We start from the raw sequence: 144,179 nt of genomic DNA on the forward strand, positions 1-144,179 counted from the left end.
TGAGGCCCTAAATTAAAAAAAAAACATAATATTATCAAATTTCATCCATTTCCATCAATTTTTTTAAATTCCTGCCACAATGTTGGTAATCCCACAAAATGCTTATAGTATAAAGCGTGGTACTACAATGGAGACATTAGATAAACACATGAGTAGAACTATTTAAGTGTAATCAAAAAAAATAATAAAAAAAAAATACATAATTCACCTACATAGATCAATTTTCCATAATACCATTTCGGAACAACCTGTAAGAAATCTACTAGCACGTCATATGCGACCACATAAGAATGATTGAATTTTGTTTTCTAAATATATGATTTGTTTGTTTGAAAATTTCAATTATTTACTTTAAATTTTAGAATTATTTTATTACGATGAAGGTTAGCTAGCTCTACCTGTGTTTTCATTTAATTTTGCCATACAAGATTAATGTTATGTTTTAACACGATTCAAATAACAAAATAGTAGACTACACGATTCTACGTTTCGCCTAACTTAATATCAATATATTTTCCACTAAACGTCAAATCAATTGTTGTCTTAAATTAAGGATTGGATTGTTTAACTTTGATAATAATTATTGAAACTTAAATGCTGAGTTGCGTTGTAAAACTTTATAAAAATAATACTACTAGAAATAAGAAAGACACTGGGATCACATATCATCAGTAAGTATTTTGTATTTTATTAATTTCAATGTAAGGTTAAGCGTTCGTTACAAAATTTGAAAGATGCCATTGAGTGTTAAGATGACACGCACACAAGCATCTAGAAGTTGCCCAGCTAAAAATGTAATAGTTATTAGGTAGTTGGAGCGCAGCGGAGACCAATCCTTAATCTAAGTAATATGTAATTAATAATTACATCTCCATTATTCAGATATTTCTTGTTCGCACTTTTAGTCTCTTTAGTCACTGCCTTATTTTAATATTTTCTGAATTACATAAATTTTTTACTACATTTGAGACGGTTTTAATTAAACGCTATTAACAAAAAGATATATTAAAAACCAAAGTTAATTTTTTGTTGGCTTTAGTACTGCATACTCAAATAAATTTTAGTTAACACTAAAATATATAAATATTTCTTATACCTATATACAACAAAAACGTAAGTTTTTCGCGTACAACATTGACATGTGGAAATAATGTAATAAGGATAAAACTAAGACACAAGAAAGGGAGTAGTGTTTATCACTTGCGCGTTTCTGTCAATAACTTTAATCAGTGTCAAAATGCGTCCCAATTAGGACAATTTGGAGACATGCGATGTGTGTGCTTATAAAGTATACCGGTTTTATATAACAATATGATTACAGAGTGCGAATCCACAATCACAACAATATATTTGCAATGTTAAGAAGTGTTTAAATTAATTGATTTCTTGTGACGAAAACAATCTTGCAATATTTGTCTAATAATAGAAATAAAGTTGAATCAGTAGTTACATATACACTTGCTAACGATACCGTGAAATATTCGTTTACTAAACACAATTATGTTAAAAGTATTTACAAAGAACATAGATTAATAAAATTCATTAAAATTGACTATGCGTAAGTTACAAAATAAAGTCGCTACATTGTCCATAGGCCTCTAGTCTAAAAACTCTTAAACTATTACATTTTCACGAAGATTCTTTAATATTACTATTGTCACATTACAAAGCACTTATTTTCACTTAGGTAGTTTCTTTGGAGCCCTAATAATAATAGCTTACGATTATAAAATAAAATTCTTATTTAAATAATGATATGAAAGTACAAGTATTTTCTTTAATTAACGCGAAAGCGCAAGTGTTACACAATTAAATAAAACACTTTTTAAAGGATTAAAAACGAGTGTCATTGTAACTGTGTTTTTACAATAGATTTAGAATAGAAAATGTAACTTTTACGCAAAAATCTAATGTTAAAATATTGTTACAATTACACGCGTTTTAATAATTTAAAAGTGTTTTACAATACAATTTTTTTATTTTGCGTATTTTTTACAAATTCTTTAATAACTCATCTACGACACTAATTTTACAGTTAACATGCCTTGATCAAAATAAATACATCGAGATCTTATAATAAGCTTTAGTAATTGTTTAGATAAGAATTATTTTTACTACTTAAATACTACCTACTTTTGGTTTAAGTTTACACTTACATTTGACTATTAACATCTACACTAAATAGCTATTCTCTTAAAGTCTTTGATTTTTTTTTTAAAACAAATGGCACGTGGAGTTAGAAGTTTTATGCCTAACGTGGGGGTTACCAAATGCTCCACAGCATTGGTGATGGTTAACATTCTTCGAGTGGTGATGTCCATGTGGCAGCACATTTGCTGCACCCACTTGTGTTTTCTTTAAAGTTGTACAAACTTTAAGCTGTCCCGGTGCGATTCGAGATCGAAATCTTCCAACACGACTGGGTTTTTTGTGATTTTTTTCAACAGCCTCCGTGTCAATGTTATTTGTGTCTGTTTGAGCGTCTTGGTATTCAGCATCTGTTTCTGGAAGTTAATCAGATAACAGGAATTTGAATCTTATTTTTTAAAAATGATTTTAATAATGATAGGTAATTAGGATAATAATGATTGCGAAACTGAAGTGACAGTGGGCAGGGCACATAGCTCGGCGGACAGATGGCCGTTGGGGCAGTTAGGTCCTCGAATGGCGACCACGTATCGAAAGGCGTAGTGTTGGTAGGCCCCAAGATGGACCGACGATCTGGTCAAGATCGCCGGAATAGGTTAGATGAGGGCAGTGCAGGTCCGATCTTCGTGGAGATCTTTGGGGGAGGCCTTTGTCCAGCAGTGGACGTCTTCCGTCTGAAATGACGATGATGAGGTAATTAGGTAGTTATACTAGTAGATGGTGCATCTCAATAATCAGTTAATTCATACTTTAGATCATCTTGATACTGGAATATGTACTCGTATCCTTTATGAAACTAAATTAATTGGGCGTTGATTAGATTTCCTATAAATAACAATGTTTAAGAAACCCATTGCTACTAGAGCTTAACATTATAGATAATCCAGTAAATATGCAAAAAAAGATTTGATTAGAAATAGAAATATATTTATTTTCCATAGGGATTACAATAACATAACATATTGCACGTCTTGTTAAACGTGATGAAGCTACATCAGTTCGTAAAGGGGCTTTGACATGGGGAGAAGAACTAATAAGAAACTCCCAGCCCATATTTTTAATTATATAACAACTTAACCTATTTAATTAATAATATTATACAATTTTAGATGGCCTGCGCAGAACCAGACAAGGACGATGCATCATTATCCTCTATATAATCTATTATACTATATTAAGCCTTCTTTGTCAAAGAAGCTTTAATATATTTCTTGAATTTGTGCTCAGTGAGTCCTAGTATTTCAGTCCTAGGATTTAAGTATACAATGGCCATTTCAGAAATACGTCATACTTGAAGGATGTGACTACTTTCGACTATACCGTGAATTGATGACGTTATTTCCTCTCAACTGGGACCCAGACATAATATGTCTGGTGTCAAAATGGCGATAACTGCGCACCAGACATAGTTCGATCCGCTATGGTCAGAAGGCAAAGATGTAAGAATGAAACAAAACAACCTTGGATAAACAAGAAAAGCATTAATGTCAACAGCAGACTTAGCACCATACAATTTTTTTAAAAATAGTTTCATTTATTCAGGCACGCGAGCACCCTGCATTGGACTAAATTTTCTCATGCTCTTCCTGTAAAAAAAAACTATGAAGATGTAACGTTTTTCATTACATTACACTTACATGCTGTTTTGTTATGCAATATAATTATTAATTTCTATAAAACGTTGTCTTATTTGTAACATCTAAGGGTTTAAATTTCGTATGGAAGATTATATCTAGCAGGTAACTTACCTATTTCTTCACCGCTGGGTGTAGTAACTGTTTGAGTATGTGAGGTATTGTCAGCAGTGGCTGAGATGTTATTAGCGTGGGCAACTTTTTCTTGCGACACATCAATTATTGGCGCTGAATTAGGTGGTGATCGAACAACACTTGGCTGCGAAGATACAAAAAGGGACATAGTTAAATTAGAAACATTATAAAGACTATATTAATAAAAATAATGCATGTTTACACAATTTATATTGCCCCAAACTATGGGCGACAAGGATTAGTAGGATAAACATTTTTCCCTGGTAACTTACAATGTCTGAGTAGAACTCTTTGTCGCGCGCTTTCGAGGGCGGTGCGGTGGCAGCTCTACATGGTGAGGTCGAACTGTAACTATAAATATATAATACAAATACATTTTTAAAATATTTAATAGTCACAAAATATTATATACAAACTAGCTGACCCAGCAAACGTTGTATTGCCATATAAAGTAATAAAAAAAAATTCAATAATAAAGATTTTTGGGGAATAAAAAACAGATGATGACCGATTCTCAGACCTACTAAATATATCGTAAATAAAATTTATCGTACTAATCATTATGTTCGATTGCCATCTTGCAACTTATATTGCGTATCTGTGGATGGAAGAGAACAATATTAAAATCGCGATACAAAAATAGGTGTTGATCGTAGACCGGTGAAAGTTGAAATTGTATGTATTTTTTAATGTTGAATCATAATAAAATAAAATAAAAAAAATTGTCCAAAATTTAAAAAAAAAATGTTAAGGGTGAACAACCCTTATCACTTACGGGTATGAAAAATAGATAGACGATTCTCAGACCTACTGAATATGCATATAAAATTTGGTAAAAATCAGTAAAGCCGTTTCGGAGGAGTAAGGTAACTAACATTGTGACACGAGAATTTAATATAGAAGATATATATATAAATGAATGTTTGTCCGTATGTCCTTTATATAATCTTAAACTATGCATTTGATCATGTGATGATCTTCAGCAAAGTGTGGTGCATGAGCATCTAATAGACCAAAATAGTCCCATAAATCAGGCAGAATTTAGACATACATATTAGTACTTTTAATAAAATATATCTACGTCACATTATTGTAATAACTGCATGAACGATTCACAGATGACCTAGCATATTTTGTACGAGGATAATTTAAGGCAGTAGGAATATTTTAGTAACCTCTTATGCTTCATTTGAAATTTTATCATTAAAGCCAATTACTAATAGAAATTAAGTTGCAAAAATAGACCATCTTAAACAACCGTTGCAAATGCTTTGCTCGGCTCAGACCCAAAGAGCGACCAATTTATAAAAGAAATATTTTATTTACCAAACGGAAGAATTGAGACTATCCAAGGTTCTGGCCGGATCCAAAGAATCAGCCTCAGTACATCCAGCACCAACACTGGCTGATGTCGAGTTATCCGTCGTGTCTGAAAATGGACAAAATTCAGAGACAGGCATGATTTTGATACTCCAATGGACAACCCATACATAAACCTTTACATTGATGTGGACCCGGACCCTATATTCCATATAAACATTTTCATCGAGTATGTTCGTTCTCTAATACACACACCAACACCGTCTAGGATTATTTTGCATAAAGTTCTGAAACTCAAAAAATACTGGCTGATATATATGGTATGGTAATATCCTTTTTTATGCAGGAGGAGGTCGATCAAGCGTACAGCTTATGTGATGTTAAGTGATCTTTTTCGGTCTATAAGGAAGGACTACACCCCTTTTTTTCAAGGTGCTTAAGGCCATCCAAGGAAGCTTCATAGGGAGACATACATGGCCTAAAATGCATTTTAGAGACGTCAAACATATCACTGATATGCAGAAGAAACTGTGTCGGTGATAGCACACAGCATTGGAATACTGCAGCGTTCACAGTTTCACTTTCTGCCTTCTTCATTTTATGGTTTGGATGTACGTTGAAGAAAGTTCTTGAAAATTGCACCGTAGAGGAACACAAGATACCTAGGGGTGCACCGAACCAGAGATAACAGCTAAAGTCCATATTATGTAGGTGGGACCTGCACTTAAGCGCGTGAGAATGTGGGCTGGCTTGAAGTATTACCGTGCTGTATTTATGACCCACAGTTTGCTCCCAGTATTCCAAAAGTAGGCGATGCATTAAAGGGAGTATTGTGACTCACTCAAGGCGCATACTTGAGACTTCTGAGACTTGTATTGAACAATTTGTAACTTTCTCAAGCGAGGACTCTATAGAAACCACAAGTTTCTTGGGCACTATTCGGTCCCGGTGTTTTCCCGAGGGAGACCTGGACACCTCTACACAGGCCTTGTCTAAGGCATCTATAACAGTAACATCCACATAGCAATCCATGTGGAATCCATTTATATTATTGATGTGTTTACTTTTTACGTTATTACTACATCATTCACTTTTTTTATTCTCTTTATACAAAAATAATAAGAGAAGAATCTTCGAATATTTTTAAAAGGAAAATGTAATATAAAATATTTTTACTTAAATACTTTATTTAGATGACTTTTATTTAAAGAAGCAGAAGAAGCCCACTGTGTGTCGTGCTACCGGTAGTTTTCGATGCTCAATAAGTGATTTTAAATCCTATGTTTAGGTACTAAAAATATTTGAAATTCAATTTGAACTTTCCTTCTTTACTTTTTTTGCCGATATGATTATTATGTGGATTATGTGTTGGAATCAACGATTTTGGTGCATTATTTAAGCTCCCTTACTGTCACAATCGTATACGGCTGTAGACAACGCAGAGCTACGCATTACTAATCGTTATTAGACTGCACCAGACCTAAAAGCATACAGTACTAGTTGGGCATACTCCTAAATATATTCGTGTAAAAATTTCTGCAAACATTGCAACTAAAGAGCAATTTTGCTTGGCATCTTAGCAGAACCTGGGATTATATCCACAGCCTTGAACTTTGCCAACTTGATTCAAAGCAAGAAAAACCGTAGCAGGATGATTCTTATGTCATGGGTGTCCATTGAAATAACTTGAGAAAACAAAAGCATAATTTTCACTTTTTCTTGATTCACCATTATTGCAGTTTTCGTCTTAATTGTAAGCAAAAATATTTTTTGTTTTATTCTGATGTCTAGTCTAATATAAGAGCTTTATAAATTTATATACATGCTTAAATTTATTTAAAAAAAAGTTGAGTAAATTGAGAAAATGCGAAATATCCCTAGACGAAAATTTTTATTTTTCGTCATCTTGATAAATACATATATACCTACTCGTTTTCTTTCAATTATTTGAATGCAGAATAATTTTAATTATTAATTTTAAAATTATATTTGTTAGATAACCCCAAAGTACTTAAAGACTTTACTCAATAAAAGTTATTTTATCTAATATCTTGGAGGAGAATATTTTTAAACTCTTATTTTATTTATTCTACAGCGATAGTTAATTGTACAGTTTTTAACTTAGGTGGACCCGGTTTTGTATTAATTTACGCTTACCTCGGTCTTTTTCTGTCTTATTCGGGGAATTAGCTATACTCCTTCTGGCAACATCTTGAAATGTCACAGGCGAATACATTCGCCTCTCTTCAGTTGGTGTCGTAACAGTTGGTGGTTGTTTTGAAGTTGGTGACGCTAGCAATATGTTTCCAGTAATACTTCTTATGGGCGAAGATATACAATTGGCGATAGGAAAAAACAATGAATCTTTTATTTGTGCTTCTTTATGGTTAAATTGCTGTGCTGAATGTTCTGCGATGCTGTCGCGAACGTCAGCTGCCTTTTCCCACTCCAATTCCTGTCCAGGTTGTATTTGAGACGGTATTAGTTTCGATAGACACATTCTAGATTCTCGGCCTTCTAGCCAATATGTTTTCATCGCGCCTGTGAAGTGAAATAAGATGTACAGATGTGCTTTAGTATTATTCATAAATTTTTGATCTATTCTTTATAATAGAAATTAAAATCAGTATTAATTCAACAATAAGTAGCGACGGGTTTGAAAAAGTTCAAAGAACATAACATACATTTCGCTTCATCGAGACTCAAAGGCACAAGTAAGAACTTTACTATTATGTGATTACATAATAGTAGAAGATACAAGATGTGAGAATAATATTTATACATTATATTATATTTACATTTATTCTATTTTATTTTTCTTAAGAAATTCCGAAAACCAAGATCATTTTAATAATACTAAGGATAAATATTTTTTTGCCATTAATCGATAAAAGGAAAGTATAGTACCTCCTTTGTACCTCCTCCAAACCACTCGACATTGACGAAGGCGAAAACGAAAAAGAAAAACAAAAGTAGTCTACTTTTGCTCAATGGTTTTACGAGCTAGAGAGGTGAAAAGTTATATTTAAACTATTTATCGCACTCAAATCTGAATTTCCAACATTCTTGTACGAGACTGAAGTAAGTTTTTAGAAATCATCAAAAATAATGCTAATAAAATTACTGCTGAACTTAAATGATTATCTTTTACCTTTTCCTTTGACCTGTATCTCTCCCCTTTCTGTAACTTTATAAGATGGTGACAATAACTCCTGTGTGGTTTGGGATATATGAATACGCATGGCTTCAGAAGTTGATTCCATTCTTGATGCAGTATTGACCGAGTCTCCAAAAAGACAGTACCTGGGCATTTTGAGGCCCACAATTCCGGCTACCACTGCCCCAGAATGTACTCCCACACGTATTGATAAATGGGATCCTGGAACGACAATCTTTATAATGTATTGATGTATAGATGCCATGCCATTGTCTTTTTGTTGTTAAAAGCGTTAGGAGCCTGACACTGAATTTCATCCTTTTCACAGTTGAAGTGAAAACTTCTTTAGCTGCGCTAAAAACTTTATTTTGTAGGTATTGATTATGAGCTGTCATGCTCAGCTATGTAAGTCTCGTCTGGAAAAAGTTAGCTCAGAAAAGTTATATTGTAAATTTAACATCTGAGGAGTTAAAACAATGTGTGGTGTCGTGTCAAGGTGATCGAGAAGAATTGTTATATTCACAGAACACTTTCAAAAGATGTCATGATAAAATTTGGCACGATTAGTTTTAGTTAATTCATAAGTATCAACTTCTGTAGGTGCGTCTTTTTTCAACCGACTTCAAAAAAGGTCGGAACTGGCAAACGACCGCGATTAATGGAGTAAAGCAAAAGCGAGAGGCTTTTGCTCAGCAGTGGGTGGGATAAAAAAATATACGTAACATTTAATTGGAAGAATAGTTAATATTATGTTTTTTTCTGAAATCCTCAAGATACTCTTTTTTTTATGGAATAGGAGGAAAACGTACGGGTCACCTGATGTTAAGTGATCACCGCCGCCCACATTCTCTTGCAACACCAGAGGAATCACAAGATCGTTGTCGGCCTTTAAGGAAGGTGTACGCGCTTTTTTTGAAGGTACCCATATCATATCGTCCCGTAAACACCGCACCAGGAAGCTCATTCCACAGCTTTGTAGTACGTGGAAGAAAGCTCCTAGAAAACCGCACTGTGGAGGACCGCCACACATCCAGATGGTGGGGATGATATCCTAACTTGTGGCGTGTCGTGCGAAGGTGGAATACTCACCAGTGCTAGGATCTTTAAGGTCTGTGATCGCGTCAACCATGTCCAATGCCATATCACAGACTTTTTCGGCATGGTTGTCTTCTTTCTCCGGAGCACCAGATACGACCATATAAGCATCGCCTATAGTTTCCACCTAAAAAGTAAATGATAAATAACTTTACCAGACTCTTCTTTTCTTTCTTTAAGCTATACACATTATAAAATTTTGATTGGCCAGAAATTCGATTCCAAAAATCTTTGCCTTAGAAACAAAATAGAATGAGATCTTTTAGGTAATAAAAAAAATTGATTTGTGTAAAGTCACAAAGTGTATTGCATTGTGTAAATTTTACGTGATAACATCATAATCTTTTTTACGTCATATTAATTTGGGAGTCAAAATTCTAACAAAACCTAATATTATACATAAGTTAATTTTTTTTTAATAATCAAAGAACAAGATTCGTCACAAGCCGAACGCTTAGGTCGATCGTGCCTGTTTATCGCTTTATCTTCCCTCTCGCTTGCACGCTCGGCTCAGGGGGAATGTGACACTTTTTCGTGCGTGCCAGCGTCCATATTAATAAGACGTTATCACGTCAAAAATTAAGATTTCATCAATATGCAAAAAACATATAATTTTAAAAAGGACTACTTGGTACAAGATACTTAGACTAGGTAATATAATAAATTAATGTGCAATTATTACTGTGTTTCAGTTTGAGGAGATTCGTAGTAATGAAGTTACTAGGCTAATGAGATTCAACACCCTATGTCTCAAAGTGATGAGCACAATTGCGATGCCGCTATGAATTTCAGGTTCAACCAAGGATCCTGCAACGGACTTGCATTCTAATTAATAGGCAGGACGTATCTCTTACCATCGAACGTGCACTTCTTGGTAGTCATTTCAATCTTTCTCATAAAATATAGACAGATCGAGATAATTTTAGGGAAACAAACTATTCTCAACTTTACAATACAGTAAGATTCAAAATTTGGTCTTTTTGGTTTTAATTTAGAATCCAATAAAAAATTAAATCAATAAATTAAAATGCATATTAAAATACCAATAACTCAACTGAATCTAACTATAGCTAATGAATATTAAGATTGTTCTATACGAATAATAATAGTATTCAATTAATCGATCAAGCCGATGAAGAGAAAAGTAACAAATATATGCATGTAAGCCTCTCACCTTATACACTCTGTTTCTCTCTGTAAGAGTATCAAATATGGAGTACATGGCGTTCAACATGGAGACGACTTCCATTGGTGTGATTCGGGAACAGATTTCAGTGAAGGTCACCACGTCAGAGAAGAGAATTGACACGCTGTCGAACATCTGAAAGGTATCTCAAAAGATTAAATAGTTCATATGAATACTTTATGTTGGCGTGTATGTTAAGGCGAAAGATGAAAATTCAACGTTAATTCTTAATATTAATTTATTATAAACAGCATAAAAAAAAACTGGAATCAATCTTATATCGTATGTGTGCCGATATTTCTATAGTAATCCTGGTTGGGATACGAAGGACAAAGAAACAAATGCACTATCATCGGTCGTTCATACGTGCGGAAATTTTTAAGTAATTCTGACGTCTCGAGGTGAATGAACATAATGTTCAAACATTGCGTCCTAAGCGACACAACTGAAATAGGCTGGCACGCCCGGAGAAATACCACTCTCCAATCTAAAACCGACGTGAAATTACGGTATGTTTCGTTCGGTCTGTGGGTTATCCGGAGGCTTAAACCCCACCCCCTACAGACAAACGCATATTGAAAAAAGATTACTCCAGGACGAAACCAGACCTACCTCTCTCCAATATACTCATCTCCATCTCGGGGTATAAACGCCAGGGAGAATGTCTGTTCTCGATACCGAGTATCCGTGGCTGCTCGAAAGCTGCGACAACCATCTGCGAATCTTCGGATACCTGGATAGGATCCATAGCGGTAACGCAGAGACTGAAAGAGTCCTTGTACACATCCAAATGGCTACAGATTCAGCCTAGGAGCAGAATCCCACCACAGAGATCACGTTTCTTGGCGATTTTAACGCCCTACAACCTTTTGAGGTCTGGCATTCTACACCCTTTTGTAAGAAATTACTTTCCTTGTTACTGTTTTCTAGATCCGATACGACTTGGGGACCTTCAACAATAGAGCACACTCCCACTTTAAAGGCCGGCAACGCATCTCATTGCTCCTGGTGTTGCGGTGTCTATGGGCAGTCCTCACCACTCCCCATCACAGCTCGTTTGCACCCTCTTATATAAAAAAATGAGGGACTTCTGATTTTATGAAATCATCGACGTTGAAATCTAGTTTACACTGGTGAAAGGTAGATAATGCATAATTACCTCGCATGTATCGATAGGATTCTCGCCATTACGAAGTCTGTCTGCAACTTGCTTCGGTATCATCTGGTATAACAACTCATCGGTCCTTTTCATTTCCTCGTCCAGTTTCCTCATCGACTCCTCCAGCTTCTTACTCTTCTGCTGCTCCTGGTCCAAAGCCAGTTTTAACTCAACGGACTGTTGCGTTCCAGCAAGCATGAGGTCTCTGTAAGGTCCTAATGTGTTATGATGCCTTGGTGTGTATTGATTACTTATTTTAACTTAGGATACGATTACAAAAATAGGGACTATTAGAGAGTGTTTCCTATTGATATGACAACTGCACCATTCATCTAATCATCGGTCCATCTTGTTATTTTGCCTACCAACACTGCGTATTTCGGTACGTGGTCGCCATTCGAGGACTTTACTGCCTCAACGGCCATATGTCCGCATAGCTATGTACCGTGCCCACTGCCACTTTAGTATCGCAATCATCTAGCGACCATGAGGTGTTTTTCATAAGGCCCATAGTAAACGAGTGTTCGGTTTTTGATATGATTATTTCTACACTGTATGTTATATATGTATCTAACACAGCCACAACAGTATATCATCGACCGATGCGACCTTAATCACATCGCTCTGTGGCCTTCAAAATTCTTGCCAGGCGTATGTCATTTCAGCTACAAAATCAAGTATTTTCTTACTTACTGTTTTTTAAACGAACCTGCTGAAGTCATGCATAGAGAGATCATTGATGTACAGTCCAGTTGAAACCAGCGCAGCCAAATCCGGCATCACGGGGGTACCAAGGTACATCATCATCCTCCAGTTGTCCATGTAGATCATCTGACCTGGATTCAAAAAGTTCAAGTTAATTTCATATAATTTATACATTTTGGAAAAAAGAAGCTTTTCTGTAACAAGACCACAGGAACCACAGAAGCCATTGACGGCCCTTAAGGTACACGTTTTTCTGACGATACTCATGTCGTATCGATCTACAAATACAACACAAGTTCACTCAACTTTCCTTCGAATTCCACAATTTCACCATAAGTCTGGATTGTTCCTCCAGTGTGATTTACAAGGAACTTTCTTCTTAGTATACAACGATAGTAAGAAATGAACTTCTTTCGTATTCAGACTGAAAAGTCTGGCAACGATACTGAGAATCCTCTGACGTTGTTCTTACAATATGCCGCCCATACACTCTTGGGTATGGGCGGCGGTGATCACTCTCCATCAGAAGACTTGTAGGTACGCTCGTTTGTCCTGCAATTTCATAAAAAATGGGTGCATAAAGTCACTTTATATCGTAAAAGTCTGGGTTGTGGCGTGTAGATGCACAACGATTGGATTTATGATGTATTGAATGACGATGGGCTGCATTGTGTACTGCGATGACTCAAATCATATGAGCATTGTTGTCAGTCTTAAATAAATAAACATTTATTCAAACAAAACAAATCCTCCAACTATATTTACATTTTTTTTTATGATAATAAGGGACGAGACGACCAGGACGTTCAGCTGATGGTAATTGATACGCTCTGCCCATTACAATGCAGTGCCGCTCAGGATAAGAATAACGGCGCTTATTCCTAGCGCGAAGCAGTAGTGTGTAAGCAGTACTGTGTTTCGGTCTAAACATCTTATATCTCGAGGAGACGAGCGCGATAGTAGTGCCACTCAGAATTTTTGGATTTTTCAAGAATCCTGACCGGCACTTCATTGTAATGGGCAGGGCGTATCAATTACCATCAGCTTAACATCCTGCTTGTCCTGTCACTTATTGTAATAAAAGCGTTTGCTTTTATTACAATAAGTGTCTGTTCTATGTTTCTGTTTTATGTTTATAAAACAGAAGTAAGGAGATAACGAATATTGATTTCTAGAGAATATTTGAAGACAATCACATCTAAATAATACTTGAATTGTAGTATAACTTTTCGACGAAAATACTAAAGCTAGTGTTTGGCAAGTTGAACCAGCAATCTACTGAGAGTAAATAAATTGACAAAGGATGCAATACAGGCTCTACTCCAAACTATACTATACAAAGTACCAATAACATCGACTAATAATAATAATAATTCTTTATTTGCAAAATGTGTGTATACAAGTTAACAAAAAATCCTATACGAATCAAAACATTAGCCAAAAAGGGCATGCAAATTACATTACCTCCATGTCATTATATAATAATATATTTCTAATTCACATAATAATTACAAACATTAAAAACAGTGGGGAGATTGTAATATCTCAAAAATATGTAATAGAGCTCAGTAGACATTTTAGATACATTCAAGCCTTGTGCATTAAGTAATATACCCTTATAAATAAACATAATACTCGATACTGTGATGTGACGGTGCCAATATATTCCCCTGGCGCATTCCCTATTTGGGGTCGACCCTCCTGATACTAAATCGCCACTGTTTGCGATCTTGGGTCATTACTAGCGTAGCTAAAGACATCGTCATGTCTTTGTTAATGGTAATAGTCCAGGTAGTTGGTGGGCGGCCTCTGCCTCTTTTGGCCTCATCCATATCCATGACTCGACTCATTATGTGGTGTTCGTCCTTACGCATGACATGCCCATACCAGCGTAATCGGCCTTCTTGCATTTTATGATGTATAGCTTCAATTTTATAGGTGCCTTGGATGTGAAGGTGCCTATTTTTAGTAAAAAAAACTAAGAAGTATCGAATATAAGATGTGCAACTCGGAAATTAAAAGAACTACCATATATATATATATATATATTTATATATATATATATATATATATATATATTTATAATCCCTGACCAGAGTTTTACCTGATTAATTCTAGTAAAAATACATACTTTTTTCATATAAGAGGGGCAAGCGGCTGATAATTTTTAAGGTGCAAACTCTTAACTTCATAATTATGTGTGAATAGTGCACCATTTTTAATATTATGTACATTAAAAGAATAATATACACTACAGCGTGGATATTTGCACAGTGAGTAAAGCGCACAAAATGGACGAAAGGTTGGTTCTAATATTATTTCTCCAACCAAAATACCTTTCAGATGTAAGTTTATTAAGGCTGGCAATGGTCGTCCATCGTAGGCGAAACGTTTCTTTGGGACCATGTCTGTAAATGCAATTTCTTTTAACTAAAGATTACATTGAATAAACCTTGTATGTTTTTTTTTTCACTTAACTTCATCGCCTAGTCATTTGACAACAAATCATTTGAACAAAGCTTTAATTTTGGTGATATTTACTCTTCACTTGACAACACAAGACGAGCGTAGGGTTAGTTGGTAAGGTTAAAATACATTAACCACAATGTTAGTAGGTAACAGGTTTAGCTTTGTTTAACATGAGTAGCCATCACTGAACTGAATGACAGAATACCTTTCAACGTCAAATTCTTTTCGGAAGCAGCATCTGATTCGTCGGAAAGGCGGACCATCTCATTGCGTCTATCAAGAGCTTTCTCGTGCATCACAGCTTCAACTGTTACCAGCTCGAAGATATTATTGGTTCGATTAAGTATCTGAAACATATACCTATTTGAAATCATATTACACGTGGGTATGTTTTCTGTTTTTAAAATAACACGTAATATTCGTTTACTCCTTAATAAATAAATAAAATACTTAATTTATGAACCATAAACTATCGAAACAAATTATTACCAATGCAAAATATGCATAATAAGTATTAAAGAATGCAATATGTTAAGTTGTTTTAGGCGGACGATAGATGGCGCTAGTCTTATCTGTTCATTGATATTTTTATACCTTACGGCAATGCTATGATGAAATTCAATGACATCTATTGCCTCGAATACAATATAGAATATTCTAGATATCTGTTTGTTTAGATGAGCTAGCCAAATATGTTACTTTAACTTAAAAATATCCTTAACACTATAAAAAAAAATTGAGAACATTAATAGATGTTTTGAGTTGTGTTACTAATAAATGTTAATAATCTACTCATTTAATAACACTTATAATATTATACTTACCTATATGTTATACTTTATAAAGCGTATCGCTACAATGGCGCCATTAAATAGACACACCGGTCTAACTTCTTAACCTTATTACCTTAATCATAAAAAGAAATACATATTTTTTTTACGATTGAGTTTTGATAGCCGTGTATTCATTTAATGTCCCCATCATAGCGCCACACTGTATATTATACATACATTAGTTGTCACCCGCGACTTCGTCTTCATGTGTAACCATTCTAGTGTAACCATAATATTAGTTATTCGTCATCAACAATTATCTTATAACTTCTAATATATAAAATTCTCGTGTCATGGTGTTTCAACATTGAACTCCTCCGAAACGGCTTGACCGATTCTCATGAAATTTTGAGTGCATATTGGGAAGTCTGAGAATCGGACAACATCTATTTTTCATCCCCCTAAATGTTAAGGGTGGTCCACATGATTTTTTTTTAATATTTTGACTTTTTTTTAAATTTGTTTGATTATGAGTCAACATTAAAAAATACATACAACTTCAAATTTTCACCCATCTACGATCAACAGTTACTTTTGTATCGCGATTTTAATATCGCCAATACAACGTTTGCTGGGTCAGCTAGTAATATATATTATATCTTCCCTTTCTTGGCGTGCGTCCGTGCAGAATGGGATGTCGCTATGCCAACTGGCTGACAGGCAGTATTGAGATAAAACCTTTAGTTGCGAATGCAACGGGCAACTACTAGTATTATTTTATCTCTCATCGTTACGGCAGCGTTCGTAGAAACGTTTTCATGCGACCGTTTTTTCTCTTACGTACTTTGTAAATCCGATTACAATAATTAATGAAAACACTCACAAAAACTATTTCGATCAAAATAAATTCAGTAGATCCAGAGACTACCCAATACAACCTCACAAACTTAATCGCTTTATAAAATTTGAATACCTTAATAGTAAGGCCAACGAGACAAGATAAATAATGTAAACAAAGTTAAAAGTTAGTTAAAAACATTTTTATTTGAATAAATAAATATACAAATTATGGATTAATATATTCTATAATATTCTGTATGTATAAGACAAAGATGATTCGTCGGAAGAGTACAAATCAACCGTGTTTATGACAATATATATAACTCAGTATAATATAACTTAGTAACGTTCTGTTAGTTTACATTATTTATCTTGTCTCGTTGGCCTTAGTATATATTACATTACTTACAAGAGTAACGTATTATTGTTTTTCATTTAACGATTCAAAACCTTGTAGCATCACGTATTCGGTTTATGTTTTACATTATTTACTATACATTGTTTATTACACAATTCGCCTGCGCGACATAACGGTGGTAGCATAGTCCAGACGACGTCATCACCATTACTAACTCCCTGGTAAGTTGGTACCACACGACTGAATATTTTTTTCTAGTGCAGGCTGCTCTCTGACTGCTTAAAATAAAAATAAAAATAAAAATCAACACTACCTCTGTATGGCTACAACACTGTCTGAAGCAATGAAAAATAGAGAAATCGCTTTTTGTTTTCGGAAAATGTATCATTACACCTGTTTTATGCTCCATTATAAATTTTGACTCCCTAACAACTTGTCACTGTATTTATATATATATGTATCTCTCTCTTTCCTGGTACCTCTTCACTATAGGCGGTAGGCCGTAAGCTCGGTGAACCTAGTCCTGTCTTGTTCCCAGAGAATCTGTTTGAAACCCTGCAGTCCGCATTTCCTGCAAATGCAATAGATATTTTCTGTGTCCAGCCATTTTGTAACATTCTCCAGTAGCACCACATCTCGAAGCTTGTACAAACTTCTGCGTATTTTCTTATGCAAATTTTCTTCTTCAGGCGAGACACATGTACATTCTATCGATATTGGTCCATAACGGAATGTTTCCTATTCAATACTTCTTTCTATACCCAGCGTGATGCGGCCTTCATTCTAAGTTGTTGGAGGTCATATGATGTAAGAAATGATGCAGATAAAATATTTGTATTCCTCTTATTGATATTCTGGCAACTTCTTTTCTGGTAGAAACACATCTCGAAGCTTGTACAAATAAGCTAATCTATATTTTCCTCAGTCGAGGTTTCGCTACCATGTAGTACAGGTTAGACATAACGAAGGAGTATTCATATACTTACCGTTTGAAATTTAAATGCAATGAGTGGTCTGACCAGATCGAACCAGTTTGTGATCTTCTTGCCGACCAGATCTGGCAGTATCACCATCAGGGAGTTGCCAATACTGCGGACTATCATATCAGACCTGGAAAACAATTTTCTGAAATTAGGGTCTGATAAATAATTCTTAATTAACAATTTTGCATCTACCAACCAACTAAATAAAACTAAAGGCACACAAACCCATAAATTAATCTAGGTGAGAGGCGTTAAGTAATACAATGCAGTGCTGCTTCATTCATTTGTTATCTTTGAAAGTCAAAATTTAGATTGGTAAAGCTTATAACGACATTGTTTAGAGTTAACTTCTGTAAAACTTCAATGCGAACAATTATGCTCGTCGCCAAGATTCAAAGGCGACCTAGTTGCGGACACGTCTCAAGTCAAGTCCATCAAGCGCCTTGTCGTGCAGCGCAAAGTGGAGGGCACTAGACGGCGAGGAAGGTCGCCCCTGCGATGGACCAACCAAATTAAGTCTGCTGTGGGAGGTCCATTGATCAAGTGTACCAGGCTGTCGGCCAGCGAATGCTCGTGTGGCAAATAACATCTGCCCCAAAAGATGTCACTTCGTGATGACCACGAACGTTATACCAAGAGTGTCACGAAGAAGATAAGGAACACATCTTGCCAATTTACTACGATTATTATTTTACGTAGACCGACGTTTCTTATGATAAGTAAAAAGTAGTAGTATTGGTCGATAAGCGACTAATACAACCCAATTGCGCACAAATACAGCTAACCAACGGGGAATAACTACAAAAAAAATTTAAAGAGCATTTATTTTTAAGTTTTCTTGAAGTTTAAGTGCGCTGAACATTTACAATTACGATGTACAAGTTGTACTTTGCAGGGGCACAGCGTCACCTTTTTCCGACACCATGAAGGAAGTCGATAAAGACTAGAAACAAGAAGTCGAGAAAAAAAACTCGTTCTAGAGTGTGCAACAGATAACTATGGCAACCAAGTCGTCAAATACAGATTATTCTTTTCAAACTAGTTTAAAGCTTATGTGCCTCAGAATATACAAATTATATAAAACTAATGAAATGCTACAAAATGTTATATAAAAAGAAGCCCGCTGAATTTCTTCTTCCGCCCGTAATTCTTCGGTCTGGGACGTAAATTTTCGAATGGGTGGTAGTTTTGACGTTTCGTTATTACAAATCCACCATAAAATTCAATAATTCACAAAAACTATATATAATCTTTCACATTATAATGAGCCTTAGATGTTGATTTATTTTATTACGGTACATATAAATACCTGTATAGCCGAGTGGTTAGCGATCCTACCTACTAAGCTAGAGGTCCCGGGTTCGAATCCCGGTAGGTGCAAGCATTTATATGATGAATATAGATGTTTGTTTTCGAGTCATGGATGTTTAAATGTATTTATGTATGTTTATATAAATATATGTATGTTTAAGTAAGTATATTGTATTAAATATATCATTGTCTTGTAACCCATAACACAGGCTATTATGCTTAACTTGGGGCAAGATAATTTGTGTAAACAAGTGTGTCAATATTATTATATTATAATTATTATTATTATAATTATATACAAATTGTTTTATTGTTAATATTCTAATATCATTAGGGAGTTTATTATAAGATATAATACAGTCTACTATGTAATATTTAGCAATTTCACAGAGCCTATTAGATGAAATTGCTATGTTAAATTATTATTATTATAATTAAAGTTTATGTTTATTTCGATTATTGACATTATGTACCTACATCACTGTTCTTTAAATGGCCTAATATTTTTATGAGCGTAATTTCAATTCAGTAATCTCATTCAAATCGAGGAAGAGCTCGTCAAAGTATATTTAAATACTTACCCAAAGACAATACAAAACGGAAATATTTCAAAGAGCACCGACGCGCTTATGGGTAAGTGTTTCTCCTCTCTGGTCATCGCCAAGGAAGCTAGCGTAAATGCTCGGTTATCAAATGTTAGTTGGAAGGTTACGTGGACAGTATCCAACAGTAGCTCTTCCCTTAGTAACTCTATCCGCATTTCTTTGTGGTAGAAGTGTCTTGCTACCTGGAATTAAAAAAATAGAATGTTAGTTACGTTAATGTATGGAAGTAAGAGTTGGGTATGGCAGAAGAAGCATAAAAGCAGAATTAACGCAGTTGAAATGCGATCACTGAGTAGTATGTGTGGGGTAAGACTGACTGATAGAATTCCGAATGCGGTAATACGAGCGCGCTGTGGTTTGAAAGAGGATGTTGTGACAAGGACTGAAAAAGGAATGCTTAAATGGTTTGGACACGTGGAGCGAATGAGTGAAGAAAGAATGACGCATCAAATATATAAGGCAAGTGTGTGTGGGCAAGCCGGTCGCGGGAGACCTCGTAGAACATTCGTTGATCAAATTTGGGACGTTTTGAGAAAAGGAGAGGTCCGAAGCACCCGCAACCGGCGAGCATGTATGAAAAGATTAATGAATGTAGAGGAAGCGCGTGAGGTTTGTAAGGATAGAAGCAAATGGCATTCTATTGTCTCTGACTACCTCGACGGGAACAAGGCGTGAGTATGTGTGTGTGTGTGTGTGTGTAGAATGTTAGTTCGAAGTTAATTGGCGTCTTGTGGTGCGACGTTCCCTTCCCTAAAATATGGTCGAGGTAATGGTAAAATATGTAACTTATAATATTTATACATCTCATTTCATTGACCTAAATGAATAAGTGATTTTGATTTGATAATTTTATTTGAAAATGAGCAGTGTTCGTTCTGGACAGTAAGCCCATCTATTTCTGCATCACTTAATATTATGTGAGCGGTTTGAACGATGTGGCTGCATTAAGATTCCATCTTAATGCTCACTTACGGACGCAGCATGTCGTGATCGGAATCGATTCGTGCTACGTTGTTTAATCTCAGATGGCTGCTATTGCTGTCACATAAATAGTAAATAGGTAATAAAAACTAATCATGGTAGTAAGGAGATCAATTAATAAATAAGTATAAATACTAGGACCTCAGCAGTTTGACGAAGGTGAAGTTGACTATAAAACTTAAGAGTTTGTAGTATATGACGTCATTACTGAGATGGCACTCGCTCAGACACTAGAAAATAGCTTTGAGCTCGTTCTCGGCCCATTGACTATCGTTATAGCTTTCAATAAGAATAATTTTACGATTATAGCTTTTTACATGTAGATAGAATATTGGTTTCTAGAATCGTCTTTGCTAACAGTCTAGGTACTGTAAAGATTACAGTTCATATAAGGTACCTGTTTTTATGAAATAAGAGACGACAAGAGCGGGACGTTCAGGATGGTAACTCATACGCCCTGCCTATTACAATGCAACACAGCTCAATATTTTTGAAAAATCTAAAAATTCTAAGCGCCGCTACAACTGCGCTCGTCACCTATAGTTCACTAGCTACGGCGCCCTTCAGACCGAAACACAATAATGCTTACACATTACTGCTTCACGGCAGAAATAGGCGCCGTTGTGGTACCCATAATCTAGCCTGTGCAATGGAGCCTCCCATTGGTAAAACTTATATACTATACTACTTATATTTAATCTCATTTATAGTAACTCATCATCTAGTTAATTATTATAAATATTAAGTTATAATTCTGCCTTCAAAAATAAAGAATACTCCGTATCCAATCATACTCGTGCTTTGTGTTTGTCCTGCCTCACCACTTTCCATCACGAAAGTCCCTTGCCCTTTTGCCCCCTTATTAGGTAATTGCCCCAATATATAGGTCGATAATAATTGTACTTCGTAACAAAATTACTACTACCAACATTGCCGCAGTCAATAAACTTTATAGAATTTTGTTTCTATTTATGTCCAGGCAAAACGTAAAAACAACCGAATAGATTTAATTGTAATTTTGTATGAATATTATAACTCGGAACAATATATTTAAGGCTAGATATTGTTAGTAACACTAGACTAGACTAGTTAGCAAGTGACTAGATGCAGGCACAGTATTTTTGCTGCTTTAAAGTTTTCACGCGGACGACGTCGCGGGCAGTGCAGCTTGTTCAAATTTTTTTTTTCATATCAGAATATGAACTCACTTATTGAAAGTCAAAATCTACCACCCAATCGAAAAAGTATGCCTCATGACTGTTAAGAACGGACGCAAGAAACCACAGAGTATCATTGTATAATATACTAGTATTTAGTAACAAGAAACCACAGACGTATACGTAGACAAAAAGAAAGAGATAACATTATTGCCCTTTTATTTGGAGTAAAATAAATGTAGATATTAAATTATTCACATCCATGTGTTTGTGAATTTGTGTTAGGTCTGCTTCCCTTTTATACGTCTGTGCAAGAAACTAATTTACGGCCGTTATCAATAACCTATCTAACCTTAGTTTAGCTTACTAGAAGTAGACAAATCTTTACTTTTACGCTTAGGTACTTACATTTCAATCATTATAGTCATTCTATCGACATAAAGCATTGGACTATAATTATATTTGACATAACTATGTAAAGATAAGATCTTGTCATTTAACAGTCAGTGACAGCAATGTATCCGTAACAAGAGATAGGTACGTGATTTTAACGTGAACGGCCATAATAAAATCACTACAAAAGCTAAATAAAAAATAATAAAGTAAATAAGCAATAGTTGATACAACGCCATCTAGCGATCTTTATGTGTATCAAGACACATATGTAGTACAAAGTCACTTTAAGGGCGTGTCTTGATTAAGAATTAATGACTTAAAAATATATTCAATTGAAATAACTTATTAGATCATACTAAATCTTCACTATTTTTGTGTTGTGTTTAATAAAAAAAAATATAAAATTAAAAATCTATTATGTCCTGTATAAACGTAGTGCCAGTGCCCTCTAGTGAAATATGACACAATTAAGAATCCTACTTAATTTAATATGATTATTTTCAAACTAGGATAGCACAGGGGGCGTAGCTCAGATGGTAGAGCGCTCGCTTAGCATGCGAGAGGTACCGGGATCGATACCCGGCGCCTCCAATTGAGTTTTTTTTTTAATTTTTCTTATTTCATTGAAAAGTTTTATTTATCAATTTTAAACTAACTCATAGTAAAGACATTTCTGATGCACAATTTAGATGTCCAAATAGTGTCCAGCAAGTTTCTCATCTTTATAATTGTATTTTTTCGTCATATAAATGAAACTTTATTTAGAAATTCCTAATGGATGTGCAAGTTTCGCTTTGAAGGACGCCGTGGCTTGTAAAATTAGTTTGCTAAAGAGACACAACATCTGGTGTCTTAAATACGCAACGAGTGCTTATTACGCAAGCGATGCTGTTTAGAATTTTCTATTTTTCTAGAATCCTGAGAGGCATTGCATGGTTATGGGCAGGGCGTATTTATAACTTACTATCATCATTCTCGTCTCGCCAGTTTTTCCCATAAAATAAAAGAAAACATACGTTAGAACCGATTACAGCAGACGTTATGAAAAAATAAAAAGGTAACATGTCAGAAAATTATCCTCCGAAAATAGTTAATCATTGACAAATATCAATTATGCGTTCTAAAACTACATAAATTTCATTTAATTTTATATATCGTTCGATAAACTTGAACTCACTGGTCAGGATTCTTTCATTAGGTTAGAGATTGTTATTATAATATACCTAGTCCATAATTTGAAATAGTATATTTAAAAACTTTAATATGTAACCAGAACACGCAAAAAGTTTTGCGAAAAAAGTTTTTATGTAATGAGATACTGTTCAGTTATAATTTATTTTTGAAAGGATGATTATAAGTAAAAATAGGAACGTTCGAATTTCAAATTGTTCCCTCCAAATTTGTACGAGCAAATTTTATCCAGTCATCGAGTGCTATTTAAAAATGAAGATGCGTCGGAAACATATTCGCGTAATGACTTTTCAAATTTCAAATGTCGCCTAAAAGCGAACAAAGACTTCAATTATAATAGTATTTAGCAATAAAGGTCTTTCCATAGGATAATTAATGATTTAATTAATTTAACCCTGATCGAAGTGAGAAATTTAATTTAAGAAAATGGATAGGTACTTACGCGATGCTTAGGCGAATTACCATATCAAGTGAATCTACAGATTATATCGGGAAGTGTTCAAGAAATTCCTCACGAGAATCTTCGTATGAAGAGGATAGTTTAAAGCTGGATGTCGGAAAACTTATGAAAGTATATATAAGTAATAGTTCCTTTTCCTTCTTGACTGTTGCTTCTCAATATTATATTCTTGATAATTGAGCGAAGCTGAGCGGAGCTCCCACCGGGTGACTCCAATTATTGTAGTCACCTGGTGGGAGTTTAACACAGAAATCAATTATTGATTTCTGTGTTAAATTGTTTTCGGCCATTTCTGGACCGATTTAAAAAAAATGACCTCATAGATAGCTTTCAAAATTTTGTAGGTTATTGTCGACGATAGACAAAATTTTGAATTTCGACTTGATTCAATTATTATAATATTATAATAATTAATAATAATAATAATCTATACTAATATTATAAAGCTGCAGTGTTTGTTTGTTTGAACGCGCTAATCTCTGGTACTACTGGTCCGATTTGAATGATTCTTTCAGTGTTGGGTAGTCCATTTATCGAGGAAGGCTATATGTTTTTTTTTTTCAAAATTAGGGATCCGTAATAAAATTGCTATTTTGTAACACAAGGTGTAAAATCGAAAACCTATTTTTGCGTGTGCTGCAAAAACTATTGACAATAGAAAAAAATGATGTACAATATATATATAGGCAATATTTCATTACTTATAAAATTATCGCGTGAATTATACTTTATATGGCAAAACAACGTTTGCCGGGTCAGCTAGTTATAATTAAAAACAAACATGATTTACATTTTTTTTAAATTAGCACGCGCTATTTATATTTATTTAAAAATTGAGCCGATTGATCAAGTCTTGTTTGATTAATTTCGTATTGTTTTTGTGCACAGACTTAGTTTACCTCGCTTCGCTCAAATATACGTCGCAGTGAAGCGGTATGACGAGCGACTGGCGTCCTAGTGTAATGTATGTTCATAGGCACATAAATGAATTTGCTAGAAACTGTCATAACCATAATATTAAAACCAGGAACAAACATATAATGCCTACTACTCGGCTAAGTCGAGTTAGTAAGTCTTTTGTGGTGCGATGTATATGCTTTTACAACAAGATCCCGGAAAATGTTCAAAACAAAAGTACCTATTACGTTATTCAATAGAATTGTTAAAAAAGGTTACTACCACAGACTGGGAATGGTGCGACTGCTTTCAGGCTATTAAATAATAAGTTTAATTGTACAATATTACTTTGTAAACTTATTTTTTGATGAAAAAAAAGGCCACTGAGTTTATTGCGCCCATTCTTCTCAGGTCTGAGGCATTCGTTTTGGAATGGGTGGTAGTTTTTGACTTTCATTAAGTGATCCAATCCATCCTATTTTGAATAATAATATTTATATTTGAATATTAAACCTGATTGCTTTTTAATATCTCTTTACTATTACACACTTTGTTATATTATTACTTAGCCTGTTGTTTTTACTAAGTAAAACCTAGTGATATTCTTCCCTAAGTAACTATAAGCAAGTGACCACTGGTAATAAGGTAGTTATACCTACATTGCCTTTCTCTTACCTCTCTAATTTGTCCCATAGCGTAATATACAAATCCTCTTCTCTTCGACCGATAGTGAAGCGTCAGCCCTTGCCGTGTCTCGTTCTCACAAATAAAACTCGGAGCCCTCATCCTGGGGTAGCTGAACTTGAGGTACTCGTGAAGATTGTCCAAGCCATTCAGAAAGTCTCTCATGTGTCTTCCCAGAACTGACAGTACCCTGTCATAACCGTACTGCGAGACGAAACCGACGAAGTAAACACCCATTTGGTCCATAAATTCCCTTTCAGTGATGCCAAGGACCTAGAACAAGAGATACATATACTTACTATACAAATAGACGATTCACGTTGTATAAAAACAAAGCCGAAACATGAAACATGCCACAAAATACACCATAGCTTTGACCTTTATCCACATATATTTTTTTTATGGAATAGGAGGACAAACGAGCGTACGGGTCACCTGGTGTTAAGTGATCATCGCCGCCCACATTCTCTTGCAACACCAGAGGAATCACAAGAGCGTTGCCGGCCTTTAAGGAAGGTGTACGTGCTTTTTTGAAGGTACCCATGTCGTATCGTCCCGGAAACACCGCACAAGGAAGCTCATTCCACAGCTTTGTTGTACGAGGAAGAAAGCTCCTTGAAAACCGCACTGTGGAGGACCGCAACACATCCAGATGGTGGGGATGATATTCTAACTTGTGGCGTGACGTGCGACGGTGGAATTTGGCGGCAGGAATCAGGTTAAACAGCTCTTCGGAACACTCCCCGTGATAAATGCGGTAGACAACAATGAAGCGACGTCTCTACGCAATGCCAAGTGATCCAGCCGTTCACAGAGCACTGGGTCCCGACAATTCCAGCTGCTCTGCGTTGCACGCGGTCAATATTGCCATATTTACTCCAGTTGAAATATTCTTGGAAAATAAGCAGCTATGTAAAACATTTATTCAGTTAAGGTCACGTATGTTGAATTGAAAATTCAATTTGGACAGTGAGGCCGTTTGTACACCACCACAGTCTATTACCGAAACGTCACCGAGATTACGGCGTCGACTTAGCGATAAGTACACAGATTTACTATAAAATAAAAGTGGCCAAGAAATTTAAAGATGACATTAATTATTCATTAATAGAACTTGAAGAAAGTATAGAATGTTTGTGCCTTGTGGGATAAAACGTTACGATACGTTGAACGCAGCCGTTTCCACTTTTTTTTATGGAAAAGGAGGACAAACAAACGTACACGTCACCTGGTGATAAGTGATCACCGCTACAACAAACTGACTTAACGTAAACTCTATTATATTACTTTAAATTCTCTTTGAAACTGACTGAAGTCTGAACCACTAAAATCGTCGTGGTGGAGAGATGATCGCCATCACGTCAAATTGATCTCAGCCAGAATTAATCTGGTTCTCGATGGTGGTGGAAAAACGGTCTCACAGATAACACACGTCTAAGGAAGCATTTTGCCGTTCCGCTATCAGACTGCAAATTATATTATGTCCTCTAATTGTGTGTAGTATGTCATTGGGCGCCGTAGTGAAATATTTAGGGTCAAATGTTCTTGTGGACATCGACTTGAGAAAGAAGTATTTTTCCCGTGAGCTGTCATATTATGTTTGATTAGCTCAGTTGGATCTGCAGAAAATGTACATTTTGTTAACCAAAGTACTTGGAGCGCGCAGTCCTTACATAAAACACAACAGTACCAAAGAATAAGCAATAGTGTACTAAGAACAGAGAAGTTAGAATGTCATAATTTCATCATAGCAATGCCTAGTAAAGTGGGTGAGAACAGTTAATGTTTAATAATTTCAAACATCTAGCAAATGGGGGTGTAACTCAGTGGTAGAGTGTCTGCTTCGCATGCTGAAAGTCCTGGGTTCAAATCCCAGCACCTCCAGTATAATTGATTTTTATTTTGTTTTTTTTTCATCTACTTTGATAATTAGTATTTTTTTTCCACCTCCAGTATATTGTTTTACTTTTTTTTAATATTTTGTTAACAACATGACTCTTCTTTAGCCTAACTAAATAACATTGATAGTTCTTATAAAAATACTATTAACATAATGATTACAACAATTGTTGATGGTAACTATAATATTTATTTCACGAAAATAACAAAAAAAAAGGCACGGAGGCAAAATAAATCGTGGCCCATGAGGGGATCGAACCCGCGACCTTCGCGTTATTAGCACGACGCTCTAACCAACTGAGCTAATGGGCCGATGTAAGCTGAAGTGAAATTTATGAATTTATTGGATAGTTCTATCAAGTTATATAATTTTATTTAGTCGATTCTATTGATATACCACAGATACATACTAGAAAATTATTAATAGCTTTCAATTTTGTGCTAGCTTCTTCAAAAATGTTGAATAAAATTACAAAATCAAAATTTGACATTAGAACAGGCAAAATAATTAATACTTAAAAGCTACGGAAACTTTTAAGCGAATTCAAAGAAAATCCATTAGTGGTTATGTATTACGAATAAAATCTTTTTGTTCCAAATTATGCGAGTTTGGAGTTTGATTGATTGACATGACATGAATATATTATCATTATATGATCAAATATGATTGATCGCAGTATAAATGCGAAATTGATGCAAAACGACTGATGTAAATGGTCGAACTTTCGCAGGAATTTTTTGATTTAAGCATAGAGGCATATAACTAACTGCAACATAATATAAGATATAAATGAATCAAGATTTATTCAATCAGGTTCCCATGCATCCTCTTTTACACCGAAAAGATACGGATAATGAAACTAACTTTGTTGAATAAGTAGATACGTTGTATTTACACATTTATGGATTCCATTCAAATCACTGACCTGTTTAAATACCACTGGACAGGCTATTCCTGTTTGACAGTAAATCTTGTGTGCCTATTTGAAGCGCCACTCGCGAGCGTCCAGAGAACTAATTTTGACGTATAATACAATAATTGGCTGCGAAGGAACGTACAATACTCTGAAGTATTTTTGCATTTTGAATTAATTTCGTTCGTTTTCATTTATACTTCAGTTATCAATATAATAAAGTAAAATTCTTTTTTTTTGTAAATAGTTTCCATCATCCACCACCATCTATCGATATTTGCTGAGGTGAGGCAGCGCCTAAATGGTGAATATCAAACAGGCACAAAAGCACTCTGACAGCCGCCAGTCCAGTGGTATATAGTTGAGGTCAGTGATTCAAATCTATACAAAAAACATGTATTCAACCGCACATTACTTGTTAGATATGGAGATTAGCTAACCAAAATAATATGAAAACTTCAGTACCTGCTACGAAAAGATTGAAAGAATCATACTCTATACTAAAATACAGTACAAGATTTAAATAAGAACTATAAGTATAGTATATTATTATACAAGTAAGCTAAGTTGCACATTAAAAATGAGGCTGTGGGTTAAGTTGCTCACAAGTTTCATACGCACTTTTTCCAACCCCTTGCGAAGATAAAACAAAAATGTATTGCAACTATCTTAAGCAGCTTTCGTTAGCATTATGTGCTGCATTTAATATTTCTGGGGGGTTAAATCTATTAATAATTGTTCATCTTCTGTACCAAAATTTGACTTTTTTACAATTATTTATCAAACAGCATCGAATGCGATACAAATAAAATATGAAAATTATTCAAATTAAATTTGAAAACAAAACTTATGAACGGGTCTCGAAACTGCGACCTCTCGCGTTCCGTACGAGCGCTCTTCCACCGAGCCTACAGGTCGTGGTTGAGCGGTTGCATGAACATTGAACAGGAATACAACATAAGATAATGCAAGGTCTTAAGAATGAGCAGAGTGTGGAGCTCTTATTCATTTTATATTAAAAGCCTTGTTGGTGTTGTAAATTCTCTTGTTAAAGCATCAATTTGTATATCTTCCAATAAAGGGATTTTCATGGTCCTTCCTTCCTCTATACCCATTTTTAGTGTTCCATACCGAAGAGTAAGAAGAAAAAAACAGATCCCTTACAAGATCACTTTGTTGTGCGATCGTCGTAGCCAATTATGTTTGCAATTAAATTGGCTACAATGAATACCAATCCATTGAATATTTGATTTGATTTATTAAAATCAAATATTGCCATAGTTATTTTTGCTAGTATAAAAGAGTAAGGCGTTATATTTTTGAAGAGATTTTTTTTCATATAAGTTACTTTTAACATAAATTACTTTATTAAATGATACCACAGATAAGGAATGCAGCGAGATGCCTCAGGCTATTGTTGGTGAATTGTACTGTTTTACTATTTTTTTTTAAGAACGGCTACTAAAAAAACATTTCATTTCAAATAATTCTTTTGGATTAGTTTTTATTTATTTTATGCCTCTGAAATACTTAGTTGTTTTTAAACTTTATCCGTTAAAGTTTCACTTATCTACTGCGTCCCAGTCTGGTACGAGTACACATTTTGATTATTTCGTAATTTCTTTAACAATAATTTTATAAATTAATATTTTGTTTTTACTTCAGTCAAGTCAAAGCACACTCGTTTTTTTTAATTCTCATGTTTTAAGTAAAGTTATTAGTAAATACTTAAATGATTTTAAAAATTAATGTACCTCTTGAGACTTCTTCGCGAGTCGTGCGATGAGGTATTCAGGGTACACCTGATGCACGGAAAACGATGGTTGTTCGACCCCGGCCTGTCTCCGGATATCCTCCCAACGTTCCTCGCCGTAGGTCTGTCGGATGTACTCAGCCATATTCTCTAGCAGTAGCCCGTACATTGTAGTATCTGAAATTATAATAAGAGTTTTATTTTGAGGAACACATCTAAGCTTTTGCCAGTGGTAGACTCCTTTGCACAGGATGCCGGCTAGATTATGGGTACCACAACGACGCCTATTTATGACGTGAAGCAATAAAGTGTAAGCATTACTGTGTTTCGGTCTGAAGGGCGCCGTAGTTAATGAAATTATTGGGCAAATGGGACTTAACCTCTTATGTCTCAAGGTGACCAGTTCTTGGAAAATTAACTTATGCGTATACCACCCTGTATATACATAAAATTATTAAGAATATATTGAGATGCAACAATTAATATGTTTATTTCTTTAAAAATTTATCTTAATATGTCTAATAGAACCAAGGTATTCATTACTTAATAGCGCAAATAGCACTCTTCTGCAGCACCAAGATTATTAAATATTATGTTGATGCAATTCGAGCATTTTTACAATTATTATACTCTAAATCTAATCGCACAAATTAACAGTTACTGTTTACGGTTAGGTATTTAAAAGCCTTGAGATTAAAAGGCATAAAACGCATTTATTTTCTCAAAATTAATTCCTTTAGAATTATTTTTGATGTCACTTCTAACAGCATCTCTCCCAGCATTCTTTTTTACGCTCTTTTTAATAAAATATAATTTGTGTTAATATAAGTGTTAGTTAGCAATTTTTATCGGTTGCAGAAACTTAAGAGATTGAAAAAAACTGCAATAAACTAAATCCACTAAAGCAATATTGACGCTAGTAAAATCTCATAAATACATTTAATTACCGCCTCCGCACATATTACAGGGATTTGTTAGTGGGACTTAGCTTCGTACGAAATTTCTTCGGTCAGGAGAACTCGTAATTCAAAGACTTTAGTGCCAGTTAATTAAGCATAGGTACTTGCCTTAATATAAATCTACAAAATTGTAGATTGTTGTTCAAAGCTCCTTGCGGTCAACAGAAGTATTTCATAGAACTTTTCAAGTACTAAATAGCTTTTCGCAAAATCCTAAATTATGATTCTGATGACGCATTAACGAAATGAAAAATTGCTTGTATTTGGATTTTTTTGTTTGTTGTGTGTGTTTTCCGTTGGACTTAATGGTCTCGTTGATTGCAATGCTTTAAAACATTATAAATGATATTATGAACATGATATTATATAATATATGCAAAGCTTCCGAACTTTCGTAATGCTTCGTGGGTACATGCTAAATATTTAGCACTTAGTTCATGTTGATTTTCTTAGTTCATATTCATTGTATTTAAAAGAATTTTTAAAAAGCCTTTGTGTGGTAAAGGTTATATTTTATTATAATATAAATAATTTTCTTAATGATACTACAGACTGGAAATGGAGCAAACACCCTCAGGCTATTTAATGTTTATTGTACGATATTAAAAAAAGAAACCCGCTGAAGTATCTTGCGCCCGTTCTTCTCAGGTCTGAGGCACACTAATTTGAATGAGTGGTAGTTTGTGACGTTCAGTAAGTGATTTTAAATCCTATTTTGAATAAAAATATTTGAATTTGAATATAAATACCTAATACAGTACGAATTTTGCTGTCATGTACTTTTTGTATCAAAGACCTTCACGAAAATCGTCACAGAGATTATGTATTGCACATCTGAAATCTGAATTTACTGAACCAGGAATAAACACGAACAAGATAAAAGTGAAGAGATACACCGAGTCCGAACTTCGAGTCTACTTAAGAGACGCTACTGTTGTTGCCTCCTTTTTCCCTTTAATGTCCCTGACATAGACCGTGAAGGCCTACGTCCTATGTCGCTGTTAAAGCCTTTATGGCTGACAGCAAAGAGGAGTTTTTAGTCGGTAGGGGTATCCGCGTAAGCCCAACATATGGGCCCCATTTAAAGGTGTGTGATAAATACTGTCACGGTGATTTTATCATATCTGCCATTCTTTAATGTCACAGTGACCTATCCCAAAGTAACAACGTTCCAAAATCACAGCTGTCAAAAGCTGTTAATAAGTGAAATTAGTTTCATTCGCTATTTTGTAGTTACCGAGTATGTAGAGAGACAGAGTCATGGTGATTTTTCACGGTGACTTTTATAGAACTGTAACGACAGTCACGGTGATAGTAAAATAACGTTTTTCCCCATCACTAGCCCCATTTCGGGGTCTTAATACGTGAATGTACTTTCCTACTCTCAACATAAAATATGCTTCATCGCTAAATGTCAATTGAAGTCTCTGGCAACTTTCTATTAAATATTAAATATTTATCTTCTCTATTAGGTCTTATGTTTCCTAAATATTGGATTTCACGCAAAGAAATGTACCACAAAATGTCGTCGGGAACCTAATGTTTTACTGTATTTGATCTCAAAGTGTAAATAGCGTGGAATTCCCCACCGACTATTTACCTGCTCTTACAGTGGAAATTGCATTCCGATCTCTACCTAGCTACAAAGGTGCAAACGAAAAGTCATTGTATCCACAATTTTTACCAAGCAATGTGTTAATCTGGATCGGTTTAAATTAAACATCCAATGTTATTCCACTAAAAATTTGAAGACGGTTCACTTAAAAACCGATTTATCGGATAAATATATAAAAATAATTAACATTGAGACTATGAATTACAAGAGGGGAAAGTACTCTAAATTGGAGATATTTTCGCTGCCTTACATAACTTTCGTTTAGAATATCTTTCGACTTGATAATATACGACGCTCGTTTATATTTCATTTGTCAGCTCTCGTTGAGTTCATAAAGACTGCGTATAAAAATATTAGAGTGATATAATTATATGAAGATAATACAGGATGTTGTAGTAAAAACAAAAAACGCACACCTTATTTTCCAGAAGTAAATTACTCAGGGCTATGGACTGTGTAATAATAAACATGACTGCAGTGATTTAGTCCGTAATCTAAACTACATGGTCCCAAGGGTTGTAAATCAACGCCAAGTGCGAAAACGTCCCCTCTTTGCAAACGCTTTCCTCTGCTATATATATATAACTATATATATATAGTTAGCACATACAATGAAATATTTTCCGATATTGATATTTTAGGCCTATCAGGCTCATTGAAATAGCACCATGTTTAAACGAGCAATTCTTGTATATATAATATATATAATCTGAATTTTGGATACGGCTCAAACGAATTTAATGAAATTTAGTATACAGGTAGTTTCGGGGGCGAGAAATCGATCTAGCAAGTCAAGTTTCAATTTTAAAAATATAGTTTTATCAGTATTTTGATGACAAACAGCTACAATAACATTAGAAAACAAAGGTGTATTTCGCCACTTTATAAAAGACTATAATAGCTCAGATGGGACATTGGGTGATCCGAAAAGCAGAAGACACCGGTTCCAATCCAGAATATGGGACCATATATTTTTTTTTGTTCAAGTTTTGTACATTCTTACAAATCTGAGCAAGGCTGGGTCGTCCGGATAATACTATATTATGTAAGCAATGTATGTATGTAATATTTTAATTACTGTGTTATTAGTCTTCTGTTCTTGTTTTAGTTTTTTTTTTACTCTTATGTTTTAGTTTAGATTATGCACGTAGTACTAATTCATTCTGTTTTTCTAATATAATTATTTAGTGTGTAATTAATGTAGTTTTATGTCTCAAATAATACTATGAATAATACTTTCACGTCATACTCGTCTAATATCAAAATAAACACAATACAAAGCTTTTATTCAGGCTGTCCCAAAATTCAACATCAAGCCGCGAATGTAAGACGTAGCTTGTCACGTACACTAAACTTATATTCTTGGCCTGTTTTTATCGGTTGTCTAACAACAAGATATTCTATTAAGACGTATAAATTATCTAAGTACAAAGTATTTATTTATTTATTAATGCCTATTACAATATAAAACTATTTAATAATTAATTTACTTATTATAATTTACATATCATCCTATTGGTGGTAAAACGCCTCCCCTATCTTCTTCCATTCGTTCTTGTTATTTTCTGTGCGGGACTATCTATAGCACTAAACCTTAGCAACAGTAATATACTTTGTACTAAATCACATTGTGTTAGATGTTAACCTAAAAATAAATAAATAAAAGACCCATGTTAGTATTGATATTCATTCAGTATCAACAGCTGTTAATTTTGAAATTTAAAACAAACATAAATTTGATTGGTGTTAAAGGGCATTTATTTTCTCAAAATTGATTTCTTTAATATTACTTTTAATGTTAAAATGGTTAACAAATGGCGCTCTGAAAGAGAAGCCGAGAGACTCTCCCAGCATTCTTTTTGCTATCTTTTTAACAAAATGTACAATATTTTACTGTCATTGTCATTGCTATAAAATAATCATAATCTAATCCCAGGCTGTCCGGTCACTTATGTATTCAGCTGTGGAGTGTAGGATTTGTTACAGGGCCATTTTTTTTATAAAACATTTAAATTTATTTATAGATAATGCCTGAACAGTGACTGGGACTTTATTTTAAAAGTGTATACATATATTTACCTTTAAAACTATTATGAATGAAAAATATAAGATACAAAATTCGTATGATTATATTTAGATAATCAGGTAATTTAGTAAATAATAATATTCGCTTGATGTTAGCGAGGATTTAAGCCAACTAAGTACACATCATGTTTGATACATGAAGATTAGCTTTCACATGCCTATCTCCTTGATGTTCGAAGTCTGGAGAGCAAATTACCTTCGCTTTAAATTTCATAATATTTCGATATTACGGGAATTATCAATAAACCTTGCAAATGGAGTCTGCGCATTATGAAAGTACTTTTTGGCTTTAATTTTGAGTTTATATACAGGATGAGATTATTATTATTATGTCATTATTTTTGCACGAGATCGAATCAGAATTGAGGAGAATCGTAGGAGAACCAAAGTGACTAAAAGCCAAATGATTGCGAAACTGAAGTGGCAGTGGGCAAGGCACAAAGTTCGACGGACAGATTGCCGTTGGGGCAGTAAAGTCCTCGAATGGCGACGATGTACTGGAAGCACAGGTACCCCCACAAGATGGACCGACGATCTGGTTAAGATAAGAGGGCAGCCCAGGACCGTTCGTGTCGTGTAAATCTTTGGGGGAGGCCTTTATCCAGCAGTTGACGTTTTCTGGCTGATGATGATGATACAGGGCAGACCACAAGTAAAATCATAGTTAAGCACCTATTGGCATTTACCGGAGCGAATATTTCAGTTTAAAAAAGCTGCCAAGTGTGAGTCGGACTCGCCCATGAAGGGTTCTGTAGCAGCCAGTAACAGAATATAAAAGTTAGATAGAAAGGAAGATGATATTAAATTATTTAAATCTGTGCTTCAAAATCATTCAGTGCAAATGAGCTCTCATCATTTATACGTATTAAAAAAAACTGCTTAGTAAATCTCGTTCAAACCGATTTTCGGTGAAAGTTTACTTGGAATTGCCAATCAAACATCATATATTTTTTTTGGTTTCATCATTCTCTTATTATTAAACGGAACCCTAGATTCGTCATGTCGGTCTGTCTGTCCGTCCGTATGTCATAACCACTTTTTTACAAAATAATAAGAACTGTACTGTTGAAACTTGGTAAGTAGGTGTATTCTGTAAACCGCATTAAGATTGTTACACAAAAATAGAGAAAAAAAAACATTAAATTTTGGTGGTTCACCATACTTAGAACTGAGACTCAAAACTTCTTTTCATCAAACCCATACGTGTGGGGTATCTATGGATGGCTCTTCAATTGATATTGAGGTTTCTAATATTATTATTTTTCTAAAGTGAATAGTTTAGCGCCAGAGACAGTAGTTTTTTTAATACGTCTTAAATAATTAAAAAAAAAATACACTATTATTAAAACATCGATCAAAGTTACAACGAACTACAAGAACTTTTATATTATGTTACTTGCTGCTACGGAACCCTTCATGGGTGAGTCCAACCCGCACTTGGCCGCATTTTTTTATTTATGCATGAGCAGGTACACAAAGTACCAATAAGCGACGTTTTATGTGTTAATTTCAATCTCCGTGCGTCAATGGTTGTTTAGTGAGTATTGTGTACGTGGTAAGGTTTTATATTGATATATTAGGTACATCATGCAATCGTATATAAATAATCGGATAGTCATACTCATAACCATAATGTTAACACTACGAACAAACACAAACTTATAATGCTTACTACTCAGCTAAGTCGAGTTAGTAAGTCTTTTGCGGGCGATGTACACACATCAACAAAATTTAGGGATATTTTATATTTCATTGAATAACTAAAAATCTATGAAGAATTTTCTAATATACTAAATGGAAGAATGAAAGGCTATTTTATGATCTTTTGTAATAAAAAATAAAAAAAATATTTTGTGATTATTTTGTTTTAACTAAAATTATTATTTTTTTAATTGCCTTAGGGCATTTAAAAAAATAATAATGAAAATTAGTTTGAAAAAAAAAACTTTTTTTCTTCTTCTTAAAAGACTTTAAATTTTAATTAATTTATATTATTAATATAATTATATTATAATTATATAATTATGAAAATCTTATTAAATATAATTATTAATAATCAGTATTGCCATCTCTCACATTAATTACACACCGACATCGATTGTTCATACTAAAAATTTAATTGTCAATGTCTTGCTGCGGTATGAGGTCCCATGTACTTTGCAAGTATTCGAGAAGATGTTGTTCTGTCGTCAAATTTGGCGGGAAATATCTTAAAGCCTTTCGTTGTAACATGTCCCAGGTATGCTCGATAGGATTTAAGGCGACTGTGCAGGCCAATCCAAAACTTGGATGTCATGGTCTCGGAGAGCGGCCGACACCAGCCACGCGGTATGGGAAGGAGCATTATCGTGCATGAGTACAAATTCTTGGCCCATTTGAATTCTGTGTGGGACAATCACAGTCTCTACTACCTCCTTGTTATATTTTCGTGCAGTCATGCTACATTGGACCCAAACAAGTTGTGTTCGTCCGCCGAGACGAATTATTCTATGTATGTGTATGAGTCGACCCCCTGAGGGTGCCGTAGGCGGCTACCTCTCTCTGGAGTTCTCCAAACGCGTGTTCTTCACGAATCCGGTTGAAACCCAAACCGGGACTCATCGGTGAACAGCACCAAAGACCATTGTTCGTTACTCCATGGTAAATGCTCCCGAGTCCACTAAAGCCGCCGACCGCGATTGCCACGTCGCAACGCTGGAACACGTAGCTGTCTACGAGCACGAAGACCAACTTCATGCAACCTTCTACGCACGGTTTGGTCGCTCACCAGCAGCTGGTGGTCCGCCTGGAGCCTTTGTACTAGTTGCATCGGTGTGATATTGGGTTGTCTTCTGGCAGTTATTTGAAGAAAGCGATCCTGTCTCTGCGAAGTAGCACGATATCTACCCGTGTGCCGTTCAGCCACATCCCCAGTACTGCGATAACGTGACCACAACCTTGATATCAAGTTTTGGCTGGTGTGTAGAAACTCAGCCACAACGCGTTGAATAGCACCATTTTCTAACATGCCCACTACTCGTAACATTTCATCCCGACCAAATGACGTCGTGACATGACTCTTAAAGCTCACACGGCACGTTATATTCAAAAATAAAAGCAATAAAATCCCTTTTTATCAATTAAATTATTAAAACAGTTTTAATTTCCCATAACGTAACGAATTACTAATAGTTTTGTCGCCGTATTTTGTTTGTTCTTGTTTTTTTTTATTTTTAAACTTTGAAAATAGAATAAAAGAGGTTTCAATGTGTATATATAAACTTTTTAAGCAAACTTTAATAAATTATAAAGTGGATAATAATTTAGAATTAATAAATATCCCTAGATTCTGTTGAAGTGTGTATATACTTTTACAAGATCCCAGAAAATGTTCAAAACAAATGTTTTACGAAATTCAAAAGAATTGTTAAAAAACGTTTCTGTGGTAAAGGTTAAAATAAAATAAATGATTTTCTTAATAATACCACTGATTGGGAATGGAGTGACCGCCCTCAGGCTAAAAAATAATGTTTTTTTTGTACGATTTTACCTTGTACGTGTCACCTGGTGTTAAGTGATCACCGCCGTCCACATTCTCCTGCAATGCCGGAGGAATCACAGGATCATTGCTGGCTTTTAAGAAAGGTGTTCCTACTTTTTTTGAAGATATAGGAAGCTCCTTCCACAGCTTTGTTATTACGTGGAAGAATGTTCCTTGAAAACCGCACAGTGGAGAAATGCCACACATCCAGATGGTGGGGATGATATCTTAATTTGTGGTGAGGAATCAGGTGAAACAGCTCTTCGGAACACTCCCCGTGATAAATGCATTACAAGACACACAGTGCAGCGACGTCTACGCAACGCCAAGTGATGAAGCCGTTCACAGAGCACTGGGTCCCCGACAAGTCAAGCAAGTCTGCGTTGCACGTGGTCAAATGGTTCAAGCTGATACTGGGCTGCGTCAGACCAGACATGGCAGCATCTGTGGTCCTTTTCAATAAAAAACTGATCCATGATCTATACATTCAAAAAGGTTTCCTTAAACCTGTGTTTGTGAAAACTTTTATATTATCTATATTGAATAATCTTCCCCTATAAAACAAAAACTAAGTCACTTTATAAATCAAATCACTGCCAATAAGGTTAAACAACAAGCAAAAAACCGTCTCTAAGGTGAAATAAATCCAATATATCGACATTACGAAGGTTATATATAGACGGGTGGGGGTATTAAGCGTTCTTAATACTAGACGCACAACAAGGCAATATATCTTTGAGGGATGATTGTTCAAAACAAAGATACAAATGGTTTCATTACTTACTCGCCAAAAAGTCGTCGTCATAATATTGAATAATAATTGAAAATCTGTTTAAGCCTTTCATACCATACCCCATATGTTAACTGAATTAAAATTTGACCCTGTTTTTTATTATTTAATTACGAATTTATAGTTTTTAGACTTTTACCTGTTTGTTCTAGGTCAACGGAAAATACTCTATAAAGTTAAATTCCCATGAGAGTCATGTCTGAATTCATTAGAGTCATTATTTTGAATTTTTCATAGCTTTAAGCGAGATTAAGGGTCTTGACAGACAGACGGCTGGACGTAAAACGTAGCATTTTTTCCGTTGCGGTAAGGAGCCCTATATATATACCCTGTATAGTGGTGCCTGCTATAGGAATAGCGTGGACTTAGATCTTTCTCGGTATATCAAAATGAGACTAGGTTCGATAATTCCCTGCGTGCGTGAAACCGCAACCAATGTTAATATGCCTCTATAATCTTGCCTCTTAGATTAAGGATTGGTCTCCGCTGCGCTCCAACTAGATACCGCAGACGTAGTTGCAAAGTGCAGCAACTAATACTACGCCCAAGTGGGCGTACACGAGCCAGTTTCGAGCAGCGTGTGACGTTGAAGTGCCACATGTTCTGTTAAACTTTGCTAATAATTGAAACTAAAATGCCGGTTGCGTAGTAAAACGTTGTCAAAATAATACTACAAAAAACAATAAAGACACTGGGATCACGTTCCATCAGTAAGTATTTTGTATTTTACTAATTTCAATGTAAGATAACACGAAGCGTATGATACAAAATTTGAAAAATGCCATTGAGTGTCAACATGCAGATACACAAGCATCTTATAGTTGCCGTAATAAAAAGATATTGTTCTTAGGTAGTGCGGTATCTAGTTGGAGCGCAGCTGAGACCAATCCTTAATCTAAGACTTATGCAAATATTCTAAGGAAATTTTAAGTGATGAACCTTTTAAAAAAATCCGATTTTAATAAGTATTTACGTTTACAACTGCTGGTGATAAATTGATGAAATAAACAAGGTAAGAAGTCATTACAAAAACATATTTAATAATTAAATTCACGAAAACAATTTTTCTTTCTCATTTCGTATTCCTTGCCAGTGCTTGTTATAATGGGATTTTATATTCTCGGGAATTGAAAACTTAGAGCGCTGAAGCTAAAAGTTTGCTGGCTGTTTCTAATATGACATAATCAATTCTACCGTTGAATTTTAATATCATTGGTTACTAGTAACTCGCCGCGACTTCATCTCAGAAAATTTTATCGTTATAAGTATTTGAATCTGAATTGCATTGATTTATATAGCACTACATTACTATCTGTGGCTAGATACGATAGACCTTAGATCTATTTTATCCGTCTAGATAGACTATAACAGTTGTGAAAACGTTGAGTTCAGAATTAACGTCTATTTTTGGCAATTCACGCACACTACCACAAAGTGCCATACAAATTGCTAGTGTAAGACGTAGCTTATCACGCACACTAAACTAATATTCCTGGCCTGCTTTTATCGGTTGTCTCACAGCAAGAGACTCTATCTAGACGTATAAATTATATAAAACTGAAACCATGATTGTTTATAATTTATATTTCTTTGGAATAGGAGGAGAAACGAGCGTACCTGGTGTTAAGTGATCACCACCGCAGCCGTCCTCATTCTCTTGCAACACCAGAGTTGTTTATAATAAGAAAGTAACATGGGGTGTTTATATTTAATTCCTTTCACTGTATTAATATTGTAAGAGGGTGCGCGCGTTTAAAATAAGATAAATAAATAAATCTATAAACAGGCCCATCTAATATATCTAAATAAAATACTTATAGAAGTATAGACTTCTATATCGTTACAAAACAAAAATGCTTAAAAAAGAACTATTCCTCGTGTTATTTTACGTTTGTAGATCAACAATATTTTAATAAGGAAGGTATTAAACACAACCACTGAAAATAATACCGCATAATTTACTTAGATAATGTTTTTTTTTTAAACAATTAGAACGAAATGTTTTTATTTTACAACTTATGCATATTGAAAGGACTATGTCGAAATCCATCCCAAAACTGATGAACATGGGACTAACACCATAATTATTTAAAAAAAATATTCTATTAGTAGCAAATATTTGTATCAGACGGACACTTATGATACAAAGCGTGTATTTAAAAAGAATTGTTTGTACCTGACGAATTATAATGAAGACCAACATATTTCACCCATAGTTTAAATACAATCATATTATCTTACCAGTGGGAGGCTCCTTTGCAACAGATGCCGGCTAGATTATGGGTACCACAACGGCGCCTATTTCTGCAGTAAAGCAGTAATATGTAAACATTATTGTTTCGGTCTGAAGGCCGCCGTAGCTAGTTAAATTACTGGGCAAATGAGACTTAACATCATGTGTCTCAAGGTGACGAGCACAATTGTAGTGCTCCTCAGAATTTTTGGGTTTTTCAAGAATCCTGATCGGAACTGCATTGTAATGGTTCTATATTTACTCAGATTGGTTGCAAAATGCTTTGATTTCAGTATAGTATACATTACATTAGCCTACGTTTACCCTACTACTTACCCTACATTAGTAGGTACTAATACTATTGTTTGATTGCTTTGTTAGTCATTATACAAGTATTTACTAAGGTAAAGTACTTACAATAGTGTAAATTGTTATAATATTCACTGCTCAATTATAACCTCAAAATCTGATACATTTTTTTAAATGATGCGATATCCTTAAGTGTCCGATTTATAATAAAGTGTGAAAAAAATCTGTAGGTGATTTAACATATTTGAAGCATATTTTAATTGCTGACGGTGCTGGGGCGAATTATGTATGAATCGTACATGATTCGATACAGTATGGACACAGAACAGGTCATTTATTTATTTGATTCTTAATGGTTGAGTTTCAGTAGACATATGAGTAACAAGAGGCTTATGGTAGCTGGTTTATAATATAAATGGCCTAATTGACCAAGTAACGTCAGGGTGTCGAATTTGCGTGATGGTTTGCGCAAGTTTTAGTACCGCAGACTCCCGCTACATGGCCAACAGCGCCAAACAGGCGCAAAAGCACTTTGACAGCCGCCAGTCCCGTGGTATATGGCAGAGGTCAGTGATTCTAAGTCTGTGTTGCAAACTAAACAAGCCTTTATTACTAATGCAAGTCTTATGCGGTACAAACTATTGCCGAAATGCGTATGATATATTAATTCAAGTTGACACATTGCTAAACTTGATCCGTGTGTCCGTTATCCCTCGGTTATTTTTAAACAGCCTCGATACTCACTGTTTGATATTCTGTGACACTTTCGCTATTGTTTCTTAAAGGGTTTGTGGACGTGAGCATTTTTTGATTACGCTAAACACCATATTGGTGTTTCGGAGGTGATTTATTATGAAAGTTTCTAACCGACTTCAAAACGGAGGAGTTACTTGAGACATTTGTATTCCTTAAGTTTTTAATATTGGTATGATATTGTTTTAGCTTTTTTCATTTAAAGGGAAAATAATATGTTCTCAAATTAGTCCAATTTTTGGCAATGGAAGGCTTTTTTCTGTCAAGTAGTAATTTGCAAGCATTATTGTGTTTCGGTTTGTAAGGCGCCGTAGCTAGTGTAAGATCCCACATGGTGAAAGATATTTGAATTGATTAAGTATGTTATTTTTGTAATTTTTTTTGAAGATGAAAGAGGAGGATTAACGAGCATACCTGATGGTAGGTAATCACCGCAGCCCATACTCTAACACCAGAGGAATCACAAGAGCGTTGTCGAGCTTATATAGCATCCAATAAACGTAAATATGAATTCGACAACCGAAAAAACATTGATACGTGGCGGGCGAGATTCGAACCGTGGGCTTTGTAGTGAGAGTCAACGGTTCAACCTATTGCGACACCGACGCATCTTTCTCTATCACAAAGAAATATAAAAAAAATGAAATCGTTTCCCTTTAAAGTATTTGTAATTATACTATAATGTATATTCAGAGGTTTTCAAGTTCTATTTTTTTATTAGTTTTCATTATTTAAAGATAACGTGGATTTGTTTTCAGCCATGAACTTGAATTATCTCTGGGCGAAGTTTCCTAATGGGTTTTATATAAATTTTATTTACTTAAATAGTTACAGAAAAATACTTAAGCTAACAATGCCGCGCAAAACTTTTTATACAGTTTGGATGCATGATCAAGTCTCCTGCAGCACGCAATTAATAATAGAAATTTCAATTTCGTTATAAATTTCCTTTTTTTCGTTTCTTGCTGGAAAAAGGAGAGGCTTTATGTCCAGATGATTGCGGTTAAAGTACAGTAGATTATGGGTACTACATATCTGCCGTGTAGCAGTAATATGTAAGCATTACTGTTTTTTGGTCTGAAGGGCGCCGTAGCTAGTGCAATTACTAGGCAAATGAGACTTGACATGTTATGTCTCAATGCGACGAGAGCAGTTGTAGTGCCGTTCGGAATTTTTGGGTTTTTCAATAAACTTGAGCGGCGCTGAATTGTAATGGCCGGGCGTATCAATTACCATCAGCTGAACGTCCTGATCGTCTCGTCCCTTAAAAAAACTGAAATTTTTCATATAGACTAAAGCCATTCTTCGTATAATGGTATATATTTGGTGGTATGTGGTCACCGCGGCCCATAGCCTTCCTAACACCAGAGGAACAAGAGTATTGCGACCACGAACGTGCATATTAATTTGAAAACCAAAAACATATTACATCGCAGGCGAGGATCGAAACGGGGGCAGCGCTCTGCCATATTCTGAAATCTAGAATAAATAGAATAAAGTATAGGTATTTCCTAAGTGTATCAAGATAACATTCTTGAGAAGGTAGTGAAGCACCTTTACATTAAAATGTTCAATAACCAAGAATGGTCCTTCCAGCAAGACTCGGCACCCTATCATAAAGCTCGGTCTACGGAGTCTTGATTGGAAACGAACGTTTGGGACTTCATTAGAGCTGAAGACTGGCCGTCTAGTCCCGAGTAGACTAGTTTTAGAATGTACGGCTTGCTCTAAACGCCATGATAATTTGGAGTCTCTAAAACAATCCGTACGATTGGCAGTGAAGAATATTCGCATGGAAAGAGTGCGTACTTCTATTTGTTAACTGGCCTCAACGTTTAAAGGACTGTATTGCAGCCAATGGATACCACTTCGAATAAGCTTTTTATATTTTAAATTGTTTTATATTAATGTATTAAACTCTCACACTGTAAAGTAATAAATGTTATTTGCAATAGATTTTTTTTTCTTTGTTTCAGTATTTATTGCAAGACTAAGTATATTATTTACAAATGGCCGATACACACGAAGTAAATACCTATCTCATTTCGCGAATTTGAAATGCGGAGCATGTATCAGTCGCAGACAATGGCTTGTGCCAACTCAGCTGTGAAATGAATTGAGGTGGTTGCGATCGGCGAAATTTAAAAACATTGACATCGGTATGAATTGTAATGGTCAGAGAAATAATTTGTCAATATGTATTTAAGTGAGCGGGTGGCAAGAACCTAATAGCTAATAGTAATCTTTATATAATATGATGTATATAAAAATTTCGTCTTCATACTTAGATCATTTTTACGCCTATAAAGACAATGACATCGGTCAAAATGTCGAAAAAAATTGAGTTTACAGTTAACCTCAATTTTGAGCATTGCATGCACACTAATACAAAGTATCATACAAATCGTGACTGTAATCATAGCTTGTCACGCACACTAAAGTATTAAATATGGTCTGTTTTCATTGTTTGTCTAGCAGCATGAGTTGATAAATAAAGAGATAAGAGTTGTATAAATTATCCACGGGTCAAAGGAATAATAATAATATAAATGATTACATTATTATCACCATTTCAATATTAATATTATTTAAACATATATGACTCGGAAACAGGCATCCATATTCATAAGTGTTTGCACCTACGGGGATTCTCTAGCTCTGTAGGCAGGGTCACTAACTGGGCTATATGGGTCTTCTTTATTAACGTATATAGGTAATTAAAGTATATGTAGGTCCACGTCTTCTAGTTATAGAAAATACTTTATTATTGTAAAAATTGTATTTATTATTGTATTGTATGCATTGCTATGCAGACGACAGCACTGGTGACGGCGCGTACACATAGAACATCCGTTTTACAGGTCCGTTTAAACGTATATGTTATCAGCGTATGTAGTTGTATGAGCGAGTTCATACAGAATACAGTATTCCGGATCCAGTAAAAAATACTGATCCGACAAAATAAGCAGCAATCCGTTTTACAGGTCCGTTTAAACGTATATGTTATTAGCGTATGTAGTTGTATGAGCCAGTTCACACAGTATTCCGGATCCAGTAATACTATACTAATCCGTTTTATCGGATTGAAACCGCACGAGGCTTTGCACGGGGGTGCGCGGGGTGCGATGTGCTACACACAGCCGCCATTTGCCGGTTTCATTCCTAGAGTAGTGCACGTGTCCAGTGCTATCATAATCATGGCAAGCAAGGCGTTTGAAAAATATGTTGAGCAAGAAGTTTTGATAAATTGTGTTGAAAGTAGACCAGTTCTTTGGGACAAAACACTGGAGATTTATAAAGATAAAATTGCAAAAACCGCAGCTTGGCGCGAAATATGCGGTTATCTAAAGGAGGATTTTGAAGCTATGGAACAAAAAGAAAGACAAGAATTTGGTAAGTATTTATTTTATATTGTAATGGAGACATTGTTTTTTATTTTAAATAGCTTCATTCTGCCAAGAAACTGACCCAGATTCGGACACGAAATAGTTTTCGAATTCCGTTCGAACTGAATTTGCAGTTCGACCACCTCGTAGCGTTTCATCATCAGGTAGGCTATTGAAATGAAATGCTTCAGATTCGGATGTGTTGCCATCCTTTAAGCCCTCTTTTTCCCTTATAAAGTTGTGTAGAACGGTACATGCCTTAACTATCCATATAGCTGTTGTTTTGTTGACGTCTAGAGGCCGGTGGAATACTCTCCACTTATTAGCAAGAATACCAAATGCACATTCAACGTATCGTCTAGCTCTGGTCAAACGATAGTTATATATTCGCTTATTTACGTCTAAATGCGTCCCGCTAAATGGCCTCATTAAATTTTCGTGTAAACCGAAACCTTCATCGCCGATTATGACGTAGGGAACTCTCGTTTCTGAGCCTGTTATTAATGGGCAAGGTTCTGGTATTTGTAAACTGCCATCTAGCATCATTTTCCAAAATGTCGACTCCTTGAATATTGATGAATCGCATTCTTTTCCATACGACCCAATACTAACATATAGAAAACGATAGTCAGAGTCTACGATCGCTAATAATATGATGGAAAAAAAGTCTTTGTAATTTAGGTACATTGAGCCACTTTTTGCTGGTTTTCGAAGTCTGATGTGTTTACCGTCCACTGCTCCTAAACAGTGGGGAAAATTTGCTTTTGTGTCGAATCCATTTGATATATGCTCCCATTCACTCACTGTTGTAGGAAGTCGCATAAACTCGTCATTCAAGTTGTTCCATATGCATCGTGTAACTTCCTTAATAATGTTGCTTATAGTTGACACACCGACACGAAAGACGTAATGAAGTTCTTGAAATGTACACCCAGACGCTGCATACCTTAAAAAAATAAATTAATCAATCAATCAAATTAAACTGAACTGAACTAAATTATAAAATTACCTAATTAAAATAAATTGATTTAAACATTAGTAATACTTTTTTGCTTCCCATTATTTACTGACCGATTAGTTCTTGCACTGTCAATTTGACTTATCCACTGACCAATATGGTAATTAATTACTGACAAGTCTATTCTACCTTCTTATTCGCCTTTCACTTACTAAGCTATTGACAACCATCTTATATTATTATTTACTTGCTTCAGGAAAATATGTTATAAAAAAATGGAATTCGACTAGAGATGCCTGGATACGAACATTGAGTGAGAAAAAGAAATTGAAGAAATCTGGAGCTGCTGCCTCAAATACCAAGCCTTACAAATATCACAATCAAATGTTATTTTTGAAAAAAGTTGTCACCCCAGGTGATACACACGAGAACGTCCCTGCTAATGACAACATCACGGAAACAGTAGAAAGTAATAAAGACAACGAAGATGAACCTGATCAGATTACGGAACAAAGTGGTAGTGACAGACAAAAGGAAAGACAAAATTTAGCCCCGCCGCAACGCAAGGCAATCAAAAGAAATGTGAATGAAGTAGACGCCAAAATGATTGAATACATGAATGATCAGTTAAAAAAAAGTAAAAATGAGTTTGAAGATCCCAATTTATCGTTCTTCAAAGGTATTTTGCGGCAACTGGCTTCACTTAATGGCGATCAAATTTTAGAATTTCAGTCTGGAGTGATAAACCTTTTACAAAATATTAAAAGTAGAAGATATGGTCAGTCAAACTACGAGTGGCCTCCATATTCACAAAGTTCTAGCACTCCTCACTACCACACCCAAGGTTATTTTAGTAGGCCACATCATCTTGACTCTACACCATCAGTAGAAGGTTCGCCATCAGTAGAATCTACATTCAGCCAGGAGTCAGACTTGCCAGATCTGTCTATGTTTTGAAATAAATCTTCATTTTTGTAAACCTTTTTGTCATTTTAAATTTTAATTGATAATAACAAAAATTAAAGTTCTTACCTTAAAAATATCGCTAGTTTTACTTCAGGGCACAAGCTTTTCCTCCAGTTTGTGTCTTTCTTTTTTAAATCCTTTTCTAATCGTTTAAGAAGGTCATCAAAAGTAGACGTCGTCATTCGGAAATAAGTAAAAAATTTAGATTCGTCTTCTTTCAGCTGACGCACAACAGCACCACGACAAAATCTTTGCCTTAATAGTGGATGTATCCAATAACGCCGGGGCTTCCTCCGCCGCAGACGACGATAGTACCAATACAACACGACAACGTCCATTCTCGTAGAAAGTAGGCGATACACTGAAGAACGAAAGTCCAGTAGCGTCGGATCTGTTAAAATCGGTCCTGTAAATGCTGTGTGAATATTACCTCCAGTAGCGTCGGATCTGTTAAAATCGGTCCTGTAAATGCTGTGTGAATATTACCTCCAGTAACGACGGATCAGTTAAAAAGGATCCTGTAAAACGGATGTTCTATGTGTACGCGCCCTGATGCCGTATACACGGGCCATGCAGGTCTCTCTCGGGAAAACGTCGACCAGTGCCGGGAGAAACTTGTGTCTTCTATCGAGTCCTCTCTCGAGAAGGTCGCGGAATGGGGTAAGTTGAACCTTGTCCAATTTAACCCCCAGAAGACTCAAGTTTGCGCGTTTACCACTAAAAAAACCCCATTTGCCGTATCACCGCTTTTCGAGAACACTTCCCTTAAAGCCTCGCCTAGTATCGGAATACTGGGTCTCGAAATCTCGAGCAATTGCCAATTCCGTGGCCATCTGGAGGGCGCAGCCAAACTGGCTGCAAAGAAACTGGGCATCATAAATAGAGCACGGCAATACTTCAAGCCGGCCCACATTCTAGCGATCTACAAAGCGCAGGTCCGGCCTCACATGGAGTATTGCTGTCATCTCTGGTCTGGCGCACCCCAGTATCAGCTCGATCTATTTGACCGCGTGCAACGCAGAGCAGCTCGAATTGTCGGGGACCCAGTACTCTGTGAACGGCTGGATCACTTGGCGTTGCGTAGAGACGTCGCTTCATTGTGTGTCTTCTACCGCATTTATCACGGGGAGTGTTCCAGTGAAGAGCTGTTCAACCTGATTCCTGCCGCCGAATTTCACCTTCGCACGACACGCCACAAGTTACGATATCATCCCTGGAATCATCTGGATGTGTGGCGCTCCTCCACAGTGCGGTTTTCAAGGAGCTTTCTTCCTCGTACCACGAAGCTGTGGAATGAGCTTCCTTGTGCGGTGTTTCCGGGACAATACGACATGGGTACCTTCAAGAAAAGCGCGTACACCTTCCTTAAAGGCCGGCAACGCTCTTGTGATTCCTCTGGTGTTGCAGGAGAGTGTGGGCGGCGGTGATCACTTAACACCAGGTGACCCGTACGCTCGTTTGTCCTCCTATTCCATAAAAAAAAAATGAACGATGGAAATTATTTTATAATAAATAATTGGAATACGTTGGATGAGGGTAGCGCAGGACCAATCATCGTGGAGATCTTTGGGGTATACCTTTGTCCAGCAGTCATCCGGCTGATGATCATCATCAGTAATTTGACGAATGTTTATGAATTCATGTCATGGTAGACAATTATGACGTTATACATCCTCAACCACATTTTAGGAAAGGGAATGTCAACGACCCATCCCACGTGACTGCCACAAGCAGTGACATTTAAGTGAGCATGACGAACCAAATGTTTATCAACATACTATGCAATACTGACTAAATACCTCTACTTAAAATTATTTGCATATTTTTTTAATACTATATTTTTATTAAGAGTAATAAAAAACTAAAATCGTTTAAGAGCAATTCATAGTTGATACCCAAGCTTTCTTATCAGTCAAATAATCCTTTATACTGTAATACTTTTACTCTATAAGTTTATGTTTTATATAGGCGTTGGACGACTCATATCTGTATCTACGTCCACAAATCCAGCTCATTGATATTCGATGCTCACATCACCAGTAATTTACTTGAGACACATACATCCTGGGTGATTAATGATGCCTGGACACTTGTCAAACATGGAGGTTGCTTCATTGATTTCTCTAGAGAATTAGTTTAGTCGACAAGCTCAAAAACGTGTTAGTTCTTGTTAAAGTCCTAAAAATGTGAGCCACGGCACATTCTATTCGGAATGATGTCTAGAAAGTATGTATTAGCACAACCATTATTTGCAATTGTAGTCTTTTGTAGGGAGATGAATAATGCTTTTACAACAAAATATGGGTTTTCATGGTATTTAGATATTATGTAACTTTTATTGTATGTTTATGTTTTGAACAATAAATGGAAGTCAAAATGACTTTCTTAATGATGCTACAGATTGGGAATGGAGGGACCGCCCTCAGGTTATTTAAATTATAAATTTTATTATATCGAAAGTTTATTAAAAAAAAGAAGCCCGCTGAAATTCTAGTCTTTTAAGTAATTTCATAACCAATTTTGAATAAAAATATTTCAAATAAATAAATAAATTTTAATTTTAATTAACAAATTTAAATAAAGAGAGAGGTAGTATTTAGTTTTTCGTTAATTACTCAAAAATTATTAATATTTTAGGAATTTTGAGCAAAGATCCTTCAAGGATAGGAAATTTCCAAAAAAAGTTCCGACTCCCGGAATTACCGGAAGTACCGAAAGAATTTTGTAAAGTGGGAGTCATATTCTGATATATACACATTGAACTGTGGTGTTAGGCAGGGCGGACTGACTTCTCCGATCCTATTCAATCTGTATGTCGATGCACTGATCGAGAAACTGAGTACAGCCCATGTCGGATGACATATTCTTGGATTGAAAGTCAATAACATAAGTTACGGGGATGACATGGTGCTCTTTAGTCCCAAGGGTCAAGGCTGGTAAAAATCTGTCAAATATGTACTGGTGAAGACTTACTTAAGGGTTACTTTACAACGAAAAGAAAAGTAATATCTTGGTTTATCGCTGGGAAAAAGGGTACGGATAAAATCCCGCCTATTTGAACTGAACGAAACTAGCTATAGAAGAAAAGTTTATTATTTAGGTTATTTATATAAGTACCGTGCCAGTACTCTAAGCGACGACGTTGCCATAGAGAGAGAAAGGCGAATTTTTAGCTGTAAGCTCTTATAAATAAATAAATCTAATCTATATAATAATGCATTTAGGAGGTTTTGTAGCACTTCTGGAATGTAGCTGAGGGATGTGTGGACGGTTTCCATGCCATAATGCGCAAAAAAGCGGTCTCCATGTTGCAGCGTCTTCGTGTAAGCAGTAACAGCATTCTAAATATGATTGCTGCCAGAGCTGACTGTTCCTTCCAGAACTACTGGATACAGTTAGCTCTAGGTTTATAAATATATTTCACTAATAATACTAACGTAGTTCATAATAAATAGGTATTGTTACTAAAACATTTACTAATATATATGGAGATGTCTCTGAATTAAATAAATTATGTAAAATAGATTTAAGCAGTGCAGTAAAATTTTTAAAAAGCTTCTGTTTACCTCATATTGTCAATCTTTTTATTCAAGCAATCTGTGGGTTAATTATAAGCGTATTTAGAACATCCTAAAAATGGACCTGCTCCGTTATTGTAGCACTTTCTTATGCAGTAATTAGAAAAAATACTTTTTCTATTAGAGACCGCATTAGTAAAAGTTACAATAGCTAGGTAACTCTGAAAATGTTTAGAAAATGAAAAAACGGCTTAATGTAGAAAGTTGCAAATACTTTTATTGTTTTTCGAAGCAATCTCCGTTCCTCTCTACACATAGTCGTATTCGATGGAACCACTGAGAAAAAACAGTAGACCCATTCTTCCTCAGGGGTTTCTTCTATGGCATTTTTGTACGCGTTCACCGCATCTTCAGGGCTCGTAAAGCGAATAGCTCAAATTTTATCTTTAGTTATTAGGAAAAAATTAAAGTCGCAGGGCGCCAGGTCTGGAATGTATGGGGGATGACTCATTATCTCGACACTTCCCATAGTCAAATATTCAACAGTCCGTTTTGCGGAGTGTGCTGAAGCATTGTCGTGGTGAAGGAGGATCCTGCTTCGATGGCGTTGCTGTCGAATTTTTCTAAGACAACAGGCAAACAGCGATTGACATACCAGTCTTCAGTAACTGTCCTTCCATCTTCTAGCACAACTGTCGCGAAATGACCTGTCCGACCAAAGAATGAGGCAATCATCTTTTTTCCTAGACTTCTTCCTTTCGTTACCTTAGTTGGCCGATCCTCGAAAGGAAACACCCACTGAGCTGATTGTCTTTTGGTTTCGGGTTCGTGGCAATATATCCAGCTTTCATCACCTGTGACGATGTCAAATACAGCATCTGAGTCACCACCGTTGAACGTATCGAACATTTGGCGACACCAGTCCATGCGAAGGTGTTTTTGGTCGTCGGTTAAAGTATCTAGTACAAAGCTTCCTGACGCCTGAATGTTCGTGTAATATTTTTTGAACTGTACTCAAACCAATGCCTAGGCTTGCCCGTGTCTGCAGATAGGTCTCTTATCCTCCTCTATCATGCGTCGCACAGCACTGATGTTATCTTCAGTAGTCGCTGTTCGTGGCACGAGATGGGGCTTCATTAAGAAATGCTAATCGCAGCCTACCATAGCTTTGTTGTTGAGTAAGCCCACAACGAAAGTCATAATAAATCATTGACCGAAAATTTTCTCGCGTTAGGTTCATTTTCACATGTAACACGAGTTTTAGATTTGCCGCCAATTCACAAAAACAAATGACATATGAATGCAATATACTACAGGTTACCAAAGAGTTCTAAAATTGAAATTCAAAAACTTTTCATGAGCAATGTTTCTAACTGGCCAGTTCTAATCATTTTCAGTGTTACCCACAGTATAGTGAATAGTTTTGATAATATAATAAATAGACATTTTATTCCAAAGGAAAGGTTTTCAAATAAATGTATTTAATGTATTACTAACACTAGAATAAGATTTTACTAACATTATATTGGCCACATGTAGCCTGAAATAAATGATATTATTATTTATAATTTTAATTCAACGCCGAAAAAAGGTCTCCTCGAGGACATTACGCTGTGGGCGCCCTGCACCTAAAAGACGGTTTATGGTGTACCGCATATTAATTGATAGTAAATGTCAAAATTCCTTAATATACTTATTTTAAAATATTCGTCCAATAAATTGGCTAAGTTCAGCTTTCTTGCTCTGTAGATAAAGTTTAACAAACCCAAATTTTTTCATTGAGATAGTTAACTTCTTTTATATAGTATGAAGTGAATTTTATTTTCAGTATTTCATATTATAAAATGATCATTACTATTTATTTAAATCTGAACTACGTAATTTCCATAATTCCATGTAATTCAAGTACAACAACCGACATCACCAATACTTGTATTATACGGATATCTTAAAAAGTCGAACAATAGTTGTGATAACGTACGGATGGTTGATCTAACTTTTGTTCGGCTTATAGTCTTTCCTAATTCGTCATAATGGTGGACTTAAGTGCGAGCTAGGCTTAAGCCAAACTCGCATTCAAAGTGACGTTTCTAAATACGGACTTAGCTCGCTAGGTACGTCTGAGCAAAGTCTAAAGTACGCTGTTGTAGTTCACAATTAAAATATGTGAAATCAAATCATTAATTTATCTGATAATATGTGGTTAGAGCTAAGGCAATGACACAGTAGATTAATGAATAAATTGTGTTTATTTAAAGCACCCAATAAAAAAAATACCCGGAGATTTTCTACCGTTTTCTCTTCTCTCATCACGGTAGATATTGGATTACGAAGAATCGTTAGTGCTTTAACTGACAAAAACTATTCGAAGTGAAACTATTTTGAGGAAATAAATGCCCTTCTCTTTGATTAACGCAATTAGTGTTACACATTTAAATTAAATACTTTTTAAAGCATTAAAGCTCGTGTAGTTGTAGGTATTTGCGTAAAACTTACATTTTTATTATTATTTTATTTAACGACGACTTTTCGTGAATGTACTTAAAAATTTAATAATAATAAGTTTAGTTGTAATACAAGGAATAAGGAATTGATTTATAAGCGATGCGGAACTCGAACCCGCGACCTTCTCGGGTTAAGTTCGAGTGCTTTTACCACTGAGCCAACAGTTGGTTAAACACAATCATAATAAATTGCCTTTAGGCATTTGTAGGCTTTATAAGATACATAAATACTAAGACTACTATAAGATACATATACACTGTTGAGGCGTTATCTGTAAATAAATTTAAATGTTTTATTAACAAATAACACAGTCGTAAATCCTACTTCTCCATAGCTGAATATCTAAGTGATCGGACTGCCTGCACTAGATTATGATTATTCTATAGCAACAACAACATCTCTGTTCAGGATTTATTCGAAGAAAACAAATCTTATATATTATACATTTACAATACTATGATTACATTAAATTAAAACTATCATTATATCATCATCATAAGATATTACAGGGAAGTGTGCCAAGAATACTGGCAGCTTTTAAACTTTAGATAGCTAGGCTGATCCGTTGACCGAAACAGCTGCCAGCACTTGGGTAGCCAGTTGCAATAACTAATCGTATAATTATTACAAAGAGCGCAAAAAAAGAATGCCGTGAGAGTTTCTTGCGCTGTTTCTGAGAGCAGAGCGCCGTTTGTCTCCGAAAGGGTGGTAGTGTTTTTTTTTTATGGAATAGGAGGACAAATGAGCGTACGGGTCACCTGTTGTTAAGTTGATCACCGCCGCCCACAATCTCTTGCAACACCAGAGGAATCACAGGAGCGTTGCCGGCCGTTAAGGAAGGTGTACGCGCTTTTTTTGCAGGTACCCATGTCGTATCGTCCCGGAAACACCGCACAAGGAAGTTCATTCCACAGCTTTGTGCTACTGGAAGAAAGCTCCGTGAAAACCGCACTGTGGAGGAGCGCCACACATCCAGATGGTGGAGATGATATCCTAACTTGTGGCGTGTCGTGCGAAGGTGGAATTCAGCGGCAGGAATCACTAGAATAGAATGTGGGCCGGCTTGAAGTATTACCGTGCTCTATTAATGACGCCCAGTTTCTTTGAAGCCAATTTGGCTTTGCCTTCCAGATGGCCACGAAATTGGCAATCGCTCGAGATTTCGAGACCCAGTATTCCGAAACTAGGCGAGGCTTTAAGGGAAGTGTGGTCGAAGAGCGGTGATACGACAAATGGGGTTTTTTTAGTGGTAAACGCGCAAACTTGAGTCTTCTGGGTGTTTGAACTGACATCAAAAACAATTCTAAAGGAATCAATTTTGAGAAAATAAATGGCTTTTATACCTTTCTTATACCTTTTAATAAAACAATGGACCGCTCGAAGGACTGCTCGCAAGAGGATTAATAGTAAGGGCCTCTGTGTCACATGATTTACGCGATATAATTCCCAGTCCCATTTACGTGGATTTTCCATTAGGGGATCGGGAAAACATATGACGTACGACTTCGGATTCAAAATTGAAGTGAAAATTTACGATTGTTTGCGTTAGATAATAAACTTATTTTGCGTTATATAATAGTTATTTATGCAACTGTTGTGTAATAAGGGGTATTAAAACACGAATATGGATTTATCACACGGGGCGAAGCCGAGTGTGATAATAGTATCACATGAGTGTTTTAATACCTAATTATCAACAGTTGCATACAAGACTTTATCTACACCCAGAATATGAATCCTCTAAAAGATTCTGGAACAGTTAGCTTACTGCTAACATAAAAACACCAGTCCTAGTAGTAACCTAATATCATTCATTACTGATTATATACAAATAAACTAAGTATTAATGAAACAATTATTTATTTTAGTAGTAATTTACATTTTGTTTAGTGCAATAATTAAAATTCACTCGCATATAATGTTCTTTTGTAGCGTTTAAAATGAATCGCTCATTTTTTGTAAACAAAACAATTAAAATATCGAAGGAATATGGCGGGGATTCGAATAACCTACTTTTTTTTACGACGTGCGACGTTCTGGGAGTGTGGAGCGCGCGTAAACGAAAATGTTCTTTTTTTGAAATTCAAACAGATACCACGCATCGAGCAATAAGAATGTGGCTGTATGTCGAAACTCTTTGCGCATGAAGGAATAAAAAAAAACATAGGAGTGTTGTTATGAAATTCAGTACAACATTACAACACTCTTTTGGATGATGTAATGGTTATTAGAACATTGGGTGTTTTAATGTTGGCAATAAGCTAACTGTTTGAGAATCTTTAATAGAGGATTTAAAGCATGGGTGTAGATAATAGTTATTTATGCAACTGTTGTGTAATAAGGGGTATAAAAACACGAACGTGGTGATAATAGTATCACATGAGTGTTTTAATACCTAATCATATAGTTGCATACAAGTACTTTATCTACACCCATAATATGAATCCTCTATAAAATATTCTGAAACAGTTAGCTTACTGCTAACATTCCAAAAGCCAGTCCTAGTAACCATAACATCATCCAAAGGAGTGTTATTATGAAAACGGATGGTATAATGTTGTACTGTATTTCATTACAACACTCGTTTGGATGATGTAGTGGTTATTAGAACATTGGGTATTTTAATGTTGGCAATAAGCTAACTGTTTAGAATATTTAATAGAGGATTTAAAGCATGGGTGAAGATACAGCTAATGAAAATTATAGTACGGTCAAAGTGTTTTTCAGACTTTTTTTTTTATAAATAAACGTAATAATTAAAAACAATATTATCTTTCATTTTACTTCAATATACCTACGTTATAAAATAACATTCACAAGTAAGGCCACAATTTATTTTTTAACCAAAATCGTAAAAAATCAAGGTGGGCGGTTAATTGTGCCGCTGAGTGTATTTAGAAAATCATTTGATTGACAAGTCGTAAAGAGTCAGCCACTTTTGCCATTTTCAATATGAAACCAGTAGGTAACACACAATATTGCCAAATCAAAATGGGTCACTCATTATCGAGCTGTCAAGTCGTACGCTAGGCTATATTAAAAGGTTAATAATTTAAAACACTCTTCACTACTTTAATATAAATATAAATCTGTTTATTTATTTATTCATATATCGGAAACAAACTATATTACAATAATACATACTAACATGACTTAAAATTCATACTTTCACCAGTGAAGTTTCCAAAAATTATCTGAGCTTTTAGTTAAAAGGTATCGATAAAAACCACAAATAAAAAGGTCTATCACAACCATTTTATCTACAGTATTTTACGTATACATGTTTACAACATTGTTTTTATATGAAACTAGCTGACCCGGCAAACGTTGTTTTGGCCATATAAAGTATAATTCACGCGATAAATTTATAAGTAATAAAATATTGCCTATATTATAGCCTGTACATCATTTTGTTCTATTGTCAATAGTTTTTGCCGCGCACGCAAAAATAGGTTTTCGATTGTACACCTTGTGTTACAAAATAGCAATTTTATTACGGATCCCTAATTTTGAAAAGAAAAAAACATAGCCTATAGCCTTCCTCGATAAATGGACTACCCAACACTGAAAGAATCATTCAAATCGGACCAGTAGTACCAGCGATTAGCGTGTTCAAACAAACAAACAAACAAACAAACAAACAAACAAACAAACACTGCAGCTTTATATATTAGTATAGATATGGCAGACATGTAAGTAAATTTATTGAAGTAGGCGTAACTTTGCGGAATATTTTTAAAGTTTAATATTTTTTGCGGATAATTATGGATATCCAAATGTTTTGAGTTTTCTTTAGTGTTAATTCCGCCAATATTTGTCTTTAAACAATTCGACACGTGTTTCGCCTCTATACGAGGAATCCTCAGGACATGTTGACTAGCCAAAAAAATATTGGCGGAACTAACACTAAAGCAAACTCAAAACATTTGGATAGACATGTAGGTGTTTTAATGAGTTTTTTTTCTTTTTTAAATTTGATTGTTTTCTGGCATTCCGACCGTTACCCAGGTAGATGCTGAAATTCAGCGCTGTAGGCAGTACTGGTTGTATCATTAAGAAATCATCATTTATGTTATTGAAATCTATACCACGTTAATAAGGGTCTTTTAAACCAGGGCTGATGCCTTCGAGGATTGTGAAAAGCGGAAAAAATAATAGTAGGATGAAACCCATTGGAAAAGGAAGAGAATATAACACAAATTAAAAGAAAAATAATTTACGGGCAATCTGGGGTCAGGAAGGGGGTTTAAGGGTAAAAAAGGGTTGTTTGTTTTTTATTTTTATATAAAAAATTACACGAAAAGTATGATATATAAGTGATGCCCATATAATAGAGTGAATGAATAGTGAAGGGATGAAGAGCTGAATCTGCGATTTCAGTTAAACTATCCCAGACGAGGCAGCGGCTGAAAATTTTATCAAGTCTCGCTGAAGAAGTTGATTGTTCACGTATTCACTAAGTCCACACAGCCGTATCATGCTTATGTCGGTTTTTTAAGATACGTATCTCAAATCATCCTGGAAAGACTGCGCAAGGCAGCTAATTCTACATTTTGGTTGTTCTTGGCTGAAATCCCATTGAACACGATAATCCTAATAAAGTTTGTGTGACTTTGTAATAAAAATTTAACTTACTGCCGACTTTCCATTGCGCAAACTTTACGTAAGCAAGTTCGTACTTTTCCTTTGACTTTTGTGGAATACATTTTCAGTATTTGAATTATCTAATTTCGCTTTGTTTGAACACACTGAATTGGAACATTCACTACTAGAACTGTTAATTATTATAGTTTTAATCAAATACCATTAAAAACACTCATTCCAAGTTTATTTACAGCCAAATTTGCAATCAAATCATCATGCATCTTACTATTTTAAAACTTTCTTGTGGCTACAACTGGCGCTGTGGCTGGCGCTCGACAAGCTCGAATTGGCCCAAAAAATTTTGTCATACAAAAAAAAAACACTTTTGCGTTATTTTTTATGAAACTATGGTCTGGATTAGCAAAGGTTCAAAGAAGGTAGATTGATTTTGGATGATTTTGCTCTTATTTTGTCTAGCTTGCTCTTTTCTCTGGAATTTGAAAAGGGATTTAAACGTGGCTTATTACGCCTGTTTCAATCTACTTTTAATGTATACCATTAATATAGGTTGGTATTAATTTATAAATCCAGGCAAATCATCATCTTGGTAAATTTAAACATATATAATTTGGTCAATATGTAAATGGGTTACAGTTTCTTCTGATTTTTGAAGTTATATACTTCTTTAGGCGCGTTATGTAAAAATGATGAGGGTGAAATTTTAAGATGCACGCTCATCACTTTAACACAAAAGTAACAGGGTGAAGTTGGTTCCTAAAATGTTCGGTTTGCGACATTCGAAATTATTATTTTTTGGTTTCTCCGTCCATTATTAGGATATGCAAAGAGTTCAAGCCCGTACAGCCGTATTCCTTTATTTAATTATTAATTGTCAAAGCCATCGTTGCAAGATTTTTACATTATTGTTCTTTCTACAAACGTAGAATAGCACGAGGAATAAGTAATTTAAATGATTTTTGCTTTGTTAGCCCCAAGAAGTATAACTTCTTGCGTACACACATACTTTTTTTTTAATGAGGAAGTCAAAATACCGTTCGGGTCCTGAAGTTTAGTGATTATCGATGCATGCATTCCACAGAACAATGTTTAACATTATTTTTTCCACAGAAGCAGATTGTTTATTTCAGAGAACGAGTCAACATGATATTTTGGTGTACTACAATTAAAACTTTCACCCAACCGAAGTCGAGGGCCGTTGCCCGCTTTTTTATTATAAAAGATAAAATATCATAAAAGCCTATTATTTATTGATACCACGTACTAACCACACCTTACCTTGCGCTAGCAATTTCTCTACGTCACGATTTTAATAAAACACGTTTACTCCATTACGAGTGAACTGAGGCGAAAAGTTTTTCCTTCGTCGACATTTTCGTGCTTTAAGTAATTTTTTTTATGAAAATCAGGGACGAAACGAGCAGGACGTTTAGCTGATGGTAATTGATACATTACAGCTGCAGATTGTCGCTCAGGATTATTGAAAAACCCAAAAATTCTGAGAGGCACTACATCTGCGCTCATCACCATGAGACATAAGATGTCAAGTCTCATTTGCCCTGTAATTTCACTAGCTACGGCAGCATAGTGGCTAGTAGCTACGATAGCATTCAGTTATGCCTACACATTACTGCTTCACGGCAGAAATAGGCACCGTTGTGGTACTTATTATCTAACCAGCATCCAGTGCAAAGGAGCCTCCCACTGGTAATTCGGTAACCATCTAACTTGTAGAAAATGATATATGAAATAATCTATACTAATATTATAAAGCTGCAGTGTTTGTTTGTTTGAACGCGCTAATCTCTGGTACTACTGGTCCGATTTGAATGATTCTTTCAGTGTTGGGTAGTCCATTTATCGAGGAAGGCTATGTTTTTTTTAGGGATCCGTAATAAAATTGCTATTTTGTAACACAAGGTGTAAAATCGAAAACCTATTTTTGCGTGCGCTGCAAACTATTGACAATAGAACAAAATGATGTACAGGCTATAATATAGGCAATATTTTATTACTTATAAAACTATCGCGTGAATTATACTTTATATGGCAAAACAACGTTTGCCGGGTCAGCTAGTTAATTATAAATGTGCAGAGTTTAAAATTCAGAGAATTAATTATGTCAGTTAAAGAACTAACACATCAACAGGAACAAATAGCACTCACTCATAGCATGGCACATAGCGTATGCCTTAGATTATGGATTGGTCTCCACTGCGCTCCAACTAGGTACCGCACTACCTGAGAACAATAGCTTTTTTATTACGGCAACTATTAGATGCTTGTGTGGGCGACATCTTGACACTCAATTGCATCTTTCAAATTGTAACACACGCTTCGTGTTATTTTTCAATGAAAATAATAAAATACAAAATGGTTACTGTGAAAATGATATGTGGTCCCAGTGTCTTTCTTATTTCTTGTAGTATTATTTTTAAAAAGTTAAACCACGCTACCGGACATTTTAGTTTCAATTATTAGCAATGTTTAACAGAACATATGGCACGTAAACGTCACACATTGATCGAGACTAGCTCGAGTGTGCCCAATTGGGCTTCGTATTAATTGCCGCACGTTGCGACTACGCCTGCGGTATCTAGTTGTAGCGCAGCGGAGACCAATCCATAATCTAAGGCCTACGCATTTACAAATCAAAATTGATTACTCAATATCATACTGTCAGGTCGTCTGGTATTATTCCGTCTCTTTCTTAAAATAATATCATTCATATAATTATTTAAAAACAATTAAAATCAAGTCATAGAGAACCAATTGCCCTAATCGTAATCTGAAGTAAAGTAAGCAGAGCCGTTTTGTAATTATATTTTAAGCAAAAAGATTTTAATGATTTTTTAAAGTGATAACCCCCACTTCTAGGATAAGTACTCAAATATAATTTGAAAACAAAATTTTATGAACGATGCGGAACACGAAACCCACGACTTCTCGCGTTCCGTGCGAGTGCTTTCCCAACTGAGCTAACCGTTCGAGTTAAGTATCGTCATAAAATCTTGTATGCTTTGTTCAACTCTCAGGTTGTGACTTTATCTACACGATCTAATTTACAGCAGATAAACTGCTAAACCCCAATATTTGCATATTAGGAAATTGACTTGAGATGTCCCACTTTGCAAATCTAAATATATATATCAAACTAGCTGACACGACAGACTTTGTTCTGTACATAATAAATTAAGTACTGTTTGCTTATGGATATCAATAATATATCACAATATCAATAATTATTTCGTAAATAAAATATGCTCCTTGTTGTTATAATGAAATTGTTTCGCAGTAGAACTGTCAAACTGTGCGTCAATAATTTCTCTCATTGAAAATTTGTCTATATAAAAGAAATATTGAAAATAAAAATAATTATGGGTCCCAAATCGAAATAAAAACTATCCTATCTCTCAAGTTTGACTAAACTGCACTCCATGAAGTAATCCCCATTAAAATCCGTTCATTAGTTTAGGAGTCCATCGCGGACTAACAACGTGTCACGTAATTTATATATATTAAGATTTTCATATATTTACATACTAAGAATATACAGTCCTCAGTGCTGCGCAAAATCTATATTAGCAGCAAAATATTATTATTTATATACACATACGGTATATGATGAAAATAACTAAAATAGACCAAACTAGTCGGAAAAAGGCAATACTGTCTGAAATATTTCTAACGGCGTATGCAGCAGAACTGATTCTATTTGCTCGTTGGACAATGGAATATCATGGAGCTTTCTAGATGGTAGTTGCCTCTGACTGTTTATAAAAATTCACAGAGAAAGTAATCCCATTGTATTATGTATCAAAGTGACTTTGTGGGACTTTCGCAATTGTTAATTTTTAATCAAATTTAATGATTCAAACACCATTTTAAAGCAGAAGTAAAGCAGAAGTTTGACGCTATTTACTAAAAATATACAAAAAAAATCTACCATAATGTGTTTTCCAAAAAATTTGATAATAGTATTTTATGCAACAGTTGTATAATGAGGATTACCGTGGCATCATTCATCAATCCACGCCACTCGTGCTTATAGACTCATTATACAACGTGTCGTATACAATATTTTTTTCAACGACAAGGAAATTTTTATAAAACAAAAAAAAACAAATATTACAAGTTTTCGAGTTGCCGGTTAAATGGGCGGGAAACAAAGAGGATGTAAATACTACGTAATAAGACGAGACGGTATGAAACGTGCATTGAGATTTGACATAAGTTTGAAATAGGAATTACAATAGGGCAACGTACTATAATCCGCCTTAGTTTGAAAGTGAACAGTTGCTTTAAGCGTAGTGGATTTCGGCTATCTCTGTTATTCACAAGATTATAGCCATCATCTGTCAATTTATCAATGACTGCACGTTTCATACAGTCGAGTGAATCGCTTTTTTCTTAGAGAGTTTCGCTAGGCTGGCGGGAAATGTATTGTATAGATATTTATGTCTGGTGAGTAGTTTCATTTTTCCTTCAAGGAATGGCAAAGGTACACCCATGCAGCCAACGCGGGAAAATTGAAAATTACAAAATATACCTACGTATATAGTAACATCTTGGCAAATTATATTAACAAGTTTTAAGTTTTTACTTAAGTTGACATTAAAATATTTAGTCTCATAATTTAAACATGAAATATTATATATTTAATATATTATGTACTACGTATTACCGAATATTTCTATGAACCTACCATACCTAACTTAGATATTTTAGTTATCTGTGGCACCAAAACAACTATGCTCTTTAGGCGACTTTATAATATTTTTTTTTCAAAGACTCAAGAAAGTATGTACTTAAATTACTGGCTTACTTAAATCGTGGCTGTATAAATGACAGATAGAGGAGTACAAAAATTAACATTTCGAGCTGTTGTCAGTATAATAAAATAATTTGTAGTATGTTTCTTGAGAATTCATATATAGACGAACGGATACCATATCTATTATAATGTTCGAAAATTTTGAAATCAGTCCATAAACGGCAGATAAAATAAAAGTTAATTAACCCAAAAAAGGTCGGATTGAGAACTTCTTTCTCTGTAAAGTCGGACGAAAAACAACAAAGTAGTCCTTTACGAGAGGTTATTTAATGTTTTACCTCGGAACAATTCGCAGTCGGAATGTTCGCAGTTAAATTAGGGTTGGTAGTCTTATTCAGTATGAGCTTACTCATTACATGAAAATATCTATACCTAATTGACTTAAATTTAAAAAAAGTAGGTGACGATAACGATAATGAGCGTGCCTACCATGAGCTATTATTGCGATTCAATTGACGACCTAATATGAACTGCTTTGCTTTTTCATACCACGACTTCATTTCAGCGATTCAATTTAGGTTGACGTCAAATCAAGTCGGAAATTGAATTGTTTTAGTTCGTTCATTCATTCGTACGATGAGGTAATATTTCAACCTAAACTGGATAGCTTATATGTCAAAGTGAGCGGTTCAAAAAAAGATGCTACTTTCTTAGCGGAAAGTGAATCGTTTTTTTAATAACTCTTAAAAAATAATGAAAACATACATAAAACTGTTGAAAGATGAGATGAGAATACTTTATTGGAATAATAAATAATTTTTGTAAAACAAAATACTGAAAATAAATACCGAAAATGAAAATACTAAAGATGAGGCAGTAAGCCCCCTGGCTATAGCCTGTTTGCAAGAATTAATTAATAAATGACGTACTCTGTGCTCCTGTCAAATCAAATATGAATGGAGGTGCGTTCATAACTCGTGTTAATCAGTTTATTTTTACGAAGACACCTGAGCAAACCTTTACTTTGTAATTCAAAGAACTATATATATCACTATTATTTAATAAGTACTAAAAAGGGCTTAATGGTCTATAAATTGCCGCTATAAAGCGCAATTTTAAAATGTATTTGTAGTAATTTCTACGCAAAAAAACAAGTAAATTCATATCATTTTAAGTTTCGAAACACAACGTTCGAAGAGAACGAGACTTATGCAACGACTGTACAGCGTCATATCTTTCTCACACCGCGGACCACAGACTAATTTATTTCGTTCATTCTTCCATAAGCGATTCAAACGCTATCCATTTATAGGCACTTCATGGTACGAATCTCAGGAATTTAGTCTAGCTACCGAATGGGAGTTGAATCGCTAATTAACAGTTGATGGTAGGTCTTCTGATGTTTGGTGATTACCGACGTCCGCATTCTTCTGGAATCCTAACAGTAAAGGTACGCGTTTTTTTAAAGGTCCTTATTTCCTCAGACCATACAAAGTTCATTCCATGGTTTGAAAGTTCCACGTATAAGAAATTTCCTTGAAAACCGTTGTTGTCGGGTACGCCACGTCAAGTTTGTGGAGTGTTGTGCAAATGTGGATCTCGGCGGCGGGGATCAGGTCAAAAACCTCTTCGGGTCGCTCCCTGTGATAAATGCGGTAGAAGACGGAACGGACAAAATGCGGCGATGTCTGTAGGCAATTTTAAGTTATCTAGCCGTTCACCGAGCACTTCTATGTACGCGTTCACATTGTTTACTCTGATTCTGTGATGCACAGACAACAGAGATGAGAGCAATACTCTGTGGTCAAACTGTGGCAGGACGCCTTGTAAAGCGCAAGAATTTGGGATGGCTTGAAGTATACTTCCTCTATTTATGACACCTAACCTAGGGCCCTGTTCGATAAATTTGCTTTACCTTCCAGATACATAAATTTATCTAAGTATCACATCAGCCATTGCAGCGGATTAGGCATCCCAAAGAAAGTATGCATAAAAGGAACGCGTCCTATCCCATTCTGCTACCTTCCCAAATGCGTGTCACTGGTGTGCTGCGATGTGGCCGTTAGATAGGAATAACACTCCTGGCAATTTTTGGATGTCCTAAAAGAGGCGTCGATGGAGAACACCAGGTTTGTTAGCAGAAGTTCCAATAAGGACGGTATCCACCTTGACATGAGGCAAAAAAATATGCTCAATTTTGTATCCAGGGCATATTAAACAAGCTGTGTTGCCCGGTCAAGATATCTTCGTCACCTTAAGGAATAATAAGGCTGGCAGTACTGTATAAGGATAGTTTTGGACGGCATTTAAGTTGGAATTCCCTTAAGCAAAAGTCCACATTAAGCGGATAGCCAAGTTGCTTCTTTCTAACTTCTGCCCTCTCCAGAAGACGATGGGTGGCCCGACGGAAAATGCTCGGGTAGGGATTCCCCGACTCTGGTAGAGCCGATACCCTCCTGGGGTTAAATCTTTTAAAGCCGCGCTGTGATATTGCGGTGGAGGGATGGAGGGGTTGGGCACTGGGTTGACCTATGCAAAAAATAGTGGATTTAAGCCGTTATTTCAAGCCGGTTTTCTAAAAGTACTCCAAGAAATATGGTAGATGATACTTTATAACTTTAGGACTCCTCACATTATAGATGTTCCAGTTAGGACAAATTATTTATACTTACTTACGTGTTTTCTGAAATTGCTTTCAATACTGATTTATACCCAATTTAACTTTTATTTATTTCACTCTGTATGAAGTTACAAATTCATGTTCAAATTTATTTATTCAAATTAGTATTTAAAATCCTTATAGAACGTCAAAAAGACTACCACCCATTCAAATTAGTTTAGAGCTGAGGAGAACGGGCTCAAGAAACTCAGCAGGTTTTTTCTCCTTAATTTAGTTACAATATGATATGTAGTATCCTACAATAAAATTTCTAATTAAATAGCCTGAGGGCGTTGGCTGCATTCCCAGTCTGTGGTATCATTAAGAAAATCATTTATGTTAGTTATAGTGACCAATCAATCGTACAAAGTTTGTTAAGCAATCAATATCTTCACAAGTAATCTTAGAACAATACCTTTTATTTATGAAAATAAGGGACGAGACAGGCAGCACGATCAGCTGATGGTAATTGATAAACTCTACTCATTTCAACGCAGTGCCGCTCAGGATTCTTGAAAAACTCAAAAATTCTGAGCGGCCCTACAATTGCGCCCGTCACCTTGAGACATCAGATGTTAAGTCTCATTTGCCCAGTAATTTCACTAGCTACGGCGCCCTTCAGACCGAAACACAGTAATGTTACATATATACATATGTTACACATTACTGTTTCACGGCAGAAATAGGCACCGTTGTGGTACCCATAATCAAATTCAAATTCAAAAACACTTTATTCATGTAGGTCACGGAAATGACACTTATGAATGTCAAAAAATAAAAATATTTTTTCTTATTGAATTTACCGCTACTTCGTATAATCTAGCCGGCGTCCTGTGCATAGGAGCCTGCCACTGGTAAACCTAAAATAATAATAAAGTTAGAATAGACGGAAACATGAGAACTATCCACAATCGAGGGACAGTCAATATACTGCGTTAGTTACAGTACCACTAAAACAAAACACTGCCGGCAATATAGTGTTTAATACCGCAGCAGCGAATGATTCAGAGTGACAATAAAATAGAAATTGGGTGCGGAGTTTTGTATCAGAAATCAATAATATGGCTTATGTTTATACTATTGTTGTTTTATTTGCATTTGGTCCACTAGCCGACTCTTTAGTATAAATTGCTCTATAAAAAGTTTAAAAATGCTATACGTAAGCTGCTCTTATAATTTACTTTCAATTAATATAATTTTTTTCTTAAGCTTTCAAACAGACCCAAGGGCGAATGACCAGCATTGTATGGCCACGTACAAATATTTTTGTATGTCGATAAATGTTGCCTTAAATAAAGCTTGATAATTCTATTTTCACTAACAAAACTGAACTGAATTATAAATAGAATATATTATGAAAATAATAGTCAGTCAAATAAAATTGCAGAATCCCAGGAACATTTTATTTTTTCATCAATAAATAAGAATAAAAGAGAAAATCAAGAACCTGATAATTATATGATTAGGATGGTTTTTCACACAATAACGTAATTTATTTCTAAAATAATATTTTTATGGTCCTATGATGTAAAAAAACAGCTGTTGTCTTTATAAGTTCTTTTAATAACCAGAAATTAACAATATTAGAATATACTGCAGAAACTAAGGTACATAAGCAACTAAACATTTTTGTAATAAAATGAAATTTCTGAAGAGATTGAATTTATTGTGAAAGAATAGGATAATTTAATACAAAGTATGGCCTCCTTTTCTATTCAGAACTTGTCGGCAACGATTTTTCATTAAATAAATGAACTGTTTATGTCTTCTTGCGGTATTCGCTCCCAATGGAATTGTAGCAAATCATTCAGCTGTTGGGTTGTTGTCACTCCGTCCAAGTCCTGCAAAACACGTGTCTGGAGAATATCCCATGTGCTCGATAAGGTTGAGGTCTGGCGATTGTGCAGGCCAGGGCAATACCCGGACGTTCTACGTTGCCAAGTATTGACTGGTTCGCCGAGCTATATGTGAACGCGCATTGTCATGCATTTACGTAAAATCGGAGCCAAAGGTTTGTGCAAATGGATGGATAAGGTCTGAAAATATCCTCAACATTATTTTTCCATCAGCGTTCATGTTTCCATTTACAAAAACGATCTCGGTTCGCCTGTTCTTCATAATACCCGCCCGTACCATAATTGTTGAGCCGCTGTATGGATGCACTTCCTGAATGCACCTGGGCCTTTTAGTATTTCCGGGCCGACGGTACACTCGCACCCTTTTTGTATCAGGCCTAAGCCCGAATCGCGACTCATCGGAAAACATAATTTTATCCCATTGTTCCTGGATCCATGTTCTGCGTTCTCTACGAATGAATGGTTCATTTCGACGAGCGCGATTCCCGTTACGTATCGGTGGGCACCTAATTGGGCGTCGTACTCGTAGGCCGTACTCATGCAGTCGATTTCGCACAGTTTGGGGACTTACATCAACACCACTTGAATTTTGAAGCCTCAAACTTATCTCTCGAGCGGTTAACATCGGCTGGCGTCTTGCAGTCAGTTGTATGTACCGGTCTTGCCGAGTGTACAACCACTCGGCAAGACCTTTTACGGCCTGAATGCTGTTCAGCGGGTTCCCTTGTATTATTGTAGCGCTGCCAAAGACGACAAATTACACTTCTATGAATGCCAAAATGCCGAGATACTTGAGATTGATTACTTACCGCTTGCAACATTCCTACAGCTTTTTGCATTTCGTTTCATGACGACTCCATGACATAAAGAATATCTAACAATTCAATTTTGTTGCTAACTTTATTTAAATGGTTGGTAAAATTATAAAAACAAGACAAACGTAGCAATAAAAATGCGCCTAAATTCAAACAAATTCCCTTTCATTTAAATTTGTGAAAAATACAAAACATAATAGATTTTTTTTACAACCAGCCACTATGACACCAATAACAAAAAAGTTTACATACCTATGCACTTTGAGTAAATAAAAACTTAGAAATTAATTAATATAAATAGTAAATTTATAATATCATGCATGTTGCTTAGACTTTTTTGATGTGTGTATATAAATAAAGGCGTTCTTTTATTTTGGGTAGAGAAAATGACAAATTTGCTCAAAAGATGAAGTTATATCGTCAGCTTTTCCGAGAAAAAAATAGCAAATCTAACAATGCTCCTAGCTCTTCAGTAATACGTGAGTGCGTAGTTGGTAACACGGCTTTATTTTATGTTAATTTAATGTAATATATTAATGCGTTTGTTAATTATTCCTGAAGTTAATTATTATTAAGTTTTACTTCAATTGCGCGTAAAAATTACACGCACACACTTTTCTCACTTCACACATGAGTATTAAAAGTATACTCAGAATGCTGTTTGTATCGAGAAAAGGCTAGATAAAATGGCTTTTAGAGCATACTCTTTTACATAAAGTAATTTAAGACTAAAGCAATTGAGTCTCACGGACATGCTTTTTTATGACATATAATTGCTCCAATTTCAACTTACAACTAAAGATAAATTTAATATTTTTTTTTGATTTCCCTCAATTTGTTTTGATAGTATTTAATATCGAAATTTTGGATACTTCTTGTTTGATTATTTAAAAGTTATTTGTGTAGTATTATATCAGTTTAATGCTTTTTTTTATATATAAAATACACCCTATATAGGAGTAATAAAAGAGACTGATTTTCTAAATCATTTTCCAAGAATTTAATGCAAATGGATCGGATGTCACCAAGCACTACTTTTACTACGGGAATTTCACTAAAAAGGTGACTTGGAGCGGTTCAAAGCGATCATGACTGAGAAGGACAATAAATCGCGGACAACCTTTTGTGAAAACGAACCAAGTCCACAAGGTCATATACGTATAAAGCTGCGTCAAACGCAACCCTAATCAAATTGAGCAATTGAAGCCGTGGAAGTTATCATAGGAAATTAACGAGCACATAATAATATATTAAAGATAAACGTAGAAAAGATTGGGGAAATTAGATAAAAGCAACCTTTTGAGGTCTTGACATTATAGAATTAAATAAAAAACTTTTAAATATGTCTCCTATTTAGTGACACTCATACTCGACCTGCAATTGCCTACTTCCCGGCCTTTGCAAAAATGTACTATTATCTATTCATAACTTGCGTTACATGTTACTTGGTGACTTAACAAATCATGAATCTACTAAATGATCATATGCACCTAGAAAGGCAAAGCAATGGACAGCAGACGGGGAGACATTATTTTTTTTTAGAATATTTAGAAAGAAAGATAATTACATAGACATTTTTAATAAACCCACTATATAATATGTGTATTTCTAAGCAATTTAAGCACAAGTTTTTAATTAATTAATATAAATTTTGGAGAGCCTTGTAACACTATTAACAAAGGTATGAGGAACTTTAACTAAAAAATAAAATCAATTTAAAATATGTTACAAATTTTGAAATAATATACAAAATTACAACGTAAAGAATGAAATATTATCTAAAGCATTTGTTGATTCTTGAACTTAATTTATTCATTTCTGTAATGAAAGAACATATTTGAATCTCTTTTATGTTATGTTTCCTTGAATCCCTTGTCACTCTTGAGATAAGGTTAAAGGAAAAATATAAGGCATAAAATTCACCCACACGAAATGTCAGACAATGTTATTTTATCGCGAATTGTGGAGCTTGTTAGTGTCACCGTTATGTTATTGCTTTCATGTTTCTTTAGGGTAGGTGACACAAAAGATTCATACTTTCAAGTTAGTAGTTAGTTTAAGGACAGCGCGAATAATCTTAATATATATAATTCTTGTGTGCGTGTGTATGTCACTGAACTCCTCCTTGACGGCTGGACCGATTCTAATGAAACTTTCTGTGTGTCTTCAGGTGGATTCGAGAATGGTTTAGATTCACAATTGAACTACCTCCTAAACGGCTGGACCGATTTTGATGATATTTTTGTGTGTTCCAGTGAATTTGAGATTGGTGTGTGTCTTCAGGTGGATTCGAAAATGGTTTAGATTCACAATTAAACTACCTCCTAAACGGCTGGACTGATTTTGATGACTTTTTTGTTTGTTTCAGTGAATTTGAGATTGGTTTAGATTCTCAATTCCGCCCATATACTATAATTCTCCTGCTCATGTGTATGTTAGTGAACTGCTCCTAACGGCTGGATCGATTTTTCAAATTTAAAACATGTGTACAGGACAACAAAAATGAATTGCTGTTCGTTAGTCTCGCTAAAACTCGAGAACGGCTGGACCGATTTAGATAATTTTGGTCTTGAATTATTTGTGGAAGTCCAGAGAAGGTTTAAAAGGTGAATAAATAGGAAAATGCTGCTAAATTAAATAAAAACAACAAATTTGTTTTTCCTTTGATGTGTCCATACATAATTTCTATGAGAGAATTTATTGACGCACGGTTTGACAGTTCTGCTGTGAAACAATTTCATTACGACAGCAGGGTGCATATTTTACGAAGTAATTTTTCATGTTATGACAAAATCATATAAAAATATTTTTTTATTTATTATATACAGAACAACGTCTGTCGGGTCAGCTAGTAATTAATAAAAATTTAATGACGTTGCGATGTTGGAGGTTCGGATATTGAATAATAAGTTCCGAATTGCAATATGATGCTCTCTCTCCTCTAAGCTTTACAATAAGATTCGTGAGAAGACTTTTATCTACACACTAAGCAAATTTGAGGTAAAAAAGAAAAGCACCACCTATCTTAAACAACTATCATATTAGAAACGGAAAGTCTAATGTAACCCACTCACAAAGAATTAAACACTCACACACACACACACACACACACACACACACACACACACATATACATTTAAATTTTATTTATTATTAATTGTGTTTCGTTTGTCATTGTCGAAGAATCACCGACCCCGAAGATACAGTTTTAACTAGTTTCGGGATCAGAGGTCCGTCCACCCCTTTTAATATCACTACAAAACCGAATTTCAATGTTATTATTATTACAATTGACGATAAGAGTGTGTAAATAATTTGTATTATATAATAAATATTATACATTTAGTAATTTAAGTTATTTGCAGTGAGTGTATAAGAAATGAAATAAATTATTAGTATTATGAAATAAGTCTGATTGCGATTATAAGCCCCTCTAATATACGTAACAAGTTTTTATATACTAGTTGGGGAGAGATAAGTGTGTGTGCATATGTCGCAGGGATATGATAAAAACAGTGATTTGGTCATATCACGGAGCATGTTAAAATAACACGATTTTATAATTTTTCGAAACAAATCTAGTGATTTGACCAAATGCCAGAGTTGGTTCCGTGAAATGACAAAGTCTTTTCTTTGGTATTTATAAGTTATATGTGGTATGACTTAGACATAATTTGGTAAAAAATTTGTATCGGGTGGAGGAGGGCAAGAGGAGACGGGGGGGGGGGGAGGGGGGAGATATCCTCTGTCCCCTGGTACATGAAAAGGTAAAGCACAATTCTCTTGAAAATCATATTAATGTAACCCAACACCAAAACCGATAAAAGGTACTTTAAAGGCCCACATTATTTAAAAAAAATATTAGGTCTTAGTTTCATTGCTTCTACATACATACATACATACGCCTCTTTCCCGTAGGGGTAGGCAGAGACCACTTCTTTCCACTTGCTACGATCCTTACATACTTGTTTCGCTTCGTCCACTTTCATTATTCCTTTCATACATGCTTCTTCGGTTTAGGGTACTCTTGACCTGGCCTTTTTTCAAGACGTCCTTGATTTGATCTCGAAACATCCGCCTAGGTTTTCCCCTTCCAACACTTTCATTCACACTGGCCTTCTTCATTCATTCTCTCGACATGGCCAAACCATCTCAGCATACCTTTCTTAATTTTTGTCACAACATCTTCTTTCAGACCACAACGTTTCCTTATCTCACTATTTCTTATCCTGTCACTCAGTTTTACTCCTATCATACTTCTCAACGCTCTCATCTCAACCGCATTTATTCTGCTTTCATGTTTCTTCTGCCATACCCAACTTTCACTTCCGTACATGAGTGTTGGAACCAACACCCCCTCATGCACAGCCAAACGTGCCTTATTAGACACCTTCTGCCTGTTCATAAAGGAGTGCAAAGCTCCATTTACCATGTTTCCTGCATTCACCATTCTTTCAATATCACTGTCATTCATTGCTTCTAAGTATCGTAAAATTAAGCACCGTAAGGTTGTGTAACGATTAAGTAATTATTTCCTTGAAATAGAGAGACAGCGGTAGTTTTGTGCTATTAAATATGTTAAAATGGTTTTATGAGTTGTTTTTTCATCGAAATTCTAATTAATCATCTCTTACATTGGAATAAAATACATATTAGGCAGATACTTAGATACTAGTTAAGGTGGGTATTATTTCAGTGAAGTAGACTTTTAGGCATATAATTAGTTTCATTTTATTAATAGGTTTTTTAGAAGTGTCTCTCGCGAAAACTATTCAGTTTAGAAAAGAATGATATTAGTAACCCAATTGCTCCTTTGCACATGATGCCCGCTAGATTATGGGTTCCACAACGGCGTCTATTTCTGCCGTGAAGCAATAACGTGTACGCGTTATTGTGTTTCGGTCTGAAGGGCGCCGTAGCTAGTGAATGTACTGGGCAAATGGGACTTAACATCTTATGTCTCATAGTGACGTGGGCAGTTGTAGTGCCAATTTTTGGGTTTTTTAGAATCCTGACCACTGCACTACATTGTAACGGGCAGGGAGTATCAATTACCATAAGCTGATCGTCCTGCTCGTCTCGTCCATTACTGCCATAATTTTTTTTTTATTTTAGCTTATACTAGATCAACAACCGAAGTTTTTCTGTCGGTACCGCATCATATTGTGATGTTAGCTAAATTGACAGCTATTAAAATAACGTCATTGACTAATGATGACGTCACAGACACGTTCAACACTCCGAATGAGATCAATGCTCCAATTTCAACACTGGAGTGTATTGCGAACTAATTATCATTATCAATCGTCGGCGAGCCAATATTTACTGGACGCGGCGCTTTGAAGCACGCCAACCCAAATAAACTCTACTACTGTGAAAACGTCGACCTAGAGTATATTGAAAACTATCACTTTTGCTAATTTAATCGGTTGATTTTACGTTTGAGAACCTTTTTCAAATATGTATGGATTTAATGATGTTTAGAAAAAAACAAACGTTGCGAAAAAGAGTTGGTCACACGTCTACAAAACACACCACAGTGGATTTTTCTAGTTACGACCCACACATAAGTCAAGTAGAGATAATGGACTTATGACAAGCTTTTTAGGGTTCCGTAGACAAATGGCATTAAACGGAACCCTTACAGATTCGTCATGTTTGTCACTCTGTCTGTCCGTCCGTATGTTACAGCTACTTTTTTCCGAAACTATAAGAACTATACTGTTGAAGCTTGGTAAATAGATATATTCTGTGAACCGCATTAAGATTTTCACACAAAAATAAAAAAACAGTAAATTTTTGGGGTTACCCGTACTTAGAACTGAAACTTATTTTTTTTCCATATTTGTGGGGTATTAACGACCTATATGCATAGGTCTTTAATAATGACATTGAGGTTTCTAATATCACTTTTTTCTAAACTGAAAACTTTGCGCGAGAGACACTTCCAAAGTGGTAAAATGTGCCGCCCCCCCATAGAATTTCTAAAATAAGAGAATGATAAAACTTAAAAAAAATATATGATTTACATTACCATTCAAACTTCCACCGAAAATTGGTTTGAACGAGATCTACTCGTAGTAATTAGGTTCTTTTTAATACGTCATAAATCGTTACAACGAACTACAAGAACTTTTATATTATGTTACCTGTTGTTACGGAACCCTTCATAGGCGAGTCAGACTCACACTTAGCCGCTTTTTTGTTAAAGTACCACGTGGTGATCTGTATGAGGATTTGTCTTGCTCTATTATAAAAAAAGTCTAAGGAAAATATTCTCTAAAGTGAATAAAATATTCCGATAAAGTTCTTTTAAACTTGGACGTAATTTATTGCTGGGTTCGTGACCACAACTCAGTGAACAATGCGATCAAGCCGATGCGGCGATTCTTTTATAATATTTCATTTACTTTTCTCCTTAAAATGGCCGCTCGGGCACTTCATAATGTGCCCATTCTACAAGTTTTGCAATAATAGAGTTTTTGCGGTTCTAATTCTATCATGAAGTTATGCTCCTGAATAAGCACTTTAATGATTGCTTGTGCTTTAACTAATGCCAATACATTATTTTTATAACTTTGGTTTCATTGCCTAAGTAAAATTAGCAGAATTATTTGCTTTGTAGCCGTTAAAGAAGCAAATAACATAAACAAATCAAATGAAATCATCTTTATTTGCAGGATAATGTAATAGTATGGTGTTGTTGGTTTATAATTTACAGGTGCTCTTATCCTAACCTATATGGCATGTAAACTGGCATATAAATTTAGTCCATGTATTAAATTCTGACACAATTATATACTATGCTATATTAAAAAGACATGCATCCCAAAACGAACATAAATTAACGTTAATAGGGGGAAATCTGCGAATACTTCTCGCGGATAATATCAAGAACGTAAAATATAATAATCAATTAGAAATTAGCAAAAGCCAGACTGAATCTTCAAAACTAAAGTTGTGCTTTCTTATGGTATATAAAGAGACTTTAGGACAGTGCAGTCCTGTTTCACTGTGACTAATGTGATTTATTGTGATAGTCACTGTTAGCTGTAGCGCACAGCTATTATTGAATCTTTTCATGTATCTTATTATATATTTTGCAGTGAGCTGACGTATCTCAAGTGGTTGTAGAATTAGACTTCCCAAAGAGATGCTATATTTATGCATTAAAGGATTACACGCAAGAATCTACACGCTCTGCAATCTCTAAGACCTAGGGATGAGAGGTGTTTGTTTAATTTGCAGTGCCTCCTTAGTGTTCTGGTAATATAATGCGTAACTTTTCCCTACCTATTAATAGTCCCTCATGCGCAGCGTTTTTGTTGAAGGCTTTGAATAGAGTTTTGGAATAGGTTAAGGAGTGTTGCACTAGAGTTGAGAATTTGATGTATCAAGGTTTGATTTAACTTTCTCCTCTAACATCAACTCCTTGGGACACCACAGAAGGGTCCAAATTGAGTGCCTTTAGCGCCAATTCTTGCCCATTTATGCCCAGGAATGGCTGCAAAGTGAGGTTGAAAGCTTCAGGCGTGTATTAGTACAAGAACGGAATTGGAAAATATTATCTGTAAGTCATCTCAATTACGTTGAAATTTTGTGACTGAGTGTCTCCTGTAGACTTTCCTCTCTCTCAATCGTCCCATTCGGTGTCATTAATTATTAAAGGTAATTTTTCTACACTGTTTTATTATTTATTTATTTAATTTAGAAAATCAACAGGTGACAATTATTAATCGTTATAAACTAAATAAACTAAACAAAGAGGTACCTATTATTGATAATTGTAGACCCACTTATGGATTGCCGCAGCTTGCAAAAGAGATACTAGTTAGAAGCAGAAAAACAAAAAGAAGGCTGACAAGATATTATAAGATCCAGCAAGCTGTAACAGTCACCTAGCTGGAGCTAATGCCATGAACAAATACAAACAAATAGAGATAACTTAAAAATAAAATTAAAAAAACCCAAATAAGAATAAAATAATATAAAAAACTAAAAAGATACTGAACTGAGCTTCTTTTTGAATTTAGAAAGACCACCACCTACTATGTGAATGTCAAGAACTTTATTTATACTATTATATAAAGTCATCATCCTATTGATAGGAGCCCTAGTTTTGTTTTTGAGACGTCAGCTTTGAAAGGCTTATATATATAGTTTTTTACACGACTATACGGCCTTGGAATTCTTACAGATATTTTATAAAGTAAGTCTGACGCATCTAAGTCTTCACTGAAAAGTATATGTAAAAAACATCGGTCTAATAGTTGCTTACGATCCGACAGTGCTAGTAAGTTATAGTGTCGGAGTCTGAAATAGTAGCTAGAATTTTTATTAACTTATCGCCAAAAATTACATACTGCAGAAAAAGTGCTTTTGTTTAAAATATACAATAAATATTTATACACGCTGTTTTGAAATAGGTAAGTTTAGAATTCTATCATTTGTATGTAAACCGTCAAACAACTGCAGTCATATTACGAGCAGAAGACGGAGCATTTATCAATATAATGGTGGTGTTTGTGTATTCGGTACAAAGCCTCTTGAGTTCTCACATAAGTTCACTTTGTCAACAAGGTGTTGTTCCTGACCTTTAGAATCTGAACTTGAAGCCTTGCAGTCTTTGTACAAATATTTATGAGATTTATTTACTTCTCGAAATTGATATGGGAACGATATTTTCTACTGAGAAGTTTACTGTATTGTAAAATCCACTTACTTAACAATTATAAATGATCGAACTGCCAATATAGCAACATATCTGAAGGATAATAAATTATCTTTGCTTTTTCTTTAGGGGAAATTCAAATGGCGGTCCTGAATTATTACAATTTGTATCATGTGTGATTATTTGTATCTAAGGGGTTGAAACCACCGTTCTTATATATAAAGTGAAACGCAGAGGTAGATTGCACGTTTTGACAATAATTTTTTGTGGATCCCTATAACGCTATGTGCGTGAAAAATCATCTTTCTTTCTGCCGTGAAGCACTAATATGCATATTATTGTATTTTGTTTTGTTTTGTAGGGCGCTAGCGTCATTAATTTTCATTCAATTCCTTAATGCGTTAATTTCTTTCTATATTTTTTTTATCAGCATAACCTGCATTGTATACTTCGTATAATTCACGGTAAATATTTCCCAAATCACTTTCTATTCTTATTTCAAAAGTGTTTCAAAAATCACAAAATCAGAAAAGAGCAGAAGTAAAAATGCAACGTTGTTTCAAAATTTGCTAACATATCTAATTAAACCTTATAGTTATGGTCACAGAGTTGCAACTATTTTGATGTTATTTTTTATTAGGTATGTAGTTTAATTTTAGTGTTGTAATACTAAGTTATAAAATGTCATATTTTGAATAAAAATGTTATTTCATAAAATTAGTGATCCCTTTCCGCCCCTTGTCACCCGCTCCCTCGTCCTTAACATGTGTCGTAATTAATGGAAGGCCCCTCAAAGAATTAACCCTAAAAGTACACATAGGAACTATTAAGCGACATAATAAACTCGTTATCTCTTAGAAATCATCACATAGCGACGTGAAATAAAACAATTAAAACGCACAACTGAATGACACCCCATAAGCAGTTATCGTCCAAATCCAATTTACGTTGAAGTTATAGCAAGATGGAATTACTTCATAAACGCGACGCCTCAATTCCATCATTTCCAGGAAACGAAACCTGCATTCCAGGTCTATTAAATAATAATTGAGGCCGTACATCTATTAATCTTGTAATTGAATATCGTTTTTATGTCATTCAAATGGCCGATAGTAATTAACCCCTGTTAGGGCAGTCAACTATTTATTCTGGGCCAAATTGTAACCTCTTGTAAACCTTCTATTTTCTATAATTTAAAGCGTTTCTCTAATTGAAATCGTTCAAATAAACGAAAAGCCATTAACCGTTATGTCAATTTCAATTTGCAATTTATCTTTGCTACTCCTTACAAATTTAGTAGATTGATACAATCTTAGTTTAAATACATAAAGATAAGGGAGGCCTGAATAAATCTCGTTAAAGACAGAATTACTTATGATAATGATCCAGACCTAAGAGTATGCAATTTAAACAAAAAGACGCAAAAGGATATCACAATTTCAAGGCAAAATTTCAATCACATTCAGTAACCAATGAAAAATGAAAATCTAAAAGGTTTTAGCGTTCAAAAGACAATATAGCCCTATGCCGAACATTTTCCCATAAGAGCAATAAATCGATCAATAAATCGATTTACATAAAAAATCGATACTAGTAAAATCCTTGTTCCTCAACGCTAACTTCACTTTGACAATGCAGTCTGACAGATCATTTCGTTTCTTCGTCATTGTCACTTCGTATCTCGTTGTATTCGTTGAGTTACCGACTTGTTAACTACCTACCCAATTGAATTCCAAGGAAAGTAATTGTCTCTAGCTATCTGTTTTACAGTTCATGTATGAGCTAATGAGTATAATATATTATTCTTATCTGAGCAAATAAAACTATCTTTTAATTTAGGTATACCATATTATATTATCTAATTACCAATTGTCTTATATTATAATGCAAAAAAATGTCGTTACAGTAGTAAGTATTCGTAGATAGGTAGGTATTTTTTATCTAAAACAAAAAACAAGGTTGGTACCCATCATCATAATATAAGTATGTGATAATAACCAGCTAGGCATTAAATAAACCTAGAATAGATGAGCTGTCAACATATAGTTTAAGACATAACCTCATTTTTATATCTTTGGTTACTCAGCTCCTAGATTGACAAATGTTCCTAAATTTTCAATTATGGATTATATAAATGTTATCTTTTAAATGGTGCTACTTTCATCTTGTTATCACTTGGGCCCAGGAATGTATGGAAGCGTTCCAATCTCCTTTCCAAATATTAACGTTACTGGGGAATCATAAGAGTGATCTGATCATTTAAAATATTTTTATAGATAGATAGATTTAGAAAGACTGAAATTTCTTTTTTTTATGGAAGAGGGGGACAATCGAGCGTACGGTTTACCTGAAGTTAAGTGATCACCGCTGACCGCATTCTGTTTCAACACCAGAGGAGAATTACAAGAGCATCGCCAAGCTTTTGAAAACATTTAGGCGCTTTTTTACTGCTTTTTGGTACCCAAATCTCATCGTCCTGGAAATAACGCACAAGGAACTTCATTCTAAAGTGTGGTTGTACGTGGGAGAAAGTTCCTTGAAAACCGCTCTGTGGAGGACGCCACACATCAAGATGATGGGGATGATATCTTAGTTTTTGGCTTGTCGCGCGAATTTAGAAATCACCGGCAGGAATCAAGTAACAGATCTTCGGAACACTCCCCACGATGAATGCAATGAATCGACATGTCTACGCAACGCCAAGTGATTTAGTCATTTGTAGAGCACTGGAGCCCCAAATTCGTGCTCACTAATGGCTGATTTCTATCTTCATGATTATCGTAATATCAGCTGGTAGACGTCCACTGCTGGACAAATGCCTTCTCCAAAGATCTCCACGATCATCGGTCCCTCATCCAACGTATTCCTGCGATCATAACCAGATCATCGTTCCATATTGTGCTGCGCCTACTAACACTGCGTTTTCCAGTACGTGGTTGCCATTCGAGGGCTTTACTGCCCCAACGGCCGTCTATCCGTCGAGGTATGTGCCTTGCCCATTCAGTCTCGTAACCATCTGCGCTATGTCGGTGACTTTTGTTCTTCCACGGGTCTCCTCATTTCTGATTCGATCTCACATGGAAACTCCAAGCAAAGCCCTTTGAGCTTTCTCATCAGGCCCTTAGTTAGTGACCACGTCTGCGTACCGTAAGTCATCAGTAGCAACACACACACTGGTTAAAAACCTTCGTCTTCTGACACTGTGGTATTTCGGATGAGAAGATATTACGGAGCTTCCCAGATGCTGCCCATCTGAAATTGGCTCTGTGTTTGTATATTAGTTTCACAAAATACAATTTTCTTTTTATAAGAAAACAACTTAGTCGTATTGACCTACAGTTTTATTTAATTGGGGCAGGTAATAGCATCCCTCGGGAAAACCGTTATTTTACGGGTTCAATACAGATCTTTCCACTTAAATGAACGTAAATCTGGAATTACAATTGATGATAAATTTCTTTATTCAATCTAAGATAACAATACTACAACAAGGCTTATTTAAATAAACTTTGACGAAATTTAAAATGAAATATTGCTTTATTTACGTAAAAATGAATTTCTACATTTGTGATTAAATGCTTTTTCTAATACATTGAAATTGTATGAATTATGACAACGCTGCCGATCTTCAAAGAATCGGGGACCCAGTGCTCTGTGAACGGCTGGATCACTTGGCGTTAAGTAGAGACGTCGCTTTATTGTGTGACTTCTATCGCATTTACCACGGAGAATGTTCCGAAGAGCTGTTCCACCTGATTCCTGCGGCTGAATTCCACCTTCGCACGACATGCCACAAATTAGGATATCATCCCCACAGTTTACAATAAAATTTAATTGCAGTTAAGAAAACACTTGGTAAAAGAGAATATACAGAGCAAAAATAAAAAGATTTAAAAATAAAAGGTTTGATTCAAACTGAAAATTTTTCAAATATTAGTTTTATAGGTAAAAAGGGAGCACGAAAACATGTCAATGTTATTCAACGTGAGATTATGTAGTGTACATATTCTGTGAAGTGGCGCACGGTTTCCTATGTTGGTCCTAGTTTTAGAGACGTGGAATAAGTTCTTCTCTGTTCTTTTCTGTGATATTAGTCTTTGTCATTAGTCCGTAAAAGTCTGGTTCTCTTCATAGTATGAACTCTTTCACAAACCCGGGCTCAAACAATCTTTCTTATCTGGAAAAGTACATCTGAAAGGATCTTGAAGGAGGATCGGGAAAGGTTTTCCCGATACTCTCTCTCTCTGTAACTTCATGGAATACATTGGACTCATGAATGGTCGTTAGCTTTCGTTATATAAGATGAATGTCATCTTACTTAATTTAGATAATATTTTGAGTAGCTGTGGTTTATAGAGAAATAATGGATTATTTTTTGTATTCTAGTGATTTTCTGCTAATCTGGGTTTAATCGAAAGACATTCTACTTTACAGAAATATTTAGTAATTCTCATAAAGAATTACTTTATTTAGTTTGACCACAAAATCTTTTTAATATACAGTAAAATTCATTGCAATTTTCTTTGTAGTAAACTTTATTGAGTTATTATCTATTGGATGAAGAAATTTATCGTTCCCGGATACTTTAGACCATTTAAAGGCGATCTGTATTGAACTCGTAAAATAACAGTTTCCTTGTGGGATGTAATTACGTGTCCCTACAAATAAACTAACAGATATTCTTTCGAGTTATCAATTATATGTTATACTTAGGGCCGTAATCCCAAGAAATCGCCAAAATAGGGCATAAATGAAACCATTTCTTGACGGTTTATATAAAGCGGTTTATATTTTTACAAAAAATAGTTATATATGTACTCAATGTGAGACGAAAATAATTTTTTTCTTTACATTTCTATTTTTTATTGCCAGTGCGAAAAAAAAAAATCACCAAACTACTCCTAACTTGGAGTTACAGTTTACAGTTGGAGCCATGCTAATCTTTCAATCTAGATAAAAAATTTACGTACATTTATTAATTGTACACCAATACTATTTAACATGATATAGTTTTGTAAATAATTATGTTTGTGAATTATGTAATAATTTTGTAAACAATTATGTATTGTTTCTAATAAATAAAAATTCTTATAATTTTTGTGCGAGAGAGGTAGCCTAGCTCCGCTCGTTCCGTCAAGGGCGTTGGCTTGGTCCCCAGCCTTAAATTATTATTTAACATTTTAGATATTATATATATATTATTATAAGTCTTGAAGAAGAAGAGCAAAGACGTCTAGGCAGACCACAAAAACGATGGTGTGGCGATCTAGATGCCTATAATAAGAGCTGGCACATGACTGTGATAAATGGTGTAAATCAGGGGAGCCCTTTGCCCAGCAGTGGGATCCAATAGGCTAGAAAAGGCTTGAAGATGCATTTTTAACCGACTTAAAAAAAGGAGGAGCATCTGAAAATGGCATCCATGAGAAAACCATAAAAGTCTTAAATTTGATATACATACGTATAGCAAAGTGGATGATAAATTTACGAATAACTCAATATCGCGCCAACCGATTTCGATGATTATTTTTTTTATTGGAAAGGATATACTTCAAAGATAGTGTGGTGAGAGTTTGGTTAGGTTCCATGACAAAGTAACGGAACTCTTCAATTCTTAGGAGCAAATTAACGATACTCAGCCGAATCTTTTTTATGGTATCCGGATATTTAAGTCATCTACTATAACGTGGTTATTGCCAAGTAATTGTCGTAGTCGAATATGATGATCAATAAGACTCCTTAACGACTTACAGTAAGGGTGCGATCAGTGGTAGAATTTCTTACTGTTTGTAATCAAATTGCGAAGCGCTTACGTTCATTGCTGCATTGAAAAATTTAGTATATCTACACATATTCAGCCAAATTGTTAGTTAGTTTAGTGTTAGTACTTCAAATTCACAAAAAATCATAAAATAAAAATTTTTAACAAAAAAACAGCCGACTTCAAAAACACTATTTCAAAACAATAGATATAATGGGCACTAAAAAGTATAAAAATTATTGCGTATTTTTATACAATCTAATTCTACTTACGATTTTTGTAATTTTTGGAGTCGGTGTCATCCAAGATAGGTTTGTAACTACACACATAGTTATAGGTGAGATGTGCTTGAGTCGCGAGGAGGCGAGAGGCGAAAGCGGGTCGCGGCGGAAGTACACCGATTCCAAAAATTACAACAATCGTAACTAGAATTAGATTAATTAATTAGATTGTATAAAAATACGCAATTATTTTTATTCTTTTTAGTGCCTATTATATCTACTGTTTTGAAATAGTGTTTTTGAAGTCGGTTGTTTTTTTTACAGTCATTTTAACTAACTTGTAACTCATACAGATCAACACGGGCCACGCGCGATCCGTGTTGCTCCATGTGTCAAATATTGCAACAAAAATTTTAACCAATCATCAAATTTTGATTTTCACTTTATGGTATGCATCTGAGGCCAAGTTTCAAAAATAAGGAAAATCATTAGAGCTGAGACGATCATTAAGAAACTAATATAATAGGTATAGTAACCTTTAGGAGACAATTTTTTTTTAATTCTTATATTATATAAACATATTTCACAAAATTCTTTAAAAGGAATAAAATATCTGAATCAAAACGCTTCTCATCTTTTAATTAACCAAAATACTCATGTAAAATTTCGTAGGCAATTTAAAACTACGAGGAAAAATAGCTACGAAATGCTACGGTCACTACGTAACTACGAGCGGCTACAGGAAATATCTCATTATAATATAAATTGTTTTTTTTTTTACGTTTGATCACACAACACACGTTAGGGCAACGGCCTGTCAGAGAGGTTCTTGAAGATTGAATTTCTTTTCGGATGGCGGAAATATTTTATCATTCACCAGAAGAAAAAGATGAACAACTCGGGACGATGAAATAATTGATAACTCAAACAAATCTAATTTGAACTATTTAATATTGAAATTGTTTAACTTTAGAAAAGCTCAGGTTATTACTTAAACTTTATATATATTAGTATGATCATGTAAGGAAAGGTTATATATTAATAAAAACTTTTATTGATTAGAAAATACATTTTATTCTTAGTTACAAATCTTGATTACATTAGATTTTGTGTATGTACATTATTATTATCATTATTAATCCTATAAATGTAACAATTGGTTAGAGTGAGAGAGGAGGTGCCTGCCTACCGCTGCCGTATGCGTGAGATAAAGGAAAGCCAGGCAGACTTGCGCCGTAACACATTACGTTAACTCAACAGTTGGTCAACAAAAACTGACCAGAAGCACTTAACTCTTCAAATGTGGAATCTAGCAAGAGCAATTAAGAATCTAAGGCACAAGAGTGATGAGTCTCTCACAAATTTCACCAAGTCCAAGAACCAAGCAACCCTCAGTTGTCAGTTTGCCTTCCCATACGAAGTCATCACTTCAAAAAATACTGGGTCTGGAAATCTCGAGCGATTGCCAATTCCGTGGCCATCTGGAGGGCAAAGCCAAATTGGCTTCGAAGAAGCTGGGCGTCATTAATAGAGCACGGCAATACTTCAAGCCGGCCCATATTCTAGCGCTCTACAAAGCGAAGGTCTGGCCACACATAGAGTATTGCTGTCATCTCTGGTCTGGCGCAACCCCAGTATCAGCTCGATCCATTTTACCAAATGCAACGCAGAGCAGCTTGAATTGTCGGGGACGCAGTGCTCTGTGAACGGCTAGATCACTTGTCGTTGCGTAGAAGCGTCGCTTCATAGTGTGTCTTCTACCGCATTTATCACGGGGAACGTTCCGAAGAACTGTTTGAACTGATTCCTGCCGCTGAATTCCATCTTCGCAGGACACGCCCAAAATTAGGATATCATCCCCAAATGAATATGATAATTAATAAAATAAAAACAGTAATAAATTAACGATCAGGGAGCTACTCAAGTCATCAAACAGACCTATTATGATTAAAACCGTAGAACTAAGATATGTTTTATGATGTCAATAAATTCTGTTGTTTCAAACAAGATAACAGGAATAAGGGGAAATTCGATATAGGTGAGATAATAGGATCTTTTGATTATCTTCAAGGAGGGTGGAAACATCCATTCAAGGATGGTATACAATAAAATAATTAAGTCTATTGTGCTACGATGGGCTTATAACTTAACGGTTAGGAATAAATACAGGTTTAATTAAGAATAGCAGCCAACACTGACGACGTCAGTCGTCTTTTCATGACAGTTTTCAAAAGTAGTTTTTAAAAAGCCAAATCTCGAAGGTTCATATGATATGAAACGCTCAAAGAAAACCAAATGGTCAAAGATGAGTCATGAAAAATATGCTATCGACATAATTGAAATCCACCTTCATGTCATTTTCCTACTGTTTATTTTAAACAAGTAGGTCGAAATTCACTTTAACATACATTTACACTGACAGTCCACTAATTATTGTCGTATAACCTTTTTTATCCAAACATAAACTGTTTTTAACCGACTTCAATAAGTAGGAGGTTCTCAATTCGATCGGTATTTTTTTTTATGTATGTACACCGATTACTCTGAGATTTATGATCCGATTTACGTAATTCTTTTTTAGTTCGATGTGGAATAGATGCCATATGATTCCATTAAATTTTATATAGTTTGGCCTAGTAGTTTTCATTTTGTGAAATTTTATTATTAAAATTTTTGTCTGCCTGGATGATATAATTGTTTTTTGTGTATGGCTTTTTTAAGAGGTTTTCATTCAGGTTGTTGATATATTTATTATTATTAACTGACACTAAAAAGTAAAAAATAAACAAAAACTACATTTAAAAAACCGACTTCAAAAACTGAAAAGTATCAAATAACTAAAAATTTTAGTTAATTATGAAAACCTTTACTTTCAATATTAATAACATACTATTATTTGTATGTGCTACATATTGATAGCTTTGAAGTCGGTGCCACGCCAAAGGTACCTACACTCGCCACGCGTGACTTTGAGCGGGATAGCTTCGTCTAGAACAAAACAACCCAAGCGGAAAGACACGCGTGGCCAGACAACCTTAATAATTACAGTAAGTAAGCTGTTTATAATATTAAGTTTTATTTTGTTTAGGACTTGGCACCGACTATCTTGAAACCTATCAATAGGTAGCACATATAAATGATAGTATTTTATTAATATTAAAGGTAAAGGTTTGCATAAGAGGTGTATTATATTAAATTTTTAGTTATGTGATGCTTTTCAGTTTTTGAAGTCGGTTTTTTTAAACGTAGTTTTTTTTTATTAACTTATTTTGTCATAGTTAGTAGTAACTTATTTAGTAATATTTAGTAAAGAATTATGTTCAAAGTAGGTCATGTATCAATTTTGTGCATGGTGCCTAATTTTAATATCCATGCACTTATGTTTTAGAAAATGAGCGTACTAGGGATATAGATGCAGGAGCGCTGCGCTTTTAGGAGGGTACCCTCAGTCAGAAGCTCAATCCATAGTTTCGTTGTACGTGAAAGAAAATCTTCCTTGAATTCAATTATTTTTATTAAACATAGGATATGATATCACTTATTGAAATTCAAAAACCATTCCCATTCGAAAAAGTATGCCTCAGACCTGAGAAGAACGGGTGCAACAAACTCAATGGGCTTTTTTTTCATAAGAATATGGTTTCAATTTAATATGGTACGAGTAAATTTATTATTTAATAGCCTGAGGGCGATCGTTCCATTCCCATCTGTGGTATAATTAGGAAAGTCATTTATGTTATTTTACCTTTACCACACAAACATTTTTAACAATTCTTTTGAATTTCGTAATACATTTGTTTTGAACATCTTCTGGGATCTTGTTGTAAAAGCATATACATTGGACACACACAAAAGCCTTACGAATTCGACTTAGCCGAGGAGAAAGCATAATATGTTTATATCTGTTCCTGATGTTAACATTATGGTTAAGACAGTTTCTAGCATAACATTATTAAGAATAATATGCAACTTGGGTCGATACTGTGGCTCCTTCTCGTGTCCAAGTTACGTCAGTTGGTGGTGGGTTGCGGCTTCGATTGCCGAAGACGGGAAATGTAGCAAATTATCGCTCTTGATAAGTCTTACAACTTTGTAGCGTTTGGTCTTGATACTTGGCCCGTGGGGCCGAGAGACGTAGAGAATCGACAAAGTACTATCTTCTCGCCTCAGTAGGGCTACTAGCAACCCAAGTGCTTGCAGCTTTTTGGGTCAACGGATCAGCCTAGCTATCCAACGTGGAAATGCTGCCAGTATACTTTGTACGCTTCTCCGTAATCATAGTATTGTAAATATAGGTATAAGATTTGTTTTGTTTAAAAAAGTTATATTAGATGTTTCTAGAGTTCTCTCTCTTCTCTCTAATTTTTTCTCAATACAATCTCAATTATTTAGGACGTATGTTATAAATAGCTCGAATAGCTATCTTTTGCAGTACAAAGGTGGTATTAATAGCGGCAGCATTTTCCCATAGCAATATATCTATGGGAAAATGCTGGTATATAGCCATAGCACATAATACGATGAAAATAGCTAATGTAAACCAGTCGCGCTGTATCTATGTCAGTTAATTGTCTAATAATAATAATTCTATGCTATTATATCAAATTCTCCACCTCGATGTATTTACACCAAGCTATAAACCGTTAAGAAATTAAAAGAATTTTTGAAGGCGAAAATCGCAACGATGAAGCCCTTTACTGAATTCAATTCTCAGATGGTCTTAAAGTATTTCACATTTTATATCGCCGATTACCGATAATTGGGAAGCCGAAAGGAAAGGCGGAAAGCGTGATACAAAAGATTTACGATTCAATTATTTACTGGTATGCAGATAAGCACGAGATTTGTAAAATTTTGATAAGCGAAAAATATTGGCGATCTTTTATTAGGAAAATATGCATGTTTTTGCAAAACAGGAGTTATGATTGATATTTTCTCAATTATTGTGAAAATAGAGTGAAGTTATTCACAGATATCTATCCTTATAGATCTAAATAATTAATAAAAAAAAATAATCAATTATCTTTATCATGATCACCATTTCAGCTGGAAGACGTCCGCTGCTGTATGTAAGTTCAAATCAATTGTTAATGTTAAATTGAGTTATTGTTGGTACATCTAATAAAATAATTAAAAAAAAAAACAGATAGAAGAGAGACATACATACCTGCAGCAAAAAATATCACCAGTTGTGTGTAAAAGAACTGTTGTTTGAATTGAGCAGAACAACTGTTGTTTGAATTGTTTTAACAATATATTTAGAATAAACATTGACATTAGTAATAAACAAGCCACTCAATCAAAATGTCTTTTATTCTAAACCATTGTTTGCGTAGTAATATTTCGGTATTTATAGAATGTTTCGAAGCTCCTTGCAAAGAATATGGCCAATATATGAGCGAGGTTAATTTACATTAAATAAGAATGTTGGGTGAGGACAGCGCAGGACCTATCATCGTGGATATCTTTGGGGAAGGCCTTTGCCCAGCATTGGGCGTTGTCTAGCTGATAATGATGACGATAAAGTTAGAAAATAATTCGTTACGAATTTGATTAAAAAAATCCACTAAGTTTCAAATTGTGCTGTGGCATGTGAACATATTAAGTGGTACCTACTCTCGTAACACTTTTTAACAGTACTCTCTAAATTATTGGTGAGTACGTCTACCTCCTAAAGAATCCAGTTAGGCAGGTCCAATTTCGCGAAGGAAATCACTCGTCGAATCCAGCTCGGATTGGAAGCGTTAGGGAATCTCCGTAAAATATTTCGTTCGTATCGTTCGAAAAACCACAATGTCTGAAGACGAAGGTTTTTATCCAGTGTGTGTGTGATGCCAGTGATGACTTACGGTACGCAGACGTGGTCGGTTACTATGGGCCTGGTGAGAAAGCTCAGAGGGCAATTGAGAGGGCGATGCTCGGAGTTTCCCTGCGAGAGAGCAGGGTACATAGTTCTACGGACAGATGGCTGGTGGGGCAGAAAACTCCTCGAATGGCGACCACGTACCAGAAGACGCAGTTTTGGTAGGCCCCCCATAAGATGGACCGACGATCTGGTCATGATCGCCGGAATACGTTGCATGAGGGCAGCGCAGGACCGATCGTCGTGGAGATCTTTGGGGGAGGCCTATGTCTAGCTGTGAACGTCTTCCGGCTGATGATGATGATGATGTGAACATCAAACACGTACAACTCATTCCATTTACGTGAAATGCTTATATACGAGTACGCAAGTGAGTGAGCCGGTACTATAGATGGCGCGGGCAGGAGAGGGATGCCACTCTCATCAATACTGCACTCCATCGTTGTTCCATCTAATGGTTTAGTTTACCCACTAGTTGTATAACACGCATGGAAATAATATCAAAACGCATGTAGAATAACTATAAGTAACCTAGGTCCTAAAGAATCATAAAGAGAAAAATTTAAAGAAATAAACATTTTGACTGTTGCATCTCAATACATTTTTGATAATGTTCTGTATGTTCATAAGCACATTGAGGAATTTTCTAGAAACTGTGACATTCATAATGTTAACACGAGGAACAAACATAAACTTGTTATGCCTACTACTCAATTGGGTCGAGTTAGTAAGTCTTTTGTTGCGCGATGTATATGCTTCTACAATATGATCCCAGAAAATGTACAAAACAAATGTGTTACGAAATTTAAAAGAATTGTTAAAAAACGTTTGTGTGGGAAAGGTTATTATAGAATAAACGATTTTCTTAATGACACCACGGACTGGGAATAAAGCGAACACCCTCAGGCTCTTTAATTATAAATGTTTATTGTACGATATTACATTGTAATCCATATTTTATATTAAAAAAAAAGCCCGCTGAGTTTCCTGCGCCCATTCTTCTCAGGTTTGAGGCAGTCTCTTTTGAATGGGTGGTAGATTTTGACGTTCAATAAGTGATTTTAAATCCTATTTTTAATAAAAATATTTGAATTTGAATTAGTTCGTAACACATAACATACTATATATATACTAATGGACCCGACAGACGTTGTCCTGTACACACGTCTTAAATTTGGAAAAATTGGTCCAGCCGTTAGGAGAAGTTCACTAACATACACATGAGCAGCAGAATTATATAATATGGACGGAATTGAGAATCTAAACCAATCAAAAAAATCATCAAAATCAGTCCAGCCGTTTAGGAGGTAGTTTAATTGTGAATCTAAACCATTCTCGAACCCACCTGAAGTGTGTCTTCAATCTCAAATTCACTGGAACACACAAAAATATCATCAAAATCGGTCCAGCCGTTTAGGAGGTAGTTTAATTGTAAATCTAAACCATTCACAAATCCACCTGAAGACACACAGAAAGTTTCATCAAAATCGGTCAAGCCGTCTAGGAGGAGTTCAGTGACATACACACGCACACAAAAAATATATATCTATACTAGTGGCCCCGACAGACGTTGTCCTGTACACACGTCTTAAATTAAAAAAAACGGTCCGGCCGTCAGAAGGAGTTCATTAACATACACATGAGCAGGAGAATTATATTATATGGACCAATCTCAAATTCACTGGAACACACAAAAAAATCATCAATTTCGGTCCAGCCGTTTAGGGGGTAGTTCAATTGTGAATCTAAACCATTCTCGAATCCACCTGAAGACACACAGAAAATTTCATCAAAATCGGTCAAGCTGTCTAGGAGGAGTTCAGTGACATACACACGCACACAAGAAATATATATCTATACTAGTGGCCCCGACAGACGTTGTCCTGTACACACGTCTTAAATTAAAAAAAACGGTCCGGCCGTCAGAAGGAGTTCATTAACATACACATGAGCAGGAGAATTATATTATATGGACCAATCTCAAATTCACTGGAACACACAAAAAAATCATCAATTTCGGTCCAGCCGTTTAGGGGGTAGTTCAATTGTGAATCTAAACCATTCTCGAATCCACCTGAAGACACACAGAAAATTTCATCAAAATCGGTCAAGCCGTCTAGGAGGAGTTCAGTGACATACACACGCACACAAGAAATATATATCTATACTAGTGGCCCCGACAGACGTTGTCCTGTACACACGTCTTAAATTAAAAAAAACGGTCCGGCCGTCAGAAGGAGTTCATTAACATACACATGAGCAGGAGAATTATATTATATGGACCAATCTCAAATTCACTGGAACACACAAAAAAAATCATCAATTTCGGTCCAGCCGTTTAGGAAGAGTTCAGTGACATACACACGCACACAAGAAATATATATATAAAGATTAAGATAATAAAATTAACGATATAAATATAAAATGATGTCACGAAAAGGATACTTAGCATTTTTGGAATTGAAATTAGGATTTTTAATTTACTATAGCAACACACAGCCGAATTTTTATAATATAGTTAGCATTTTTATAAAGAATTCTACAAGATTTAAAACTCATTTACAGAGCTATTCTCGAGGGTCAGTCTTCACACTGACAAACTTTGATACTAACTTTAGTGGTATTCCTAGGTCGACTCAAACTAATAGTACTTTTAAAAAAGGACGTCTGTTCATCACGGTTCTAAAGGGCCGTATACGCTCTTATGATTTCCCTGGTGTCTAAAGATATTTATAATCTTTAAGCAACAGGGAAATCATATTTAACCGGGGAGCTACCACTTACAAGGTTATCAAACTTTACTTACAGTTTATTTAATACGCTTTTTAATTTTGAACACAATTCATATATTGAATGCTGACTTTTCAAACTATTTTTGAAGTAAAACTTCTTTAGGCGTGACTTGGCGGTAACTCAGAATATATTTTGACGAAACTAACGTTAGTACTTCCGGCAGAAAAAAGTCAATTGAAACAATTTTTAACCATTATAATTTAATGGTTTAAAAAATTGTTTCAAATTGCTCACTAATATTTTACGAAAATCTCCAAGTGTATTTGTTCATTATGAATACCTTGTCATAAATAATAAATAAAAGTTCACAGTCTGACGTTTGCGACATTCGTTAATATTTTTTCGTCCATCGGACAGGCCAAAGGTCCGAGCCCATAGACCCATATTCGTTTATATTCAGTAACACGTTATAATGATATGTGTGATATTAATTATTTGATTAATAATTTATTAACTAAATCTTCTTGCCTTTCAACTTTTTAAGAATATTTATTATAAACTGAATGTTCTAGAATGGGTGAGACAAACAAGGGCAAACAAAAAATACATGTATCTGTTAATTATTCCTAAAGTTAATTATTATAATTAAGTTTTACTTCAATCGCGCGTATAAGATTACAAGCACACACTTTTTTTTTTATGTAAACAGCTATTGTCAAAATATACTTGATATAAGATTAGTTAGCCATTGAGATTCCTATAATATGTTCTTCTTACGAGCACTTTCCAAAGATATTATGGTACATTCAATTATTTAGATTTTTTTATAATAAATATTCAAAAGCACTTTGTTAAATGCCTATTTGAATAAAGTTTATTTGACAACACGCAACTCGTATGATCTCCGCCTATTTATAATTGAAAAATAAACTTAAAAACAGGATTCGTCCTGTACAAGTCCACTTATATATTTATTGAGGCTTATTGATCGCTTGGTAAAAAATAAGAGGTGAATTTTTATAGACGGCAACCATCGACAAGTTTCCCTACACCACGATACTCTATATTTTTCTATCTCGTATAGTTAAAAGCAATAACGTTCCATACACATTTATGGAAATATCATTCGCAGTCTGATAGCGGAACAAAAAAACTGTGCTTAAATGTATGTATAGAACGTCAATGTTTTGAGGTGATTTATATTCAAAATATAATAGGTAATAACTTCAAATTCTGCGGCCACATTTTTGCGATAAGGTATATATCTTCGTCGCGATACGTCTGGATGAGTAATTCTTCATATTATTATTATTATCATTTATATTATTGTTACAAGTTTCTTTGTTTTGCTTTGCCAAAAAATATAACTACTTAAGTGCGTAAGATTATATTAATACTATTATTATTATTAATATTACTAGACCTAAAGAAAGAAAAATCATTTAATCTGCAACTTAAACCTAATGTATACAAGCACATTTATTTATTAATTTATATTAAAAAAGCAGAATTGGAGCTCACCTCAGCATAATACCTATCATACCCAAACGTGATATTATGATCAGCGCTGGTCTTGCGGAGAACCTCAGGGGGTTAAGCGGATTGTCGTTATACTTATATAAAGGGTTATCATACTAAAATAATAATATCATTAAAAAAGGTAATAAAAACAAAACAAAAATAATATAAAATTTCGCGACCTGACCTAATTTAACAAGTTAGTATTTTTTTTAAGGGACGAGACGGACAGGACGTTCAGCTGATGGTAATTGATACGACCTGCTATTACAATCCGGTGTCGCTCAGGATTCTTGAAAATCCCTAAATTGTATTTAGTAAGTCAAAAAAAAATCTGAGTTGTACTACAATTGCGCTCGTCTCCTTGAGACATAAGATGTTAAGGCGACACTAAATGCCCGCGACCTTGAGAGATATGAGTTCACGGCTGCCGGCCCGCCATCTATGTAACAAAGCCAATATTTTCAAAATTCTTGCGTGGAAAACAGTTTATATGCTTACAGTCCTTGTTATTCACTACTAATTTGAATAAATGAACCTACACAAAAAAGTACAAGCTATAAGAATAACTCTTCTGAGAGAAGTACCAAAAATATTCGTCACGCCTTGCCAAAAAACTTGTTTAACTTCACAGGAATGTGGTAGTTCAAAAAGGCTCGGCAGTGTTAACTTTAACCAACAGCAAGCATTAACAACCTACAAATAAGACTTAAGGATATGTGTAACAGGATTAAGTAGTGTTCATAGCTCGAAATGCTATACTTACACCACAAAACTCGTCTAAAAACACCATGTTTGCGTGTTTTCTGCTTACTCTTCGCCTTAAGTCTCATTTGCCGAGAAACTTCACTAGCTTCGGCGCCCTTCAGACCGAAACACAGTAATTTTTACACATTACTGTTTCACGGTAAAAATAGGCGCCGTTGTGGTGTCTAGCCGGCATCATGTGCAAAGGAGCCTCCCACTGGTAAAGTAATATATATAGTGATATAATTAAGAACACTAAAATAGTAAAAAATAATTATAACAAATGAGTACTAATTGCGTGATTGAATGACTGCTAATTCTAAACATAAATTCTACTATTCTTACTTATGTACGCAATCACTTTTTAATTATTATAAACCAGTGGGCTTTGTAAATATTTATAGAACTTACTGTCGGAATGAAACTGTACGTGCCGTTTAATAAGTTAGCTAGAGCTAAGGGCTCCTTCATAGGATTCAATTTTACAATTAAATACCAAACAGTATACTAGGACTCACTGAGCACAAATTCAAGAAATTAATCGTACAATAATATTTGATGAAACAAATCGATTCTGCACATACTAACTATATATATATACATGACCCCTATAGCCCAGTGGTTAGTGATCCTACCTACTGAGCTGGAGGTCCCGGGTTCGAATCCCGGTAGGTGCAAACTTTTATATGAAATGAGTGTTTGTTTCCGAGTCATGGAAGTATAAAAGTATTTATATAAGTATATTGCATTAAATATATCGTCTTGTTCCCATAGTACAGGCTATGCCTAGTTTGGGGCAAGATAATTTGTGTAAAAGTGTGTCAATATAATAATATATAACGTATAATGGACCTGCCACACACTTGACGAGTGATATGGGAGGCAGGACGTAGTGTGGCGACATTATACTCCTCGTCGTGCCCACCGCTCCTTATGTTGTCGGTTTTTGAGCGCGGGTCAAAGGACCCGCAATATTTTTTCGCGAGTAGAGCAGTGTCTGGGCAGAGAGGGCAACATCGCGTGGCGGGCTATTTAGAAAATCAAAACACCGCATACGATGATATTATATATATAGATATTACTATGACGAAGAGTACGATGTCCCATGACGAAAAGCACAATAATTAGCATCCTTTAAAAATTAACTAAAAAAACATTATCTGTCCTCTATTTGATAGAATCTATCCGTATTGTATCCACCAACATAATTCAACAATTCTGAATTGTTAATTATTGTTCCTACTTTTTACTTTCTTATAAATTTATCTATATTTTAGTACAGTATATATTTTTAATGTACTGCCTTTTCTTTGTGTTACAAATGGTTGCCTGGAAGAGATCACTATATAGTGATAAGGCCGCCATTTGCACCATATCATTTAATTATGTATGTTAGTAGTTAAGTTATATTTTGTTAATGTGGTGTCAAAAAAGTGTAATAAATAAATAAAATGTCCGGTACGATGAGTAATGTTGGCACACTACCGGCTCTGCCTCCATTCCTCGCTACTTCCCATGCCACTCGCCGAGTGTGTGACAGGCACATTATATTTCGACGTTACTACCTGATGTCCGCGTTATAAGCGAGTACTCAGCAGGTATTGTACTGCACAAGAACTTGATCACATACGCTTTGTTTTTGATATTCAGCCAATTTCATGATATTGTTTACCTTCCGGACAGATATTAAATATAGTACTTTCTTTGATTAACGCGAGTGTAACACATTTAAAGGATTAAAACGCGTGTAATTGTAACTGTGTTCTACTATTAGAAATTTTTCGTAAAAGTTACATTTTTTTTGATATTTTAGTTGACCCGACGGACGTTTCACGCTTATTTTAAGGATATTGAATATTCCCGTTGAACATCGCGACGTTTTCAATTCTATTTTGTTGTACTGTAATTTAATATTACTAATTTGTTTACTAATTGCTTTGTTTTGTTTATGAAAATAAAGGACTAGACGGGCCGGACGTTCAGCTGATGATAATTGATACGCCCTGCCCAACGCAGTGCCGCTCAGGATTCTTGAAAGACCCAACAAGTCAGAGCGGCACTGCAACTTCACGGCATTAATAGGCGTCGTTGTCGTACCCATAATCTTGCCGGCATCCTGTGCAAAGGATCCTCCCACTGGTGGGTTGCATACCATAAATATAGCATCTGTAAAGGAAACGTTTTTTTTTATTTACGTATACTTATTATAAGTATTTGTATTTAGTAAGTCATAAAATGTTTACAAAAAGAAGTGCGCAAAAGCGTCAAAAAGTAAATTAAAAATTAGAAGTTAGAAGTGGATGCTACGGGCACAGTAGACATGCTGAGACTCGCTTTATGCAAGGAACCGCATAAAAACCTTCTTCATCCTCAATATACTGTTTATAAGATATCAATATATATTCGAATAAGATTATATTCCTTAATTATCACTTTATATTTTTTTATTCAAGATATTCTTTATTTTAGAATAAGATAAGGAATTGGGAATGGAGCGAACACCCCTAAACTATTATATTATTTTATCGTAATTTTTATGAAAAAAGAAGACCGCTGAGTTTTTTGCGTTCTTCTTCACAGGTCTGTGGCATACTATTTCGAAGGAATGGTAGTTTTTGATGACCAATAAGTGATTATAAATCCTATTTTCAATAAAAATGTTTATGAACGTTCTGGGTACCATAAAGTTAATGTTATTATTGCATTAGTTATTCCGTAAAAAACTGACTATTGCACTTTAGCGGTAACATATTCAATGCCATTAAAACTTTTGCACAGCTCAGCATCGTGAAAGTCGATATTGTTGGTACTTTATTAAGTTTACCTTTCAATTTTGTTTTTAGCGAAATACAGTTGGAGAGTGGCTTGTTTCATATTGAATATCTTTATACGCAACACATACTTCGTATCATCGACGTGGTAAGAATCTATTTGTGTCAACCTGACGATTGAAGTCATTAAGTTTATCGAACCCATTTTAGGAGTTTACTGGAGTTTACTCTTCATTTATTGTTTTATATATTATAGTGCATTGTATGAAAAATTGATTGGTAGCAAAATCAAACATTAAGAAAATGTGAAGTAAATTTTGTGAAATTGCCATGCAAAATTCTAGGAAATTTGTTAGGATAAATTTCAATAAAAATATTTACGACACGAATTTACCTTTTAAAAGTTTAACAACTGAACCCCTGAAATATGGTCAAGTGACCATCTAACACGATTTTGAAGTGAAAACTTCAGCGGTGTTTTTCTTGGGATGGGTATAAATTTTAAAACTCCCGTCAGGACACGTAGCTGGATCGAATATTTGTGAGTCCGTCGTTGAGATTATGGATGAAAGATTTATACTTATAACTAATTATAGTTCGGCTATTTCATTTTGATGATCTTACGGTCATTGGACCAGTGGTTGAATCATTTTGATTGCGAAGCCGAAACATCGCGAGGTCGAGGGATCGAATCTCAACCGTGAAATATTTTTACAGTTTAATTATTTTGCTCCTTATGGCGATGGTTGTACTTGTATTTCTATGTTCAAATTTTCATTTGTGCCGGCACTCTCGGAGTGCAACCCGTATTTTTTTGTGGAGAAGGACTTTGTGCATTCTCTTTGTTGCAGCAATAGCACAATTACGTCACACATTAAAGGGGAGAGAGGGGATCGACGAAGTGTGACAAGGGGCGAGAAGGGTTCTTAATTTTGTGTCAACACATTTTTTCAATATATTATTCAATATATTATTTCTTTATATCTAAGTAATTCAACACTAAATTCAAATAACATACCTACTAAAGAATAACATAAAAATAGTTGCAACTCTGTCTGCATGACTAAGATTTAATATGTTTTGTTGGCAACAAGAAACAACGTTATTTTCTTCGTTAAGAAACCTCACAACATTTGGATTCTTGGTTCTGCTGTTTTGTGAATTTTATCTTTTGAAAAACTTTTAAATTTCACATAAAAGTGATTTAGGTCATATTTACCGTAAATTATATGAAGCATACCGTGCAGCATATGGTGATGAAAAATGTTTAAGCAGCTTAGATTAAGGATTGGTCACCGCTGCTCTCCAACTAGATACCGCGTAGTTGCAAAGTGCAGTAACTAATAATACGCCCTAGTGGGCGTACTCGAGCCAGTCTCTAACACTGTGTGACGTTGACGTACCACATGTTCTGTTAAACTGCTAATAGTTGAAACTAAAATGCTACAAGCAATAAGAAAGACACTGGGATCACATATTATCAGTAAATATATTATATTTTATTTATTTCAATGTAAAATAACACGAAGCATATGTTACAATATATGAAAGATGCCATTGAGTGTCAAGATGTCACGCACACAAGCAGCCAATAGTTGCCGTATTAAAGAAGCTATTGTTCTTTGGTAGTGTGGTATTTAGTTGGAGCGCAGCGAAGACCAATCCTAAATGTAAGATAATATCTAAACACATTATGGAAAGATATGAAAGTAGTGACAGTGTTGAAAGTGACATGAAAGCTAATAACAAAAAATTACAAAGAAAACGTAATTTAAAATGGAAATAAAAATAATTTCTGAACACCGCTATTTTAATTTGATAAATTTCTAAATGTAAAACATGTGACATTACACTAGGTAGGTAGGGGGGTCCCACAGATAGAAGTACGGGGTCCTTGTCACAACTGGTCACATTTGTGAAGGGGTCGAAAAATCTAGAAATTCATGTGAAGAAATCAATGGATAGCCCCTTATTGGTGTATCAACTAGTCAACTTTCTTACGAGATTCAGAGATACAAAAAACACCGCCGAACTTGCGGCGCGTGTATTGCACAGACAAGCTAATCTGTCACATACATACAAATACTTTTGCTGGTCATACATACATCCTTTGTTAATGTTAATGTCTAGATGGACAGGGATGTGACAGCTGTGAACACGTCGCAACACACACACACTAAAACAAAGTGACTGACGCATCACAAGTGTAAGACGTATCTATCATGCACACTAAGGTAACACACCTGGCCCGCTGTCATGCGATGCCTAACAGCAAGAGGCTCTATCACCTACATCAAACACCTTCGTGGTACGATTCCTCTAAGCTTCAACTCCGTTGATTACCGAGTGATTTAGGCGCCCGAATTTTACGCGCGATAGTGCATCTATGCGTATTATTTTATGTGTAGCAAAATAATGCTTATAGTTAGGATAATTTTAGTGAATATATCTGAAAGCAACCGAATTAGTCTTTTAGCCTTATTATGTTTTTAATAACTATTAAGTTTTACTTCAATTATTATAACACTAGAAATAAGGGATTGCTTGTAACTAATTCTAGTAGGCTTCATAAGATACATAATAGCTTTAAGGGTAAACGTATACACTTTTATAATAAAGTCCCAGCCACTGTTCAGGCATTATCTATAAATAAATTTAAATGTTTTATAAAAAATTGGCTCTGTAGTAAATCCTCTTTTACTCCACAGCTGAATATCTTAATGATCGGACAGCCTGGGACTAGATTATGATTATTTTATAGCGATAGAAATTACTGTACAATAATGTTTATTTTTATTGAAAAGAGCGCAAAAAAAGAATGCTGGGAGAGTTTCTTGCGCCGCTTCTTCTCTCATAGAGCACCATTTGTTTCCGAAGCGGTAGTAATATTTAGTATATTAGAAATGACATCAAAAATAATTCTTAAGGAATAAATTTTGAGAGAATTAATGCCTTTTTATCGTGCGTAAAGATTACACGCACACACTTTTTTACCTTCCCGCTGAGAAAGCCAATCCGGCGAAAATCGATTGATTCGCTTGTGAATTATCGTTGACGAAAGAAAATCGAAAAAGTGTTTTTTCGGAATTACATATCAATTAAAACTCAGAGATTCTTTATGAGGCTCACAACGTTTGGGTATGGAATTATCGGAAAGTTGATGGCCTTAGGCCAACTGTTTTCCTATTTTTTTTTATTGTAATGTACCGACAACATTGGTTTACGTTTTACCCGCATATATATACACATATTACTATAATAAATTTCTTGGCGACAACTTCACTTTCTGTAAACTAAGGTTAAGCTACCAAAAATAGAATAAATCCTCGCCCATCTTATATCCACAGGTCCCTGGGGTATGCCCGGATTTTTTGATATATATTTCAACTAACCTCTTAGAGATATGGGAAGGCCTAGCGAAAATGTTTAGTATTTAGAGTTTCTACTACAGTAACAAACTTATAAAGGAAAATATACCCGGGTGGAGTTTTTCCTCTTTTTTTTAATTTGGTCATATCAGGAGCTATGTTAAGTAACGAATAGCATTCTTAGGCCCATTGGGCCAGCTCATTTTGAAACAAACAAAAAATCTATACTAATATTATAAAGCTGCAGTGTTTGTTGCTGTTGTTTGTTTGTTTGTTTGAACGCGCTAATCTCTGGTACTACTGGTCCGATTTGAACGATTCTTTCAGTGTTGGGTAGTCCATTTATCGAGGAAGGCTATAGGCTATAGGCATTTTTTCAAAATTAGGGATCCGTAATAAAATTGCTATTTTGTAACACAAGGTGTAAAATCGAAAACCTATTTTTGCGTGCGCTGCAAAAACTTGCAATATTTTATTACTTATAAAACTATCGCGTGAATTATACTTTATATGGCAAAACAACGTTTGCCGGGTCAGCTAGTAATTAGATAAAAGAATTGTCAAAAAACGTTTGTGTGGTAAAGGTTACTATAACATGAAATGACTTTCTTAATGATACCACAGATTGGGAATGGTGCGACCGCCCTCAGGTTATTAAATACTAAGTTTAATTACCTATACAATATTTTTAAGTTAAGTTTAATTATAGCCCGCTGAGTTTGTTGCACCCATTATTCTCAGGTCTGAGGCATTCGTTTTGGAATAGGTGGGTTTTTGACTTTCAATAAGTGATGTCACATCCTATTTTGAATAATAATAATGAACAAGACAGCCTGTATTATGACACCATTCGATAGTGTCACAGAAAAGGATGAAGTTATGGAAAGTTAGAACACACTTAAGGATAAAGTTTATTTTAAGTTATAAACGATTTAATTTTCTTGTGCTACCCACGGACTTGTTAAAAAAATAAGGACTCCGTGTCACCTTACATAACAGTGTACCACCAAAACAATCCGATTAGCGTGTAAATACCACATGTTCTGTTAGCCTCACGCACACACTTACACTACTAGGCCGATAGGCGGCCAATATGAGAATTGTCATCGTCTGTGACAGATCAGTTTGCCTCTCAATAAAATATTTTAAAAATGCCGTCGTGCGTTGTCAAAAAGTGTAAAAACGAAACTACATAATTATTTGTGGCCATGTATGATTATTTAAGGGAGAAAATATTGTGTATCTAGTATCCCCCGTAACCGCACACACACTAGCATAACGGTGCTTCACTTGCTAATATCGCGGCGCGGAGTCTTTCTTTTTTTACTCGTCCGTGATGCTAGACTTTATGTATTTAATTCAAAGCTATATTACAAGTACCATGTTCAAAATGCTGCTCAATATTCTATTCAACTCACACCATCCGATGTCAGTTTCACAACAGTAAATATTTTCCATTGTTCGTATCACTTCATTCATTACAATTCATTAAAGCCACAGTAGAAAAAGACACAATCAAAATTAATGTTTTTATTAATTATATAATTTTGTACATTAAGAAGGCAAAAATGGTTTAAAAAATCTAATCAACAGAAGTGATTACTTAAACTTATCTAAGTTGAACTATTTAATATTGAACAATTTCAATATTAAATAGTTAACTTGAGAAAAGTTTAGGTTATTAAGTTTATTAATATGATAATGAATGGAAAGGTTATTTATTAATTAGATCTTTCTTTGAATACAAAATTAATTTTATTATAGTTACAATTCTTGAATATGTTACATTAGAATTTTGTGTATTTATATTATAACAATAATTATGTAATCCTATAAAAGTAACAATCAGTTTATGGTGGCTATAAAATAAGCACAGAAATGTTTACATTGTATGTCATCTAAAAATCTTGTCTGTCTGTATGGGCTTGAGCCATTTGCCGGACCTAATAATGGATCAATTAACCAAAAAAAATTAACAAACATCGCAAGCGTCAGAAAATTTCTGAATTTGATACTATTTATTACAAAAGTAGTAAGAAATGAACAAATACACTTGGAGATTATCAAAAACTCTTACTGAGCAATGTTGAAACAATTTTTTTAAACCATTCTAAAGCAATTAAATTATAAAAGTTAAAATTGCTTCAGTTGATTTTTTTCTGACGAAAGTATCGCGTTACAAAACGAAGCAGTTTATTCTTCCATAGGAAGTTATGACTATAAAAATATTTTTTTCGAAGTTTTCAATTCATTCAAGAGGCATATTTCAAGGCTCTCAAATTTATCATATTGGTCTATTATAAAAAAAGAAAGCACTTATGCACCTGCTGTTATTGATGTTACAACCTCAAATGTTTAGACTTCTTTTCCGTCTGTCATGGTAGCCGAATTTAATAACTATTTTTGTAATTTACTAATCAAACCTAAATCCAAAAGTTCCCCTGCTGATGCTGCTAGGGCTGTAGACTCAGTGCCTAACTCTTTCTTTGTTATGCCATTCAGCTTTCGATTTCATAAGTCACGATATTTTATTAGGAAAATGGAAAGGTATGGGCATTAGAAGCAGTGCTTTATCTTGGTTTAAATCATATTAAATTGGACGTAGGCATTGTACGCAAATAAACGTAGTAAACGTAAAGCAAGAAGAAATAACTAATAAGTCATCGTATTCCAACTGTAAAAGTAGAGTTCTTCAGCTTTACTGGACACTACAATAAATTTAAGATCTATAATGTATACTGTAGTCGACGCAACAAATAAATTTCATTTCATTTCATTACTTCTCTTCTCATTTCTTAAACAAATAAATTATTAATTTCAATTTCTTCTTAAAACTTAATTTCAATAATATATTTATCATACAAAAATACTATTTCAACAATACACAGTATAAACCCATTGAACTTTTCACTAAATCCATTCAATTTCACCTATAAGATATAATAAACAGAACTAATGTTGGACAATACGTCAGCCGTATAGCTACAGATATACTGCTATAAGCATTTCGGTGATGCGAACTCACGAGATTTCACCCACCCAAAAAGTGTCTAACTATATATATATTTTTTTTTAATTAATTATATGTCGATGACGCGAACCCATAAGATGGTCCCCTACCAAAATGTGCCCATCGCGACTAAAGAAGTTTTTACGAAGACACTTCAATTACGAAAACAAAAACGAAAACTATTTGATTGGCATAAAATATTAAAAGGGCAACATCAAACGGCTCATTTAGAAGGAAGATACATCGTCGTTAAATCGGCTTACCTTTGGCGTTACTTTTCGTACGTGATACACAATGGATACTTGCTTCTGATGAAGGACACGTAATAAGGAACAATGGTTGCCTTTTGGGGAAAATTATTATGTTGCATTGTGTTATATTTTATATAACGTTGTCCTAAAATAAACCTGTGACGTGTGTAGAACGCTTTTAGAGGCGCGGAGAATGGTTTAGTAGTTAATATTAATTAAGTAATCAATGGTTAATATTTGGTCTTATGTAACCACGATGCATATGAAACGTTTATTTAACAAAATAACGTATGAATAATCAGCATAATAATAGAAGAAAATATTTTTTATATATAATGCTTACTTATTCATAAAATATAACGTTATAAAAAAGGTGTGGTGTTCCAACAAACGCTTCCTCTAGGAAACCAGAGCTTAAATTTGGCGCCTTAGGCTAAGATCCAACAGAGCGTACTTAGATTTTCCTCAGACTTTACTTACGTAAAACTTAGCTGAGTGTGATAAAACTTACGTGCTAACTTGACTTTTACATAGGGCTGTCTTAACTTAAGCTCCTTATAATTTCGAGCAATAAAAGACCTATGTATGTACGTAATGTATAAACATTACTGTGTTTCGGTCTGAACAGCACCGTAGCCAGTGAAATTACTGGGCAAATGAGACTTAATATCGTGCCTCAAGGTGACGAGCGCAATTGTAGTACCACTCAGAATTTATGAGTTTTTCAAGAATCCTGAGCGGCACTGCATTGTAATGGGCAGGGCGTATCAATAATCCATCAGCTGAACGCCCGGCTCGTCTTGTCCCTAACTTTCATAAAAAAATATTATCTATAAGAAGCTGTTATAACAGAGAGAGAGAGAGTGATTATAAGATTCAAGTATTGCAAAATATAGACAGTAGATACACGTCATTTTTTATTGTTCGTTGAGATTTTGTGGCAATTTTCGAGATGCTCTCTCAAATGTCATTGGCTTGTGGCGGAATAGTGGGGCGAGTTGAACCTTTCCCTAAATTACGGTTGAGAATTGGGAACTCTACTTTATGTTGTAATAATTAAACTTAGCATATATACATTTACTGTATGTGTGTGGATTGATGAAACTACTATACTCTAAGCTGTTGTGGTTTTTTTTATTGATTTTTTAACTTTTTCATGTAAGTTACTGAGTATTAGACATAAGAGTATGTTTGTTGCATCACTTTACACATAATATTGTAATTTAAATAATGATGAAGCTGATTTAAAAGAGTTGTAATGAGTTTCATGCCTTTTCTCATTAAAGCCCTTTTTTGATATTTTTTTATATTCATATGTACCACTTCTTTTATATGAATAAAGTGATAGTAATTTGATAGTGATATTCCGGTAGAAGTTTTGACTAAGACCGTCTGAAGACCCAATATTTCGAATCAAAAGACCACTTTCAGATGTCAAGGTATCAAAAAACTTTGGGATTCTAAGTGTGCTCTATCACTGTCTTCATAACTGTTCTTAAAAGAGACAAAAACACATGATTCAAGGCACGCAATTGTAATATTATGCGAAATAAGAAGAGCAGGCAAGAAATTTTGCAAATAAAAAAAACCTGAAACCATTCCCCTCCTTATTTAGCTTAAAGTTTATTTTTTATTAATCACAAGTATTTTTTTTTGATTAACGCGAGTTTTACTCATTTAAATATAACACTTTTAAAAGGACCAAAACAACGCGTTTAATTGTAACTGTGTTTCTACATTAGATTGTTATGTTAAAGTTACATTTTTTATTTAACTTAACCCGACGTGTCAAGATCTTTCTAGATCTCGTTTTCAGGGGAACTGCAGATGAAATGAGTCAAAGATAGTATTTATCATAGTTGTCATTATGAAGTTTAGCGCCATTTATAGCCTCGGAGGTGGTATTTGCTATAGGCAGATAGTATCTGTCTTTAGCAACAAAAGTTTTTATCTTTGTCTCATTTCATCTGAAGTCTCCCTGAAAACGAGATCTGAAATGATCTTGAAACGTTGGGTTTACTAAAATAAAAATGTAACTTCTACGCTACATTCTAACGTATGAATAGTTACAATTACACGAGTTTTAATCATTTAAAAGTGTTTTATTTAAATATCAATCACATTGTAATGACATTTTATGATTTTTCGAGAAATAGAAGTCAGCCAAATCAAAGGAAACCGGATGCGTTGTCAAAATACGCGTCGCGTCTCATACGTATTTGAGTAAGCAAACCCGAAATAGAATCACATTTGATTTATATGAATCACTTTGATTGATCTACTGAATTCTATTGGTTATAAATATGCCATGCAAAACGAATATTGAATGCAGATTTTTTACGAATATTCCGTAATATTTTATTAGATGTTTGCACAATAATATTCTCTTTTATAATCACGTATTCACGATTCAAACTCCATTTATATATTAGTAAATTTCACCTGAACATTAAATATATTAAAGCGTACTCCGTCTATTTCGCTCTTCATCCCAAGTTTACAATCAAACCTTAGGTACGTTCTTGTCATAGACAAAATGAAATAGTAGCCATGAACAAATAATTACAGATATAATTAAATTTTATATTAATTTTCTTAATGATCTCTCAAGAAAGTCTCATTCTATCATAATTTATATCTATCATAGCACTTACCTATACATTTTCTACCTAACATATATGAAAAAATCTCGCTGAGGGAATTTTAATGCACTTAGTAATTTTTATATTATTTATAATTAATAAAGTTATTATAATTAAATTATTACTTACCCGTATTTTGTCTTTTTGGTCAAATTATCCCATTAGATTTACACTGAACAATATGAATACAGCACTTAATTGGCCAAACACTACATCCACAAACTAAAATATTGTTTATCACGTCAATTTGCGCGGGAAAAACGCTGTCATTCGTACAATGTCATTTCGCGGGCGCGGTGTCGAGTAGCGCGCTTTGAGCCACAAGCTCAACTGAATCTAGTCCTTCTAACCTATGGATTATAGTCCGCAGGCGCAAAGCCTTTTAGCTATAATTATAATAGGTTTTAGATCGAATTTGAAAATATTGGTGCTTTTAAGATGATCGAATGCTTTTCCATTTCGAGTAAGTAATGATTGATACGCACGGATATGTCTTCTGGTTGTGGATTCAATTTCCGATGTGCTGAATTCGACTTTTTGTGAAAGAGCACATTTTTCAACGGGGAAAGAATTTTCGCGATTACTATAAGGGTCTAGTAGTTTGTAGCCACGGTTAGAGGGTATAGTCGAGCAGGGCAATCGTAATTTCTTCTGAGTAATACATTCTTTTTCTGATGAATCAAGAGCTCTATTTGAAGTCAATATCACAGCAATTGTAAGAAAAGATTAACAGCATGACAAATAAACTTGCAAAGAAAATGCAAAATGTTTACAATATCGTTGACATCACTGTCAATACAATGATAATTCTGAAGGTTTCCGAATGACAAGCTGCCTTGCAAATAAACGCGGGAAACGTTATACGTCCCAACAAACCTTTTGTAAGCAAAATGTCTGTTTATAAACATTATACATATTCTTGGTTTATGCTTAGTTATAACTTTATGCCAATTTTAATTGCAAGGCCGTAGGGCTGTATATTGTAAATGGTCAGTGCAATATTTGTATATGATAAACCGTTGGCCCAGTTGTCAAATTATTACGAAGGCCTTTCCGAAAAGGTGAAGTATGAAGTGAATTGTCAAAAGTCTGTATTTACGAATTACTTACAGACAGTAGGTTTCGTTCTGGCAAATGGGCCTGTGATTTTTGTAAGTAGCTAGCTCTTTTTGCTCATCATTGTATTTTTATTAATTTTGGAGATTTGCATCAATTATCACAATCTACCACCAATTAAAATGTTATTCTTAAAACCTAAGATTCCTAAGAACAACCATCATTTAACACTTCTGTACACTGTCAGCACTCAACCATAGTGCTAGGTGGTAAAGGAACTTGTATTAAAACTAGCAAGTGGAGTATACTAACTTCATTTATTATTTCAGTCAAATTCAAATTCGTAAAAAACTATCACCCATTCGAAAAAGTATGCCTCAGACCTGAGAAGAATGGGCGCTAGAAACTCAGTGGACTTTTTTTTAATATGGTAACAATGTAATATCGTACAATAAAGTTTATTATTTAAAATAGCCTGACGGTGGTCGCTCCATTCCCAATCTGTGGTATCATTAATAACTCATTTATATTATTACCTTTACCACACAATGTTTCTTAATAATTCATCTGAATTTCTTAGTACATTTGTTTTGCATAATTTTTACGTACGGGGTCAACTGATGTGAGCACCGCCGTTCACAACACTACAGGAATCACCAGGGTACTTTAGTAATATCCAATATTTAATGGGTATATACTATAAGTATAACCAAACAATATATAATAGTATGTATAACAGTAAGTTAACTATTAGATTACCCATTGGCTGTATAAATTACAGATAGCTACGTAGATAGCAAATAAAATTAATTTCGTAGCATTGTTTATTGTCCTGTATTGTTGCAAACGACTTCCTTAATGGTTTTGTTCTCAATTGATGTTGGTAGGGTATTTCTACACTATGTTTTTTATTCAATTTCATTTAAACATATAAATTTTTATGTTGTAAGTTGTCTTTTGTATAGTTCCACTTGGTGTTGCGTAGAAACGTCGCTCAAATGTGTGTTTTCTATCGCATTTATCACGGAGACTGTTACGAAGAGCTGTTTGACTTGATTGTTACCGCCAAATTCCACCGTTGCTCGACACGCCAGAAACTAGGATATTATCCCCTCATTTGGATGCCTGGCATTCCTCTGCAGTGCGGTTTTCAAGGAATTTTCTTTCACGTATAACGAACCAATGAATATCAGCTTCATTTCACGGTGTTTTCAGGATGATACGACATGGGTACCTTCAAGGAAAGCGCATAAACTTTTCTAAAAGGCCAGCTACGCTTCTGTGATTTCTCTGGTCGTTCCTTCTTCCAAACTCGTATATTACTTTCGATAAAAGTTTTGCTGTTAGCTGCCACGATATGTCGCGAAGAAATCGCATTATCATTCCATTTCATCTTGATCAGACCATACGCAAATTTTACTATTCCTTGGGGCATCAAGTCTTGAGGGCACCATAGAGAACATCGAAAAAAATTATTTTATGCTAATAATATCTACTCCACACAACTTTGTCTTTTATTTGTTTAACTGATACTGTATATTATACTAATATTCGAAAAAGTTGGAGTACTTACTGGAGACTTCTTTACAAATTAATACAAAAATAATGATACAGGGTGGTCCAAAAGTCAATTAACATTTGAATCGGTTGCCGCGTCTAGCAGCGGCGGCGGAGGGGGGTGAAGGGGTTACGCATTGCAAGAGCGGCCAATGGGAATTTAGTACCATGGCGTTGTTCAGCGGTAGTCAACGTGCGTTTTGTGTACGCGAGTACTATCGAAACAACGATTCTGCGACCTTAGCTTAGCGAAAGTTTTGCAATCATTACAAGATACGACACAAAAATCAAGCTCCATCAGGTGTGTTAATTAAAAAATGGGTGTTGGGTAATAAAGTTTGAGAAGACGGGTTCAACAATGGATTTACCTCGATCTGGCTGGCCAAGAACGTCGAGGGACTCCGAAAACGTGCGCGAGTTAAATCGTCTGTTCGTGACCAACCTGGACTTACAACTCGAAATCGGTCTGCTGTCCTTAACGTGCCAAGATAATGATGTATTAAACCGCATTCTCAAGAAAGATTTAAGTCTACATCCCTATAAAATCCAAATGGTGCAGGAATTAAGGCCTCAGGACCATGCCACTAGATTGCAGTTTGCGAACGAAATGGTAGAGCGATTCACAAGTTTTTCAAACATTTTTTTCTCACACTTCCACCTAAATGGGCATGTTAATAGACAAAATTGTCGTTATTGGAGTGACACTATGTCATGGTGATCAAAAACCCCTGCATTCCAGTCAACCAACCCAGTAACTTTTGACGAATTAAAGGATCGTATTCGCACAGAAATCCAAAACATCTAAACAGAAACATGTAAAGCTGTTATCGAAAATTTCCGCTCTAGATTGCAGCAATGCCAGAATAATGAAGAATTACATATGGATGATGTGATTTTTAAAAAATAAATTCCCCTTTTGTTTACTATCGAAAACAATAAGCAATTTTGATCTAATGTAATTAGTTTTTTTTAATCATCATTTCAATTATAAACGGACTTTTGGTCCACCCTGTATATCTAAATATATCTTGACTTTATATTAATAATAACAATTATTATAGCGATGAATTTAGTATTCACCTTACCGACTTAAAACCTATCAATAGATAGCACATTTTAATAAAATAATTTTATTAATATTAAAGGTGAAGCTGTATTAAATTAATATTTTAGTTATTTGATACTTTTCAGTTTTTGATGTCGGTTTTAGTTTAACAAGTAAGATTTTATTTATTTTCCAAAGAATGATATAGAGTTATATTTATATTATTCATTAGAAACATTTTTAACAGGTCAAGTCATTACTAGGGTCTTTATTTTCTCATTTATTCTTGTTTATTGATGAAAGAGTACAATATTCCTGGGATTACGCCATTTCATTTAACTGATTATTATTTTGATTTTATATACTATTTATAATTCATAAATACCATTTGCACGTTTTATAATTTTCATTCATTAAATGAAATAATTATTTTTTTTTGGATTGGATTATTATTTACCACATATCAATAAGACGTTGTTATTGAATATTAACGAATATGGCTGTATGGGCTCGTACCCTTTGCCTGTCCTCATAGTGGTCCAAGAAACCAAAAGCATTGCCTTGTCGTCCAGTTACCCATGAAAAGCAAAAGACGCCTCAAGAATATAGTATTAACATGAGCTGGAAAAAGTTCTAGTCCCTGAAGGAAATCCTAAAAGGAGAATGTCCCCACCTAAAGAAAACCGTATTAGATACCTGTGTTTTACCTACTCTCACATACGAATGCCAAACGAGGACAATACAAAAATTTAATCTAAATTTGCTCATGCCAAAAAGCAATGGAAAGGAGAGTACTAAAAATAAAAATACTAATAAAGTAACAAGTGAAGAGATACGAATACGACGAAAAACAAAGGTTGTAGATGCCTTACATTACGCAGAAGTGGAAGTAGGCTAGACATATAACAAGATGTAGAGACAATAGATGGATCTCAGAGGCTAACTATGTGGGAAGGGCCAGTAGGAAAAAGGAGAATAGGACATCCTAGGAAAAGGTGGATGGAAGACATTCAAGCGACAGCAGAATACATATGGAAAAAGATAGCAATGGACAGAGAGGCATGGATCAAGCTGGACGACGCCTATACCCAAGAAGGGGTTCCAATCAATAATGATGAAGACAGTACATAACAACAGTAATTATTACAAATATTTTTTTTTTTTTTATCTATGTAAATAATTGTAACATTAAGTAATATTTATAATAATGGATGACATCATAGATATCACAGTAAGAATGTAATTTAATAGTGATTGATAATAGATTGGAAATAAATTGGTTTTATTATTGATATTATTATTATAACTAAAAAAATAATAAATTGACCGCGGTATTTTAGCCTAAACGTTCGTAAATATTACTCCAAATAACATTATTAAGTTAATTTTTGTTTCAGAAAATTACTTTGGATTACAAATATTTAATAAAAAATAAATATATCAATTCAAATAAATTACACTGTCTTATAATAAGTGGATATAAAAAGGTAACTTTGAACAATATTTCGTGAAAAAAAAATTGTTTTGTTAAAGAAAATCGTTAAAAGTTTATACTTTGAGGTTTGAAAATAAAAGTTGTAGATCTTTTTATTACCTACAACTTTTTGCCATAGGACTTGTAGTTTTGCTGGAAATCGAGATAAACCATTTTTTACCCTTTAACACCCCCCCCCCCCCCCCTTTCCGAGTTTTGTTTTATTCTTTCCAATAAGTTTCATCCTACTATTTTCTATTATTCACTTGTTATCATTTTCAAAAGCATCGGCACTGGTCTATTAGCAATATAATTATGAAAAAAAAAATACTTTCCGCGCAAGAGATCATAATATAAAAGAGGAACTTATTTAGCTTGTAAGCAACCTTCTGATATTGCGTGAATGTCTTACGCTGACCAAAATGAAACAATTTCGTGTGACCTTCTGGTCTATACTTAATTATCGTTATTCTAATTGTCTTATGGATGCCCAGCCATAATTGGCCACGGGATGTCATTTATATTTAAATATCAGCTTTATTTGCTTTTATATGTATTTAATTTATTTAGTAAAATATTAATGTAATAACATCAACTACCAGTGGGCCTCCTATGCACAGGATGCCGGCTAGATTATGGGACCACAACGGCGCCTATTTCTGCAGTGAAGCAGTTATATGTAAGCATTACTGTTTCTGTCTGAAGTGAAACTACTGGGCAATTGAGACTTAACATATTATGTCTCAAGGTTTTTTTTTTATGGAAAAGGAGGACCAACGAGCGTACGTGTCACCTGGTGTTAAGTGATCCCCGCCGCCCATATTCTGTTGCAACACCAGAGGAATCACAGGAGCGTTGCCGGCTTTGAAGGAAGGTGTACGCGCTTTTTTTGAAGGTACCCATGTCGTATCGTCCCGGAAACACCGCACAAGGAAGTTCATTCCACAGCTTTGTAGTACGTGGAAGAAAGCTCCTTGAAAACCGCACTGTGGAGGACCGCCACACATCCAGATGGTGGGGATGATATCCTAACTTGTGGCGTGTCTTGCGAAGGTGGAATTCGGTGGCAGGAATCAGGTGAAACAGCTCTTCGGAACATTCCCCATCATAAATGCGGTAGAGGACACACAGTGAAGAGATGTCTCTACGCAACGCCAAGGGATCCAGCCGTTCACAGAGCACTGGCCCTGACAATTCGAGCTGCTCTACGTTCCACGCGGTCAAATGGATCGAGCTGAAACTGGGGTGCGCCAGACCAGAGATTACAGTAATACTCCATATGTGGCCGGACCTGCGCTTTGTACAACGCTAGATTGTGGGCCGGCTTGAAGTATTGCCGTGCTCTATTTATGACGCCCAGTGTCTTCGAAGCCAATGTGGCTTTGCTCTCCAGATGGCCGCGAAATTGGCAATCGCTCGAGATATCGAGACCCAGAATTCCGATACTAGGCGAGGCTGTAAGGGAAGTGTTGTCGAAGAGCGGTGATAGGACAAATGGGGTTTTTTTATTTGTCTCAAGGTGACCAGCGCAATTGTTGTAACCCTCAAAACTATTGACTTTTTCAAGAATCCTGTGTGACTCGGCATTGTAATGGGTAGAGCGTATTAATGACAATCAGCTGAACGTCCTGCTTGTCTCATCCCTAACTGTCATAAAAAAATGAATAAGTAAACAAATAAGTCTTTTCTATACCATCATAAAAACTGAAGATTTTGTTTTTATAGAAAAATAATGTTAAAGGTCGTCCTTAACTGGTATTCTGAGACGTCAATTGCTTAAGGGCTTTACACACCTGACCGGACAATGTTTGTGAATAGATGGAGATCTGATTTTTGTTCCTGGTTTGGGTGTTGTTAGCAAATTATGGTATAATTTGTAGTTATAATTAGTTTATAATTAGTATAGTGGTGTGAGACCTAAGATATGTACATAATTACTTATAATCTACTTATTAAAGCAATTTACAATTAAGCCTTATAAATGTAGGTATCAGAAAACTTATTTCTACAACTGTATCTACGTGTTGAGGGATAAAACTTTATTATGCTTTAAAACTAATACATAAGGTGTGTGGGGGAAAATCCAGGAAACTGGGAAAACCTGGCTATTTGCTATCACTTAACCTAGCTTAAGACTAATGACTAGAACTTAAAACTAAGGTAAATAAATACATAGAAATGTATATACGTGTATAATATATAAATATAAGAGGGGTGTGGGGGGGGGGGGGTCTCGGGTAAGGAATGGAGGGAGAGGAAATAGAAGGCCAGTTTTCGCCGATATTTAATACTTACAACTAAACCAATTTACAATATATTGGTTTTACAGTGATTCAGACCTAGCTAGAACTCTGTGTGCGCATGTGTGTGTGCGTACGCTAGTGTTCTGTGAGCTCTAACCAGTTGTGATGTGGTAATGCATGTTTGTAGCGTTTTATGCTGAGACTTACGACTACAAGTCGACCGGAGGGCGGAGTTTATTTCGTCTTTCAGTCGGCGTAGCCCTCTGTAAAAACTTTCAGATACCTCTTGTATGTGTTGTTCTAGTGTTGGGATGTTTTTCTTTATATGCAGTCGTTTAAGATTTGAACGCGGGTGAGTCCGGTAAATGGTTTTAAGGGCTGTATTTTGCACTTTTTGTAGTTTACGATAGTTGTTTTGATTTGTGTTAATCCATACCGGACTTGCGTATGTAGGACTGGTATAGTAGACGCTTGTTACTAGTTGAGAGAATGGAATTCCTATAGAAAATGGGTCTCAACAGACTCAAGGCAGTAAGTGCCTTAGAGTGGGCATAATTAATGTGAGGCGTGAAGGAAAGTTTCCGGTCGAGGATAAGTCCTAGGTATTTAGCCTGTGACTGCCATTCGACCGGGTGGTTATTGATGTGTGGTTTAAGAGAGAGATTGAGTTTACGGGATGTTTTGTATGAGAAAAGTACCGCCTAGGTCTTTGTGTCGTTGATTTTAAGCTTCCACTTGTAAAAATAGTTGTTTACAGAATGGAATTGTTGTTTACAGAGTGTATTAAGGTGGAAGACTATGGAGTTGATGTTCTTACTGGTGCACAGATAAGCTGTGTCATCAGCGTACAGGGCGAGGATCGTGTTCGGAGGTTTTGGGATGTATCTCAAATAGAGTAAGAATGCCCTCGGTGAGACGATGGAGCCCTGTGGAACACCTACTACTACTGGATGTGGGGGTGATAAACTATTTTTGACTCTAACTCTAAGAAATCCATTCGTAAGGAATGATTTTATTATTCTACAATATTCAAAGGGGACTTGTGCTTCGAATAATTTATGAACTAAGGCATCATGCCAGACGGTGTCGAAGACTTTCTCAAGGTCGAGTAGTACCATACCAGTCTGGTGTCTTAAGTTAAATTGGTGTGTTATGTGCTCGACCACCCGCGCCAGTTGGTGTGTAGTCGCGTGTGACCTTCGGAAACCGAATTGTTCCTCAGGTAGGTTTGACTTTATGAGTGAGTTTATTCCATTATTAATTAAAATTTATAATATTTTACTTTGTGTGCAAAGTAAACTAATTGGTCTGTAGTTCGCGGGGGAGGTAGGGTTTTTTCTCGGTTTGTGTATCGCGGTGATTACTGCTATTTTCCAGGACGAGGGAAAATAGGTGAGACGGGGGCACGCGTTAAATATATTAACTGAGGTGTCTATTGCTTTTGAAGGGAGGTGTTTTAGAAGTATGTTCTGTATGTCGTCATGTCCGGGGGCTTTTCGCGGTTTACAGGTTTTTAAAATTAATTGGACTTCGCGAGGTACAACTGGCGCTGGTGCGGTCCATTTATTTTGTCAAGGTGTCTAGAGACCGCGACACCTCGCGTTCGGTATCGGGGTCGCTCAGATCCATGGTGAGTCTATGTTGCGTCCGACCGGGAGGGGCCCGAGGGGGTGCTGAAGCAGGGAAGGGGTGTGTTCGTTTTTAAGGCGTCTCGCGAACTGCCATATCCCGAATTGTCGCGTGTGTCAAGCGATTCAAGTTTTTTGTTCCATTCGTTGGAAGTAAGAAATTTGATTTAAAAAGATATTTGGTTTTGGAGTGAATTAATAATAGTGTTAAACCGACGCGTATGAAGTCTCTGTGCATGATGTCGGTATTGGTTTTTTAGTTTGATAAGTCTTGTTATGTCGTGTGGGAGTTTGTTTGTTTGTTTCGGTGTGAAAGTCGGGATGTTCGCGTTTCGGGCTTCGATTATAGCATAAGTCAGTGTTTGTATGGCGTTGTCCACTAATTCGGGTCGGTGTAACGTTAAGGAGCCGGGGGAGGATAATTGTCCCATTTGGCAATACTGTATTTAAAGATAGGTCGCGAGATGCGCGGGATGAGGCTATTAATTTCGAAAATAATGGGACACTGGTCCGAGATAACGTCTTGAGTCAGTGGGTCAGTAACGTTTGTGATGTTTTTGCCAAGGGTGAGTTACAATTTAGCGGCAGAGTGCCTAGGGTTGGAAAGGAGGTGGGTCGCTTTGTCGGGAATTAAAATATTGTATTCCTGACCTGCAATGTGATTGAATAGGCGCGATCTATTGGGATTTGCTCGACTGTAATCCCAATGTCTATGACGGGCGTTAAAATCTCCGGAACAGATGACGGTATTGCCGAGAGAGAGCTTTCGCGATGGCTGTCGTGATTCTACTGTCTTGTCTAGGGCAATAGAAATAAACTATTGTTATGGGTGTTTGTCCGCGGTGAGACTCTAATCTAATTGCAATTATATCGCATATGTTCCACCGGTGGAAATGAATGATGCGATATATTTGACTTAACGAAAATTGCGACACCACTTCGGGCGTGGTTGTCTGTGTGTCCGTCAGTCTGTAACAGATGTAACCGGGAATTGAAAAACGTCGTGTGGGTACGAGGTGTGTTTCTTGTATGAGTGTAATGTCAATGTTGTGTGTACCTAGGAAATGTATGAGTTCTCTTTTCTTACTCACAATACCGTTTATATTAAGCGACGCTACTCGTAGATGACGAGCAGTGCCAGTCGAGTTTCTTCATCCATGGATGCTCAGGAACTCGAATAATGTGATGATTTGTGCCGCAGCATGAGCTACGAGCTCATGCTGCGGCGGAGCAAAGGTTTCAGCTGACCTGCGATTTTAATAAGTTTTATTATTTCGTGTGTGGACATTTCCTCAGAGTCTGGATCTTCGGTAGTTTTAAGGTATAGTTACATTAGGACCGGGAATGTCCTAAAAAACATAAGGACGAGGAATATCCTAAGGTACAAAAGGACTTATTGGAACGAGTCTATATTTGCGTTCACTTTTCTGAACATGCACTTCACCGATCTGCCGCTGTCCTCTTGTGGGCGGCGGTACCTTTAACGCGTCACACCGCATCGAACACTAAGTCTCTTCTATCCCTTCTTCCTGGAACACTTCCACTTTTCACTACTTCTTCTTTTCTTCTTCTCCTTCCTTAAACTTTCGAGTCAGAACTAGAACTGCCGTAGGCCACGCTTAGTGCGGCTTATATACCCGCGGATCTATTCTATTTTCAAAATGATTCTCCCATTACATCTTTAAATTTAAATTTTACTAGAAATTTCTTTTAACTATTGTTATCCTGCTTACATATTTTCCATCCTCTTTGCTCTGTTCGATTTGATCTTGACCATATCGTCCACAGTCGGACGGGATGGTGGAGAGGTTTAACTAAACATTGGAGCGACATCTGGCAAAAGTAGTGGACAGTCATCAGGATAACTGGGATTAGTACGTAGATTATTCCACTGTTTCTTATGTCTTATAGAACCGCAATACACGAGACGACAACGGTGACTCCTGCATACGCCAATTTTGGAAGGGAATTGAAATTGCCAACTGATTTACTCTCAGGCTGTCCACCGGAAACTCCTGAAAGTATAACTGAATATGTGGATGAGTTACGGAAAAAGATGACATCTACGAGGAAATTAGAACAACTGGGCTTAAGGCAAGGCAATTCCTAGTTTTGAATAGGGAACACTGATTTGGTTACACAATCCTGTAAGGCGAAAGGGGAAGTCTCCGAAGCTCCAACCAAGTTGGGAGGGACCATACAAAGTAATCACAAGGATAAATGATGTGACTCTCAGGATCCAGCGTGCCCCTCGAAGTCCCCCGAAAATCGTACATGTCGATCGGGAGACTAAGTACTACGGAAGCAACGATGATCGGGACGATAATGTCTTGGGAGGTTGCTACGCAACAATATTATTCTTAAACATTAGCATTATATAATGTATGAAATGAAAATATATATAAATATTCATTATATCCATTCAATTTATTAAAATACAGATATATTCGATCCACACACGCCACATAATTGAACTTAACCAGCCTAATTTAGATATATTTGGAATATATAACCGCTGGATTTATCAGAATCAATGTAAATATCGGTCCATATCCCAGATTTCTCCGAAATACGACAGGAGATACTCTCAATAATAAAAAAAATGGCTCTGTCGTAAATCCTATTACTCCACAGCTGAATATCTAAGTGATCGGACAGCGTGGGACGAGATTATGATTATTTTATAGCGATAGAAATTACTGTACAATATTGTATATTTATATTGAAAAGAGCGCAAAAAAAGAATCCTGGGAGAGTTTCTTGCGCCGCTTCTTTTCTCTCAGAGTGCCATTTGTTTCCGAAGCGGTAGTAGTATCTAGTATATTGGAAATGACATCAAAAAGAATTCTAAAGGAATCAATTTTGAGAAAACAAATGCCTTTTAATACTTATCAGTAAAACCTTTATATTCTTATAATACGTAAGAATCTAACTTTGTTGAAACTTTTAAATATGTTACTGTTATCATAATCCTACTAATATTATAAACGAGAAAGTTTGTAAGAATGTATGGATATAGTTTGCTTTCACGCAATACCTGCTGAATGGATATTGATAAAATTTTACAATATTATAGCTTACACGTCAGAATAACACAAGCTGTAATTTATAAAGATATTGTGGGAATTATTCGATCTAAAATCTGTCATCTGCGAGCTGTTCTGGTGTGCACTGCGGAAACCGTTGTACTTATGTTTAACTTAAATAGTCCTACAAATAAATAGTTGTTAAAAAAAACTGAAAAAACAACACCTTTTACAGAAAACCAAACTAAAAATAGCTGAAAATTATATAAATTAAAATAAATCTCATCTTGCAAATTGAAAAATGGAACAATTTTATCAAATTAATGTATTGTCATCGGTCCTCGATAAATCTACGAAGTTTGAACGAAATCTGGCCCTTTAAAGTGGGTCAAGATTGCGCCCCAATTCAATCTGTTACAAACAGACATATATACAAACAGGTGAAGCTAATAACAAGCATGTAAAAAGCCAGTGATCGCCATAAATACAATAAAAGTTGATAATTTATTTTTCTTACACACATTTGGCAGTAACAGATTGATCCTTGTATTAAAATATATTTTTGCAATTTAAATAAAAAAGTCTTAGTCTTCTCGTAAAAAAGCTCTTAACACTAACATAATTATTAGCGAAGAAATGAAAATTGATTAAAACATTTCACTTGAACTTAAGTTAAAATAATAAATACAACTTTAACTTTTTCAACAAAAACTTTTAAACTTTAATTTAATTATTTCTGCCTGTATGTATGTCCTATATTATGCTAATGGAAATAAATATAATCGTAAAAGAGCAAATTATTGGCTCCATTATATTATAAATTTTTTTGCTGTAACTGTGTGATTATCAATGTATGTTTAACTGAAGTAGACATTGTCAATATATTAATAGTTATAAGTAATTGTGTATTAGTATGTATATTGGTTATATTTTCGTATTAATAACGTAATATAAGTAATACTATAATTATAATAAGATTTAATATATGTCACCATGTAAATAAAATAAACAACACTGTTCAGACACACACCGAAAATACCGAACATTATGCAAATGAATTTCTGTTTAACGATAATGTTTTAATAATAAAAATATATTGAATTTATTATTAATTAGTCATTGATAGCACAGTTTTTTTTAGAAACATTCAAAATTATTATAAGATGCTTAGTCATATTTAGAGACTTACTAGGCATTTGAGGTTCAGCATCGAATTACAGCATCCGGCACATTACTATTCCACATAGTGGCTTTGCGAGGTAAATGTATCTAGTGAAACGTGCAGGGAGTGGAATTTCGTATTTTTGTGTAATTTCCGGTGGTATCTTCTACTGGTATTAACTTGAAAAACTCTAACTGCTCCCAGTGATATATGAGTTGATGTGTGGCCAAAACTGTGCCTGATATAATTGTGTAGTTTGAAGTGAAGAAATTTGTTCTTTTTTATAGAATAGGAGGACAAACGAGCGTACTTCACCTGGTGTTAGGTCATCCACTGCCCACATTATCTTGCATCACCAGAGGAATCACAAAAGCGTTGCCGGCCTTTAAGGATGGTGTACGCGCTTTTTAAGGTATCATCCTGCAAACACCGCACAAGGAAGCTCATTCCACAGCTTTGTAGTACGTGGAAGAAAACTCCTGGAAAACCGTACTGTGGAGGACCGCCACATATCCTGATGGTGGGGATGATATCCAAATTTATGGCGTGTCGTGCGAAGGTGGAATTCGGCGGTAGGAATCATTTGAATGAGCTCTTCGGAACACTCCCCGAGATAAATGAGGTACATCACACACAATGAAGCGACGGCTCTACGCAACGCCAAGTGATCCAGCGTTCACAAAGCACCGGGTCCCCGACAATTCGAGCTGCTCTGCGTTGCACGCAGTCAAATGGATCGAGCTGATACTGGGGCTACGCCAGACCAGAGATGACAGCAATACTCCATATGTGGCCGGATATGCGTTTTGTAGGCCGTTAGAATGTAGGCGGGCTTGAAGTATTGCCATTCTCTATTTATGACGCCCCAGCTTCTTCGAAGCCAATTTGGCTTTGCCATAAAGATGACCACGGAATAGGCAATCGCCCAAAGTTTCGAAACCCAGTATTCCAATACTAGGTGAGGTTTTAAGGGAAGTGTTGTCGAAGAGTGGTGATACGACAAATGGGTTTTTTTAGTGGTAAACTCGCAAACTTGAGTCTTCTGAGGGTTGAATTGGACAAGGTTCAATTTACCACATTCCAAGATAGGACTCGATAGATGACACAAGTTTTCCCCAGCTCTGGTCAATGATTTCCCGAGAGAGACCTGCATGGCCCGTGTATACGGCATCACCAGTGCTGTCTCGCATAACTGAGCATAGCAGGCTATTTTCAAGCCTTCTATTCCAAGTCACCACGAAACTGAACGTCACTCGAATGACGCTGAGTACGAGGGCAGCACTGAAAATTTCGGGAATCAAGGAAGTGACACAACATTACTATTTAAAAATGTATTTATTGCTTTTCAAAGTATTCTCCGCGAAATTTTACACATTTTTCCATACGATGGAACCAACTGTTCAACAAAATGGCCGTTTTGTAGGCGTCCACAGCTTCTTCAGGTGATGAAAATCTCTGACCACGCAATTTATTCTTTATTTTAGGGAAAGTATAGAAATCATTAGGGCTTAGGTCGGGGCTGTACGGTGGATGGTCTAATAATTCTATGTTTTCTTGCTCTAAAAACTCTTTTGTTCTGTGCGCGGTGTGAGAACTCGCATTGTCGTGATGGAGGATGATGCGGCGGTTGCAGTTCTCTTTACGGAGTTCAGAAACTACCTGTGGCAAACAAAGCTAAACTAGCATACCATTCTGCATTAAACATTCCTTGTCCCTCAAGAGGAATAGTCGCAACATGGTCGGTTTTGGAGACAAACGTGACCACCATTTTTTTTGCAACACTCCGTGAACGAACTATTTTTGTTGGCTTTAACTCATTTCCGAACATCGAACTCGTGACTGGTTTTTTGTTTCGGGTTCGTACGCGTATATCCAGGATTTATCACCTGATACGATGTTGTATACAGCATTTGAGGATCCTGCGTGGAATCTTTCGAGAGTTCTGACGCACCGAGTAACGCGAGCCGCTTTTTGCTCTTCACAAAGCAAATGCAGTATCCATCGGGAAAACAACTTTTTTACACCTAACTGAGCTAGACACGTCCACGTTGAAATTCAGCAAACCAGTTTTGGATGGGGCTTCATCACCAAATGCAGAAATCATCCGGTCAACACACTATTTTTGTGTTAAACCACTTCGAAAGTCATAATAAATCATCACTCTAGAATTTTCTCGAGTCAATTCTATTTTCTCAACGACTCCACAAGTTTGACAAAACCTTGTGACAAGACCGAGAATCTTTTTTTAAATAAATAAATGGTTTTCAATTTTTAAAACTCAGGAGTTTTCAATTCAAAAAAGATTTTAATATGACAGGAACAGTGGAAATATTCCATTCCCGATACTTTTAGTGCAGCCTATGTATGACAATACCGGCTGTAGTATTTAGGAAACAATTCTGAAATCGAGGAGATACGAATCTGTATGTAATACGCGTGTAACGTACTAACCTGACTACTAAATCATTGGTCCAGCACATCAAGAACAGAAAATCGTACAAAATCGTAAAAAAAAGTACAAAATTTTCTCGTTCTTTAAGAGCATTATATTTTTATTCTTATATTATTCCAACAAAAATATGAGAGCGGTCCTTAAAAAGATATTACCCCAGAAGGGTACCGGCTCTACCAGAGTCGGAGAATCCCTCCCCGAGCATTCTCGCTCGGGCTGCCCCTCGTATTCTGGGGAGGCTGTGCCGCGCATATCTAAGGACAAACAGGGCAGCAACACCACGGCACCCCGCTCCACGCTTAATGTAGACTTCTGTTAAATCAGGGGAATTCACTCCAATTTAAACGCCGTCCACCACCTTTTTTGCATCCTACCCTTAGGGCAGGGTTTTGTATCCCTTCGAATGATCCCAGTGCCTGCGCCGTTGCAGTAGCCGATGTGATACTGCAGGGCATGGATATTTTTATACCAAGCTCTGTAGTACCGATCGGTGGCAGATCACAGCCCTGGTTCGATGCGTCAGTTAAAGCAGCATCTGACTGCAAAAAACAGGCGTATCGAACTTTGGTTGCGGCGCTGGGCTCTAAGGATCCGAACTGCAAAGTTCTAAAGAGGAAATATAACCGTGCCTCCAGATTTTTTAAGCGGAAAATTATCTTTTTTTCAATTTCATTTTACAATATTTAAAACATGATAACTGTCCCCATTGATCTGAATATAACTGTAGTATAACACTTTTCCCATAACATACACCCCCAACCTTCACATCATTCGAATGGCGCCGTAGCTAGTGACACTACTGGGGTTATGGAGTGACGAACGCAATCGCGATGCCGCTCAGAATGCAGGGTTTAATCAAGAATCCCGAGCGACACTGCTTTGTAATAGACACTTACCAGAAGTCTCAATAAAAATCCAACATTTAGCTTAAGTTTTCCGCATTTTTATGCGAAAGTTCACGGGTTTGATTTATGCCTAGGAATAATAATTTTGTGAAAAAAACATATGAAAAAATAAGAAAGAACTGCATCATTCTTTATTAAAATAGGGCCCGCGAGTGCTTTAAGTACCTTTATTTCGCTATCCCTCATAGTCTCGGATATCCACCCACGCTCATTTGTGAACTATGCATCTCAGCATGTAAACTATTGTTCCTGAACCTACTATCACAGAAAAGAGAGCGCATCAGCTTTCCGGAGGAATGACTCGCATTAACGTTCTTAGATGTTGTAGATAATAGTCTCATCCTGGTACTTACTAAAATTACTTTAATTTTGTTTCTAGATCACAAAGGTGAGCTACAGTTCATCAAGGGTTATAAAATCAAGCCAAAAAATGTTCAGACTCATACGTTTATCTGCGATGTAAGCATTCCGGTATAATCGTATGCACACTACCAGTTGAAATCTTTATATATTTTTAACCATTTGTTCAATCACTACCGTTGTTCGGCGACCCGAGCAAGGTCAATCTTTGATGGATGCTCTTCCACGTTTCAAATCGGTGCACCAATGTACTGTGGAACTGTGGAATAAAGTGGAGCAATAATTACTTTACTTTATTGGTTCGAAACACTTTTTACCTCATCCTCAATATTTACTGAAGATACTTCGTACTAGGATGACATATTGGTAATAGATATTTAAGCACTACTATTCAATAGACTCAGGGTAGTGAGCTAAATATATTGTTATAAAAATTATGTGTAAAATAAAATAATTATTATAGTACGAAAGTTCACAGTACTTTATTATCATGAAGTAATAATGAGGCATTACATTAATCACTTGTGTGTTTTTTTATCCATTCGTGTACATCTTTATTGCTTAATTTGGTCATTATCTTAGGGTAGTTGGCCTTCGCGCAGTACTTACCAGCAGTTATCAAACAACATTGTTTTTTAGTATTGAGGAATACAATAGGTCCACCAATCGCCCTGTAGAATAAAAAAATAAGAATGTAATATTTGCTATCAGAAATTGTATACTTAATTCATCATTCATTTCAGCCGGGGGACGCCCACTGCTGGACAAAGGCTTCACCAAAAGATCGCCATAACGATCGGTGCTGCGCTGCTCTCATCCAACCCTTTCCAACGATCTTGACCAGATCATCAGTTCATCTTGTACGGGGCCTAACAACACTACGTCTTTCGGTACGCGGTCGCCATTCGAGGACTTTACTGCCTCAACGGCCATCTGTGCGTCGAGCTATGTTCTCTGCCCACTGCCACTTCAGCTTCGCAATCATCTGGGCTACGTCGGTAGCTTTTATTCTCCTTCAGATCTCCTCATTTCTCGTTCGATCTCGTAGGAAAACTCCGAGCATAGCCCTTTCCATTGCCCTCTAAACGACACTGATCTTCCTCATAAGGCGCATAGTTAGCGACATTTGCGTTTCATATGTCGTCACGGGCAATACACACTGGTTAAAAAATCTTCGTCTTCAAGTACTGTGGTGTTTAGCAGAATGTGCCCATCCGAGTTGGATTCGACACGTGACCTCTTTGCCGAAATTGGACCTGCCCAACTGGATTATTTGTCTAAGGTAGACGTACTAGTCAACAATTTCGAGAGTACAGTTCCCAACTGTTACGGGAGTAGGTGCGACATGGGCATTAGACATGATCTTGGCCTTGTCCATGTTCATTTTAAGACCTACTCCTTGGGAAGCTGTATTAAGGCCATCGAGGCCATGGCTTAAGTCTTTTATGGTCTCTGCCATGATTACGATATCATCTGCGAATCGAAGGTGAGTGATGTAATCGCCATTGATATTGATGCTCAGCCCGTTCCAGTCCAGAAGCTTAAAGACATCTTCCAATGCAGCGGTGAACAGCTTCGGCGATATGATATCCTTTTACGTCGTATAGGCTTGGAGAACTGATCCTGGAGACCGACTGACATGGTGGCACAAATTCATCGCTTCTATATATCGATAATCAATGTGGCACCTCTGAAGAGACTGAAGCACCGCCCAGATTTTGATCGAATCAAATGCTTTCTCATAGTCCACGAACACCAAGCATAGTGGCTGGGTATACTCCTCCGTCTTCTGTATCACCTACCGTAGCGTATGTATGTGGTCTATGGTACTAAAGCCTTTTCGGAATCCGGCTTGTTCGGTAGGCTGGAAGTTGTTAAATCTGCGGACGATACGATTTGTGGAAACCCTAGAAACCGACTTATATCCTATTTGGCTCAAATGTATTAAGAGTCTAAAGTTCTTCAAAAGCATTTTTAATAAAAATAAAAATATATATTTTTTATTTGGAACAATTTAACAAAGCTAAAAGAAACAAGTAAAAACGATGATAGCTGCAATAGTATAAACTGCAACGCACCTAACAACGTCCTTCTCCCGATACAATAAGGAATGATGTTCCATACACAAAGATCTAAACAGTAAACAGAGTTAGACAATTGATAGAAAGAAAGAAAAAATTAAAAAGTAGAACGGAAGGCCTACCTTCAACTTTTAATTAGCGATGCGATTCCGATGCAATTTAGTTTAGGTACCTAAACTGAAACGCTAATATTCGTACAATAAAGTGCCTTTTACTGAATCGCTAATGAATTCTTCATAAGCGATCCAAACGCGACATAAATACGAATACGTAATAAATATATCAAACACACAATGACGTACTTTCCATACATATGGACATATCATTCGTAGTCTGATAATGGAACGGCAAAAGTGTGCTTAAAGACAATGTAAGCACACTTTTCTCCTTGGTCGTGTGTCAACAACTGTGAGTCAAGCAACAAGCCGAAGTGTGCTATAAAAAGTACTTAAATAATACATTAACGACTCAAAAAAAATGGTGTAACTTATCATCGGTAAGGATATTTTATTTATAATAAGATTGATATGTAAAAGCAGAAGTAATTTAATGAAACGAATATTTTTTCGTAAATATGGTACAATATTATTGGCAAGTCCCCAGACAAGACCCGCTTGTCAAAATGGGACAGATGAAAGAACACAGTCAGAAATGAAAAAAATAGAGGCGCTCTTTTTAACCGACTTCAAAAGCGGAGGAGGTTCTCGACTGAGTGATCCAACTTTGATAATTCGTTTTATTTGAAAGCTGGTGCTTCCCGTGTGGTAATTTGGCCCAGATCAGACAATGGCAACCATAAGAAAAACGTAAAAGTCTTAAATTTGATATAAGTATGTGCGCAACATATTTATGCTTAACTCAATATCGCTTAAGCTGATTTCGATAATTCTATTGGAAATAACTATTTTTATTGGAAAGGATATACTTTAAAGGTAGTTTGGTGATAGTTATGGATAACATAACAAAGTAACGGAAGTCTTCAAATCTTAGGAGCAAATTAACGATACTAGGCCGAATCTTTTTTATGCTTTCCGGATATTTGAGTCACCTACCGTAAGGTCGTTATGGTCAAGTAGCTGTCGTAGTCGAATATGATGATGATCAATGGAACTCCGTAAAAACTTACAGTAAGGGTGCGATCGGTGGCAAAATTTCTGTCTTTAATAAAATTGCAATGCGCTAACGTTCGTTGCTGCATTACAAAATTTTGTAGATCTACACCAATTTAGACATATTATTAGTTAGTGTAGTTCAGATTCTAAAAATCTAAAAATATAAAAAAGATTATCAAGAAAAAACAACCGACTTCAAAAACACTATTCCAAAACAATAGATATAATATGCACTAAAACGTATAAAAATAGTTACGTATTTTAAAACAATCTAATTAATTAACCTAATTCTAGTAACGATTATTGTTATGTTTGGAGTCTGTTGTTATTTTGTTATTTTTTTTTAAAAGCCTAGTGAACAATGATTAGCAATATTGTTTTTTATGTAATGAGAAGGGTGCGTGGCAGTGGCAGAATTTCTAACTGTCTGTAATCAAATTGCAAAGCACTTACGTTCATTGCTGGGTTGAAAAATTTGGTATATCTACATATATTTACACAAATTGTTAGTAAGTGTACTTCAAATTCACTAAAAATCATAAAATAAACTTTTTTTAACAATAAAACAACCGACTTCAAAATCACTATTCCAAAACAATAGATATAATTTGCACTAAAAAGTATAAAAAGAATTGCGTTTTTTATACAATCTAATTAATTAATGTAATTCTTAATTCATTTATCTTATTATTAATCATTTAAATCAACCTATTTATCAAATGAGAATTTGTGTTTGAAAAATCAGTTATCAAAACAATGCGAAACAATAAATTCTATTTGTCGCAATTCTTGGACAGAATTAAGTAATTTAAATACTTAATATTTATTTTTCTGTTGCGGTCAATGTACTATACGAATCCGAATCCGAAGTTTCCGCCGAGTAACTTATTACGGCTGGAGTTATTACACTAAGCGATGATTGCATAATCAAAGGTGATTTCCTTCACATTGTTTACGCACTGAAAATTTACAAATAAAGTTCATCAGGCACAGCTCATGTTATAATAATAGATATTCCACCTATCAAAAAGCATCATGAACATTTCGATACCTGTACCAGCTATCGAGACTAATAATAATATCATGAACCCTGTAGATGTCGACTTAGAGCGAATAAGTCAACAAATAAGAGATAAAGGAGTCCGCTTCTGAGGGAGTCCTAGCAGATCAAGTATCATATCACGACGTGCATCATTATGTGACTATTTACGTGGTAGGCGCTTGCTGTATAGTCACTGTAGTGGTCATCGTCGTTCGGAGACGGTGGCGCCGCGCCGGGCAGGCGAGGCAGGAGCCTCAGCCGCCCGCCTCACCGGCTAGCATTCCTACTAGCCGCCCCCGGCTAGCGTTACCGCTGGCCGCTCCCAGAACACGGTATTTAGTGTTAGTGAAATCAGTATAGTGCCGCGAACGCTAATCAGTGTAGTATCGAAATGAGCGATTTAAATAGAAAGTGTCAGTGCATTTAAAAATGCTAATCAGTTACCTAGTGCGCGTTATGCTAATAGGAATACGTCGCGGATCTTCCGTGGAGACTTTAGCACAATGTTATTTTTAGTAACATTGTTTAATCACATTGTAATCAAAATACTATGTTTGTTGTTTAAGCATTCATCACCCATCTTTCGGCCTGGGAGCATGTACTGTCCAACGCACGTACTTTTATCTGTCGTACTTATCATTAAAGGTGTAACTCATACGCATATAATTACTCATTTACCCCGCAAGTATTCTGGTTGTCTCTGTCGTGTCCTGCACATATTTGCGTGGCTGTTGGTGAACGACTACCATAAAATTTATGACAGTATTGATCAGTATACATTGTTAAGTTAACTTCCTTGAAGTCATCACTGAGAGGTCTATTTTGCTGAAAAAATAAACGAAACAAGTTGAAATATTTTGTTTTTATTCTTAAAAATATTTTCTGTTAACAGAAGCTTTTGAATTGACAGGTTACTCAATGGCATGGCTGATGAAGGCAGTCACATGTCCTTTTTTATTTTTATGAATATTTATTAACAAAAAGACCACGATCTCAAGTTGAGATTCTCAACCACTTAAGTCCACGCTACTTTCTTGAATTTTAATTAACAGCTAAAACACTATAACTAATTAAAAAAGGCGGGTTATGTGGATTAGTTAATATACAGTCAGATTTTTTTTTATGGAATAGGAGGACAAACGAGCGTACGGGTCACCTGTTGTTAAGTGATCACCGCCGCCCACTATCTCTTGCAACACCAGAGGAATCACAGGAGCCTTGACGGCCTTTAAGGAAGGTGTACGCGCTTTTTTTGAAACCCATGTCGTATCGTCCCGGCAACACCGCACAAGGAAGTCATTCCACAGCTTGGTGGTGAAGATGATATCCTAACTTGTGGCGTGTCGTGCGAAGGTGGGATTCGGTGGCAGGAATCAGGTTAAACAGCTCTTCGGAACACTCCCCGTGATAAATGCGGTAGAAGACACACAACGAAGCGACGTCTCTACGCAACGCCAAGTCGAGCTGCTCTGCGTTGCACGCGGTCAAATTGATCGAGCTGATACTGGTGTGCGCCAGACCAGAGATGATAGCAATACTCCATGTGTGGCCGGACCTCCGCTTTATAGAAGCTAGTATGTGGGCCGGCTTGAAGTATTGCCGTGCTCTATTAATGACGCCCAGTTTGTTTGAAGCCAATTTGGCTTTGCCATCCAGATGACCACGAAATTGGCAATCACTCGAGATTTCGAGACCCAGTATTCCGATACTAGGCGAGGCTTTAAGGGAAGTGTTGTCGAAGAGCGGTGATACGACAAATGGGGTGTTTTTTAGCGCAAACTTGAGTCTTCTGGGGGTTAAATTAGACAAGGTTCAATTTTCCCCATTCCGCGACCTTTTCAAGAGAGGACTCGATAGAAGACACAAGTTTCTCCCGGCACTGGTCGACGATTTCCCGTGAGAGACCTGCATGGCCCGTGTATACGGCATGACCAGTGCTGTCGTCTGCATAGCAATGAATGTTGGAGGTGTCCAACATATCATTGATATGCAGAAGAAACAGCGTGGGAGACAGCACACAGCCTTGGGGCACTCCAGCGTTCACGGGCTTCGAGTTCGAGCAATATCCGTCGACAACGACCTGTATGCTGCGCCCAGTGAGGAAGCTGGAGGTCCACTTGCACAAGCTTTCGGGAAGCCCAAATGATGGAAGTTTTAAGAGGAGCGCCTTGTGCCATACACGATCAAAGGCGTTCGCTATATCCAGGCTAACTGTCACGCCCTTGCTTTCAATAGCCGCAGCCCATCTATGTGTTAGGTATACTAGAAGATCACCTGCCGAGCGACCATAGCGAAACCCGTATTGTCCGTCGTTGATCAACTGGTGACCCTCTAGATATACCAAGAGTTGACGGCTACTTCTGCTCTCCATGATTTTGGAGAGCAGGGAGGTAATAGCAATGGGCCTGTAGTTTGCTGGATCCAAACTGTCTCCTTTTTTTTTGGATCGGATGGACAACCTGGTAAACATCGGGATGTGTAGTCAGCAGAAGATCTAATAAGGACGGCATGTGGCTATCCACATCCGGGAGCCGCGTCGGCGACTCAACCAATTGGGACAGACCATACGCCAATGCAAAATTATGCACAGATCGCCCTGCGTAGTCTGTGGTACGTGATCCAAACCATTCGGCATTGTGCCCGTTGAAATCACCCAAGACTATGATTTCAGCGGAGGGGATCTGTGCAAACACGTCGTCAAATGCCGCTTGAACGCAGCCCATGAGATGATCGGTTGGCCACCGGTCCTCAACACTAACCTATGCGAAACATCCGCTACTTCACGCCGGTATTCTGTGCGAGTGTGGTAATTAACCCGGACGAGTCTGGCCCCATTGTGCTGACGTCAAAAGATGGCAGCGTGACTCTCCCACTTCTAAAAAGCCCTTAGTCGCCTCTTACGACACCCACGCCTGGGACTCCCCTATTCTTTTTACGCCCCGGGGAAAGTAAAGGGCAGTTTTATGTTTATTGCGTAACCTGGTTTGCCAACGACGACAGATCGCCGTGAGAGTATGTGAAGCTATTTACCGATATTTTTCCAAATCCCATGACTGTAACCTTCGTGCCTGCAGGAATTTTTTCATCGGCTCCTATCAAATCAATAGGTTGTGCTGAGTTTCCCATTTTAATATCCTTGTCTTATGTTATTATCGCTACGTCGTAGCTCCCTGTATTCACTGAAAATTTCTCATATAATTTATATTTGCCACTTATGAATCGTTTATCCTGTAAAATATAAATTATGAGAAACTTAGCTTTGATTCTCTTTGAGGATATAAAACCTTTAATTACACACATGCAAGATAAGTATTGGTATAATTGTTTCCTGTTCGAACAATTATTTTTAAAAAACGTTTGTGTGGTAAAAGTTACTATAACATAAATGACTTTCTTATTTATACCACAGATTGGCAATGGACCGACCGCCCTCAGGCTATTAAATAATAAGTTTAATTATACAATTTTACTTTGTAAACATTTTTGATGACAAAAAAAGCCCGCTGAGTTTGTTGCGCCCATTCTTCTCAGGCCTGAGGCATTCATTTTGGAATGGGTGGTAGTTTTTTTTTACTTTCAATAAGTGATGTCACATTTTGAATAAAAATATTTGAATTTGAACAAATCGTTCTTCTTTGCTAGTAATTATTTTTGTAAACAGAGTTGTTAACAAAAAAATATGTTTTCTTTCTTGTTACTAACGAGACTATATTGTCATGTTACCACTATAGACGAGAATATTCGATATTTATTCTTCCTTGTTAGATAGAAGCACCCTTGGCTATTGGTACTGGCTACTGAGCGATGCAATGAGTACCCCATGTGGTAGGTATTTTACTCTTTGCAGTGAGTTTAGTACTCACAGCCTTGATCGCGATTAAGTTTAGTACTCACAGATTACGTATGATTGAATTATCTTTGTTATTTTTGAATTGATAGGAATAAACATTTTTTGCTTAGGATACATATAACAATATAAATTGTTTAACTGAAAAATTTTACATGTAAAAGGCTCGCTGGCCACTTTAATAAACTGATTTGCAAAAAAAAGGGCGGTTTTTATTTTCCGTTCCTTTAGAAAATACAATACCAAAAGAGGTTTTTAAGCATTTGAGAATGGCACATTTATGAAGTGATGTGGTGTATAAAAAAGTTTATTCCAAATTCAAATTTAAGACATAGTCGTACCTTAACAAAAAATGAAGTTAATTGCATATCGTGGCGGAAATTGTACATCGTTCAACTCTGAATAATTTTTAGATGCCTAATTATTGTCAGATTGTCCCATTTCATTGATATTTTTAAGTCGATAATACCATTACTTAGCGGTTTCTAAAATAGATTATAATAAGACAACAGCGAGTAAATTTATAGCGCTACTCGGGGAAGGGTGTGTCAATGTTATGTGTCCCAGATGCTAAATGTGAGTCGTTCGGCTGCTCGGAGGACTTAGCAACGATATGAAGAGATTGGTTCCGTCAGTAGAATGCCTGGGTCTGGAAGAAAACCATGCACAGAAGCTCGGGATGACCGCTTCCTGGTGAACCAAGCAATGAGAAATGGTAAATCATCTTATGTCGACATCAAAAAGACTCTAAAGGAAATAAGAGGTGTGCAAACCAGCTTTTGGACTGTGAGGATGAGGGTTCTCGCTGCCAATATATGAAACCACCGTCCAGCCCGTGCCTCTAAATTACTCCGCGGGCACTGAGTCAGCTTTGCTCGAAATTATGTGATGTGGACTGAAGAAGACTGGGGTAGAGCAATATTATCGGATGTAGCCAGAATATCGGTGAGGACCGACGTCGACGAGTACTGCGAAGACAAGGGGAACGTTCAGCAGAAGTGTGCTTCGAAGAAATAACCCCTTATGGTGGGGGCTCAGTTATGTTTTGGGCAGCGATTAATGCACTGGACCGTACGGAGTTATTCCTCATAGAAAAGAGCACTCTGAATGCACACCGGTCATTTTCATGGTTTTCGAGGGTCGAGAGAGAGAATATATAGTGCTGTCAAAATGTAAAGATGGCGGCTTCATGAAATTGATATTTTTTGCATCATGGGTATCATCAGTAGTCCAAATTCCTTACGTACAATCCGCATTAACGGTTCTTGGAGAAAATTTGATTTTTATGGACGATAACGCTCGCGCTTACCGTTCTGGCGATGTGGAAGCGTATGTTCAAGAGGTAGGGATTTGTCGTTTAAATTGGCCAGGTTGAAGTTCCGACCTGAATCCCATTTGGGATGTTCTAAAACGAAGAGTAAGATCGGTGCAGCCCGCTCCGCAAAACATCAGGGAGCTAAGGAATTTAATTGCTGCGCAGTGGGAGCGTATTCCACAAGAAACAATTAAGAATAGCATCGATAGCATGACCGGACACATACAAACTGTCATTTTAGCAAGAGGGGGCCACAGTCGATAATAAACTTTTACTTTTTATTTTATTTTAAATAAACTTTTCTAGCTAAACTTTTTTGCCGCTCAGAATTTTTAGGGTTTTTCAAGAATCCCCGAGCGGCACTGCATTGTAATGGGCAGGGCGTATCAATTACCATCAGCTGAACGTCCTGCTAGTCTCGTCCCATATTTTCATTAAAAAACTTATTTTAATAACAAGTTAATTTGGTGAAAAAAAATTTAAACATACCTTTAACGATTCGCCTTTACTTTATATACCAGGTCTTACTTTAACAGTTTTTTTACTGGAAAATAAATAATGCGTTATTATTGTCCTTCAATAAAATTGGTGTACACCCACATAGAGGTCCAATAACACTCTTATAATTCTCTGGGATTGACTTGATAATTGGGTGGATCTTCCATTAAAAGTTAAATGTTGAATTATCTTGAGTCAGAACTAAAACAAAAACTAAACTATTTTGCTACCAGAAATATCCCAAAATAAGGTGTATGTAAGTATAGTATATTAAGAAGTCTTAAAACAATAACCTACCCTCTCAGTGCGCTATATTATCAGCCAACAAGAAGTGAAATAAACTCAAAAAACTGTAGTACCATGCACGATTAATCTTAATATATATAAATTACGTGACACGTTGTTTGTCCGCGATGGACTCCTTAACTAATGAACGGAGTTTCATAGGGATAACTTCATCGAGTGCAGTTTGGTCCAACTCGAGAGATAGGATAGTTTTATTTCGATTTTTATATTCTATGAGAGAATTTAATGTCGCAAGGTTTGACAGTTCCGCTGTGAAACAATTTCATTATAACAACAGGGAGCATATTTTACGAAATAATTCTTGGTGTTTTGAAATATTATTGGCCAATTCCTATATAACACTATTTTTTTATTACCAACAGAACAACGCCTGTCGAGTCAGCTAGTATAATATAATCCTTGGGGACAACATAACAGAGTAATCCAGGCGTCTAACCAATTTGACAGATGACCCAAGGTGTGGAACGTACCTCTGCCAGAGGATAAGTTTGTCCATATAAAGAGCCAACGTTGCAAGTTTCTACTTCTTATACAACATACAAGCGATCTTCGCGATATTATACTATTTGTAATTAATTAATTTTGATACACTATTTAACTTTAATATTATTATTTTTTATACAAGAAGTGTTATTAGTTATTAAGTCATGTGTAAATAATCTGAATATGTACATAGTCTGGCCATAAATACTGTTACAATTAAAACTAAACGAAATAACATTTGAATTGAGAATCTGTCATTTTTAAATGATGGTTCATTGAGTTTTCTCATTTTGGCGCCAATACATTGTACAATTTTTTTCGATGTTAAAATGGAGTTAGTGATAAAGAGAACCGAATCGCTGTGATTGCATTACACAAAGAAGACATGGGGCCCATTGCAATTTTCAAAAAACTCTCCATACGCATGGTATTAGTAAAATGTTTGTGTACCGGACTATTAATAGGTACAATGAGAGCTCTTCTGTTTGTGACAGAAAAGATCTGGCCCATAGAATAATAACGCTTAGAACGTGAGTAGGCCCACGCGAAATGAAGCAGTTTCAATGTGTCGTTTATTACCACTAACGTTTCCCGCCGCGTCAGTGTCATTCTATCAACTATCAAGGACAATCAGTGCGCGAAATTTAATTAAAAAATGACTTACTGTGCAGTGGAAGGGTGTCAAAGCGTCTTATAATAAAAATTATGTGTAATAAGATGTGTATAGTAAGTAAATCACATTTCGCACCTAAATACTATTTCAAAACTATTAATTTAAGCTAATTTGTCACAGCAAAATATTCTGTAAACAAAACAGACGCCATTAAAAAAATATGTTGCCAGCTATGAAAGTAATATATACTTACCCCGAGTTCCTCCGCTGAGATAGCTTTTTAATTTTATTGGTAGATATTGATTGGAGGCTATAATGTACGATGCCATCTGATGTTATAAGTATTCAAAGTCAAAGTCAAATAATCTTATTTCAATTAGGGTTAAACTAAGCGCTTTCAAATTACTGAATTTACCATATGTTCGGAAAAAGTTGAGCTCGTGAGAACATTAAAGGCCACTCTTTTTAACCGACTTCAAAAAAGGAGGAGGTTCTCAAAACGTCGGTATGTTTTTGAAATGAAACTTCTTTATCGACGTATGAGAATTTTTTTATAGCAAACCGTCACGATTTTCGGTTACGCAAGATTTTGTGTTTTTTTTTTTTAAATCCAAGATAGCCGCCGCGCAAATATGATTTCAACAATATTGTGTAATGTGCAGAGAACGAATTTGGGATCATTTTTGATATTCAAGATGGTCACCTCGCAAATTTATGATTATAATATATCATACTATATATAGATAATCGTATCGTATCGTATCGACAATATCCACCTTCGAGAACCTCGGATATAGCTGGGAAAGGCGTATCTATAAGAATAAGAATAATTTATTTAAATTGATCTTTTTACATAAATTACATTAACTTTAAATATTTTACAAGCTTATATATAAGTATGACTAAATTATTATTGCCATTGAATCACCACACTAGTCGGAGACTGTATCGTGGGATCAAATAAAGATATGATTAACAGTAAACCATTATCTTGGTTGTCATCATTGGCATTACTATTACAAATTTTGAAGACACTATATACAACTGTAAAATAATAATTTAATTAAAAAAACTACAAATTTATCAATACTAAATTTAAAAGAAAGTAAAATAAAATTAAAGTAACAACATGTGTGTGTGTGTGTGTGTGTGTGTGTAAGTTTATGTGTGTGTGTGTGTGTGTGTTTATGTGTATGTGTGTGCAAAATTAAATACAAGGGATCAAAATATTTTCAGTTTTTTCATAATCTAATTCTCCTAGGTATTTACTGATTTTTATTTTCATATTTTTTGTACTTAAGTCTAATATACCAACATGTTCATGCATAAAATTATATAAATATTTAGATATATAAGGTGTCAGTCGTTCCGAAAACTTGGTATTAATTCTTGGGCGAGTTATGTTAAACGTGCGTTTCATTTTGTTAGTGGCAAAACCCGGAGTATTGAGAACATTTTTGTGCTCCTTCATTACACTAGCCAATATGAATAATTGTCGAACTCTTAGCACGCCGCATTTTGTATACAAACTGTCCGTAAGGTGTCGTCGTGGCTTCCTGCACATGACTTTTAGAAAGGCTCGTTGAGCTCTCTCTAATATTATTAGATGAGATTTTGCAGCTCCTCCCCAGACTGTTATGCAATACATAATGATTGATTGACATAGTGCAACATAGATTGATTTAAGCAATTGGCAGTCAGCTGAGTTCCTGAGTAGCCTTATGATATTCATGAGTTTTCTAACTCTTCCAGATAAGGATAAGATGTGCGGCAAGAAGGTGACTTTTTCATCCAATTGGACTCCCAGGTACCGTAATTCTGTCGTCTTCTGTATCTTTGGACAAAAGCATGGTGCTTCTGCTGCTTTATCACATCTATGTATTTGAATGAATTCGCAGTCGGTTGGAGCACTAGCTTTTGTTATGTGAAACGACAGGTAATTCGTTTTCCCGGGGTTAAGAGTCAGGAGGTTATTATCTAACCAGTTAGCTACTACGGAGAGGCCTTTTTCCGACATGTGTTTTGCTTCTTCCCATGACTTACCTTTAAATAATATTACGGTGACGTCAGCATAACAAACGATATCCGCGTTTTCAATGTTCAATTTAAGTAGGGAGTTCATGTAAATTGAAAACAGGGTTGGGCCTAAGATAGAGCCTTGTGGAACACCCACTGTGACCTCTTGCAATTCACTAATGTGTTTACCTACACGCAGACACTGTTTCCTGCCAGTTAGATACTAGCAAACCACTTCAAAGGAAGGCCTCTGATGCCCATACATTCCAGTCGCTTCAAAAGTATTGGAACTGAGACAGTATCAAATGCCTTAGACAGATCCAAGAATACCCCAATAGATCGATGTCCACTGTCCATGTACCGTGAGATCAATTCTGTTACCAGTAAACATGCATCCTCTGCGGATTTTCTTCGACGAAAACCAAATTGACGATCACAGAGTAGGCCCTTAGATTCAAGATAAGAAGTGAGTCGGGAATTGACTACCTTTTCCAAAACTTTTGATACTACACTGAGCAATGAGATTGGTCTATAGTTTCCAGGCACTTCTTTTGATCCTGATTTATATATTGGAATTACCATTGCTAGCTTCCATGATTCAGGAAAGACTCCAGTAGTTATACTCAAGTTTATTATATGAGTCCGCGGTAAAGTAATATGGTCCGAGTTTTGCTTAAGTACTACTGCTCCTATTTGGTCTATTCCTGATGCACTATCTACTCGTAGATCGTTTAACCAGTGTTTTATTTCAGTCTCGTCAGCTGGTTTCATGAAAAATGATCTTATTGGAGTGTTTATATGTTTTATTTCGGATGCTAAATTTTCCTCAGTTTTTTTGATGTTGTCAAGAATTGTCTTATTAAGTTGTCTACCCACAGATGCAAAATATTCGTTATGCAACTTAAAACAATGTTCTACTTCATCAGACGTTTTAATTAATTCTTCAGCATTCTGCTGTGAGCGTTTATGATGAGTAATATCTCAAATCACCTTCCATAGCTTCTTTTTATCATGTTTAGTTTCTGTCAAAAGTGAGCGTTCGTAATTGTACTTTAGTCGATGTAGTAGATTATTACAGAAGTTTCTATATTTTATATAAATTACCTTTTTAATTTCATCGTTTGGATTATTTTTGTACTTTTGATGGAGTTTGTCTCTGTTTCGAATACATTGGATTAAACCAGGCGTAATCCAGGGTTTAATGTTAAATTTATTCCTACTGAGCGTGACCTCTGATCTGTGTCTAGATATAATTGTATTAATTGTATGTGAGAAAATTTCTACTGACCTTGAGACGTCCATAGTATCATACACTGCCGTCCAGTCAGTATTTTGTAGATGGCGCGTAACTGCGTCATAGTCAGTTTTTGTCACAGTTCTACAGTGTTTGTGACCAACCGGGTATTTAGTTTTTAAACACGTAATCGTCATATCGTGATCAGTCAGATCCGCGCTGCAAAGGAAACCCTCTGCTGACATGTTGTTCTTTATGAAAGTGTGGTCCAAACAAGTTTTGCCGTGAGTTGGTTTTAAAAATACAGGCAACAAACCAAACTCGGCCATCAGGCACAGGTATTCGTGACGTCGTGGGTCCACACTTGTAGGACATATATCTATATTCATGTCACCGGTAATTATTAGTGAGCTTTTTGAGGATTCCTTCATAAGGAGGCTTTCCAGGCCGTCTAAAAAATTCGTGGCATCAGTAAAGGTACTGATGGGGATCTGTAAATAGCTATGATTTTTGGACCTTTGTAAATATCAATTTGTAAACAAATTGCGTCATTCAGTTCAGGCTCACATACAGACACTGAAATTCCGTTTAGGACATAAACGACAACACCACTACACTGGTTTATAGCTCGATAAGTTCTAAACGAATCATATCCATCTAACTGCATGACTATTGAATAATCATCAAGCCAACATTCAGTAAGTTATAACAAAACGTTGCAGATTTGCTCTGAATAGGTCAAAGTTTTTATTTAGACTTCGAATATTAAAGCCTATCGCCTCGTTTTTCGTTTCATCAAGTTTCAAAAAACAACGATTCTAAAGAACTCCTTTACTTGCACTTCAAAAATTGTTCCAACAATAATTAAATACGTGCTGTTTTTATTAAATTCTTAATATATATTTTATTTTTTCTTTCTTATTACATATATAAACCTAGTATTTCTTACAATTTACTGATTTAGGGAAATGTCTATTCACTTGTTCACAACTGCACAAAAGTTGTCATTTTCTTGCAGCTGTCATCATGGATTTACATTTTGACATCACTATCAGTTTGGGCACCCTCAAAAACCATGAAAACGATACCCATGATGCAAAAAATTTCAATTTCATGCAGCCGCCATCTTTACATTTTGTTGAATTGTGATTTTTTTTCTTTCAAAAAAGAAAAAACTCGTTAATTTACCATATAATATTAACATTATCAAACGTTAACATTGAAAAAATTCGTGATTTACATCACTTTAGATTCAAAATGTTAATGAATAAACATATTGTTAATATAGCAAAAAAAGCATTTCAGATGCATGGTTCCTTTCGCGAATAGGAAAAACTTTCGTAACCTAAAAACTTTAATATAATAATCTTTTAATCTTTATTGTACTCTCTCACTGAACAAGTCATGGTTTGGGATCCTGTGTACAACTGTGCCCAAACTAATAGTGATGTCAAAATGTAAATCCAAGATGACAGCTGATGACAGCAAGAATTTAATAAAATCAGCACGTATTTAATTATTATTGGAACAATTTTTGAAGTTCAAGTAAGTAAAGGAGTTCTTTAGAATCGTTGTTTTTTGAAACTTTATGAAACGAAAAACGAGGCGATACAGGCGCCTTTCCCAGCTATATCCGAGGTTTTCGAAGGTGGATATTGTCGATACGATACGATACGATTATCTATATATAGTATGATATATTATAATCATAAATTTGCGCGGTGGCCATCTTGGATATTTAAAATGATCCCAAATTCGTTCTCTGCACCCTCGAGAACCTCGGATATTAATATACCATCACTTCATCACCGTAGAATGCAACTCGAATCAACACTATATATCGAAATATTTATACAAAATCATTCATAATTACATTAATTGCACTGACTTAGTTACTAAAGTACATTACAAAACCACGAAGCGTGCACGTGACGCGGCTAAAAGACTCTTTTAAATACCACCATCGCGTACAAATGCTGGAATACGATCACCCGTAAACATGAACCATACATAGAATACAGGCTCCTAAAATGTGTACAACTTCCTTGCTATATATAGGTAAATGTGTATAATATAGATAGTAGGTAGGTATTATTTATGTATTTTAATGTACATATTACTTTAATATGTATACGTATGTAACTTTAATTATTTTATTTTTATTTTATTGTATGCATATTTTATATGTTTATATGTCACAATTTCTATTACTTACTTAAATATTATTTTTAATCTTAATTTTTAAGCACTAATATTATTAAGAGTAAGATAACGCAATATTGTTAAAAATCAGCGGTACACGTGGTCTAGAAATACATGTATTATAATTTTTAGAATTTATTGCCAACTCATGTTACATTTGTATTTCTGTTTGTGTTTTTCTAATAAAATAAATAAATATACATATTAAATTTACGGCTGCAAAAAATTTTCAACATTTTCGTCATGGGTGTCATTTTCATGGTTATCGAGGGTGCTGAAATATATAGTGCTGTAAAAAAATCACAATCAAAATCACATATCAGTTACATTAGTAAAAAGGTTTTAAAATATAAAGTAGGTAAATAATAATCACAGATCACTTACATTAATTATTAAGTTTTAAAATATAAAGTAAATAATAATCATAGATCACTTACATTAATTATTAAGTTTTAAAATATAAAGTAAATAATAATCACAGATCACTTGCATTAATTATTAAGTTTTAAAATATAAAGTAAATAATAATCACAGATCACTTACATTAATTATTAAGTTTTAAAATATAAAGTAAATAATAATCACAGATCACTTACATTAATTATTAAGTTTTAAAATATAAAGTAAATAATAATCACAGATCACTTACATTAATTATTAAGTTTTAAAATATAAAGTAAATAATAATCACAGATCACTTACATTAATTATTAAGTTTTAAAATATAAAGTAAATAATAATCATAGATCACTTACATTAATTATTAAGTTTTAAAATATAAAGTAAATAATAATCATAGATCACTTACATTAATTATTAAGTTTTAAAATATAACGTAAATAATAATCACAGATCACTTACATTAATTATTAAGTTTTAAAATATAAAGTAAATAATAATCACAGATCACTTACATTAATTATTAAGTTTTAAAATATAAAGTAAATAATAATCATAGATCACTTACATTAATTATTAAGTTTTAAAATATAAAGTAAATAATAATCACAGATCACTTACATTAATTATTAAGTTTTAAAATATAAAGTAAATAATAATCACAGATCACTTACATTAATTATTAAGTTTTAAAATATAAAGTAAATAATAATCATAGATCACTTACATTAATTATTAAGTTTTAAAATATAAAGTAAATAATAATCACAGATCACTTACATTAATTATTAAGTTTTAAAATATAAAGTAAATAATAATCACAGATCACTTACATTAATTATTAAGTTTTAAAATATAAAGTAAATAATAATCATAGATCACTTACATTAATTATTAAGTTTTAAAATATAAAGTAAATAATAATCATAGATCACTTACATTAATTATTAAGTTTTAAAATATAAAGTAAATAATAATCATAGATCACTTACATTAATTATTAAGTTTTGAAATATAAAATAAATAATGATCACAGATACACTAACATTAATTATTTAGTTATGAAATCTAAAGTAAATAATAATTAAAGATCAGTTGCATTAATTATAGACAATATAAAATCACCTAAACACATTATTTTTATTTTAACAGTTTTTTAAATTTATATTACAATTTGAATTAGTAAAATTTGAATTAGTTAGAAGGCTCCTGTTTCCATTAATTGATTTGAACTTGTTGAGTTCATAAATAATATTTATCGTCAAAAATAAGATTTTTAAAATATTTTGTATGCTGTCCGTACAAAACATGTTGTAAATCAAAGAAATTACTACCCGAGGCGAATAAAGAACAAAAAGTGGGGCAAAAAAAGAATAAAATAATAAATTATTAATTATTCTTATTTTCGAGACGAAACAGGAACAAATCATAGAGTTATATCGTACAGGTTTAGTGCGCGGATGCGAAAAAGTTGAACGTCTTCCCTACTAGCGTTGTATCGTGCAGGTTAAGCGCGTGGCCGGTAGTAAGTAGAATATCTAATAATTTCTTATATGGACAATAAACATTTGGTTTAGAGAACAGATTAGGATAATTGACATAAACGAGATTAAAAAGTTAGTTTTCCAAAAAAGTTTTACTTCTGACATGTGTACTTTTTTCTTTGTTTCAGTATTTATGGCAAGACTAGGTAATTTACACCACACAAGATAATTTATTTGATGTGGAGCGGAAGTCTTTCGACTATTATCAGCGTTGTGTGGACATCTTCGGATTATTATTATTATTTGGAGAGGGTGGCTATTTATCTAGTCCTAATAAGTCCTAGTAACACCGCGTCCAGAATTGAACTATTGTTTTCGCCACTCATATTTTTAGCTCGTCATCAAGCTCTGCCGAGTTTATGAACCGCAGTATCTTCTTGACAAGAGTATTACAAACAGCATCTGGGAGCAGTGTGTAGTTGCCAAGTATGGAGTTACACTTATGCATTAGTGTGCCGCAATCGCAGAGAAGATGAAGAGGCGTTTCATCGGTCTCAAGGCAAAGTCTGCAAGTTCTTTAGTTTTGTATTTCGATTATACTGAGGTGCTTGTTTAGGTGACAGTTCCCAGTTAAAATGTACCAGTATGCTAACATGTATGCACAGTATGCATAGGTTTTTCCTGCTCAACGATAGGATTTAATTTGCGTTTCTGTTATTGAGTGCCTTTAGCAGTGCTTTGGAATTGTTTAAACCTGTTGAGTTGCTCCATCGTTTAAGTGCTTCCTGTTGACATTCGTTCCTCAGGGTGTATCGAAATTGCGCTCTTAGGCAGTCCACAACAGTCCACCATATTGGATTCCTTTAACTTCAGCTCTTGCGAGCTGACAGGCCATTTCATTGCCATTGATTCCGGCATGCCCTGGGACCCATCTGAGGATCACTCTATTTTTCATGCCTAATGTGTTTAGGCAGTCAATGCAGTTTTTGTCTAATTTTGACGCCGCCGAAGTAGCCTTTTTGGATACTAGCTACCGCTTATTCTAGAATGGCGTATGGCTGCTTTAAATATGGACGTTTTTATTTATTAGTTCCTTGACTAGTGTGTCTGTCGGGGTATTGTCAAAAGAGCCCTCAATGTCTAGCAACGCTCAGAGTGCTATTTGTTTGTCTTGTATCGCCTTTTCGACTCTACACACAAGTTGTAGAAGAGCCGTTTCTGTAGACCTGCCACTACAGTAGGCGTGTTGAGAATTGTATGAATGAAGAATTTAATGGACTTTATTTATGCTTAGAACATCCTGTCTTATGTACCTATCCAAGACTTTCTCGATAACCTTCAGGAGAAAAGAGGTAAGGCTTATGGGCCTGAAAGATCTAGGCAGGATATAGTCCTTTCTGCTGGCCTAAGGTATAAATAGTACTTTAGCCATTGTTCTGGAAGTTAGCCCCAGGCGAAGCTTGCCCGGTATATCATAGCTAGAAGGGGATAATATGTCCAAGCCCTTATGAACTAGCCCTGGAAAAATGTTGTCTAGACCGCTTGACTTATAGGGTTTCAGAGTTTTGATTCACCTTATGTCCCAGTGTCTGATTATCTTAGCCGCTCTACGCCAGTCAACCAAATCAACGTAAAAATCACATTGGTAACTATAGAATGATATAGTCAATAATATTGATACCAAAGTTCCGTGTCGTATTAGTTAAAAAACACTTTATATGTAGATAATGAGGACATTCTAAAATTAAAAAACTACAGAAACTTATAAAAAAAACGGCCGAATGAAAAAAAATGAGTACAGGCGGTTTTTTTTCGTAATTAAATACTTTTCAACAAAGAAAATGGAGAAATTCAATTTCAAGCAATAAACATGAACGAGGAAGTAATTTATTTCTCTTCATTTAACAACTTGTAATTAAACATTCAAGCAATGGAATAGAATTTGTTATTTTATCTAACTAAATTTGAACTTATAATTTCAGACTTGTTGCACTCTGGAATTGGGTTTCATATCATACCTAGGTAACACTGAAAATCATTAGAAAATGAAAAACGGCTTAATGTAGAAAGTTGCCAATACTTTTATTGTTTTTCGAAGTAATCTTCGTTCGTCTCTACACATCGTCGCATTCGATGGAACCACTGAGAAAAGCAGTGGGCCCATTCGTGAGCAGGGGTTCTTCTTCTAAAATTCGAATACCTCGAGTTTTATCTTTCGTTCTTGGGAATAAATAAAGGTCGCAGGGCGCCAGGTCAGGACTGTATGGCGGATGACTCATTATCTCGACACCTGCCATAGTCAAATATTCAACAGTCCGTTTTGCGGTGTGCGCTGAGGCATTGTCATGATGAAGGAGGATACTGCTTCGAGGGCGCTGCTGTCGAATTTTTTACAAGACACCAGACAAACAGCGATTGACATACCAGTCTTCAATAACTATCCTTCCATCTTAAATGACTTTTCCGAACAAAGAATGTGGCAGTCATCTTTTTTCCTTGACTTCTTCCTTTCTTTACCTTAGTTGGCCGATCCTCGAAACGAAACACTAAGCTGATTGTCTTTTGGTGTC

The 144,179-nt window shown here is 35.4% G+C and overlaps 3 protein-coding genes and 3 non-coding genes across 6 annotated transcripts; 3 read left to right on the forward strand and 3 right to left on the reverse strand.

Annotated features, from left to right (window-relative positions):
- Positions 1–1,989: 1,989 nt before the first annotated feature.
- LOC126979701 (soluble guanylate cyclase 88E) lies at positions 1,990–106,331 on the reverse strand. Its single transcript, XM_050829163.1, has 16 exons — positions 106,199–106,331; positions 30,212–30,387; positions 25,636–25,917; positions 19,855–20,060; positions 17,966–18,089; positions 15,214–15,355; positions 12,544–12,670; positions 11,835–12,039; positions 10,664–10,810; positions 9,484–9,616; positions 8,389–8,616; positions 7,395–7,778; positions 5,244–5,346; positions 4,190–4,268; positions 3,897–4,041; positions 1,990–2,504 (listed from the first exon to the last, which is right to left on the reverse strand). The coding sequence occupies exons 2-16, from the start codon at positions 30,377–30,379 to the stop codon at positions 2,215–2,217; spliced, it is 2,763 nt and encodes a 920-aa protein (XP_050685120.1). The 5' UTR covers positions 30,380–30,387; positions 106,199–106,331; the 3' UTR covers positions 1,990–2,214.
- On the forward strand, positions 22,931–23,003 carry Trnaa-agc (transfer RNA alanine (anticodon AGC)). Its single transcript has one exon. It is a non-coding gene; the product is annotated as a tRNA-Ala (tRNA).
- Trnaa-cgc (transfer RNA alanine (anticodon CGC)) lies at positions 27,457–27,528 on the forward strand. Its single transcript has one exon. It is a non-coding gene; the product is annotated as a tRNA-Ala (tRNA).
- Trnai-aau (transfer RNA isoleucine (anticodon AAU)) lies at positions 27,782–27,855 on the reverse strand. The gene has a single exon. It is a non-coding gene; the product is annotated as a tRNA-Ile (tRNA).
- On the forward strand, positions 45,366–47,860 carry LOC126979770 (uncharacterized). The gene is made up of 2 exons (XM_050829293.1): positions 45,366–45,867; positions 47,075–47,860. The coding sequence occupies exons 1-2, from the start codon at positions 45,498–45,500 to the stop codon at positions 47,773–47,775; spliced, it is 1,071 nt and encodes a 356-aa protein (XP_050685250.1). The 5' UTR covers positions 45,366–45,497; the 3' UTR covers positions 47,776–47,860.
- Positions 45,862–48,335, reverse strand: LOC126979766 (uncharacterized). Its single transcript, XM_050829289.1, has 2 exons — positions 47,851–48,335; positions 45,862–46,806 (listed from the first exon to the last, which is right to left on the reverse strand). Exons 1-2 carry the CDS (start codon positions 48,120–48,122, stop codon positions 45,912–45,914), a joined length of 1,167 nt encoding a protein of 388 aa, XP_050685246.1. The 5' UTR covers positions 48,123–48,335; the 3' UTR covers positions 45,862–45,911.
- Positions 106,332–144,179: the final 37,848 nt, after the last annotated feature.

The sequence above is a fragment of the Leptidea sinapis genome, chromosome 4 (assembly GCF_905404315.1).
Source record: "Leptidea sinapis chromosome 4, ilLepSina1.1, whole genome shotgun sequence".
NCBI classification, from domain to species: Eukaryota; Metazoa; Arthropoda; class Insecta; order Lepidoptera; family Pieridae; genus Leptidea; species Leptidea sinapis.

Bases quoted from the DNA above. Each gene is read 5' to 3' on its own strand.
- LOC126979701 (XM_050829163.1), bottom strand. From the start codon at position 30,379: ATGTACGGGCTACTGCTAGAGAATATGGCTGAGTACATCCGACAGACC. The intron at 12,040-12,543 runs GTTCGTTTAAAA...AGGACCTTACAG, and splicing joins TCTATGCATGACTTCAGCAG to AGACCTCATGCTTGCTGGAA. The intron at 4,269-5,243 runs GTAAATAAAATA...ATATATTTATAG, and splicing joins AGTCTCAATTCTTCCGTTTG to TTACAGTTCGACCTCACCAT.
- LOC126979770 (XM_050829293.1), top strand. From the start codon at position 45,498: ATGAGCCAGTTCACACAGTATTCCGGATCCAGTAATACTATACTAATC. The intron at 45,868-47,074 runs GTAAGTATTTAT...TACTTGCTTCAG, and splicing joins AAAAGAAAGACAAGAATTTG to GAAAATATGTTATAAAAAAA.
- LOC126979766 (XM_050829289.1), bottom strand. From the start codon at position 48,122: ATGGACGTTGTCGTGTTGTATTGGTACTATCGTCGTCTGCGGCGGAGG. The intron at 46,807-47,850 runs GTAAGAACTTTA...TATTTTTTTAAG, and splicing joins AAACTAGCGATATTTTTAAG to GTATGCAGCGTCTGGGTGTA.